This window comes from Limanda limanda, chromosome 21, assembly GCF_963576545.1.
Source record: "Limanda limanda chromosome 21, fLimLim1.1, whole genome shotgun sequence".
Lineage (NCBI taxonomy): Eukaryota > Metazoa > Chordata > Actinopteri > Pleuronectiformes > Pleuronectidae > Limanda > Limanda limanda.
In genome coordinates, this window is record NC_083656.1 from 15,270,269 (window position 1) to 15,414,447 (window position 144,179).

General features: G+C 41.5%; 7 protein-coding genes across 9 annotated transcripts in view; 2 read left to right on the forward strand and 5 right to left on the reverse strand.

Moving 5' to 3' along the window:
- Nucleotides 1-10,632: 10,632 nt before the first annotated feature.
- On the reverse strand, nt 10,633-29,431 carry frmpd2 (FERM and PDZ domain containing 2). The gene is given in 28 exon segments (XM_061095197.1): nt 10,633-10,670; nt 10,776-10,842; nt 12,059-12,273; nt 13,476-13,671; nt 14,399-14,484; nt 14,779-14,872; nt 16,293-16,391; nt 16,658-16,839; nt 17,351-17,467; nt 17,759-17,866; nt 17,951-18,031; nt 18,501-18,601; nt 18,718-18,892; nt 19,022-19,181; nt 19,326-19,511; nt 19,616-19,768; nt 21,576-21,714; nt 21,808-21,943; nt 22,053-22,227; nt 22,560-22,631; nt 22,806-22,973; nt 22,975-23,009; nt 23,621-23,728; nt 24,228-24,303; nt 24,462-24,641; nt 24,733-24,798; nt 25,078-25,241; nt 29,311-29,431. Coding segments are annotated over 28 exon segments (3,498 nt in total).
- A 3,674-nt stretch (nt 29,432-33,105) lies between these two features.
- Nucleotides 33,106-56,525, forward strand: mapk8b (mitogen-activated protein kinase 8b). Of its 2 annotated transcripts, none has more exons than XM_061094574.1 (12): nt 33,106-33,361; nt 39,941-40,121; nt 40,678-40,807; nt 41,717-41,775; nt 43,183-43,321; nt 44,263-44,428; nt 46,518-46,589; nt 47,734-47,916; nt 49,193-49,317; nt 51,072-51,135; nt 51,983-52,060; nt 52,305-56,525. In XM_061094574.1, the coding sequence occupies exons 2-12, from the start codon at nt 40,000-40,002 to the stop codon at nt 52,319-52,321; spliced, it is 1,155 nt and encodes a 384-aa protein (XP_060950557.1). In that variant the 5' UTR covers nt 33,106-33,361; nt 39,941-39,999; the 3' UTR covers nt 52,322-56,525. The 2 variants fall into 2 exon arrangements, with proteins under 2 accessions (XP_060950557.1, XP_060950556.1); XM_061094573.1 differs by having other exon boundaries at nt 52,310-56,525.
- Nucleotides 56,526-60,207: 3,682 nt separating this feature from the next.
- si:dkey-191m6.4 (rho GTPase-activating protein 22) lies at nt 60,208-87,461 on the reverse strand. Of its 2 annotated transcripts, XM_061095204.1 has the most exons (11): nt 87,419-87,461; nt 80,046-80,245; nt 76,567-76,654; nt 76,036-76,038; nt 66,939-67,058; nt 62,865-63,072; nt 62,626-62,758; nt 62,011-62,084; nt 61,810-61,931; nt 60,676-61,684; nt 60,208-60,430 (listed from the first exon to the last, which is right to left on the reverse strand). In XM_061095204.1, the coding sequence occupies exons 1-11, from the start codon at nt 87,459-87,461 to the stop codon at nt 60,208-60,210; spliced, it is 2,223 nt and encodes a 740-aa protein (XP_060951187.1). The 2 variants fall into 2 exon arrangements, with proteins under 2 accessions (XP_060951187.1, XP_060951186.1); XM_061095203.1 differs by lacking the exon at nt 76,036-76,038 and having other exon boundaries at nt 66,939-67,067.
- A 7,178-nt stretch (nt 87,462-94,639) lies between these two features.
- Nucleotides 94,640-95,815, reverse strand: lrrc18b (leucine rich repeat containing 18b). Its single transcript, XM_061094446.1, has 2 exons — nt 95,561-95,815; nt 94,640-95,050 (listed from the first exon to the last, which is right to left on the reverse strand). Exons 1-2 carry the CDS (start codon nt 95,813-95,815, stop codon nt 94,640-94,642), a joined length of 666 nt encoding a protein of 221 aa, XP_060950429.1.
- A 9,627-nt stretch (nt 95,816-105,442) lies between these two features.
- On the reverse strand, nt 105,443-118,254 carry vstm4b (V-set and transmembrane domain containing 4b). The gene is made up of 8 exons (XM_061095537.1): nt 118,203-118,254; nt 115,564-115,971; nt 108,174-108,227; nt 107,811-107,918; nt 107,578-107,611; nt 107,365-107,489; nt 106,188-106,249; nt 105,443-105,568 (listed from the first exon to the last, which is right to left on the reverse strand). Exons 1-8 carry the CDS (start codon nt 118,252-118,254, stop codon nt 105,443-105,445), a joined length of 969 nt encoding a protein of 322 aa, XP_060951520.1.
- A 14,006-nt stretch (nt 118,255-132,260) lies between these two features.
- Nucleotides 132,261-138,617, forward strand: LOC133027437 (cardiac-enriched FHL2-interacting protein). Its single transcript, XM_061094447.1, has 2 exons — nt 132,261-133,791; nt 136,333-138,617. The coding sequence occupies exons 1-2, from the start codon at nt 132,261-132,263 to the stop codon at nt 138,615-138,617; spliced, it is 3,816 nt and encodes a 1,271-aa protein (XP_060950430.1).
- A 2,348-nt stretch (nt 138,618-140,965) lies between these two features.
- Nucleotides 140,966-144,179, reverse strand: part of LOC133027370 (bone morphogenetic protein 2-like) — a 3,339-nt gene continuing 125 nt past the window's right edge. Inside the window, exons 1-5 of the mRNA XM_061094353.1 lie at nt 143,992-144,179; nt 143,533-143,672; nt 143,248-143,364; nt 142,841-143,030; nt 140,966-141,381 (exon numbers count right to left, since the gene is read on the reverse strand). The exon at nt 143,992-144,179 is cut by the window's right edge and continues 125 nt beyond it. Of these exons, the coding sequence (XP_060950336.1) occupies nt 140,966-141,381; nt 142,841-143,030; nt 143,248-143,364; nt 143,533-143,672; nt 143,992-144,179 (1,051 nt within the window). The remainder of the gene's footprint in view (nt 141,382-142,840; nt 143,031-143,247; nt 143,365-143,532; nt 143,673-143,991) is intronic.

Here is a 144,179-nt window from a genome sequence, read left to right on the forward strand (position 1 = left end):
CTTGCATGTACGCATCCATCCTTGATTCAAGCTCCAGTCCACCTTGTAACAATCTGTGCACGCTGTGCATCGAATCATCCATTCCGAGCGGTGATTGAAACAAGATGGACATCGTGCTGGGAGGACGATTTGTAAAATACATGGCAACAAATTATTAACAGGGATCCTTGCCACCCAAAAACACATTTACAGGGAGAGAAGCCGGAGTTTTTACTGGGATGGAGAGGACTTTTATGAGATGTGATGGACAGATACAGAGTGGAGATTTATGGCTCTGGTATAAACCTGCTTGTCCACAGGGATGCATTAAGGAAAAGATGGGAAGAAGAGATAGACGAGGAGTAAAGGGTGAGTGTGGTGGAAGAGGGGAAAAAGAGTGCAGAGCTAGAACTGACGTGAGATGAGTGCAGTGGGGAATTCCTCTCATTCACTGCCATTATCTCAACTTTAAATAAAAGAGGCAGGGAGGAGGGCTCACGGTACATTCCTCTGCACAATAGAAACACCACCAACATCTTTAATTTGCCCTCCATCACTTGACACTGATGTAGGACCTTGCACTGAAACACATCCCACATTGTACATTTCCACACTCTGTGGAGTTATTGGACCCTCGCTCTCATTCTCTGTTACACATCTCTGCAGGGTCGAGACGCATTGTGATCACAAGGAATGTGGATATCCATCCGTTTTAAGAGGAAGTGAGAAGCACACGATTTTTATAGTTGTGAGTAAATGTGACTGTAGCAGAACTGCCGTTAAAAGCAGAAAAGCTCGTATTGGCTCAGTGACCACTCAGTGGGCGATCAAATCATTTTTTTTAACGAGAGAAAAGAAATATATGAAGATAGTTGTGAATTGGGCGGCGTGATTAGCACTTTCATCTCACAGCAAGAAGGTTTTTGGTTTAAATCCTGGTTCAGCCGGGGTGTGCATGTGTTTTCTCCTGGTACTTCGGCTCCCAAAAGACAAATTGGGGCTTTCTAAAAAAGTAAAATACCAATTCTCTAAAACAGAGCCAGAAACTTAAAGCTTTTAGCAGCTTCAATTATAAATCATTGGCAGACACCTCATATTTATGATGTGGTCACCATTAGACCATAGTTCCTTCTTTGTTGGTTACGATTTGAAGCTCGCCAACTTCCAAAATATTGCTGATCTTTGGCTCCTGCCCACTGCGATGATTGCTGCCCCTCTGCCCACAGGAACAATTTCCCCAAGTAAAACCTCAAGCTGCGAGTGTTAATGGGGCCTGGGGGAGTGGTTCGGGGGTGGGGAAACAGGGCCTTTGGGGGGGGGGGGTGGCGGGCTGATTGAGGGGCAGCGCAAGAGAACGAAGGGCTCGTAAAAGTTGCCTCGGGCCGATGCGGTCTCGCAGCGTTTCACAGAGGCTGATGTTAACTGCTGCAACGAGGTGGAGGGTCCAGGCTCGGGGTGTTTATCCTGGACAAGGAGGGTAGCTGGGCGCATGAAGAGAGAGACGAGTATGGATGGTCCGGGCGCTCAGTGCAGATGGGTGGGCTTTACAGTGCGTGTGAACGTTATACCGTAATGTGTTCATGTGGCGCATGCTCATGCTACCCAACTCACAGAACGGTTATGGCCTTACGACATACTTGCACATCCATAAGGGACTTTTACATAGGAAGTAAATCCACTCCTGCACTATATCCATTTGTTAAGTTTACTATACTGCACATCATTCTTCATGCATCTCAGCTGGATGCAAACCTGTTTTCCAGCCACAGCCGCCTGAATATGTGTAGGGACCCTAGAAGACTGCTTTCTGGTCTCTTTGTATTAAAGGGGCACAATACAAGATTTGCTATCGGCTATACTCCCCCTACAGGTGGCATATGCGTAGTTCACTGTCGTAAATACAAGCTCAGTGTGAGCTTGACTATACCCTAAGCCTCATGCCGAACAAATCAAATAGAAATGTTCTGCTAACTTGCCTTGAAATTGGTTTACCTGTCCTCTTATGGCAAATAAGAGAGTGTGCACAACTGCAACGTGGGAGGGAAAACAGAACTCCTTCCCGTCTTCTGATATAATGTAAGTGCCAACCACAAGCAAAAGTCAAAATCATCGTAGCACTTGTAATATAAGGGATAATTTGGCTAATTTGCTAAATGAAATGTGTTACCTCCTTCTCATGATAAACTGCGAAGACTTCACTTCTACGTCTATTCAGGCCAATATCAAGCAAGCACCAGACATAGCAAACAAGGAAAAGTCATGACTTACTGATAACCACAACGCCAGGTTGGTATCTGTCCTGCATTCTTTGCCCTCTTATAGCGCTCACTCAAGAGTAAAATATGCTCTGATATTCATGTTTATTGTCTTCGTCACTCGGTGGCTCTGCCATAATGTCCACACTGAGAGTGGTAGGCTTGTTGACTCGTATGGCTAGCTGTTAGCTGCGGCTCTGGTTGTTGTTATGTGTCGTATTCCATTAAGCAAGTCGTAATGTTCCTGCACGGTACACCAGAGTTACAAAGTGCAGTTCCAGGCATCCAGGGGGCGCTGTGGCAATGACAGACGTGCCATTCTCGCTATTGTAGGGTTTTTTAACATTAAAATGATAGTAAAGTTGAAAAGAAAAAACAACTACCTGCAATATATATAGTGCCTCCTCCTACTGTAAAACAACAATCCTCACCTTGATCTATTTCCCTCGCTCATTTTCTCATGCATACCTGGGTGGTGCAATACTTCAGAATTCAAACCATTAAGTTCCAATGGAGCTTGTTTCATTCAACAGCACAGCACATTTGGCCCCGTTAACCCAGCCGGTTCAAGGTCCCTGTGTGGGGGTTCCTGATTTCCTGCTGAGAATAAACTTTATAAATGCACACTCGACTGAAACGTTTTAACAAGGGCTGCCCCAGCCATCAGAGGCTGAGTGGTTTGTCTCTGTGTTAATTGTCCTGGGAGAGTTGATTGTTGCTCTCATAACCAGTTCAGTGCTTCTTACATTAGACCAGCATTAATACCCTGTCCACACTAATTTTTGCAAAACTAACTTTTACCTCTGTTCTTCTGTTTCCCCTACGATACATTTTAAGTCACAAAAAATGAAATTTTGAAATACCTTGCAAACTTTATCTGTTTGTAAAAATTGAGTATTTGGAAAATGATGACTTCACAGCTTACTTGCGCTTGCCTTCTGTTGCTCTGTGTAATGAGCATGAACCAGAAACAACAATGGCAACGATAAATCAGTTTCTCTACGTTTGATTAGCACTGCTATGTCTCATTACAAGTTTGCAGCTAAATGAAGCATCACTGAACCACATTACCGACTTTCACAAGTGTCTGCCTCTCCCCATATTACTGGGACCACAGGGTTCTTATTTGATATTAGATGTATATTTGATCTTTATCACCACCTACTGACCCGTCACGCTTGTTTGAGCACTTTTAGTTATTTTTGCGTCACTTCTGGACGGAGATATAAGTCAAATGTCATGAGGATGGAGATTTTTTGGTGGAACGATAGAAGATGGGCCAAGAAAGAATCCATTAAAACTTATGTTGTAATTTATCTAAAACTGTGACACCTTCTTCTGTGATTATAGTTTTTGTACTCTGAGCTCCTTCCCCTTACGTAATTCCTCATTAAGACTTTTGAAAATGGAGTCCTTCTGGTCTCATCATCACTGTAAAGGGATTCAGGGACATTAAAGTCTAATCACTCCTTTGTTCAGTTCAGTTACAAGTAAATTTCCTCTCTCATTTACGTCCATAACCAGGGTTTTTTGGCCTCAAACCATCCAGAACATCAGGCCCTGGGCTAACCTCCGCTGCAGACAGACCGTGCCTCTTTCATTGTGGCCGTTTGATCCTTTGCACAGATGGTTTTCTTCAGGCAAAGGTGATGAGTGAGAGATGAAAAACCACATTAATGCTATCGCAGGAAACCAAGAATACAGTCCGCTCGTGCTGTACACCCGAGAACGGCTCCAGCTAACAGGGGAGTGAGGAAACCAAACCATTCTAACTCAAGATCAGGATAATAGTTGTTTTTTATTGAGGGACCTGAGCCATAGCAGCATATTAAACGTTTTTTTATAGCTTGACTTTTCCAAATGACACTTGCATGAATGGCACTGATCGAGGGACATTTCATGATAATGTCACCACCTGTCACAATGTCATCACTTCTGTCTTTTATGACATGATATGTGACTCATGATATTGGATGGTCAACTGGCCAACGAGTTTATGTAGATAACAAAAGGCCGGACTCGTGAGCCATCTTCTTATTGCAGGATGGGCCTTGGTTCAAAGCTGGAATTCTCTTTTTCAAATAAACTTTAGTAGCAATATAACGTCTTCACATGGCCTTTTACTCATATCCTGACAACACTCAACTGTTCATTTCCTTCCTCTGAAACTGACATCTGGACTTCATGGCTGGCAGTGGAGATCTTAATGACAGCTCAGCACTTAAAGCTAGATCCAGTCAGAGCGTTTCATACCAACAAGACTGAACTCTTCATCTCAGAGCTTCACCGACCGTTGATGTGATTATGAATGATCGCCCGCTACTCTCAAATCAGACATTAGGTCGTTCTAACCCTCCCACCCAAAATGCGGCCCAGATGCTGGTGCAGGCAGCGGCTATCTTCACATCAAAGTGCTGACTGGCCTTGACCATGCACACATCAGCCTCCCCCAGTTGACTCTTTGGAGGTTTCGTAAGATGATGACGCTACCATATCATGACAAGAACGAAGAGACACCTGTCTGCTCCAGGCTATGGTAAAACCATGTGCTGTAACTAAATCTCTCTGATCCACTCTTCCAGTTTCCAGTACAGACGAGGGTCGGGTTGAGCTACAGCCATTCATATATACATGGCTGCTTTTTTAATTAAGTTCTTTCTAATTTCTTAATAATGGTTTAAAGGAGACATAAACTTTTTTTCTGTTTTTCTTTCCTCTAGTATGTTATATATTTTTTTGTATTTAAAAATTCTGCAAATTTAGAAAAAAAAAGTGGTAAAGGGATTGTCTCTCTTCCACAGAAAACTCTGCTCCTGAAACACAACAAAGCTGCACCTGGCAGTTACCAATTTAAATTAATGCAAAGTATTCTCTTCTATTCTATTCCCCAATAAACATTTTCAAATTTGCTTTTTAGGACTGACTCTCCTTTATCTCGATGGTAAGAATTTTAACTTTTAACAAACTTGCTTTTCAGTCCGATAGCTGACTAGCCTTAGAATATAACAACAGGGCGAAAGAAATTAAGTAAAAGTGGTTGCTACTGTATTACAATGTTTAGTAATAGATAAATGTCCTCAATTAAGGTTTCAACTTCGAGTGGCAAGCAGGAGAAGACTATTAATGCAGTGTTCTGACTCCCAGATGTAAATGGGTGTAACCACGGGTGCAGAAGGGTTTTACTGAGAAACGGCATATGCATGAGACACATTACAGCCACCCACCTTCACCTGGATAGCTGGAACCTGTCAATATGTCTTATATTGAAACTGTTAAGTTCCTCTGGGCGGAACTGAGTGTTTATTTCACTGAGAGCAGGAAAGCTGTAAATCTCATTTAATGAAGTAATCACTAAACCTTTGGCATCAATCAAAAAACTGTTCAGCCTCTGGCAGCCAGTCAGTATCCTGATGACTTTGTTCTATGGGGGAGCAAACATGTGTCAATCTAACCGTGTAATAATTGTATCTGTTTCTCCTTTCTGACACGTTAAGTATCAGATTCCTGTCGTCTAAACGAGTAAATCTCTCGCCATCCTTTCCAGCTCATCGACTGAGACGACCACAGCTCTGGCCCCGGCTCAGGACTCAATGGTCCTTGTTTTGCTTTCGTAAAGCTGCAGAGAAGTATGATGAGGATTTCCGCTGACAGAGCTGTTGAATTTCTCCCTTGTGAGTTAGGCGGCGTGCCCCCGGGGGCGACCTCCCACGCCGCGCAATGTTGACATATTCCGAGCTAGCTGTACAGCTCTCCCATTTCTTTTTGATTCTCACACTTCACCTTAAACTGTGTGGAAGTGTGTGTGGGTGTGTGTGTCTTCACATGCGACTACACACACATTCACTCCTTCGACCTCTATTCATCTATTCGACATATTGAACTTTTATTCTCTGTTGACTGCTGACTTTTCATTGACGCCCCTCAATTACCTTTTCAATCTCCTCTGCCTTTGCCTCTGCTCCCTCAGAAACCGGGAATTCTCTGGCTGCACTGCTCCCTTAAAATGTGCAATTACCATTGTTTTCATTTTTAAATATCGAGTCATTTTGGTCAGGGTGTAATTATAATTAGGATATCCTTTTTCACTTGCCAGTAATAAGTCCGATTTGACGAGTTCCCCTCCATGTTTCACACAGAGCTGGAAGGCTTTTTCCAAAGTCTGCAGGTTTGTGTCGGTGGATGCTTGGAGTCGCAGCCATGGTGATGGATTTGAGGCCCTTCTCAAAAACAACATGGCTTACCTTTAATCGCGGCCGTCCACTTTGCACATTAGCACAATCAATTTAATTGGGGAAATAGCTGAGCGAGAGGTGACATCAAAGACGCAGGCAAATAGCCCAACGCATGCAATCCCCCAGCATCCATAGCTGCCTCTTGACAGGGCTGGGCGTCACGGTGGCTGCAGTGGAAACTGTGAATCGTGCACAATACCTTGTAATGCAGAGAGAGGTCTCTGAGTCCTGTCAAACTGCATCACTGTGCCCATTTGTTCTGCTGCTGTTTTTCATGCTACTTTGGGGGTCATGGAACATCAGGAGCAGCTTTGTTTGTCCACCTCCACCTGTTGCAGGATGAAATACTACTCAACTTTCATGGTTTTAGGAGCCAGATTCTCCTTGTTTACATCCAGGGATGGACACTGTCAGACCTGACTACTGGTACGAGCTCCATATACTAAATAATGCTGCTCTTTGGGAGTATATACACCGCCCACATACACCATGTCATGCCATGTCAAACTAGTCTACGGACGGGAAATTGTCATACTGTGTGCTCTATACTTGCCTTTTGAACTTTCTGAGGTATAAGTGCAGGCCCTTACACTTACAGAAACTTCATATGTTTTCAGGAAGCAGAGTTGATCTGAAGTAACATCGGTATCACACGTATTTGTTGGCTTCATCAACAGAAAGGATGCTCGTTCACTTTGAATGGGGCGAGTTGCCGGAACTCATTTTGTTTAATAACAGTGTTCACTCTTCTTGTCCCTCCTGTTTTTCTCTTCACCAACTCCTGAGGAAAATATCGGGTACTTTAGCTGCAAGGTCTGCACCATTGACCGCACGTGTATAAGGATGGACGACATGCTAGCTCTAAAAGTGAAGCCAAAGCATTTCAATTACCCCCCTGGTGGCTGGCTGCAGTATAGGCAGCGCTCGTATCCAGAATATTTTGGTGTCATTTCTTGATAGTCCTAGAAAGAAGAGATGGGTTGTCCATCTTTATATAGTATTTGGTCTCCACCACCTTTATAAAATACTTAACATACATTTGAGTTAATAGAACTAAGAACAACTGCCTGTGCTGTCGGAAACAAAACTGGTGAGGGGGAAAGTTGCAGGCTGCAAAACCAAAGCAATGAGCTAAGAGGTGTTAAAACCATCTGTAGAGGTGACCTTTTGCAAATTACAAGACGTACAGGACATCAAAAATATTTAATTTAATTGATTAATGCTGCTTTAGTAAGCGGCAATTTGTAATGCAAAGAAATGAGCTCAGCAGGTAAATAAAGATGAATAATGTCATGGCGTCTGGAGCAGGTAGCCAGAGCACTGCACCTTTTATTACCTTCATGGAAATTCAGAAAAATTGTCCTGCAGAACAAGAAAACTGTGATAAAAATGACTTAAGGCTCCACTTGATTGGCTGATTAACGTGTGCCTCAAAGAACAACAACGTTTTCTAAGTCAAGCAGGAAATGGCTAATGGCCTCCTTTCCTTTTTTAAAGTCGTGCTTTTTGTTGCACGCCGTTACAGCCTCACACAACACTTGGCTCCATTAACAATGGCTCGATTCCAGCATATATTCATCTATGAAAAAGTCCCCCATAATGCTGTGTTAGCACTTAATGAAAGGTTCCCCAGTGAGTTCAGTCATGCATCTGGAGGGTTGTTACAACACAATGCAAGTTCAAAAACCTGTGCAAACTTTGTATGCTAAATCAACTCCCTTCAACTTCAAATATTTACATGTATTAAACATGATGCAGACCTTAGAAGAATGAATAGTCGAAAACACGGGATGTGGTTTTGTTTTTGATTCCTCAGTCTTCTCACTGCTCACCTTAAAATATGGAAATTGCAATGATTTAAACTGTGGTTACTTCATCTATTGCAAATTCCACCGCTCATCTTTGCAACCTCTAAGTAGTTTTTATACCTTAAAAAAAACCCAGCTTCAAAACCATCCTAGAACACAAACCTATAATAGGGAGAAGGCATGACCAAACAAATCAATATTGGAGCATATGATACAGGATAAAATAGGATGCAGGACAGATACCAACTTGGCATTATTATTATTTGAGAAGAAAGTGATAACTTTAGTTTCATTACTACACCTTGCGCTGTTCTGCTTGCTTGAAGTTGGGCTGTGTAAGTGAAGTTTGTCTAGTTTGTCATCAGAAGCAGTTCGATAGATGTTTAGCAGATTAGCCAAACAATTTAATACTAATAATCATGGTCGGACATCAATAACTGTGTCAGCTCCTTGCTAGCTGTGTTAGCTACCCAAAGACTTCGATGTGATTTGTTACACATCAGGGTTTGGATAGTCAGGCTCAGACCACAATTTATATTTCCGACAGTGAATTACGAATCCCACCTATAGGGGAAACCTGTGTATAACCAAGGGTTAATCTAGCATTGTGTCCGTTTAACACCCACCCATCACTTTAGTGAGACAGAGATGCCTGCAGAGACAACTGGTGGAGAAAATCTATCTCCCCTCTGTGTCTCACTCATCAGTCATCACCACATGCACTGACCCAAGCTGAGGCTGCAGAGGTCAAGACCACGCTGTCCATCTCTGTTACTCCCGGTCATGAATAAACAGAGGCCAGTGAATGGGTGTGCGTGTCCGTCAGGGCGATCACATACACACAAAGACACACACACAAACGCACACACACAGCCTCGTGCCGACTCCTCTGACATAATTAGAAACATTTGGGATCATTTGCAAAGGGAACACAAGCTTTGATGGGATCCAGATGCACTACTGGGTTTCAACGAAATACAGGAACCCTTATTTACAAGGGGCCATTACAGGCTCCTCACCCAGGGAGGCGTGTGTTGTGTGTGTGTGTGTGTGTGTTTGTGTGTGTGTGTTTGTGTGTCCAGATACTAAATGAGTGTTTGGACGTGTGGATCATCCATTTTCAGGTCAGACTCTGTTAAATTATTAAATTACATTTTTTGTAAGATGTTATGTCATTTCTAGATACAACTGAGGTTGTTTTTTTAAGTCATGACTCTCTTGGTGGCGTTCTGCACATCTTTATTTGTAATGTTGTTGTGTCCTTTCTTTTACAATTGTTTTCTGTCTTCTCTTTTATTGTCATCCTTCTTTGTTTTTCTGTGGAGGAAAAAAAGGAAATGTTGTTAAATGACAGACAAAGAGCACTGATCCTTTCCGATTGCAAAACAGGGAGGACAAGGGTTGTAGATTTTAGTGCAATGCTGCCACCTTGTGGTGAAGATAAAGAACAATTGATAGGGTTGAGGTTAAGGTTCACCTTAACAAGTCGTTGGGTCAGGTAAACCTTGGCTGCAGTTAAGGTTAGGATCAAACTTTGGATTTGCGTATGTGACACAGGGTTCAACTTGTGATTTAAATCAAATCAAATATCTCTCAATATTGCATATAACATTGGGCATTGGTTTTATGAAGGACATTTTAATACTAATTTCTACATTAAATCAACACACAAATCCAAGAAAGAAATAGTTACACATCCGAGCTAAAACTGAGACAAAGGATTGTCATAAATTGTCTCTTAATCAAGTCTCTCGCCTTGTTGTCCAGTTATGCTCTTCACAAATCGAAAGGGTTTCACTTTCAGCCCCCGACCTCTGTGCTTTCCTGCTCCATGTCGGGTTCTTCAGCGCACCTGAAAAACAAACAAGACAAATCTCCCCTTGTTAGTTAAAGCTGCAAACTTGACTCAAGTGTGTGTGTGCATGTGTGTAGCTGCTGTCAGCGCAAATGTCAGATCGAGAGCATCTGGAGTTTCTGTGGACTTTATACTAGGGAAGAAAGGCAGCAGAAACTCTGATGTCAGAGGAGCCCATGTGAGAACACAGCAGGAGATTTTTCCTGCTGCGTTTCTCATGTGTGCTTATCTGTAGTGTTTGGTTTGAGTCGACTGAAGACATCTGTGTGGTGCACTGAATACCACTAAACAGACGTCCCACTGTCTTTGTGGCGAAAAGGTGGAAATACGATCAGACACAGTGAAGAAGTGTCACTACAAATCACATCATGTCACATTAGCGAACAGCACTGACCTTTCTGCGGTGTCGGTGCTGATTGCTGAGATCAGCTGATTGCGCCACTGTCCACTGATCAGAACAGCCTCACCAGCCATGTTTCATCTGTCCACCACTGTTGCGTCACTCATGTGCCAGTGAACTGCTCGATGGAAGGAAGCATCCCTGCACAAAACAAAACAACAGGTGAATTAAGAACTTTAGGTGTGTGTGTGTGTGTGTGTGTGCATGTGTGTGTGTGTGTGTGTGTGTGTGTGTGTGCGTGTGTACCGTCGGCAGGCCGATAGAGAGTCAGTTGAACCTCAGCTGGTGAAATCTTGAACAGCCTCAGCACTTTCTACAAATAAAGAAAAACGGATATATTAGTGAACCTGCAGTTACAGGAGCTGCTGTTTAGTACCATGTAACTAAAATAAAATATAAAATGACATGAGAAGAAACAACTCCTGTTAGCTTAAAGTGTCTATATCGTATATATATAGTAAATATATGTAAGTAAGAATCTTATATCTCATTCATATTTGGGTACAATTTTCAACATTATACTGAGCTAGTTTATGGAAAAGGTACAGAGTCTACATGAGCTTATAAAACACTGCTTACGCCCACTTCAATGGCTCGAGAAAGAAAATACACAATAGACTATATATAAAGATGGACGACTCATCTGTGACGTTGTGTTTGACATCACAACATGTTCCGTAAATCAGACTCTGCATGTTCCCTTGCCAATGGATAATTAATTAATCCCAATAAAAGGTTTGTTTTGTAATCCTATTGTTAGGCCTGTTAATTCTAAACCTATTCTTCAATTGCTGGATGTCACCCCCTCGTTCCTCACCCCACATGACTCCCTGCCATGCCACAGCACCACATACAGACAGTTTTGTGGTGTTGTCCCAAGGACTTCTGTATGTATTTAACCAAGACCTTTACAAAGCTTCACTTTTTTCAAACAGCCTTCAGGACCCTAAAACCTAAAATCTAGAATGATGCAAATAGCCCCAAAAAGGCCCCAAAGGCCCTTTTCTCGCAATGTTAAAGAATCCTGGCGATGATCCTGGACACACCCCTTGATCTGAATCTATACCTAAATGTAATGGGTTCTTCCCTGACCCATACTACATCCTTCCACAAGTTCTGTGGAAATCTCTCTAGTAGTTTTTTCATAATCTTGCTTACAACCAACCAAACAAACAATCAAACAAACTTTCAGGGGTGAAAGCATTTGTCAGGGTAAGAACAATCTAAAATGTTTAACATCAAACTAAACCAATATGAAACATGAACTAACTTATGTTTATATGGCTAATTATGACTGTTATATAGGTATTATTATAGAAAAGTATCTATCATAGGCCATAGTAAAAGAACAGCATCATATACATCATATTAGAGACACCAATAAACCCTAAAAGGAATAATGGTTTATAGAGAATTAAAGTACTAAATATATTAAAGAGAGTTCTTCACTGAATTGTAAAGAAACATTACCAAACAGATGAGTCAATATAAATGAATAAAAAAGGACTCCATTTGAATTTTTCTCATACTGGATAGGAGAGATCCTTGAGCGATTGTCCGTTGATGGCCAACAGGACGTCTCCTTCCTTGATCCTGCCGCTCTGCTGCGCCGGCTGACCGGGGAAAAGCTGCTTTATCCGCACCAGGCTGCCAAAGTCCGGCGTGGGTGGATCCAGCTCGCACATGAGGAAGCTGAAACCCAGGCCTTTGGTACTCTTGGTCAGCGTCACCTCCTGGGTGTTGTCTAAAGGGTTCAGAGGTGGAAGGGGATGGAAGAATGTCGAGGTGGAGATGTGTGGCGGTCGAGAGATAAGATTAATTAGAGACAGGGTAGTGGAGGGGGGAAGTGGAAGAAAGGGAAGAAAAAGCTGTTTTAATTTAATTTTGTCTCGTTGAGCTTTAAACACATATTTATGCTGAACACAGCAGGAGAAAGAAAGTCCCGACTCGGTTTTGTGGACGTCCTCCAAAGGTCATGTCCCAAAACAGCCATAGTGTGATAGGATTTTGATATAATTGAGCATAGCATTAGCCAACCCACATCAGCTGATCAATGCCTGATCTGATCTGTGCAGGGATCTTTTGGCAGATTCTCTCCTTGCCTCACTTTCCAAGGAAGCTCATGGAAGGACACGAAAGTGTGCTGTCCCTACCTCATAGGCAATATGCTTATGACCTCCACCCTTGCACCCACTTGTATGAGTTGAGGTTCTTGGTTGGGGAGTTATTATCATGACTCCTTAATCCTGGTGACATGACCTTGTTTCATTCTTGTAGGAGGTCCATTTGTCCACTTTCCTTCAAATATGATCAAATCATGTGGTTTTCCCCCTCGACAAAATTATAATTCCATCATCAAATTCCAGGCCTTTTCTGTCACGATTTAAAATAATAATTGAATTGTCATCACTTGCATGTGCTCTTCTATGGATGTGATGACACTGACAACAGGTGTGAACAAGTGTTCATGTGGGGTCTTTCTGAATAATTAAATGGTAATGGAAAAACTGTCCATTGTTGCTTGATCCGCTGTTTGAGTGTCAGCGACGAGGATAGAGGACAGAAGTGGGATGACGGATATAGAAGGACAGGGTGAAGGATAAGGGAGGCCAGAGGGATAAGAAGAGGTAGGTCAGGGTCAGGAAGGAAGATCAGGATGAAGGGGAGGAAGTGTGTAAAAGTTCACCTTGAAGCAGCCCGACCCGCCTGCTCAGCTATTAATGCACAAAACGGCTTACAGTCGACAGGCTCTCTCACGAACGTTCTGCCTCACTTTGAGACCAGAGCTGCGGGTGTCAGCTGACTTAACACATTGAGGTTTCTACTCTCGCTCGTCACCAGCAGAAACAGTTTGATAATATAACATAGGGCTAGTCGTTTTTAGACATTTTGATTGTTAATCGTTACATATCATATCTTTAGAACTCCATTGGTGTGGCGTCCTACCATCAGTAATGAAGCTGTAGTCTCTGGGCTTGTCACTGACTGTCCTCGTAGGGGTGCTGTTGGACGAGCAGCCTTTGTGTCCCTGCCGACTTGTGGCTGGACTGAGGCTCTGATTGGAAGCGCTGCTGCTGGTGTCTGCACTGAAAGAAACCCTGGGCAGGTTCACCAGCTCCTGGTCCACAACCATGGTCACCACCTCGAGAGGAGACAAGGGTGTGATTGGGAGAAATACAAACAGCAACATTACCCATGGCCGGCAAAATGATTTTTTCCTAAGAAAAGTACTTTAAAATGAAGTTCTCTTTTTCCCTATTAAAGCACATATGGCCGACAGGACATCCATTATAGATATAATTTTCAATTGAATTTGGCCAAAGATCATTAGCGACCACAACACCCACGCTGCCACAATTCATAACAAAACCTCATCCAATAGCCGAATAAATAGAAGTATAATTAATATATGGTATAAATGCAAATGCAGTGCAATGAAAAAAGGCTATCACAAAATCAACGGTAACTGTGCTCACACACTTTTAACATACCAGTAAACTGGTTATCATCACAAGTCTATATATTCTGGAAATACGAATAACCTTCACCACTGACTATATTCAGACACACTGAGCGGCGTTAACAATGTTACAGAACCTCAATGTAAATGAAAAAATATCCACAGTTCACGCAGTCTTGGATCGGGTTGGGAACAAGTCACTGTATGGTTATTAACTTCTAAGTAGTCTTTATTATTTATATATTCATGTTATATATAAAAAAGTACCCTACTAATATGCGAAGGGGCTTGACTGGGGCTGCATAGACTTGTCACATGAATATAGCCCACCCTATAGTTGTATAGTCTATTGTTGTGTCGTGCTTGACATAGCCAAAGACATAGCCATAACTTAAGAGAAGGGTCTTACCTCTCCAGTTTGACTCAGACGATCCACAGCCTGTTGGTAGGTGAAGCCCTGGAAGCTAATCCCATCCACCTCCAGCAGTCTGTCGCCTGTAACAGACAAATATGAAAAGAAAAAGATGAATTACAGTTTAACTATCCTTTGTGTATTTCTCTATACTTGTTTTAGTTTTATACTAAGTTTGTCTCAGCTTAGAACCTTGTGTTCATTTCAAGTTTGTCTTGTAAAGTCCATCATTCTGCTTTGAAATATACACATCAATATTAATGTTGTATTGTTGTATAGAAGTGTTGTATTTCTTGTGTCACAGTGTTAATCAGGATGTTGTTACTGTCCACTATTGTGGTGAATCCAATGTTGGATTTGTTGTTGAGCTGTTGTACCTGTATGGACACGTCCGTCCCTCTCTGCAGCCCCGCCTGCTACGAGACTCTTGATGTAGACTCCTCCATTAGGAAGGTTAGTGTTGACGCCACCCTGAACAACCAGTGACAGAGGCTTTTAGTTCAAACTATCAGTGTTATTAATGGTGAAGAAGACTTACAGAGTGTGATAAATGTAGCAAGCATAAAATGAGTCTTAAGAGGTGGCAAAATAGAAAATACTGAGTTTTCCTGTCTGAGATCTCCAGGCAGGGAGGTCCACAGCTGAGGAGCCCCAAAAAGCCTGGGCACCTTTTGTGACATTTATGATTTTGGAAAACTAGGGGACCCTGATTCTGGATCTCAGGCAGCGATCAGGCTCATAAAGGTGGGTTAGGAGATCCCAGATCAATGTGGTCACTTCTCTGAGCAAAACCTGGCAGTGCTGTTTTTTATAAATTGTAATTATTGTACCTTTGGCTTGCTAATACCGAAGTAAAGTGCATTTAAGTAATCCAAATCTTTACAAAACAAAAGCATGGATAACCCTTTTTCATTCCATAAAAAGAAAAGGATCTAATTTTGGTTGGCTGTCTCAATTAGTCCATGGACCAAAAGACGCTGTAGAATCAAAACTAACCCCTGGGTTAATAGACATAGACAACAATTACCCAAAGATAATGTTGTTAAAAATACGTTCAACCATAAACTCTACTGCAACTTCAAAACTTTTGGTACCACTTTCAAATAAGGGTTAGGCAGGGTCCATAATTCTCCACTGTAAGACTTCAAAGACTAATCAAAGGCAAAAAACAGGCACTCTGTTTGATAATGCAAGTTACATTTGACTGGTGTGTTTTTCTACCCAAAGTCTTTTACTGTATAAAAAAAGAAATGCTGTTACTAGTGGAGTATTTTTACATTGTGGTGTTGCAATGAATACTTCTACCACCAATGGCTGCCGTGCAGTTAACATGCAGTGGTGATCAGTGAGGTGATCTCTCTCTCTTTATCTCTCTCTCTCTCTCTCTCTCTCTCTCTCTCTCTAATCTTGTCAGACCGCAGATGATAATGAGATTGAGAGGAGCAGACTCTCTGACCCACTGCTGAAGATGAGTCGCTGCACTAATACTTCGTCCTTCCTGACTGTTCATTCCTAATGATTTTAATCAAATCTCTCCAGTGTAAACACATTGATCATATGAATACAAGATTCCATACAGCTATTGTTAATTGAAGACTCTAAACTGCCTGCAGGTTGGAATGTGAGCAAAGTATCTATATGTCAGCACAGCGATACTCTGGAGTATTTGCATATACAACAACTAATTTTATTATGGGGAAAATGTCCATGACAACCTTAATAATGACTGAACTTTGGCTTGTTTCAGCTTTGCTTCTCAGTGGCAGATCAAGAATTTCTCTGCACTATTCCTGATCCAGTAAGGTGCACATTTAAGTCATTCCTTGTTCACTGTTCTTCTGCCAAAGGTCATCTACAGTGTCACTGGAGTGTAAAATGTTTACGAACTCACCGAGATGCTGATGCCCAGACTTCCTGCTATCTTCCTGAGCTCCACGGTGATCTCCTCTGGCCTCACAGAGTTCAGAGAGGTAGACAGAGAGCTGCCGTCCTGAAAACAACACACACAGAAACAACAGTGAGTTCACTGCCCTATGGTTCATAAATCATGTATTTGTATGGGTTGTTTAAGGTTATCGCTGGTTTTCCAAACTCTATATGTGTCTGACAAGCCACTATAATTTAATTACGTTTCTTTATAATGGTAAAGTAAGATATTTTTACTGTTTCTATAAATTCGGACCTCCCCTATGAAGGCTGAAATGCTATTAGATTTCTAGTTTTATTAAACCATCTGAACCGTCACCATGTTTCTACCTGTGAACTGAGGACTCGAGGTCCACAGGGGACGTGCAGCCTGTTGCCGGTCTTTGGAGTCATCATGACCGAAACTATATCATCCAGGCCGCTGTCCTGTGATCGGCCACCTGTCATCAGTGTGGTCTGGGATTCGTAATTCCTCAGCACAGGAGAGCGCAGGCTGTTGTGACTGAGAGGAGCTAGAGACAAAAAAATAATAAAGTGGCTTAAATTGCTTATTGTCACCTCAAAATACTGAAAATGTCCATGCAGTATCCAACTTTTCCTTTGGTAACAATTAGACATTTTAGAAAATCTGTAACAGACATTCAGAACAGTTCATCCAGGGACACAACAACAAAGACAATGTTCATCAGTAAGAAATGGAGTTGACAAAGATCTAATATTGACATTTTATTCATACGGAGCGGGTACATCAATAGGCTAATTACTATGTCAGCTTATTATGCTCATAAACAAAGAAGGGTAAAGGGTCACAGCCACACACACACCCACACATACACACACACACACACACACCCACCCACACACACACACCCACCCACACCCACCCACACACACACACACACACACACACACACACACACACACACACACACACACACACACACACACACACACACACACACACACACACACTCTCACACACACACACACACACACACACACACACAAACACAGAGCAAGCACCTTTTGGCTGTGAGATAATGAGCTGCACCTCCTCGGGGCTGCTCTGCATGACCTCTGCTGCTTCAGTGAAGGTAACGCCCTCCAGGCTGATGTGGTTCAGAGAGATCATACGACCACCTGAGGGCAAAGGTCACAGTGAAATGACGCTGGTGTCCAGTAACAGTAAAGAAGTGAAAGACCCCCACCACCACTTCTATGTGACAGCCCCAAAGGTCCACAGATTCCCACCAAAAACCTCCCATAGCCTCTCTGCCCTAATTTGCACTGCAACACATCTGCTGCATCCAGAGGGAGATGCTGGATTAACTCAAGAGAAAACTTGTCACCATTAAAAATTAAAAAAATCTTTTAGCTTTAATTTTCTAAGGGAAAAAGGAGAAAGCAAAAATGATCCACGTGATTATTTACCTGGTCTGATGCGTCCATCCTTGTCAACTGGTCCACCAGGAACAATGGAGGCAATGAAGATGCCCAAGTCGTAACACCCCACAGTGTCCTCCCCCACTATCACTATACCTGGATGGACACAAACCACAGGTGTGTGAAAAAGAGAAGAGAGAGCATTTCTTCAGTGACCATCGGGGAGTGTGGTCGGCTTACCAAGGCCAAGCTTTGGGTCTTTCTTTAAGGAAACACAGATGACTTCTCTCTCTGACGACGATCCCAGCTTAGGCCGAGTTTCTGTGAGACGTGTAGTGAAAGAACACATAAACATGAACTTACACTGTTTATATATATGTAACAATGACAATCCCCAAAGCAGTGAAGCAGATTTGATTCAGAGACTTTTGGATGGGGCAAAGCATCATCGGAAACTTCTGATTTAAAATCCTTTCTAGTCCTAAATTAGGATTCAAGATTCAAAACTGTTAGTTCAATAATGTAGGCATTAATAGACATGTATCTAATCTGATTTTACACAATAAGACTCAATAAATTACCCTGGAATAAAATGTGTTCCAGTCCTGAAAAGCTAAGTTTAATTGAATTTAGGGATGGTAAGCCTGAGAAAACAAGTAAGAGCAGGCCACCTCCCATCAGCCCACTGGTCAAAGCCCTATCCCCAAAACAAATGAACCGGAATTGTGTCATGTGTCATGTGTGGGTTATCAGTTAAAGAATATGAGCGGTGTGCTTGGGTATGCTGTACCTTTGGGTGCTGGCGAACCAGGGGGGACCTCGGAGCCACTCCTCAGAGAGAATGCTGGGGAATGCATGCCAGTGCTGCTGGGCTGACTGCTGGAGCCGGAACTGCAGAAGAAACCCACAAAAAGAAAAGCTGAGAAAAACATCTTCAGTTATATCTTAAACGCTTTTAAAAAACATAACTTTTTAATGTGGGAAAAAAATGCACAATGACGATGAACCTCTGCTCGTTGAGGCTCTGTTGCGGCTGTTCGACCCGAGCCTCCATCCTTGCTGTGACGTCGTCACACAGCTTGGTTAGGGACTCCTCCTGAGGTGTGGTCAGACCACTTTCATCCTGTGGCGTCTCGGAACATGAGAAAGACTTGATCCGGCTGCTCTGGGCACGACAAACTGCTGCATACTGCACAATGTTCGCCTCTGGAGGTAAAAGCAGATACATATATAAGTCTTGAGTTACTGGAAATTGGTTTCCTTGGTTTATCTTTTCGCAAATGCTCTCTCCAGGTGAGTTGAAAAGCTGACCTGAGTTCAGGCTGTGGGTGAGCTGGCGGGAGCTCATCTCGTTGTTGAACTTGTGCTGGGCGGAGCACAGGTTACACAGATACTTGGCTACCTTGGACCTTTCTGTGATGAAGATGTACTTCTTCTTGCTGCCACGGCTCTCTACTATAAATTTATGCCTCTGAAGGGACAGGCAGGAAAAGTTTTCAGAAAATGGTTTGAAGGAATTTTAATTCCATACACAAAATGGGATTAAACTAGGCATTCTTAGACATTTTAACGAAGATTTTTTTACACATTACACCAATGTCAACATTCCACTCACATTGGAGGAGATGGTTGCGGTCTCCCTCCAGAAGAAATTCTTACTGGTGGACCTGCAGCCGTCTTTAACCTCATAGACGATGATTCCTTTGGCACAAACCCCGAGGATAATCTCTCCTTCTACAGGGTTTTTTTCACGCGTCACACGGTGGAACAACACACCGTATTCAGGCAACTGCTGACAGACCTAATGGGACAAATAAAAAGTAGCAACCTTATTTCAAATGAAATAAATGGTCCTGGACTTTCACAATCAATAGATATAGATTTAAAATTTGACTTTTTCCCTACTTTGAGGAACTCAAGCTCTGATTCGTCAGTGAGCATCTGAGCGTTGTTGGTCTGAAGTCGTAGCAGCTCGTCTTTAATGTAAGGCAGGGCACGTTTCTCCATCACACTTTTGGGGATGTACTGGTCCGGGCGGTAGTAGTTCCTACCATACACCTAAAACAACAAATCAAAAGCTCGTATTTACACAATCCGTTACATGCTGTTAGTTCATACAATAATAAAGTTGAATTTTAATGATAAATCATATAAAATAATTATCAAATCAAAGTTAAATTCACATTGGGAGGCAGGGTTTCCCCCAGTGCTGTATAGGCCTGGCGGGCCGCCAGGCTTCCCCCCCCCCCGCCAGGCTAAGCGTCGATTGTTTTTTTTATTTAAAAAAAAAAATAAAAATCCGTCACTCGCGCACATCAACAACACTTCACTTCCTCATTGAGCCCCGATCACAGACATGGCCCCGATCCCCAAGCAACCATCCCATTGGTCCAAACAGTCACATGTCCCACCCAGACCCATTCACTGACCCTCGGACATCAGAACGCTCCTTCAACACAGTGTTTTACTGAACATACTTCACCTTCACTGACCGTCAGACATCAGAACGCTCCTTCAACACAGTCTTTTACTGAACATTAGTCAAAACCAAACATAAACATAAACCTAGTCCGTTACACGATTAGGCTGCAGCTATTTGGTTTTATTTATTTAAAAATAGTGTACTTCTTATTTCATACATTTTCCACAAATATGAGGAGGACTCAAATAGCCCTACAAAGTTCTGTGTTTAATTTATTTCAAAGTAGGCCGACACTTGCCTGTGTATTTTGTTTGTTTGTTATTTTGTTGCTTGTCTGTTTGAGTAGCTGGCTGAAAGCAAAGAAGTAGTAGGCTTACCTTTTATTGGTAACCAAACTGTTACGGTTCATTGTTTCTGAAATAAGAGGCCTGACTGCTATGTTAATGCAGCACAAAACAAAATGTAAACAAAGGCTCAAATATTAAAGTGCAAAACTGTAGGTTTAAACTAGCAACTCCAACGTGATAAAAATAAATAAAAAAGAGGGCTTATAAGTTAAGTCAGCAGTGCAACTCAAAAAGATATCAAAGTATCTATTTAACCCCTTTTCAAAATAAAAAAAGTTAGGTGTGCATATTAAACAAAGTGCAACATGTTTAGAGTATAAGAAACAATGGTGTCCAGCTCAAAATCCGACTCAACACCCCCCCCCCCCCCCCCCCCGCGGGTGCCTTCTAGCAGCCCTACCACCAGGCTTAGCAAGTTTTCTGGGGGAAACCCTGGGAGGGATACAAGCTTTTTGATCTGATTTTTCTCTAAAACAGAAATAGATTTATGGGCAATATAGTCTTAAAAGCACAGTAGCACCAACATAGACTGTACATAAAGCCAAAATATCCCAGTTTCGAACGCTGCAATCTCAAGCCAGAGTCTGTGCAGTAGCAATCGGAGGATGATTGATATCGATGTCCCTATGATACGTGCGCTAGACCAATTGTGAGTCATTCTCAGCTGTCGATCTTGATGTGTATACCCCATTGTTATTGCACCACATTACTAATTAAAACCAAACTTAATAGGAAAATGAACAATCAAACCAACACCAGTGTGATAAGAACTACCATAAGTAACAAATCCATTATTTGATGTTTACTATACTTTTTGGTCTGGTTCTTGTCCCACTACTAACATGGAGGAGGCAGTGTTCATGGCCATATTGCAGCCAACCACGATTGAGACGGTTTGGCTTCCCTTCTGGGAAGCATTCATTTCATCTGTGGTTATATGCAGTCTATACTTTTTCCTCTCAGAGAATGACAGGCCTAAACTAAACTGCTGCTTTATCATGCATATTGTGAATCACTCAACTATAATGGAAGTGCAGTACAACAATACTGGAGGGCCCCTTTAACAGCATCTGAGACGACCACCGCCCCGACTAACCTCAGGCATGCAGTCTCCATACTCCGTCTGCAGGGCCAGAGCTCCCAGGTACAGAGCAGTCTCCTCGTGGCAGGACAGCCGGTCGTCCAAAAGGTCTCTCCTGAGCTGGAGGTAATACTGGTGGCGGGTCTGTTTGTGCCTGATAGAGAAGACCAAACATATCTGAACAATTAAACACTAACGTCCTTAGTAGGTACATTGCTCGAAGAAAGAAAGGAAGAAAGATACTTACAAAAGAAGAGACATGTCACTGACAAAGAATTTGATCCTGAAGAAAAGAACAAAGGTGGTTGTAGGCACTTTCTTCCAGCTATCTGGAGCAACTTTGGAAATCTTGGTATCGTTGTCCACAAAGAAAAACTCATTATCTGAAAAGAGAAGTGAAAAATCTAAGTACATATATAACGTAGAGTAACAGAGTATTCGATTCACTACCAGTTAGTCATTTGTCTGTTATATATTCCTGTGCTGCTTTACCATCAAGGTAGGCAAGGCCAAAGTAGAAATGTTCCATCAGGTTGGAGTGAGCCACAATCATGTCAAAGACGTCTCCTCCTCTGGACTTCACCTCACACTTGACCAGGATGCTCTGACCATTTGGCATCACCACGCTCAGCTCTCTCTGGGTGGTTGAAGATTTCCCTTTCTTTGACTATCAAAAAGAGAACATGCGTTCGAAGAGGGACTTTCTGTTGCATTATCTTTAAGAGCCTTAAAAGGGCAATGGGAGGGACCATTGAAACAGTTAGTGGTATGGTTTATGAAGTGTTGCACAAAATACAGATCAGATTTTTAACAGATCACTAAGTACCACATTTGGATTCCTTGCAATTTTAGCCTTTAGTCAATGAGGTTTTGTATTCTAGTCATTTAGGACATGCATCATTACAAGCAGGTTGTGCAACAGATTAATCCTCAACACTGACCCCCCTCGACTTAAACAGACAGGAGGGTCAGACTTATATATTTTTTTCTGCAACTCACCACGATGGATCCAGGCAGCTCCAAGACGACAAGCGGCTCATCTAAAATTCTCACGAACTCAGGACCAAGGTCCTGCAACAGGCAAGAAAAGAGAAAGAAAACAGTTAATATGTTATCTTCCGTGTCAGTCACACAGATGATACCTCGATGAACCCAATGGGATGTATTATTTTTGAATGTATGTCAAAGAAGAGTTGGCCAGAATAATATCATAGGCGTGATTTCAAATGTCACCATTTGGCTCACCTTGGCTTTCTTGTCATTCAGACTCATTGTGGAGTCAAACCGTGTCAGCGATCTTAAGTTGGCAGCTCGATTACTGTCCATGTACGGACTACAGGGGCTGCGGTTCAGCTGCTGCCAGCTGCCGTTACTCTCTCTGTGTCGACCTCCAGAGGGGGTCCTGGAAAAAATTGAGATTGCCATTCTCAGTCTGATCAGAGTCATGATCTGTCACGATCATGAAATAAAACCAGAACATATATATTTTAAATCACCACACAATCTTTTGCCATATTGTTTGAAACTATTCAGATTTATTTTGAACTTATTGTTATCCTGAAATAAACATCATTATCATTCAATGGTTAAAATGGATTGTGCTATTATGTTATCCACATAGTGCCATCAAGTGTTGTTGAATGTGACAATTCACATGAACAGCATCTCAGGTCTTAAAAACAACTGTTTCATCACTTCTAACGTGATCACTTGTAAAGCACTTAACCCTCACCTATATAACAGTTGGGTCTTAATCATAACTTTTAATGTGAACTTGTCAAATATTACACTTTTGTCACTTGCATCTTGCATGTCCCTCTATATATCAAGTGTGTTTATGATTAATGTGCACATTTTATATATTTCATCTACATGCCTGTCACACCTGTTTGTTTTTCTTTGCTTGTAATTCAAATGTTAGAAAAGAGGTGTGTGTTGTTTTAGTTGTGTAAAGAATCTTGTTTTCAAATTTAAACTTCAAAGGACATGAACGTATCAATGTCACAATGACGACTTCAAAACTGTGGAAACTGGACTTTTTGAGGAGCATGTGAACGCACGGATCATGCACACTTCATACCCTGCATGCTCGGATGGATAAGATGCTCCAGAGAATGTTCTGGAAATCTTCTTCTTCATCGCCCATGTTGAGTAACTGAAGGAGCCCCCTGGAAAACAAAATGGTCCATGATACTTATTCCCACATGCCAAGTTTACACATGCTCCCCTTTTCTTTGCTGAGAATTGGATGAAAAGATTGACGACATTTGTCTTTGTGCTGAACATGAAGCTACAAGCAAACGTTGGTTGGCTCACTAATACATTTGTTTTGTCCCGTCTTAAAGATTCTTACAAATACCCAAATGTAGCTAACAAATACCTTAGCTGTTGCTAGGTGACGTCTCATTTTCGTTCGGATGACGCGCCTCTAAATCTCACAATTTATGAACACAAAACAAAAACTTAAAGTATATGCTTTGCTCTGAGATTAGAGCTGCTACGAGTGGTTTTATTGGCTTATGCTAAGATAACCAGCTGCTGGAAGTAGTTTCATATTTAGTGTACAGACAAGAGAGTAGCATTTATCTACTCATGTAACTCACAGCAACAAAGTGAATATAACCAAAATATATATTTTCAAATCTGCAAAGTGCATCACGATCTTACTGTGTAATCTGTCCCTGACCATTTGACTGCGGTCTGTCAGTTGGGATCCATTTTCAGCCATGGACACATGATCAACCTGCAAAGACATCATTGTCCAGCTCAAGGAGCAAGCAGAAAGTGGGTGGTATCAGTAAATTCAAAAGAAAAATGAAGTAAACTAAATGAAAACTTTTCAGAACTACACAAGGGCTGAAACCACACAAATCGACACCGTCTCACTTGCTGTACACTCACTGAGTTCCTGTAGACGTCTTCCACCAGCTGTCTTACGAGGCGCTCAGCAGGAGGCAGCATGGCGGCCTTGTGGTGCAGCTCACATGTCTCCAGCACCGTCAGGAGGTCGGCCCGCCTCACCACCATCTCCTCACACATACTAAGCAGTAAACCCTCCAGCCCTGCACTCAGCTGGACCGGCTGCGAGGAAACAAGTGATGGGAAAAGAGATGATGCACAAAAACATGCAAGGGTACGTTTAGGCAAGAGAAAGTATGAGGGAGGAACGTACCTGGTTATGAGGTAGATGATAATCGACGCACCAGTAAAGAGTCATCCCCAGTGAGTACACAACCATCTGATAGAAAGCGGAACAGGCAAATACTTATTCCTGCTTGTATAACAACAATTTCAGAACAATTCAAGTCCTTTTTTGGGGATGTAGAGTTCTTGTATGTGCAACGCTCATGCCATCAACTGACTACTAACCATTTTTGCATTGATTAAAGGGTCATGGTAACAAACAAAACATTTTTTAGAGTACATAGGCATGTTAAGTTAACCTTGGGTCAGTTATAGTCCTACATACATTTTGTATCAGATGTCGTCAAAACCACTGAACTAGTATTTTTCCAACCTTTTCAGCTGGAGTCCTGGTGGAGGCAGCATAAGCCTGCTGGACCTCGGGAGCCGTGAAGGAGCTAATATCTTCATATCTTGCACAGCTCTTGAAGGCCAGACGCCCGGTGGCTGACAGTAGCACCGAGCCTGGGCTTAGCACGCTGCACATGTTGCCAGAACCTGAGAGGAGAGCAGAACAGACTTGGAGAGCATACAGATGTGGGCCTCTTTAGGAAATTATGCGGCTTTCCAGGCCTTCTAGTGGCCTGAGCAAGATGGACACAAGCCTAAATGTGTCCCTAATATCCCCCAAAAAATGTATGCCTTTTTTGGAATAAGGTATAATCTGGATATGAACAGCTGGCCATGGCTTACTTGTGGCCCAGATTTGGCCAACAGGAGCAGACTTCCCATCATGACAAGCAGTATGTGGGCCGGATGTGGGATAAGAGCCATATCTGGGCAAAAACAATTTAGCTATGTGGAGAAACTCGTGACATTGACCAGCTCAAGGGATTTGATAGCCATCACTGGATCTATATTCTCTGTTTGTTTTGACTATGGAGATTTTTGAATCCAAACAAAAAGGAATTCTCTTGTTTTTCACATGTTCATCAGTCTTATTCAAGAATAGACTATTTTTTCATTGATAGGCGTCTTATTCCCTCAGTAAAATCTGTAGACTACTCTGCTATTGTAGAATCTGATCATGCACCCGTCATCCTTGATATTGGCTTTACATTTAATTGCCCACCAAGGCCAGCTTGGAGACTTAACACGGCATTACTTTCAGATGCAGATTTTTGTCAGTTCATGTCTAAAGCAATAGATGATTTCATTTTAACCAATCAGAATGACTCTGATCACCATCCATACTATGGGAAACATTAAAAGTCGTACTGAGGGGACAAATAATATCATTTTCGGCTTCACGTAATAAAAAAAGAAAACAAAGACAGGAGGAGCTCATTGATTCTATTCTTAAAATTGATCATCAGTACTCAACAACTCCAACGCCTGAACTATACAAAGAAAAATTAAATCTGAAAGCAAAATATGATTTATTATCTACTGGAAAGACTGAACATAACTTGTTAAGATCACGAGCATTCTTTTATGAACATGGGGAGAAGGCAGGACGCCTACTTGCTCACCAGTTAAAGGCTAAGTCGTCTGCCCAACTCATATCAACAATTAGGAAAACACCTCAAGAATTGACAATTGATCCCCAAGAAATTAATAATACCTTTAAAACATTTTATTCTGAGTTATATACCTCAGAATTCCCTCAGGACACTTCTTCTATGGTTAATTTTTTAGAAACCCTGAATACTCCAACAATTGCACAGGAACAAAGGGACAACCTGGAAAGACCTCTAAACCGACAGGAAGTAGATAACTCAATTAAGGACATGCAGAGCGGGAAGGCCCCTGGGCCGGACGGCTTCCCAGTCGAATTCTATAAAAAATTCTCCTTCAAACTGATCCCTTTGCTTCTCAATATGTTTAAGCACTCGTTTGAACAGACAGCTCTCCCAAAGAGCCTCACAGAGGCTCTCATCACAGTCTTGCTGAAGCCTGGTAAAGACCCGGTGGATTGCAGCTCTTATAGGCCTATTTCTTTACTGAACGTGGACGTTAAGATACTGTCTAAAATTCTGGCCTCTCGAATAAACACCATAATATCAGACATAATTTCAAATGATCAAACCGGTTTTGTGAGAGGCCGTCACTCATTCATTAACATTCGTAGACTCCTGAATGTGGTGCATTCTCCAGCGTCTGGGGGAGGACCAGAGGTGGTGGTCTCCCTAGACGCGGAGAAGGCATTCGACAGAGTAGAATGGGAATATCTTTTTGCTGTACTGGGTAAATTTGGGTTTGGGCCGAAATTTATGTCCTGGATTCGTCTATTATATTCATCTCCTAAAGCTGCAGTAGTCACTAATAAATTATGTTCACAGTATTTTCCTTTATCTAGGGGCACGCGTCAAGGCTGCCCACTTAGCCCATTACTGTTCATTTTAGCGATAGAGCCCCTGTCAATTAAACTTAGAACTACACCATCCATACATGGCATTAGAAGGATGGAGATGGAATATAAAGCTTCCTTGTATGCTGATGATCTCTTAATATTTTTAACAGACCCGCTATCCTGTAAATCCGAACTTTTGAAGATTCTGGTTGACTTTGGTGGTTTTTCAGGTTATAGAATTAACTATTCAAAAAGTGTGTGTTTCCCTATCAATGATAAGGCAAAGCAGATTCAAGACACAGACTTGCCATTTTGTATATCACATTCAGGTTTTAAGTATTTGGGAATAAATATCACCCCTTCTTTTTCTGAATTGTTTAAGGCCAACTTCACACCTATAATGGAGAAACTAAAATCTGACCTCCAGAGATGGAGTGCTATTTGCCTTTCTTTGGCTGGGAAAATCAACTGCGTCAAGATGAATGTGTTGCCTAGATTTTTATACTTGTTCCAGAGCATCCCAGTTTTCCTGCCAAAATCCTTCTTCCGTTCACTTGATGCCCTACTCTCAAGTTTCATATGGGGAGGTAAATCTTCAAGACTTCGTAAAACATTGCTTGAAAGACAGAGAAAAGGGGGTGGGCTTGCTCTCCCAAATTTCAGGGTTTATTATTGGGCAGCGAATCTGCAAAAAATAATGTACTGGTTTCAGGCCCCAGACACGGGTTGGTGCAGTGAGGAGGCAAAGCTCTGTAATCTGTCATCACTTCCTGCACTGTTAACAACAAAACTTCCTCTCTCCCCATCACAGTTTTCCTCAAGCCCAGTAGTGCGCTCATCCCTAAGAATTTGGATACAATTCAGGCAAACATTTAAATTGTCTGGCCTTTCTATGCTAAGTCCCATATGTAATAACCACCTTTTTCCAGCTGCTGAACTTGATGTCACATTCATACAATGGAACACTATGGGTCTTACTACATGCAAGGACTTTTTCATAGATAATATTTTTCCTACTTTCACGGATTTGGCCAAAAAACACTCTATTTCTAAATCCAGTTTTTTCCGATATCTTCAGATACGCCACTTTATTCAAACGTACAACCCATCGTTCCCTCAATTACCGGAAAGTTCAAACTTAGATGTCATACTAAAGATTCCCTTAACTTTGAAGGGCCAAATCTCTAATTTATATAATTCAATTATGTCGTTTAGTAGTGTATCAACCGAAGACATCAAGACAAAATGGGAGGAAGAATTAGGAACAGCCATTTCAGACGAGACATGGGTTAGAGCTCTTAGCTGTGTAAATGGAACCTCTTCTTGTGTACGCCTCAATCTGATTCAATTTAAAGTTCTCCACCGTACTCACTATAGTAAGGCCAGGCTTGCAAAAATATACCCTGAACTAGATGATACGTGTGATCGCTGTAAAGCCACTAACGCAGACCTAGCTCATATGTTCTGGACGTGCTCCAAGTTGGAAGAGTTTTGGAAATCAATATTTGGGATTTTGAATGTTGCTTTTGGCCTACATCTACAACCTAGCCCTTTAATGGCTATATTTGGGGTAAGGGGTAACGACACTGCGACAGCCACTAACAAGAAAAATGTTATTGCCTTTGCCACTCTAATTGCTCGAAGGAGAATTCTCTTGGAATGGAAAATCACAATTACCACCGAAGGCATCTGTGTGGCTTTCTGATATGATGATGTTTTTAAAAATTGAAAAAGTTAAATACTTTCTTAGAGGATCAACCGGAAAATTCAACAAAGTCTGGGACCCTTTACTGGTCTATTTTGACAAACTTGTCACTCTCCCCTCTCATTAGTATAGGGCGTTAACGTAAAGCGCAAACGCTTTCATCTTAGGAGAACTCCCCCCCCCCCCCCTCCTTTTTTTTTTTTTTTGTGGCACAGGGAATGTTAGGGTGGGATGGGGTTTATAAAAATATAAAAATGTAAATTGTTAAAATGCTACTGTTTCATTGTACATTGACACAAAAAGAAATTTAATTGAAATATTGCAACATGTGTGACAGTGTACATCTTGTCTAACAACCAATAAAAATACATGTAAAAAAAAAAAAAAAAAAGTCTCGGATAGAAATGATGATGAGCTCAGTGCCAGCAAGTAGGATACTTCAAGTTCAGAAAAAAGCTCCATGGTAACCAGCACCACATTCTATTTGAATGCATGCTACCTTAGAACCGAGCCCTGTAGCCAGGTAACATGTGGATCTAGAAGGAAATGTAACTCGTAGCTTGGGTTACTTTTGTTTGAGATGTCCAGTAGGGCCTCCGTGGTGGCGAGCAGCAGACACCACACCTCATCCTCGTCCAGCGGTGACCCCCGGGCCTCCAACACTTCTGACAGGGTCACAAACGTACCCATCCTGACAAGGAAACACACATACACTGATTTACTGGGAATCTTTTCTAACCTTTACCATAGTTACTTGCTTTACCCTAATCCTTATCCTAAACTCATCCTAAACCAAACCTAACCTTAACCTACCCTTAAGCGAGTCTTTGTCATAACATTTTACTGATTTACATTATGGGGACTTGTTTTTTGTCCCCATAAAGAAGACATGTCACTACAATGTGACTGACTGTATTAACAGATTTAGGTCCCCACAACATTGGTAATACCTGCACCACACACACACACAAGCAGAAACACAACATAAGCATTTACCGCTTAAGATTGATCGTACTTTTATAAATTTGCTAAATATTGTCCACTAATTTTGTTGCAGTATCCAAAGCGTATATTTGCTATAAAGTTGCAATACAAGTTTTGTGTGTATAACTATATACTGTATTTATTTCAAGGTGAGAGTTGACAGCAAGGATGTCCTGTTTAACCTTTAGAGGTGAGAGGTTAGCGTTTCAGACAAGCTTAGGGGTTTAGTGGCATTAGATCTAATTGGACACAAATCCCACACTTCTGATAACTGCAGTCATATTTTCTTGAATATTATAAATAATAAATTGCATCTATTGCCAACGTCTAGCTTCACTTAGAAACATAAGGAATACAAAAATCTGACTGCTTCAGTGGAGTTTCTTTTTGTTTTACTTGATTATAGACTTAACCAAGAATATATGTATAATATAATATAATAAAGTTGTGCAGTATGTGTCTTGTTTGTTTGTTAAAGTGTATTTTATTTTAAACTCTATCAACCTGCTCCACCTTTGTTCAGTTGAGTCAGACTTTGAGCAGTTTTAAAGTAGTTGTGCTTTCATTAAAGGTCTCATACCTTGAGAAGATTACAGTAATTGAAAATATCCAGTACACTGATGGCAACACGTCATTATAGCCAGTGTAACTACACAGTGTAGTAGGCTTCTGGTTGGCAAGAAGAGGCGGGAATGCAGATGGGACATAGATCTTACTCTATAGTGAACAGCCTGGTCAATTCTTAATGTAAGATTTTAAGTGAAGCTTTAAAGGGTCCTCATGTGAGTTTATGCTATTGCTATGTTAGCATTAACCACTGTTTACCTCCCAATCTAATAGAAACATTCCAAGGTCAGCATCAATAGTGTATTTAAGAATTGTGATCACCATGCAAGATAATGTAGTATGTTTGATTACATGTAAATGTGTGCAGATAAAATACAAACATTGCGGGATTCCTTTATGGTGTGTCAGCATCCAGGAAGTATCTTACTAAAATCACCTGATTCCTCCTCTTCTAATAAGAGAATGGATGGGAAACATTTTTAAGAAGATGCAGGAAGTTATTGTTCTAACTCACTTGAATCTATTGTAATTTCACTGAACAGGACTGCTGTCGTTATTTATGCTATTTAGACATTGCATTGATTTCATCACTGTCAGAAACCAGACCACAGCTATTTGGAAGTTTGCCAACCGATCCTGCTCTGTTAATCAGGTTATGTTTATCCTGATTCAATTGAACCATCATAACCTCGGGTGAGGCGTCTGCACGGTAGTTGGAATAGTAAGTATGACCTCTGTGTTGATGATCACGTAGGATCACAGGAGTGGGCGTGGAAATGTAACGGATGGCAATATTGATATCAAATACAGAGTAACAACCAAATGAAACAATGATAATAATAACTGTGCAATATTTTGTCTGCTTCACATTAGTGTTTGTTTTCTTTATATGAATAATTCTGCTGCCATCTCCTTCACATGGAGCTTGTCACATTCATGTAAGTGGTAAATCACACGTCAACTCAGTTGCATTGAAAGAATTCAACACTTAAAAATACCATCCTTTACAATGCATCCAGGGAAATGTAGCCGAGGCTCTTTTCCATCAACACCCTGCTGTGGGAGTTTGAAGCCTTTCTCTGTGTCGCCCTCTCCTGCAAACGTACAGTGTCGATTCCTGAGCCAAATTGGGTCATTACAGAAGCGCAAAAGAAAACCAGGAAGGGAAAGGCACGGTGACCGTTTGTGGTATGTCTGCAAACAGACATTTCTAGGCCCACAGGTGGTCTGGTGAGTCATGTTGGAGGCAAAAAATCATTATAACTTGGTTTTGAGACATTGTACGGCCTACCTTATTTCATCTGGCATCTGAGGAGATTCTTCTTAAGGTCCTTCAGACATCCACCACTCTAATCCGTCCTCTCATGCATCGCCTGCTGCCATTCTACCCACCTCTTCCTGTCCGGAGGGCATCTGTCCGTCATGGCAGTTTGTAAAACATGACAGATCAATCTACTCTGCAGGCAGGACACATCAGCTCCATAGCATAATTTCCTCTGTGCTATCAACTAGTGACGTGCTGTTTCTGCGTTTTCCGTCATTTTCGACTATTTTTAGACTGGGGCGCATAAGAACATAATTGGATTTGCAGGGCAAGCTAATGGCAGATGGGGCAGCAAAGGACCAAGCCGTTGTAGGCGGCACTGTGTTAATCTGATGTTTCAACCACAAGTGACACAGTGTCCCACTTTTCTTCCGTGCCTTACACAGATTTACACAAAGACTGACTAATACACACAATAATTATAATTAAACATAACGCAATTCTTATTGATGGAAAATTATGGGAAATCTTACTTAAGAATAACCACTATGAAAATTTGATGGATGTTAGAAGAATTTATATTAAATCTCAAATATCAATGTTTAAAGAAAATATATGTCTTGATGTAACACTTATGCAAGTAGTGTGTGAAGTATATTTCAGGTCATATTTTCTCTTCAAAAACATGCAAAGTGATCTGTAATGGAATAGCCTGTTGAAGCTGCGGTGGCTAATAAAGTAGAGCAGGTGGTCCACTAGCCACACGGTATGCGGTTCGATCCTCAGTGTCCTTTGGCAAGATACTAAACCCGAGAGTCCTGTCAGTGTGTGAAAGGATTGTTATATGTATGTCTGCATTCTGTGTGTGAATGGGTGCCTGTGACTTACTGTAAATCACTTTGAAAGCAATATATGGACTGCACATATACGTGTAATTTCAATGGAGAAATGTGTTCCCAATAAGTTAAACACAGTCATTTTTTGTAAACTAACCCTAATAATAACAACAATAAATCAAATCTTAATAATCATTATCGTGATACATTTTTATTTCACAGCACCTCTCTAGACACCCAAGGAAGGACACCTTACAATATATTATAGAATATAAAAAAATAGAACAGGTCTTTTTTTCTTCTATTTCTATTTCTGGATTTTTAAGAAGGATTTTGATACGTAAGAGATTAGTATAAACATATTAATGGTGTCTGAAATAGTAGAATTCAAGTTATCCATGTAAATATGTGTCGGATATTTTTTTTTTTTTAATATCTGACCAAATGTTCTTGTTAAATATAAATATAAATCCCATTTACACAAACTTGAACGAGGAATTAGATAGATAAACGACGCCATGAGTTACATAGTAAGCTTCACATGAACAAACACGAGGTGGTAAAGTAAGATCATGTAGAATATAAGATGATATAAACATGTATGTGTCCTTTCAAAAAACGTTGCGAAAACGTCGCTTCCGCTTTCCCTGCCGGGAACGCGCAGGCGGTCTTGAACGCGCCCCCTGGTGCCTCATTGTGCAGCCGAGGGAAACATCGGCAGCTTCCGACGACGTCGCTGGGAAATGGCAGAAAGTGTTGGTGGTGTCACGGAAGCGAAGAGATTAGGTTACGTGTGAGCCCGGCCTGTGAGTGCGAGGGTGAAGGGACTACATCCGGAGCAAGAGAGGGATTACTCGGGTGCTTCTACAGACAAGCAAGCGGGTGGAAGACAGACAAACAAGCGGCCGGGTTGTGTCTCCAGCAGCGGACTGACGGCGGCTCGATACTGCTGCAATCAACCGGACAGAGGTGAGGGCCACTCGGGTTTTTTTTCCTTCCCTCTTTCGCAACGGGACATGTTTTGGTGTTGTTAACCTTCGCCGGGGTGAGGAGGAGGGACAGGCCACACACAAGTCCCCGGGGAGAGGTGTTGCTGTTACCCCGCACGGGGCTGCACAGGTCCCCGGCCTAACCCGCCGGAGCGAGCGGCTATACCGGGAGGGGGGGGGGGCTCGCCGATGTTACCCCGTGTGCCACCCGCATTAGCCCCGCGTTGCACTGTCATCTGCGGACCGGGGTGTTACCGGTCACTCCGCCGGGCTAACACCGTGACCTCGGTCTGCGTTCCGCTCCAGTGCTTCTTGTAAACAGAAACCACCGCGAATGCACCATGTTTTTTTTTTTAAGCTAGCGTCTGTTTACTGCCCGGGTGCTGTAAGCTAGCTCGGGAGGAGAGCTCTCTCCGTGTCTGGACCCTGAACGCACCACGGCTGGTTGTTGTTACCGAAGCAGCATCTCTGTGAATTCAGTATAAACACGGATCAGGTCGGATTTCGACTTTCGGCCGCACACGGGGCTGCAGCCGTGTGTTTATGTGCTTCTCATGTATGTGAATACGGATGCTCCTGTCTCACCAACCTGTTTTAGCTGTTGCACAATGTTGCACTCAAAGATTGTCGTTGCTAGTTCAATCGAATGGACATTATGTTTGGACCATATGCCTACGTCTATACTACTATCAAATTGATCATATCAGTAGGTATTACTTATTAAAAGGAAGTGTCCCATTCCTCCCTCCATTGACTTTTAAGAAAGCCTTAAGAGAGTCTAAAGCAGGTCGAGCAAGACTGTTTGTTATTCTTGGAAGAGTGAAGGAACTGCGTATCCCAGAAATCATTGCAAATAATCCCTTCCCAATGATTTCCAAATCTTCTTCTTGAATTTGACCTTGTTGTAGTGATTTTCACTCCATTGGACTCTCACAAAAAACCTGCAGAGTGGGAAATCGTGGTTGTCTGTGGTGAACGCCATGCAACGCTGAACGGTCCGACTGCAGCCAACAGGATTTTTGTGATTGTGGTAAATCATTTCCACGGTAACAGCGAGCTCCACCAATCACAGCTGTCTTCTTGTGGATAGTGTAGTACGCAGTTGATATCATACAGACGTGCGGCTTCTACAGGAGCATAAATATATAATTTCATCTCAATCCTGTATCTTATGGTAAGTCTACCTCGGATGGTTACAATTTTATGGCTAATCAATATCTCTATACAGAAAATAAATGGGGTTTTACCTCTGGAATCCACGCTGTAGAGCTCTATTTATTTTAAACTTAAAGACAGATTTCCTTTAAATACTCTGGGTAAATGTTTATGAGCAGAGAATGACAAATACTTGATAAACTTCAAAATATTTTAAAAATTTGATGTAGATCAATAATGTGTTATACATACTCAATGTGCCTGCATGATTCATACGAATAATATCAATATACATTGGACTTATATATTGCTATTAATGGAAATTATACTGCGATGATCATTGATATTGTTTTATTGCCCAGCCCTAATGGAGATGGCCACGAGGTGTAACGTGATCCTCTTGGATCATACTATATAACTACCTAACTTGTTCTTTTGGTCATATTTGGGCGATGAAGCTCCCAGAATTCATTGCGCATTGCGTGCAAGGTTTAACTGAGCAACCTTCCAAGAGGACATAAATGGATGGCCAAAAGCACCAAGAAATCAGATTCCTGCACCAAACATTAAAGGTGGCCTGCAGGGAGAAGGGATTATGAGTCTTGGCTGAAGCGCGATGAAACTACATTCATATCAGATGGTCTTATTGGTACGGATGAATTTTTTGGGTAACTGGTTGTAAATATGAAATAACATTCACATATTGACACTATCTCGGTTTCAATTGATTCCTCACTCTATTCTTGAACAGGCAACCTGACTCTTTGTGTCCAGATTCCATTAATGGGTCAAATTTGTGTTCTCAGTGGTGAATACCATAATTTGGCTCTGTAGTCGAGTTTATCACTTGATTTAAAAACAAGCTACACTGCAGGTTACGCTGACCTGCTCTAACATCTGGGCCAAGATTGTCTGGAAACAAGGGAATCAGCACATCACAGGTCAAATGGTCATGGGTGAGAGTGGCTGAGAAAGAATCGTCACTCTCGCTCATCTTTCCACTCTTGGATCATGATCAAAATCTATCCTGAGAGATGCAACGTTTTAATTTCAATGTTTGTTTGTTTTCTATTGCAAATATGTGTTATGCTTACACCTCACAAAGCTGTTAATTAAATCTGCTTATGTAGCCAGGCCCTTTTTGAGATTGTTTCATTCACTGTGCGGCCAAATGGGAGTTATCAAAAAACTATGGCTCATCTCTTCACGTCTTCGTCGCTCTTTTATCCACAAAAGCCTATTGAATTGAAGAATGTTGTGATTGTTGACCTGACGCTTTGCGTTTTGACATGAAAAGGTTTCTTAAGGTGGATTGATCCCTGTTATTTGATGCCTAAACAAAACCCGACTCCTGCCAACAATTCTGTAATTGTAGTATGAATGTAAGGTAGCAACAATTATGTTCTCTTTTTAAACCTTCTTCTACTGTGATTAGCACATTAGCTGATAATCTAGCCCTTCAGTATACCAGCAGATGATCACTAGAGAAAGGTGGCTTATGGCCTTTACTGGTATTAAACATTTAGCACAGAATATGCCCTTGTGGACTCTTTATCGGCAGCCATTACTTTGTCTGAATGCGATTGGTTTCCTGAATAGGGTTACTATCCTGAATAGCAAGTGTAGTGGACCTGCCCAGATAATACAAATCAGTTTGGTATTGGCAGGAATGTGGCTGAGCTCTGAGTGAAAGAGGAGCAGACCTGTAAAAGCCAGTAAGAGACAGATCAGCTCCCAACAGTGGCTGTGTGATGGACAGCTGTGAGGGAGAGGGTAGAGGAAATCTGGACAGGACTGCCAAGTTTAATTTGTCTTTAGTTGTTTAAAAAAACAAGCACACACATTTGACACTTTGTGACACAGTTATCTGTCTTCTTCTGCCTTGTTGTCAGAGGCAATATTTACTTACAGTCATGTTTGTCTGTCTCGTGGAAGGAACCGATCTGTGATGCAGCTATTATACCTCGACATGCAAATATCAGAGCCCGACCAATCTATCAGATGATTTCAGCCTTTCACTGTCATGTATCTGCGTTTTGTATTTTGTACATTCTGGACACTGTTGTTAATAATGAAGGTTCAGTTATCAGGTATAGCTCAATAACTGAAAAGAAAACAGCAGAGGGTACACACACACACACACACACACCCCCTTATAAACTCGAGAGCAAAGTATAGAACATTAAAACATAAAAAATATATTTAAAATGCTAATGTTATCATGATTTTTTTTTTTGCAGCATCAGTCAAAACGTGATTCTGCTCCTCTGCTCTTTTCTAATCACTGGCATGTAGAACTGATCTTTATAAAAACCTGCTGAACTCAGATTTATGTTGCTGGATCAGCGGAGCAGAGCTTCTGCAACAATTAAGTTCTTACACTGCGTCATAATCTGCAGGAAGAACTTCTACCCTGACTGCAGGAGTGTGTGTGTATCTCCTCATCTCAGTCGTGCTTCACACAGACAATCACATTTATTTTATTATTGATCAATGATGTCGGATCATGAATCCGGATCGTTCTGGACACTTTATCCCTGATGTCCTGTCTAGGAGCTGAATGACCTTTGACCCCTGGCAGTGTTGTTGCAGTTATATGTACAAACCGTAGACTCTATATAAAGATGGATGACACAACTGTTACCCAATAGTGAGGCCAAATATAACACCGCTTTCACACATCATTTGTTTTTGTGCAGCTCGGCCTGTATAACATGGCGTGATGGAGAGTTCTCTGCCTCCCAACAACTCAATTGGGTTGACATACTCTGTCATGCTGCTCAGCCCCATTTCTTCCTCCTCCCGTCTCATCCTGATACACGGATTTGTAACCAAATGGAAGAGAACACGGAGTCGCCATATGCTGAAGCTTAACATTAGTTTACACATATTTTAGATAGACATGCATGTACTTGGTATGCCGTGATTCCACACACTCTCTCCTCCAGTGTGGCCTATATTTGATTCACCAAGTGACATTCTCTGAAAAGCATGTTAGCGGTGCTCAAATGTTATTCCTCATCTCTTTGCTGCAGGGTGTTTTTAAATCCGCATGGGGCTACGTGCAACATCAAACTAATTGTGGAGATACAGGAACATGAGAATATTATGTAGCAAGGTTATTTTAGCAAACATAACCTTGTGAATAGACTCTGCTAATGTTTTGTAACAACATGACAAGACTTTGCTTTGTTTGGTCTGAATTATGACCAATAAGATCTATTGCTGCTCTCCTCCTTTAGCCCATTAAACCAGGTAACGATAACAGCACAGCTTAGTTGAGAAGAAGTCTGTGGCAGATTTTTAGTTTGTTTATTTTTTACACTTATAGGTCCAAAGCCGTATGAGACACAACACCAGAGTACGTCGGGAGAATTTGGCCCAGACTTTCTCTGGAGGTTGCTTTTAACACATGAACAACGAAGCCGGAGATTTTTTGCTCATTTACAACAGACTAGAAATCTCTGAAGCGATCAGGCGAGGAGTGCTGCAGCAGGCAGATTCAGGACGTAGCATATTAATTCTGCTGTGGAGACCACATTTTGTTTACAGCCCATCGATGCTGGCATCAGCCCATATCACCAAAAACTCTCTTGACATCTTTGTCGGTGTCTTCTATGTGTATGACACCAATTTGTCATCCTCCTGAGATATGTGGTTTCTTTTTGTTTTTTATTTTTGCGACTGTCATGCGTTAGAATCATCTTCAACACGCCCACTCGCTTGTGGTGGATCCTTTGGAGGACCCCCTTCTGGGTTCTCACATCAGCTCCTCAAGCAAATATCCCAGCGAGAGTCTCCAGACTTTCTGAGGCTCTCGCTAGGACATTTGTGTTCACACATGCAGCACCTCTAAGAGAAGATATCAGGAGAAAGGAGACAATAATGAGAACTAGGATGGATGGAGCGCAGGAGGAAGAAGGAAAGAAGAGGGATTAGCAAAATTTGAGCCCGACATAAAGATTTGACTTTTCCTGTACATATGAAAACAAACCCAACTCATAGCAGAGCAAACTCCTGCTAAGTTTTTTTTTTTTTTTAAACTATACTCCCTTCTGGACCTGGTATCTGAAATGAATCAGAATTAGCTCAGGTTGGTTTGACCACGGCCCTGCGAGGAGGAGAGGCAGAGGAGGAGGAGACTAACTACTTGTGAAAGGTTGGGCGGGGCTGGCAGTGTTCAGAGATGTCCATAGGATAGGTCCTGGTCCGTGGAACGTGCAGCCATCATCACCACAATGCTCCAAATTCCACTAATGATTTGGTTGCCTTTATGCCCAGCATGAAACCAAGCATCCTTCTTCCTCTCGGTCCCTCTCTCTGCCTGAATCATCGCTCCATGGCTCTGACCTTTGGGCTTTATATATATACAGCGTGCTAATCTCCTCCGGGCTATATGATGCTTTTCAGAGCCTCATTACTCATTAGAACTCATGGCTGGTTAAAGTCGCTGATTCATGAAATGCTTAAGAGAGGATTCAAGGCTGTGATTGATGATAAAAGAAGCAGTGAGAAGAGGTCTAAAAGAAATGCATCAAGCACGTTGGCGTTAGCCATAATATATGTATTTTATTCTTTAAACCGATTATTGTCTGATACAAAATGGTCAACTTTTCTATATAATGTTAAGTGTCAAAATAATGAAAGGTTAGACCATTATACCTTATCACACCTGCTCAGCCGACTGACTTCTACTGTGTGTCCCATAGGTTTGTTGGAAATTGGAACTTGAAAATCTGACACAGCACATTGTTTAAATACATACACTTCTAGCCCTTTGACATTTTAGATATTTGATATTAAACCTTCCGACCGCCAGTTGGAATTTTTTTATTATTTAAAAATTGTATTTTACATTTTGGGCTTAGCTCTTTTAACTCGTCTCAGATAACTGTATTTTATTTGGCATTCAAAAGTTGCAAAGTCAAGTTTTTTACTTTTTTGACAATCTTGATTCTTCTAATTGTTCAAATCAAAAGTTTTTTTAATGGCTTTTATTTAGGTAAATATTTAATGAATATGCCCCTTTGTTGTTAATTGCTGTTATTCTGTGTCTGGAAATTGGCTAAATATCATAGTTAATGAGAGTCACCCCTCAATTATTTCTCAAATATAAATAAAAGTGGTGCCCTACACTTAAAAGAAGAATGGTTCCCAACAATAATCCAACAATACTTTGATAAAACGCCTGTATCTAAAGCTGTTGTCAGACACGCCTGAGCCAGCTCAGTTGCGCTGGAAATGTTCATATTGTTTTGAACGTGTCTGACCCAGATAATCTCCTGTAAACTTGTACATGTTTGAAAACAGATTTAGTCCACTGTGGTTGTTGTTTTGGCTGCTGCATAAAGGTTTAAAATTGGTGATGCATAAAATACTAACTTCTCTGTCTCTTACTCTGCAGGTCGTGAGAGGAGAGCTCCACTTGGATGCCTAGTCATAGCGTTTCTGCAAGGCTTCACCATGAACCGGAATAAGCGTGAAAAGGAGTACTACAGTATAGATGTTGGCGATTCAACATTTATGGTTTTAAAGCGCTACCAGAACCTCAGACCCATCGGATCTGGAGCCCAGGGAATCGTCTGGTGAGTCAAAGCACCTTCATCCAAAATCAAGTTCCACATATAGCTCAGATAGACCAAATTAAAAACATTGCTCAGTTGTCATGGAGATGGCCAAGGTCACCTGCTCCTGAATGAAGCTAGTGAGTAGACCGATCAAGTTGAGATCATCTGCTCAGGTAGTTTTGTTGTGTTTCTTTATTAAATATTTACTCCGAAATTTTTAGCCATAGCTTTAAGTTAGAAAACATGGAGAAAAAAATGCACTTGTCATTCTTTAAGTGACATTGACTTTTTCCTCAGACGTCAGAGTCCGAAGGAATACATTTTTAATGAATGTATATTTACAGGTTTGAACTGCATTATATTGTAAGAAGTGTAACATATTTATTTTAGTTCAACATGTGAAGGGCTCCACAAATTATTTTGCTCTTGCAACTCATAGAGGACAAATAAAAGTCTGTGGGTCTGAGAGTAAATATGGTTAAATGATCAGTGTTCAAATGTGACTAAAAGCTGTGGTCTTTAGAGAAGTGTTGTTGGAACTGTGACTGAGTTGTTTCCCCCCCCCACCCAACAGCTCAGCGTATGATCACAATTTTGAGAGGAACGTCGCAATTAAGAAGCTGAGTCGGCCCTTTCAGAATCAGACCCATGCCAAACGGGCCTACAGAGAACTGGTGCTCATGAAATGTGTCAACCACAAGAACGTAAGAGCTCAACTTTTCTGTCCTCTTTGCGTTTTTCTTGTATGTTGATGTTGTATGTTTGCAGCTGTGATACTTTAACTGTCTCACTGTGGGATTTTCCCTATCTTTATTCAAGATGGGATGTATGTTTGGTTATGTAAGATTTCCTGCACCACAGCTCCAGCTCTTATTCCTAATCTGCGCTTGGATTTTTTTGTTTGACAAATTCTGTCAAAATTCCCCAACCAATAAATAGCCAGGTGTGTTGACAAATGACATTTTATGTAAGGACGGTTACTTTAACCAGGTTTGTGCAGTCCAGCCCTCCACGGCTTTACTATTACGCCAGCATCCCATTGGTGTGCTTTAAGAAAAACGAGGAGGATAAGAATTTATGCTTGAGCTCAGGAAATCTGTCCAAGCAAAAAATAACTGATTGCAAGTGCACAGTTTGAGCAGAAGCAGAGCAAATTTAGGCACAAGCTGTGGCTAATTGAGTGTAACAGGGTCTTGACTGGGAGCATTAAAAAACCTGAACATGAGACAATTAAGTTCAGCCCTCATCTAAAAGACCACCCTCTTGAATAAAGATAGGACAAATTAACATATCCCACTGGCTTTATTCATTCAATAGTGTTTCAGAAAGCTGTCCACTGTGTTTGATTGGCACTTCTTTAAACCACGAATCCTGAGGATTACCACAATGCTTCTCTGCTGTGTCATGTTCTTTTTAAGTGGTGCTGTGAAGTAGAGAATATTCTGTTGTAATTCATTATTGATGCTCGTGCTGCTGCAGTCTGAATCTTGTCTAAAATACACTCGGCCCTGCTGGTTCAGTAATGCAGAGGCAGCGATATTGTCCTTCATTACAACCTCTTTGTCTCTCCTCTGGACCGGAACATTGACGACCTTGTGCGTTTGTTTCTGCAGATTATCGGCCTATTAAACGTTTTCACACCACAGAAGACACTGGAAGAATTCCAAGATGTGTGAGTATACCTGAGCCATAAAACATCTGCTCACTGCATGTTGGGAAAATCAATACAGGATGTGGCATGCCGGGGGGCTTAGACCACCTTCTCTGACTGTTAGGGGGCTTGTGCAGCTTAGCTGAATCTCCGCTGAGTGTGTTATCCTGCTTTACTATAAATACATAGTGCTGAAAGTCAGAGATGTATTTTAAGGAATACATTCAGTATATTTATAACACACTGCATCACAGAAAGTGACTTTAAAATCTAAATTCACTAAATTCAGTATGAGGTAGATTGTAAAAAAAAAAAAAAAAAGTAAATCATCATAATTAATATGATGGTTGGGTGTCATCACACAATTTACAAACAACTAACTCTGATTGTCCTGGTGCAGTGCTGATCCCCTTATCTCTCGGAATACCGCACACAGAATTCACAAATTCTGTGATCACGCCTTTAACACGAACATCAACAACATATAAACATCGAGGTATATTTAGCAGTGTCCTGGATGTATTGCAAAGTCGATGTCCATGGGAACGTAAACTGGCTGTTGAATCGCAGAGAGGGGAAGAGGACGCCCAAATGTGGGGGAAGTGATGGTTTCACCGAGTATGACGGGAACAAATACGATTAATGCCATCCTCTCGAAGAAGCTCTGTGTGTGTGTGTCTGTGTGTGTGCGCGTGTGTGTACGTCTGCAGTGCTGTGTCTGCTTGATTGGAGCTAAAAAGGAAACTGGACAAATCATTGCCTGAGGGCTGCAGGGCAAACACACAGTTGGAGGAAGAAGGAGAACACTCCATTTCCCATTTGTGTTTGAGTACTTGGATGTATACTTGAAATACAGGGTGCGTGACGGTGCACAAATAAAAAATTAAATACGGAATTGATTTTATCGTGTATAGATGTGTACTTACTCAGTCTGCAGTCAGTGAGTATAACCCTACCTCTTACAGTGTAACCTGCGCACAGTGACAACAAGCTGTGTTGGCTTTTTATTATATAGATAAATAACTTAATGAAATAAAATCAGTCACAATTTTCCTTTCTCGATGAAGATGTGATGATGTAACTAACCGCTGCCAGAAAACATCATCACTGTTTAGAGAAGGATAATTCTTCACTGTCACTTTCTAAATGCCAATGCAAAGCCAGTGCTGTGTGGCTTAAACTAAACCGACAGTCCAACATTTAGTTTATTCTTGCGTGGAGTTAACATAGTATAATAACATTTTTTCATTACTGATGCAGCCAAGTAACTAAAGTGTGGTCTTATTGATACCACCTTCCACTTAAATCATATCTGGAATTGTTTATTCATGTCAGTAGCATTGTCATATAAGTCATAAATATATGTTTCATTCCATAGTACTGCATATCAGCCTGACTAATTGTTTACCTTCTGTGGTTTCCCTGCAGGTATATTGTGATGGAGCTGATGGACGCCAACCTCTGCCAGGTGATCCAGATGGAGCTGGACCACGAGAGGCTGTCCTACCTGCTCTACCAGATGCTGTGTGGAATCAAGCACCTACATGCCGCAGGCATCATTCACAGGGTGAGACTTCCTGATATACTGCAGTGGTTTCTCATTAATATCCGGACTGCTCAGAACTCAGCAGCTTAGAATTTCTTCGAAATGCACTCATTTGCTTAGAAGACATGATTTGATAAGAAGTCAAACCCATCGCACTATAAAACCACCAACTCTCATCTTTATTGATTTAACGGGGACATTTCACTAGGGTGGTAAGCAAAGATTTTGATTAATGATTACAGTTCTTCTTTGATTGATCTTAGAAGTAAGTGATGACAATTCTCAGCCTCACGTCTTCTTGTTTTCAACCAACAACTCAATCAACTATCATGTTTGTCAAAGAAAATCATCAAATCCTCAGGTTAGAGAAGCTAAGAGCAGCATGTATTGCACGTGCACGCAAGCACACACTGGCAGCACTTTGTCAATCACCCTCAGTGGAAGAAGCAGCAGTAGATCAGCGGAGCTCCTCCTGCTCTGCCAAGCAGAACAAATTGAGCTACAGGCGGAGTTAACCAGCCTCCCTTGCTCTGCCGCCACTTGGCACGCGAAGCTTTCATAAGGTGAACAGATGCAACATGAGTCATTGTCACCCAAGATTCAGATCTCTTGTTTTTTGGGACTTTGTCTCTGCGATGAAACCTCTTCAGTCTTTTAAAGATGCTCAACTGCAAAGCACTTACACTATTATATGTGTCTTTGTGTGATCAATCACATGATCGACCGTTTGATTTATTTGATCATCGTCAGTCTCATAAGTGCAGCATATAATGCATTTGTTTCAAAACACAGAAGTCTGGGAAGAGCTAATTACAATAAAGTAAAAGGTTGGATTTAGCAAAATAGAGATGAATAAATGTGGGAAACTCTGTTAGAGACCAAACAATTCAGTCAAAACAAGTGAAATAAAAGGAAATGTTTGTTACATAAAATCAGGTTTGTAACTCTTTTTTTTCATCCAGGACTTGAAGCCCAGTAACATCGTGGTGAAGTCTGACTGTACTCTCAAGATTCTGGATTTTGGCCTGGCCAGAACGGCCGCCACAGGCCTCCTCATGACGCCCTACGTGGTCACCCGCTACTACCGTGCTCCCGAGGTCATCCTGGGCATGGGCTACCAGGCCAATGGTGAGTGGAGGACGCGGCTTCATGACAGCGACTGGCCAATGAGGAGCTGCTGCCTGGCCTGCTGCATGTCCCGCCCTTTTTTGAGATTTTTAAGCGGCACCTCCCAAACACACACACACACACTCTCTCTTTCTCTCTTTTACAAGTAAAAGCACACACACACACACACACACACACACACACACACACACACACACACACACACACACACACACACACACACACACACACACACACACACACTCACACACTCACAGTCTCACACTCCCTGTTCCTGTAAAGGTTACACTTGGGGGAGGCTGGCATGACGGGCATCAGTGCTTTGTGGGAAATGTCTTGTCAGGAGGCTCCAGCCGTGCTTTAGCATGCGTCTGATGTTTTATTAAGTGGTTGCCTGTCCTGAGTTCGATACAGCCTGGCTATAAAAAACAAAACAAAAAGCACCAGTGTGGATTCATGCCCATGCTTCTTCAGTATCACTAGGTGTTGCTGCTTTGAACGGATTATAGTTAATGCAAGATTGTCTTAAAGGGATATTTCAGCATTTTGGGAAAAATGCATATTCACTGAATGTTGAATGGGTAGATTGATACCACTCTCATATCTCACTTTCAGAACCCAGAGCCAGAATATATTGTTAGCTTAGTTTAGCATAACGATGGATAGCTTTACTTGCTGTTTCTCACAGTTTGTACTCTTTAAGGTAAGCTAAGCTAACCAGTTCCTGGTTGTAGGTTTTTAATTAAATATACAGACACAAGAGTGGTATCAATTCACCCATTTAAGTATTGACTAGGAAGCTAACCATGCTTATTGATAGAAATATATATAACTGGAGCACCATTAGCGTAGCAAATAATTTGACTTTTATCTGGTAAATTCATATCCATAACAGCCGCTGAAGCTAATCTCAATCCTTTTACATGATTATCTTCTCTTCATGAGGTGGATTAAAAAAAATGATGATGCTCTGTTCAAACAAAACTTAAAAAAAATAATGCTTTCTCACCTTTAGCCTATTGACCAAAAAACTAACATTTCCTGCTGACTTGTTGCCTTTTTTTGCTTATTCTCTTCTCCCTCCTTTTATGCTGCGCATATGTAGTGGATATTTGGGCTGTGGGCTGCATAATGGCAGAAATGGTTCGCCACAAAATCCTTTTTCCAGGAAGGGATTGTATCCTTGAGCTGCTTGCAGCAGTGTCTGGCATTCCTTGTGCAACAAACGGCACAAAAAAGTCTCTTCAAATTATTATTTTTCATCAAATGAAGATTGCATGGAAATCATAACCTGTGAGCAACTGTAGAGATTCTTATTCTTGCATTCGCATGACAACCTCGTCTTTGCATCCACCCACCTGCTGTTTTTATAAACACAAACTCACACAGCTCCCTCCTTTCTCACCTAAGCAGCAGCACTGCTGCGTCAAGCTCCATTAATTAAAGAAAAACCCCAAATAGAAGTTATGAGTGATTACTTCTTTAGCAGAGAATTGATTTGCATAAATAACAGTGTCTATCCTCAAACTGTTTTCCATATGTCTGTAGATGTGATGGTATCAGTCACACAAAAAATGGAAGTTGTTATCCAGAAGAAATTGCTGCTGAATATTTATGAGGCTCTCAGTGCGTGAGACAAGAAAACACAAAAATAATGATTTCAGACCTTATTGAGCAGAATATTCTTGTTTAACACACACTAGGTATTGCAGTGAGGATACAGAGTGTTAAGGTTATGCAAAAAAGCAATTTTCAGAAGATATTGCAAGTCTCTTTTCTAAACTAATACTTCACATTGTTCACGTGGATAATATTATTGCTGATCCTGCAGAAATATGCAGTAAACGCAGTTAATTCTGGCCATAAAGAATAATAATAATAGTTATAATTTCCCGTAGATTTGTGGGACGCTGACTCAGGTTTGTTAGTGCCCTCAACTGCATGCAATTCATTTTTGCCATGTATCACACACATCACCTGGCACGTACATCATGTTTTATTTTGTACCCTTTTGTTCTTTTGATTTGTTTATTTTTGTGTGTTTTTCAGTCCTGCATGCTAATGCGGGGGTTGTCATTTCATTTTTCAGTTGATGTCTGGTCTGTTGGATGCATCATGGCTGAAATGGTCCGGGGTAGTGTGTTGTTTCCTGGCACTGATCGTATCCTTGAGTTGAACCTCCATCAAACCCCCAAAAGATCATGTCTTGTCCTTTGTCTGACATCTTGTTCATATCTTTGGGAGACTTTTTTAAAGCTACCTTTTGGTGTTTAATCAACAATGTCATAATCTTCTTAAGTGTCAACATTAGTTTTCGTTCATTTAGTGAGGAGAGTGAGAAAACGTCTTCTGGCAGAAATCTTAACTCTTTCAGGGCTTGACTGTGCAACCAATTTACTTTGCCTTTGCCCCTAAGGATAGTTGAATGTGGCTTGTGAAATAAATTTAGGAGCATGTGTACGAATAACATGCGTTATAAAATTCAACAAAAGATTGATAAATAATGTTCCAATATTGGTTAGAACTAAGAAGATATACTTTATTGTAGAGGTCTTCATAAAGTTCACACTGTTAATACTCTCCAGTGATGATATGCTAGTGAGAAGAAGTGGATGGGAAAGCTAAATATTGTTTGGGTGCAGTAGTTAATTATTTTAACGGTCTACTTTAAGTATTGCTAGGATGAGCTAGCTTAATGTTAAGAGTTAGACTTGGCATCTCCTTGTTGCTTATTAATTGTCAACCATGAACAAAGATGTGAACAAGAATGTCTGCGTGGCCCCAATGTGGATGTATACATGTTACATCTGTGTTATGTTTGTTATTGTCCTCTAGAAAAAAAGTTGCACATCTATTGGGCTATTTAAGGTTAAGATCAACTGCCTCCTCTAACCTGCAGTATTGTATAGTACAGATGTTTTAAAAGAGTTTTGAAACACAGTTCATACTGTATGTGTCCCACACTGTCCATCCGGACTGATTTTCCACCGATTTTATTTTGATATAACTCTGTACGAACCTTTTCCTTCAAGTGCCCCCAGACTATCTGTAAAAAATGTTCTATAATCTTAATCCATCAGATGTTACTGTCTTCTGTACCTTTTCTAAACCTTGTGCAAAGTAACAGATTTGACATTTTCTTTTTCAGCAAACTTGCACAAGTCTCTTAGGAACAGTCAGAACAATGCATTAGAAGACATAACAACTCCAGAAAGTTCTCTTTATACTTCATCAGTTTCAAATAATCCTCTAAACAAACCAGAACAACTTCAAATCCAGCCGAGAGCTTTTCTTAACACTTCAAGATATCGACCAGTGGAACAAGGTCATCGAGCAGCTGGGGACGCCAGCTCAGGAGTTCTTGTTGAAACTCAACCAGTCTGTGAGGACGTATGTGGAGAACCGGCCACGGTACGCCGGCTACAGCTTCGAGAAGCTCTTCCCTGACGTCCTGTTCCCTGCAGACTCTGAACACAACAAACTCAAAGGTAAAGTTGGGGTCATTTCTCTAAACACCCATGTAATATAAATAGCCTTGTAAAGGCTTGCTGAAGCACAATAAATCATGTTTTGAGGTTGTTAATGTATTTTCCTCTCAAGAGTCAAAACTATTTAGGTTGTTTGGCTGATTGTCCAGCCTCCAGGCAACCATTTAGAAAATTCAAATAGCTTTTATCGCATACGAGAAAGTGGCAGGAATAATGATGCAATCAGCTTTTTTACAGCCACGAGTTTAATGCCAAACGCCACATCTAGTTATCTTCTTGACTTTTTTTTTTGTTCTTTTTCATGACCGACTTTTCAAATTACTGTTATTGTAATTCAAGGATTAATATAATGAGTCCACGGTGGCTAAGTGTGTGTGCATCCAAACACTTACAAAGCAGAAATGTCAAAATTTTCTCCATATATCATCCGCTTGTGTTACACCATGTGTGACAATCATATGCTCCCAGCAAAGTGACAGCTGCAGTTTCAGTCGCTGCGTTAGATTAAGCACTTATTAGCGAAGCTGACAGTTCAGGGACCAACTTGTTTACTGCCGAAGAGAGAATGTACCTCGAGCGTGTGTTAACGTGTAAGTGGAGGGAAACTGACAGGAACACTCACAGCAAGCTCCTGCCGAGCTGTTGCAAGATGTCGCAGGAACAAAGTACCTCATCCTTCTCTGCCCTCCCTAATCCGCACAGGCAGGAGCATGAAGCAAACTGGTTAAACTACATGTGTTGGAGCTGGCAGGGCTCTCATACAGAATGTGACAATCAGTCAGATCACGATTTTTCTAATAGGGCTTGACAATCTTTGCAAGGTGGAACATCTTCTGTCCTTAACCCTCGATAAGAGTTAGTAAAACTACCCCCCAAAACTATTTTACAAGAAAAGAACGCATGTGAGTGTTGGTATGTCAAAGGCTAATGGAGCCTTTTCAAGGCAGAGATGGTCAAATCAAGAGATCCCATTGAGTTGTATTATTGGAAATGTAGGTTCATGTCGGAAAAGAGCTTTTGTGCAATACCCTGAATGTAAATAATCTATTTCTACAAGAAAACCCCACAGACCACCTGTAAACAAACGTGGGATCCTTTATTAGTGACATCACTCTGTACCAACTAATGAAACTATTTGATTTTTGAAACAATCTGTTTCAACAGAAAATGCATCACATATATGAAGCAAGACTCTCACAACTGGAACAAATTGAAGTGTGAAAATCGTTGTTTTTTAATTTACCTTTATTATTTTCTGCCTCAATTGTGTTCTCAGCGAGCCAAGCCCGAGATCTATTAGCCAAGATGCTGGTAATTGATGCATCCAAACGGATCTCAGTGGACGAGGCTCTCAAGCACCCGTACATCAATGTGTGGTACGACCCGACTGAAGTGGAGGCGGTAAGTACTTTTTTTATTTTTCCATTCAGTTTTTGGTCAAACTCTCAAGAGCTAAATTAACTTGCATTATCAGGATTTTCAGGGTCTGGTTGATTAAATCGATTCGTCACATCTAAATTATAATAAACTAGTTTGGATGCTAAACATGAAAAGTAACCTTAGCCTTCTGCAGTTTCACATGTCCATGGAAAAGGAGACTCAAACAGGATTTACTCATAATTCCTCCCAGAGTAAAAGACCATCTTTTCAAAACAAACCTTTTGTGTCCATTTCAGAAAGATTTAGATAAAGTTGTCTATGCAATAGAGGGTTAATTGGCAATTACTTGGATAATTGATTCATCATTATATATATAAAAGTTATTTGACAACTCCTTTTTTTTGGGTAATTGGTTTTGGACTTTTTCTAGCAAGTAATAACATCTTATTAATGAATCATTAAATAGTGAAAAAAAGAAAGTTATTTTTGCCTGCAGGTTTGAATTGACAATTTCTTTTCTGAGCGAATAATCCCTCCTTGTGAAATTTAGATTTTTTTGTAGAAGAAAGATGAAGTAGAAAGTAAAGAGTTGTTTTTTATATATGAAGAGAGCCCATTTGTCAAATCTAAAAGCTCCATTTTAGCTCCGAAGGCTACAAATTGTAAAACTCTGAAAATGCTCTCTGCTTTGTGTTTGTGTCGGGATGTCCTCAGAAAGTCTGAATATGTCGAGACTTCATGTTTGGTGACAATCCCTTCTGCTCTGCTTGGAAACACAATGACTCAGCCAGTGCAAATTGATTCTGCCTGTGATCGCACTGACAGGGAGATGAAGTGAATTGCTGCCTTCAGTATGAAAGGATTCGTCAGAACTGAGAGTTCTTCCTTGAAGAGCTGTGCACAGATTTGAGCCCTGACACTGCGAAAACACATCAAGTATAAGTTTGACTGTGGGGGTTGATGGTTCATCTCTCAGCCGGCTTTGAGGCAGTTTGTTCCAACTCTGCCAGTGATCCAAATTTTAAGTGCGTAGTTTGTTGCTGGAAATGATTGTGCAGCAGTAGATGGGTTTGGAGGAAGTTTAAAACAGCAGATTTCTATCCATCATCATTAGTTGAGTGCGTAGGTTTTCAGTTCGAGCTGGAAGCTGCAGCAGATGAGTTTATTGCCCTAATTTCACAGTGTTCAGCTCCTTTACTGTTGGTCAAAGGAGTTTTATCCTCAATACTAGTGATTGTTTGGTAAAAATGATTAGCTGCTTAATGGAGGTGATTGATACAATATTTTCTGCAGTTACTTTAATAATTGAATGATAGATTAAGGTACTATTAAAGCAAAAATCCCAAACTTCTATCCATTTAAATATGATGTTCTTTTTCGCACATGAAATTCGATTAATAAGTTGCTTGTGTATAGCTATGTTAAAAGTGTCCTTGATCCCCTGAAACTGTTGCTGGTGTGTATTTGAGAGACAATGAGTGAATGTAATTTGTATTCATGTTTTATGAATGCATTCCATTTTATCGGAATGAGTGATATTATATCAAGCAAATTCTTTTACCGTTTTCTGAGGAATAAGTTATTAGTTGCGGCCCTAGTAAAACAGGCTTTGTGTGGGGTCTTAAAATGTTATCAGCTGGATTTTTGGCCATAAAAAGTCTTGAATACATTCATTTGTTGTAGTGCAACACAATTTGGTGTCGGAAACAAAAAGACACAGCACCAAAGAAGAGGGGAAACTAAACTAATAGAGAAGTTTGTTTGTTTGTTTACAGCCACCACCAGCGATCACAGACAAGCAGCTGGATGAACGAGAGCACACAGTGGAGGAGTGGAAAGGTATTAAAGATCCTCTCCTCTCTTCTCTTCTCCTCTCCTCTCTGATCAGCTGTCATAAGTGCTTAGCTTTATGCAGCGTGTTGCATAAGGTCTTTCTATCTTTATGCTTTTGCAGCCTGTGGGACTTTTAATCTTTTAATGTTCCTCTGCAGAGTCTGTCTGAATTCATAAATCCTGTTCTACTGTAACTCTCCTCTTGATTTCCTCTTCTCACTGACTTAAACATTTATGATCTATTATGTACATATGCATACAAATACAATAGAATTTACGCTGCAACAAGTTCATGCTGTAAAATATCAATCTGTGTTATTGTTATATTAATAAACCACCCAACTTTGAAGAAACCTGGAATAAAATTTGCAAAATAAAAGAAATTATGTCAAAACATGAGACAATCTAAGGAAGGAGAAAGAAGATGTGATGCTTCCTTCACATAGCTGCTCCTTTCTGTGGTGACGGAGCGATAATAACCGCAGGGAATTCACACCTGGAGTGTGACATGTTGGTGTTACCACAGTCACTCCTGGAGGACACATCACCTCATGTCTCACTCCAGATACTCCTGTAAAAATGCCTTTATGAAAGTAAAACGTTTTTTAACCTGCTTAATTTGAGATTTATTTGAATTTTTTTATTAGAAACTGTTTTGCCTGTCTCCCTCAAATTTAAGACTAAGAACTTAGATATAGAATGCACCTTCCTATATTATTGCACATATTCATTTCTACCATTTTACTCTTTCTCTTACAACTCAAGATTTTAACAACTAGATTTTACAGCACTGATTCCTCTGCTTTTCTCTCGCCTCCTCACTGACTCAAACCATCGCATTTGTTTGCTGCAGAGTTGATATACAAAGAGGTGTTCGACTGTGAGGAGAAGACAAAGAACGGCATCATCAGGGGACAGCCAGCGTCCATAGGTTAGTGGATTTTATCATTTGAGTGAGACTGCATGTTCAAATGAGCTTTTACCATGTCAGAGAAGGACAACGGACCACAACATAGGCCCATAGAGCACTATGCTAATACTGGGTACTTTCTTTCGACATTGTGAAAGAGCTCTAGAGCGCATCCCTCTAGCATGACCCAGGCTTTGTTAGCTAAACTCCAATTATGTGCCAATGTTCGATTGGCTGACTACAGCCCCTCTCTTGTTTCTCACAGCACAGGTGCAACAGTGAGCAGCAGCCCCAAACCTTCCTCCTCGTAGACATCCTCCCCCTCCTCCATGTCCACCCACCTGACCCTGACCGATGCTGACGGCAGCCTGGAGATTGGCCCGCACCGCCACCGTCGTCGCCACCGCTGCTGCTATGACCACCGGCCTCCTGGGCTGCTGCAGATGACTATCGTCTCCACCTGTTCCCGGTCTCGGCCTGGGCCACTCCCCCTGGTCACCTCTGACCACTCAGCCTGACGCAGGCTTAAGGCCCGCCCCCTTCACCTGAGTCCTCCCACCTCCTCTCTGTGCTCGTCTCCAGTAGTGTAGTGATTAGCCAGCTAGCTGTTTGAGAAATATTTCTGAAAGGACAGATCATTTCTCTTTTATTTTTATGAGTTATAGTCCTTTATTTTTAAATTAGGATCCTTTTTTTTTTAGTCCTAGCTGTAATTTATTGTGGCATTTCTTAATTTTTCAGAAACCTAAGATGATGATAAGAGAATTTTTATGATTTTACTACGTTCCGGTTTGTATTAACCGACAGTGAGAGTTTAAAGAAATATCTGTAAACTGTTTAATGTGATTTATTTTTCTGTTGAAAGTCGTTTGTTTTCACTTGCTTTTACAACTTGCCATATAAATGTAGACAGAGTTTGTACAGATTTTATGGTAGATGTAGTTTTATCTATGAGTTTGCAGTGAGCCTTTGAGACATAATTTTATTGACAAATGTACGGTCTAAGTACTCCCCTTACCTTATGTCACGTCATATGGAAATTGTTTTAAATGCTTATGACGTATGCATTTATTTGAGTGACTGAGGTCACTTGGATTTATTTGTAAAACTATTTTTTCTTGTGAGTCACTACTACAGCCTACATTGTAAATTTCAACGAAATCTTAATTTAGTTCATTCTTCACTTCTTGTGTTGTCCAAATTTGAAAAATCTTGAGATATTCTTTCAGCAAGTGATCACACTTGAGCTATGGGATCGATGATGGCACAGTGAGGTCCGGCAAGATACTTTGGAAGATTTTGACGACTGTGTTGCAAGTTTTTAAGTGCTTTAAAGTACCTCCTTTCTTGTCTGCAACAGGCAGTGGGACGTTATGGAATTGAAGTGGTGGTGTTGCTTTGGAGAACTGGCTGCACAGAGCCGCCTCACGTTCTCCTCAGGCTTGCTTTGGCAGTGAGGGATTTTGGAACGTTGTTTTTTTTTGTCGTGCTTCGGGAGGTTTGTTTGAGAGGTAAAGTTGCGCATTGGGTTTAAAATCGGTGACGGTGTTGAGTAGAATGTGCTTCAGTCAAGTAGGGAATTGTGATATTGAGAACGCGTGTGAACATGTGGGTGTTAAGTGTCTCGGTTGGGATTAGCGATTATGCAGCCTGGTGGTGTGAAAAGATGTCTGCTTCCTACTACCACATCCTGTTATTAGTGATGTACTTTTGTGAATTTGAAAAATCAAAAAGTGGTCTTTTTAGTTTTTTCTTCAAAAAATTGGCCAAACACTTAGCTTACCAGACTTGCCTGCAATTGTGAATTAAAGAACCTAAAACTTTGCATGTTAAAACAGCAGCACAAACGAGCCGAGTAGAAGGAAACGTTATTCTTACTGTATGCAATAATTGTGCCCTTTTTAAGTGTTTTTGATTTGTTTTGAAAGGAAAAGTGCCTGTTTGTCATTCATTCCTGAGTAGGTGGGAGGAAGTGTTTCATCACGTGTAGGTTTTTATGGCATTTGGATAATAACATGAGTTGTAGTGTCCATATCAAACCAATAATGTATGATGGGGTTGTAGTTCTCACAAATGTATTGTATATCTTTCTACTTGTTTTGCTTTTGACCCTTGGGCAGGGAGACTGGTGTCTTGCAGGGTAAAGAAAGTGGCGCTGTATGCGGCGAGATGCTTAAGCATGTGTTTGAGTAATTTCAGAAGAAAGGGCAGGTTTATCAAGGTCTTTCATCAAAGTAATAAAAATAACTATTTCCTTGCAGTAACAGCAACTGAAATTCATTTTAATTATACTTTTTCGGCTCCTTTTGAGGACTAATTAAATGTGGTGATTGTAAAAGAGAAAAAGAAACCGAAAAGTTCAGATTTGACGTTTAACTACTGCAGCAAATGAAAATGAGAGAATTCTATTATATTGTCAGTATTTTGTGGATGGTTTTGGATGTTTATCGTTAAAAGACAGATTTATGTTGTCTTCCTTTGAAGATCATGATCGTTTTGGTCATAAATGAGCAAATCAAAGGAGTTGACGATATTTAATAATTTGCTCTGTGCGCCATCTATCGAGATGTTACCTAGCCGTTCCGCCTGCTCAAAATGTTTGCGCATTTGTCACGGATCGTGAACTTGTGTGATGGATTTTTGACAAGAGGCATAACTGTCCCTATGCTAAGATTATCTTAATGTGTAACACAGAGAGTACATCCGTCTAGAACCTGTCTTGGTCCCTGACATGGACATGTACCCACTGAACTCTAAGCTAACTATAGGTTTTCTGTAGCTTTGTGCTGTGCTTAGCTTTGGTGACTTGTTATTTCATGACGGCTGTCGGGCTTTACACAGACGTAACCATTCACATACATCTGTACTTGCACCAGTTTTTTGGGAAACGTTACCAAATGGGAGAATGCTTTATTTTTTGTAATTTACTAAATCGGGTTGCACCTTTTAAAACTGGCCGCCAAAAGTAGTTTGTCGCACTGTAGCAAAATCAGTGGAAATATAACAAAGCTTATTTTATTAGTATAGACGTGCAAACATTAGGTGTTTAGATTTCAAAATGAATTGGTATTTGTAAAAGTGGGAAATATCTGACTGACTGTCAGTAGTTTTATTGGATAACTCATTCTAACATAATTAATGTAATAACATTGTTATTTACTAATAATTATAAATATGCTGGCATTTAACTTTGTCAGTAATAGTAGCTACAACAGCTAATCCTTACTGTATTGGCAAGCTAATGTTATCTTTAATAGTTACTGTACCTACACAATAGTTCATATTTAATTATTAGCCAACTAATGTAAGCTTTATAAGCAGTTACTGGGTGTAAATATTTAATAAAAACTACATGAGAGCTAGTTTTTGTGGTGCAACCCATTTTAATTCTTCACTGCATCTCGACTTTCTAAACACTATATATTATATAACTCAGATAAATTTGAACTTACAAAGAGCTGGTGCAACGGCTCCTCCTTTTTTCAGTGACCAGAATGGAATAAAATCACATCATCAAGGGTCCGTTAGCAAAGGTAGCATTAGCACAGCACAATGCTTCATTTATTCCAGACTCCAACAGCAAAAAATGTCAAACTGTAAATGTGCTGCAGGAATCTTGACAGACGAGGAGTAAAACCTGGGACAGAGTCACATCCTTACGAAAGGCAGCAATAGCAGGGAGAAAATTGACGTATCCATTTGTCTTATTAGCACATTTGTCAAATTTGTGAAAAAATAATCAATCAGAAAAAAACACTTTGTTGTCTAAAGTGCTCTTAATTTTCTAGCCCAACATTAGGGGCTTTTTGCTTGTTTGTTTTTTTCTTCCTCTTAGGTTGTTGTTGCTTTTTGATATGATTACTGCATCTCTCCAAACAATGTCATTCTGATTTAAGTCGGCTTTGATGAACTACCTCACACTGAATTTCTGCCAGTTCTTGCATATATTTAGTCGCCTGCAGAATTAGCTATCGAAGACGTGTGAATAACAGATTCCATTATTTATTTATTTGAAAGTGTACTATTTGTCGGTTTCAGCAGACTTCTAGTTTTGTACATTATGTATACTTCACCTAGAAGTAAGAGAATTGTTATATGTATTTTTTTTGTTCTTTTATGTTTCTTTTGTTTTTAAACTAAATGTGCAATACCTTCAGCAAACTGTGCTAGTAGTATGTGATGGGCCTAGCCTTTGTTAGCTGTCTCCTGAAGGTAAAGAAAATGTTTGGTACTGTCAATCCATGTTTTCCTTTTTTTATGAATAAGATCAATTTTTATTTCTGTGACTTGTTTATAGTCATACTATTATGTAATCAGTCTTACCCACCAAACAAATCTGTAAACCGGGGTTTGATTTAGGGACAGAGGGTTCTTTGAGTCAGAACATGGCAGACAGATTAATTTATGGGATGTGGTAAGGACAATAATGTTAGTGAACACAAAAAAAAAAGTTGAGTAAAATACCTACAATAAATCATTAAATGTGTGGTGCTGGTTTGTAATGTTTGCTAGTGAATCCAGCCATGCAAGTAGTTTTAAGAATTCCTGGATCTGCGCGTCCCCAAAAACCGCAGCCAACGAAGAAGTGCACTACTAGAATACACGCACTGGGATCTGATGATGCCACCTCTTTAAAAAATATTACAAAATAAAAAAACATGTACTGCAAATAAAAAAAAATACACTTTGATGTGTGCCTGTATGACTTCCTCTTTCTTTCTAAACGTTCATGCATACTGTAAAATTGTCCCAATTTTTGGTTTGAAATTTTTATCAATAAAAGTATTTGTATCAGTCAAGTTTAAAAATAACTAGATGTAAAACAAATTATAATCTTATTCAGAATTTTGTGGAAAACTTCAGCCTCCTTCAGCTCTTCCTGGATTTTTGACTTACCCTCTTCAGTGAGTGGACCACAGACCAAGCCTTTTACTGAATCTGATAACAGGTCAGTCTTGTAGTCATCTATTTGCTTCTGATTAGTGAAATCTGTGGGTAAATGGTAGAACCACCAAGTTTGACGGATGAGGAGGGTTTTGGTTTTGACAGAGGTTGATTTTTGTTCCGTCTTCTTTTTTAGGTGTTCCAGGAGACTTACATTTTGTGGTCAATCATCTAAGGTTATTGCAGTGAAGTTATTTTGATCAGTGACGAGGAAGCATATCCGCCTACATCCTGAGGAGCATTCTTGACTCATGAAAGTTGTTTTTCACAATGTTGATCAAATCGTCAACATAAAACTCTTCGTGTGTTGGGTCTTTTGCATTCTTTGTGTGGGTGGTACACAAGCTGAAATAATAAACACAAGATAGGATGATCGGCTCTTTTTCAATAATGACAGACATGAAAAGACGCACTGGTTTGTTAGACAAGAACAAATATGCCAAGTTCACTAATGATCTTTGTCACTTTTATTCCCATACATGTCCATTCATTACAATAGTGGAAATCCATAATAAATAAGCACCATAGATGACCAGCAGAGAAGTAAAAAGCACCTTCAGTTATGAGACGTACATAAGAGGAAAATTATTGTCTCTTGGAATCAAAGAACCTGCTTTAGACTTTGTACTGTGGACTCTAGTGGTGGTCATACATAGGCCTCAATGGAAAAAAAATACCTTGTCAGCCTGTGCAATTAACAAGGGTAGTGTAATACCACTGGCTTCACTGGTTTCATTATGTAAAAAATAAAATAAAAATCACATAATCCAACTGAAAGCACACTTTCACTTTTAATAATATATACTGTTTGTGGCGCCTTTAAAGGAACAAGTGTCACTTGAACATCTTGTGGACATTCTTCTAGATCGTGATAAGTTGCTAAAAGACATTTTCAGCAAAGTAACAACATGCAATTCTCAGAAAACCATAATCTGCAAATCTTCATTTTGGAAATATAAACTAATAATCCCAAGGACTAGATCTATAAAGCACATCACAGCCACCTGGATCTGTTTAATGCATCCCATAATACATCACATGTTCAGTATTACAGAGAGTTTATCCGATTTTTTCCCCCTCTGTTTATCGTTTCCTTTTTTCTTTTTTCATCGGGCTGGTTTCATCGACAACACATTACATTCACTACAAGTTTACATTCTCGATTCAAAACTTCCATTCAATTCACAATTCACTTTCACAAGAATTGGCACCTTCTGTGGAGATCAAGGTATTCATCTTCAGCAGTTTGTCGCCATATATATATATATAAAAAAAAGAAACAACAATGCAGCCACTGTGTGTACTATGGGCCAATATATGCACTACATCTCTGGACAAGCAAGCAACACTCTACCTTTTTCCTATTTCAAAACACTTCCCTGAAGGCACAACCAGGAAATTCCATTGTTTTTTTTAGGGCAGTGTTCAGCTTCATGTGCCAAAATCAACACATCTTCCAGGCAGGCCATCCTGATGTTTAGTGAGCGAACAGCTGAGGCGCTCCAGCTTTGGTATTTACTGGGCACCGGTAATGGTCTCCACCAACTGGGGCCACACTGAGGCAGCGTGCGCCAAGCGGAACATTCTTGAGGAAATTGTATTCATCATCCCTGTTGTGTTTGTCTGCACATTAAAGGTATATTGACATCTGTGAGGATCGGAGTCAACCGACGACTGAGGCTTTGCCATCAAAGGGACATGGAAACCATGTAGATGGTGACGAGAGGCACTGGAAGAGGCAACTGCAGAGGTTCCACTGGCTACTGCTTCTGATTGGTTGTGTGACCAAACAGAATAACTTGGAAAAACCTGGATTTCTGAACCTGCTCCACAGTGAAACAGCATCATGTGTTTGCAGCACAAATACAGGACAGCAGGATAAAGAACCTCTGCTAAAGCTGTTGTTCGAGAGTCTGTTCACTCAAATCACGCAAACACATGAACCCTATTGGTCTCTAGCCAAGCTAATAGCTTTAGAGAGATATCAGCCCAACAAATGTAAATCCTTTAACTTTCATTTCTGCTGCTTATTCCAACTATAACTCCAGAAACCTTTTGTTACTCTGTATAATATACAGCAAAAAACACACTTCTGTGTCTTCATATCCAGCCAAAGAGAGTGTGATTTTCTGGTTAGCTACCACTTCAGGCTGAGGGAAAATATGTGAATAAAACCATATCCCAAAATTGTGATGGAATATTTGGGCCACTAAAAGGGAAATTAAAACATACTGAGATCTTTAGAAAAATGAAGGCATAATATTACAAGAATAAAATTGAAAATTACATAATAAATGTTGTAATTTCAGCCTTGTGTCATTTTACAGGGGGAATCTCAGAAGATCAGCTGTGTTAAAGTGAGGAATGTGGAGCATCTTGTTAACTTACACTTTAGTATAGGCTTCATACTTAACAAAATAAATCACAAGTTCTAGGACTGAATCAATAAATGCTGTCTGTTCTGAAGAAAGAACCACGCGGTCCTTGTGGAGGAGGAGATGTTTGGTGGTTATTGTTTTACATATTTCCTAAATAATGTCTTTCTCTTTATTCTCATAATATTATGCCTTTTTCCTAAATAAAGTATGACTGTTTTCGCGTTAAATAGCGGCTTTCCTCTCAATTACTAATTAATTCTTAGTACTACAACTTAATCCTCAAAATCTCAGATTTTCTTTTTCTTCAGTTTGGCCAAAATACATCATATAAAACATCTCATTTCAGATAAGTATCAGATTGAGACAAATTTCAATCAGCTGACTGAACATCTCCAACAGTATTCACTTGTGTCTATGTCATGTAGTGGTGTCAGAGGTCAGTGCTCTCCAGGTCAGAGAGTGTCGGAGAACAGGAAGTTCCACCAGTTACATGGGATCATCCAAACTGTTAAAATGCTGCTTCACATTACCCTGGAGTGTGATCACAGGAGCTTAACGTGAAACAAAGTCACAACTGCCTGATGCTTGATGGAGATGATTCTGAAACGGACACACAGTCAGTCCCAGTTGGATTTTTACTTCCTTCACAATGTCCTCTTCCATCTGAGTTTGTCCTGAATGTATTCAAATATGGCCAGTTCCATTATTCTCTTGCTGTGTTCTTCTTCTAAAGGAACGACCTGATGCACTGAGGAGAGCGTTGAAAAAAAACAATCAGCCCCGAAAATATAAACCCTGATGACAGCCACAGTTTTGGACACAAGACGGATGAGTGGCCCGGGTGTATCAAATGTCGCTAGTCCTCGCACCCAGGGCCAGATCTCCCAGCGTGGAAAAGAAATCCTCCATCTCCTTCTCCAGGAGCCGGTTGCGGTTCTCCGCATCCTCTCTTGCCCGTTCAGAGTTTCGCAGTTTGATCTCCAGCATGCGTTGCTTCTTCCTTTCCTGCTCCATCTCTTGTTCCAAACGCTCCATCTGCGCACACAGAGCAGCGCTGGACTCTTCCAGTCTGAGGAGATGCAACACAACACAGGCAAAACACAAAGGTCATTGAAATTCACCTTTACCCCCCAGTTATGTAACACACAAATTATAAAATAGACTGTATCAATTCCACTAAATACCAACTCGGCAGTTGACTCCATTGTGTTGTAGTCACCATTGCCAAGGACCCTTGATAGTGAACACATTATTTGACAAACGAAATCTACACACCTATGAAGAAGTTTCGGCAATGCTAGCGCACAGACTTACTTTTGTATCCTTGTCTCGTAGGAAGTCTTCTGTTTTGTCAGCTCGTCCTTCAGTCCTTCCACCAGACTGCTCAGCGTTGAATTGACCTCGTCTCCATCCTCGGACATGATAATGGACGGAACGCCAGCTGCCGCGACCGTGTTTCCGTTCTCGCTGCAGGCCGCACTGCTGCTGCACAGCTCCATGGCCTCGCAACTGTCCTGCTCAGAGCTCGGGTCGGTCATCATCCCTCCATCCCTTCCTCTGTCGATCTCCCTCTGGCTCTCCATCCAATCCCCCTTCTCCCCACTCTCTCCACAGTTCTGGTTTACTGAAGGCTCGCTCGCCGAGTCTGGAACGGAGATCTCGCAGGAGGAGGTGGACCAGGGGGTGCTGGACACGCTCGGTACGCTCCCCATGCTGGAGGAGGAGGTGACGTTGTCATAGGTGGACAGTCTTTGCGAGGAGCCGGTGGAGTCTCGGTCACGGGCGGATCGCTCGCCGGAGGATGTGCGCCGGTGTCCCCTCAAGGAGGACAAACCATTCATGAGCCAGTTACCCCCACCACCACCACCTCCACCTCCGCCAGAAGATACACTAGTTGTATCTGCCACAGAGCCTGCGCCGCCACTGCCTTGCTTGGCTTGGGGCTGAGAACGTGGCGCTGAGGAGCTTTTGAAGGAGTACTTCCAGGAAGGAATGGTCTTGGCTTGTTTGCTCGGGCTGACAACTGTCTCGCCCTTCCCTGACGGAGACCCCAGCTTCGGGCTTTGGGTGGGTGTGACCGCCGCACACAGTTTGGCGTCCAGGGACGAGGCACTGCTGTCTAACTCTTGGTCGGGGATGGAGACCGGGCCGCTCTGAAGGTCCTCCTCAGAGATCCAGGCTCCCAGGCTGCGGTGTTGCAGCTGATGCCCCTGGATGGGGAGCTCTGCTAGAGGTACGGTGAGACCCTCCTGGTCCCTCCCTGAGTACAACCGGTTGTGTTCCCTAATGAGGATTGTCATCAGGTGCTGGACCAGAGAGGTACCTGGAAGTTATGAAACACATTCAATCAGGACGATCAAAGATTTATGTATTTAGTATAATTGTCAGTACGTCTAGCTGCATTGCAATATGGGATTTTACAATTCATGGTGACTATATCCTCCATACCTTCCATGATGGTGACTGGGTCTTCCATCTTGGGTCGAAGGATATTTGGTCCAAATACTGTGGCAAGGTTCTGGACACTCATCTTGTTATGAATACAGTGGGACTGGACCTCATCAAGGAATCTAGACAGATTAAGAGTAAAATACTGAAGTTGTATTCCTGTATTCTTGTATTATGAAGAAAAGAAGGCAGTGCACTTACTTGCATATGTACTTGAGAAGATTGAAGTTAGGTAGAGGTAGAGTGCTAACTTGATTTCCAAGCTCCTGGACCCCCTGATTAAAGAGAGGTCATATCATTTTAGGCACAACATTATACACACACACACACACACACACACACACACACACACACACACACACACACACACACACACACACACACACACACACACACACACACACACACACACACACACACACACACACACACAATCATTTACCTATTCTGGCTTAGCGATGACACTCATTGCTCTGTTAAGACTCATGGCAAATCATTTTCTTTACTCTGTGTGTGGCTATAGGCTCTAAGAAGACCCAGACTCAGGGAGTAGAGCGCGTTGTCCACTAACAAGACGGTTGGCAGTTTGATCCCAGCAGTTTGTGATTTATGTTTGATTGAGAAAGTGCCTCACATAGCTGCACTGTATGAATGTGTTTGGCTGATTGGAAAAACTGTATGTTGCACCTCCTGTGTCGGGCAAGAGAGGACTGTGCCTTTCCCAAAATGTTGTCACTCTGTAACGTCTATGCTCAAAATAGTCCTCAGAAACATATATAAGTACAAATACACAAACAAACACACACTTCCACATACCTCCTCCTCATCTTTGGCCAACAGCTGTGCACAGGTTAGAAAGTCTTCATATTTGGAAAAGGGAATGACTGGTTCAGGCAGCTCCCGCAGGTACAACTTCAGCAAGGATGCCACCGTGTGGATGTCTGTGTTACTACAAGAGAGCACAGAAAAATAATGCTCTCTCTCCTGGATGTTGAGAGTTTAATGATAACTCTTAAAAAAGCTGCGGCACCCCCACAACACCCCCGTCTGTGTACCTGTCAAACAGAGGCTTGTCACCGCAGTCGAAGGCCTCTTGCAGATCTTTGACCAGGTTGGCCTGTCCTGGCATCCTGAAGAGACCCTCCTCATCCAGACCCCGCTCCCTGAGGAAGTCCACACACTGCTCCACCAGCAGAGGGGCCAGCCGGGGGCCAAACTTCCTCTCATACTGCACCGTGTCCTCTAGACGCTGGCCAAATATCCCTGGGGACAAATGGAGGAAACATTAATATCCATGCATATGAATGTTTGACTTGATCTTTTTTTTATATTTACATGTACTCTCCTCGACAATAGAAGGTTATGATTATTTTTTAACTGTATCTAGACTTGAATATTGAATCTGAGTTTGTTACGTAGCAACAGTTACTGATTATTTCATGTCACGGCCCATGCCAGGCATTAAGGACCCCCAACCACAGCACAGCCATCATCACCCTGTTGTCCTGTCCTCTGCAGGCAAATACCTTGGTACAGAATTTAAAGCAGCAGTATGTCACTTTTACTGAGCAACACCGCCCCCTGCAGTCACATTAATTGTGTCAGTGAACAGAAACACAACTCAACCGTGGATATTCCTTGTGGTCCCCGTCTTCCTGAACCTGAAGGGCTGCAGGTGTAACAAATACAACAATATTTAAGATAAATTTTAATGACGTCTAAGTCTTTTGAACTGATCTACAGTTCAGCATTACTCAGAACTTGCTGGTCCTCATTCTAAAAATGTATGTTTCGACTATCAAGCTGCCGTCAAACATGCACTGGACAGAACGGTGTGAACGCAAACTTCAGAGTTAGACGCTTCGTAGTTTATGCAGAAATTTTTCGCCTGACCTCCTGGTATAAAGTCTGTCGAAATCAATCAAGTCAATGTGTGAACACAGCAGGGGATCCCACGCTGGATTTACCGTGATCGAGTGGGGTCAGTTGATGACGCTTCTAACACCCGACAGACGCAAAAATAAAAAAATCTGCACCCGGCTGCTCCACCTCTCATCTGAATAATGTGGAAGGTAAACAAAATTTGACCTGTAGGTCATGTCCAATAAAAAGGCTTCAGTCAGTTCCACACAAAGTCACAAAGTTACAAGGAGTAAGAACTGACGTTCACGATGAGGAGTGGAGATGACAGAGGAAACTTTCTCCATATTCCAAGTCAGTGAACCATCAAATTAAATTTGAAGCTGCTGTTTGAAGGGAACAAAGCTGCACAACGTTGCTTTGAAGTGGTTGAGGAGAGTATCAAAGAATGAAAAGTGTTAAACTCTTCATCTTTGTATGGATTTAGTACATTTAGGATGGAAAATGGAAATTATTAGCCAAAATAAACAATAAGCAAGAAAGAACAAGATAATTTTCAACACTTTAGTAACATATGGTTACTGTTTGTTACCTGTTGACTGACTGCAGTAGTCGCAGCTGGTCGACAGCTCGCAGTAATCGTGGTAGTTCACCGAGCAGCGGCTGCACAGCAGCAGAGAATGCTTCTCATACACCCCAAACCCACATTTCACCAAGTTCATCCATTCCAGTTCAGGCATTTGACTGCTCCGGTAGATTAACCTCGCATTTAACAAAATCCTGTGCCTCTGAAGCGAGCTAAAGTCGAGGAGTAGTACGGACGAGCAGCAGCACACAGCAGCTGATGGAGCAGAGAAATGTGTCCAGCAGACGGGGGTCAGTCTGCCGTGACCACAGCCCTGCGGTTAACGACAGGTCTATGAGTTGGCGACAGATCTATTCTGGACCGAGAACTGAGAGACAAGACACCCACCCCCCCTCCCTCGCCGTGAGAATGTGAGAGGGCTGAGAGAAATGTGAACGAGGCAACATGGATTCACAGATCACCACTACACTTTATAGAGGAATATGATGTTTCTATCCCCATGTGACAGAATTTTAAATATGTATAACATATCTGGGGTGGGTATGATTCAGGGGTCTTAAGCCCTGTCACAACCATAGACTGTATATAAAGATGGACGACATGCATGACAGCTCCCCAAAAGTGAAGCCAATGCGTCTTGATCGCCCTCTGGTGGAGGGCTACAGTATTAAACCTGCCTCTTCCATGTTAGTGGAGGAACATAAACTAAACACACTAAAAAGTCAAAGTACATGTCAATTTTTCCAAAAATGTTAATTTGATTTCAATCAAACTTATTTAACGATATAAAACATTTTGTTTGAAAGCTGAGGCATTTACACCGTGTTTTAAGCCTAAAAGTCCACTACCAGAAATGGCAATGCTAACTTGCACACCGCACTTGCCCTTGGGCAACGGGAATGTTTGAGTCGAATTTGAATGTCAGGGCTTTGACGAGACTTGAATGACACTACAGGGGCATCATGGAGGCATTTTCAGAATCGATCCCCAGTTAATTTTTAAATATATATATATATAGGTTTCAATTATATTGGATTTGGCTGCAACGCTGCCAAATCCAATATGACCCTGAATATGACCCTGAAACTCCAAAAGTATTTTATTTTTACACAAAACACTTTTTCCATCGGCGTAGTGGTGATTATAAATGAATAAGTGAATTTTCCTTTATCCGTGAACCATCCCTTTAGGTAGTTGTTGCTTAATCCTTGTAACTAATAAACAGCAAAAGTGGAAGACAATTCCCAGCAATGAGAATTTTATGCCTTTTATGTTTTATGCAGTTGTAGACATTTTGATCAATAAATGCAGTAAAATTCTAAATCATTTTAAGCAGACCATCATTCGAGTCTAACCAGCAGGGGTTAAACCCAGCTGCTGAAAATATAATTTTAAAAAGAGACTAGCGACATCATACACTAAATCATCGGTGTGTTATTCAACATATATCACCCTATTAATACACAGCCCCTTTGTAACCCAACACCGTGCTCTTCAGCTGCTCCTTATGGCCCAGTTTACATCCAGACAGGCCTGTGTATATTTCTGGTCTCCTGTTTAGTAACATTGGTCAGACGTCCAGTCCGGAGCAGACAAGCGGAGAATTAACCACAGGGCTCAACGCTGCACTTAGAGACAACGCGGCAACCCACTCCACAGGCTGAACTGCAATCAACGCTTGTACATGTACTTTAATGAAGCCTCAACAGGTGCCACCACAAGCAGACACCCTAAGAGACAGTTCTCTATTTTTGAATTCAAACTCATACTAGACTTGAGGAGATGACAGCAAACTCTGATCACATTTCTCCTGTCAGGTACGGCAGTATAATAGTGACATCGGGGTGAGAATTAACTGCTGGCATAGGAAATGAGACACAGTGGAGGGGTAGGTGATACTTTGCATGTCTGTAACTCATACAGCATAACATGGACACGGCAGGGTCTTTTTCTGTTTCAGCAGCAATATCTTGTTCCATGTAGAAATGTAAATATGTCGCAGCTAAGCCTTGAAATCAACAGCCTCAGCCCAAGTTAAAGAGTTGTAACTATTACAGATGAGGACAAATGAGTAACGTTCATCAGAACGGCTGGTGGTTGTTTTCAAACTCAATAAGGAATTGTTGATTTTGTTGAATTATACTTCACTTTGTAAATTGTCTATGTTTCTGCAAAACAATTTTCTCTTTAATTTCAATTGCTGTTCATTCTTATGAGGTTGGATCACAGACTGTATATAAAGATGGAAGACATGACAGCTCCCCAAAAGTGAAGCCAAAGCATCTTAATTGCCCCCTGGTGGCTGGCTGCAGTAAAGGTCATAAACTCCTCCTCCTCCACATAAGGGCCAGGATATAGTTGCTGTTAACTCATAGGCAAAATCCTGCGCCAGTTTAGTATGTAGGTTGTACACATCCTCAGAAATTAATGTATATACATATATGTAGAGAAGTTACATGTATGTAGAGATGTTCTTCAATGAGAGAGAGATTTACATTGCATTCAACTTGCAGCTACTCACACAACTGCAGCTGAATCTATGACATCAGACTGTCTGTGTGGACAGTAACAACTTTATGGACAAACAAGCACACAGCAAACCGCTATAAAACGCAACAGATCTTATGTTATTATGAGACTTGTCAACATTTTTTGGTTGATTATCAAACAGATTTGACTTTACCTCCTCCAAACGGCGCCCAGATGACTCGCCGTATGGCCTTGACCCAGTCATCCATGTCTGTCTGGGAGTTTGCCATGAGAAGGAAGGATTCATGACTGATTGGTGCCCGGTCCTTCTCTCCTGTTCCACCTACAGGGACAAACAGAAGGGACAAGCAGACGGAAAGTAGAGGTTAGGGGCTGCAGGCTGCAAATAGTATTTACTGACTTTATTCTATAAGTGGTTGTTGATTACTGGATATAAAATGTACTTTTTCCTTATTATATTATTTAAATGTTTGCAATATCTCATATTACCTACTTATTTTATTATTTATACTTACTGAACCTTTAGTATATTATTAGTGTCAATGTCTCATATAACTTTTTTGTTCTCACTTTTATTATATTGTTAGCTATGAGGCATTAGTTCTGCATCAGTCTGTATGCTCTTTATACTTTATATTTTAGTTTCGACTCACATTTTTAGACTTGAATTTTTTTTTAAATTTAGTGTACTCTATTCTATTGTATATTGTTGCTACTTTAATCTGAGAGAAAGCTGGCAAAGGAATTATCTTCTCTTATCTTATTAATCATATCAGAAAAGCGTTTTGTCTGGGACAGTCTTATGTGCTATATGGGCTTTTCACCACTAGGTGGCACATTTGCTGCACTTTGATTGTTGTGGAGTATTTGCTATTACCCTCCCTTACTGTAGTTATTGTACCATTGACTTCAGTTCTCATTTTCATGGAATGAATTTAGTCTGCATTGTGAACAGACACATTTATAAAGCGGATTGTTTCAACACATCTCCAACATTTGAACTTTTCCAACATTTCAGAGACACTAAATGTCTAAATACTTAAACATGTATTGAACTACAGCAGAGAGGTGATCACCTGCTACATATAGAAACCACATTTACACAATACACAGTATTTCTTTCTTTCTGCTACAAATTTACATAAATCGGGAGAGAAAGTTGTGTGTTTTCTGTTTGGCCCGAGCTGTTAGTGTTAAAAGATGTTGTTGCCACAGTCACAGTCATTGTTGTCGCAGTCATTTAGCCGTGAGGAGGGAATCCAAATACAAACAGTGATGCCATAAAGCTAAGTGCCATTGTCACCCAGCTCTGCAAACTCACACTCTCCTGATGAACAACACACCGCAGCCTGTCTTCACATGTGCTCAGTGTGTGTGTGTCTGTCTGTGTGTGTGTGAATATGTACAATACAATTTAAATTAGTCCTTTCATTTGTCCTCAGGAAAAGAGTCATACTAATCGGGTGAATAAAGATACAGAGAAACAGACTCAGACACTACGGAGCCTGCGGGCACGTCCAATACTTAAGTCGTCAGTGAATCATGACCTGATAAGACACACACACACACGCAGAGCCACTTAAAATCAATCCCGAAAACTATTGGAACATCCAAGGCTGGAGGGATGAGAGCCCCAAAAGGTCCCTTTTCTAGAACCAATGAAGATAACACTAGCTACAGTCTTTACAGAGACACACACAAAACTGAGTAGTTCTATCAAAGCCCCGGTTATGAATTTGATATTAGCTCTTCCACACGCCGATCAGACCGAGGATGACATTTGAGTCTGGATGTTCAAAAAGCGCCAGCTGCGTTTTCAGCGTCTGAGCATGGAAGATATATCCTTAACAATTATAGCTGCGGTTCTCAAATGTCAGGCGGCTCATAGACACCGTTGAATGGTAGATAAGTGGACAGGAGGGAGAAAGGGAGACGGGCGGTTTTGACAGTGCAAAGAAAAAGCCATTATCTCACTGGTGCCACTGTTTGAACTTATTAAATTGTCAATATGGGGTGTGATACTCCGCAGGAGAGAGTGGAGGGGCTGAACCTTTGAAGCATCAATACTCTTCACAGTTCAGTCTGGGTAATGTTTTTCTTCCGTGAGGTGGTGATTGTGTGTCAGTCATTGCTGCTGTAAACCTTGTTACTTCAAAAAAAGATGAACACTGCTAGTTAGCTTCCAAAATCATGAGGTGTCGCTATCATGTGAGGGTTAAAGAACAGCATCGTGCAAGAAAAACGTGATTGCATCTATTAAGCGTCGAAGAAGCAATCACATTACTCCACTGTTTAAGCCACTGAAAAGCAAATTTGTTACAGTATAGATAGATAATCCTAGCGAAGCCAAAATATCCCAGATACAAACACGGCCATGTTGCAGTGCAGAACCAATCAGGGGATAGAGCTGCAGGAACGAGGTCCCACCAAAACATTCGCTCGCTCAATCATGAGTCGTTTTTATCTTACCAGGACAAGTAGCACTAGCACAGACACCAGTGTGATAAGAACTGCCCAAATGACAGAAACCATCTTTGAGAAGAATGTATTTTACATGTGTACTTGGACTTTTTATATTTGTTTGTATCCAATCCACGAACATGGAGGAGGCAGGGTTAATGACCTGTGCTGCAGCCAGCCACTAGGTGGTGATCAAGACTTTTCTTCTTTAGCTAACACAGTTGGCTAGTAGCCAAGTAAGTTGATGCTAAGCTGACATTTTTTCCACAGCTACTTGCTAGAAGGAATAACTCTCATGTGTAACACACTCTATGTAAGTATGGACCATATGACAGCTCCTTGAAAGTGAAGCTGAAGCTTCTTGATTGACACCTCCAGCCTAGTGGCTGCTTCCATTGTTAGTCATAAACCCTGCCTTCTCCATGTTAGTGGATGGAACATGGACCAATCCAATTTTCAATTTTGATTACTTGTCTGATGCATTAAAAATGGGGTGAAAAGTCATGATTGACAGCTGAGACTGACTCAGGATTGGTCAAGCATGTGCGTATGGGACCTTGGTTCCCACGGCTCCCTCCCCTGATTGATACTGCAGATTATATTCAACACTATTGAATGTGTTGATGTTCCTTGTCCCACAGGCCACATCCTCTATTGATAATGTGACTGAGGACTGGTTGGGGATTTAAACAACTTATTGTTGGTATGAATGAGAGAATGAGAGAAATATGGAGAGGGTATTACACAAACATGACTTAATTACACAGTAATTCTGCTTGAACCTGATAATGGAGTCATGGTGAGATACATGTTCAGTCTCATACTCCATCAGCTTTCCTTTGTGTGTATTCAAAAATCAATTCTGTGACGCTCTGCATGCTAAACGTCTCATTAATGTGAAATACACATCAGGTCAACTGACGACCAGTGTTTCAATGATTTAGTTATTTTGTGGGAGTGGCATCAAAAGCTGTTTCATCAGGTGCAGTAGAGCATTGTTTAGCTGAGCAGGAAAGTGATGGGGATGTGGTTATTGTATTGTAAGAGTCGTGCGATGAGGCAGAGAGAATGGAATCATACAAAGAGCTGAGATAAACATTGAAAAAGACATGAACAATATTTATCAGGTGCTCATGAACAAACTGCCAGTAAGAACATGGATAATCAACTACAACCACACACACACATATTTAACATCCACCCTCATGTTATTTCATCGACCACTGCTGTTTTTCGCACCGCAACATTTCTACTGTGCGTTACAATACATTATACTAGAGGTTGTGTGTTTGAACTGTCAGTTGTGGAAGAAAATGTCAAGCAATGTAAATAATGGCAGTTTTAAAAGATTTGGCCAGATGACCTTAATCTGCATGTCAGGATATGCAAAGACCAGAAGAAAGGGGAGAAGTTGAGATGGAAAAGGAAGAATAAAGCAGATTATAGTAAAGGTTTGTACATGGCTTGACTTAAAAACTCTGGTGAAACAAAACTTTCCACTGCTGTCTGTCTAATCCATAGCAAATTTGAAAACACAGGAATAGATTCAATTCAAAAGTGTAACAATCTCAACAAATGAAGCATCTTGTGTAAAAGCTCCAGCAAACAGGGTGAGAACAGGAGTCGGCTCCGCCACACTGTGCAAAAAGAAAAGCCATAAAGAAGAGATTGTTCTTAGCATACTGTAAATCCCATCAGTCTCACAGCTACCCAGGCGCTCCACTCCAGTCTCCACCACACTTGTAAAAAAAATCTCCAGCATCTGTTTCCCGTTACCTTGGAGATGTTGTTTCTTCAGTCTGTCCGGCTTGCAGCAGACCGGCCCCATGTCTGAGTGAGCGGCGCAGGCTGAGGCTGGGACTGGCTCTGGCCTAAAGCTGCAGCGTGAAGAGGCGACCTCTCCACCAGCACGCAGTCCGTTTGGAAGCAGATCAGTACGCAGGTACCACTGACAGCCAGAACCTGCCAGTGAGGCATGCTCGGTGCCAGCGGAAACAAAACCCGTCAAACGAGTCCCACTTCTTGCTGCTCACTCGCTCATTCTGCCCATTCATTCCCCATTCTCTTCCTGTCTCTCTCATTCAGCAGTGTGGGCAGCAGGTCCGTTCCCTGAGCCCCCCTGGAGGGAAGCAAATCCCTGAGGAGGAGTGTAACAAGGCTCTCTCTCTCTTTGTCTGTCTCGCTCTCTCTCTCTCTCTCTCTTTGAGTATGTGTGTGTGTGTGTGTGTGAGTGCAGTAACTGGGAGATGGGCTGTCCTCCAGTCTTTGCCAAACAAACTTGTACACACACACACACACACACACACACACACACACACACACACACACACACACACACACACACACACACACACACACACACACACACACACACACACACACACACACACACACACACACACACACACACACTCACACACAGGGAAAGCAGACAATGACCATCAATCTCTGTGAGATACAGGTCACACAGACTTTGGATTGTTCTTCCCTCACTCATAACTCAAAACTCACATAAAAATCAAATCTGCTCTCTATCCAGTGTCTACAGCATAACCCAAAAAGTTTGAGGGTTCAGTAGACGCAGTGACAGTCTTATCAAAACCCAGGTGCAATTGGTTACCTATGGGTGCTTTAGGAATGAGTGTTTTCACTGAAAATAATCTTAAGTCTAACATCCTTCAAGAGGAACAGGTTTCCCCCTGCACAACACAAAACTCTGACAACCAAGTCGAAAAGCTTGTGTTTTGGGTATAGTATGCAGGAGGCAGTAAATGATGCATAAATTATCTCCCTCATTGCTAAAATCTTGTTGTAATTCTAAGTCGACATCTCCGTTGGCGTCCTCTATGTGTCGGCCATCTATTTTTCTTTCTGCGATATTTGTATTGTTCCTGTTTTAAAAAGCATCTTCCAAACATTAATCAACAAAGCCATTTGCTCGCTGTGACATTTTCCTGCTGTATTCTCACACAAACTCACGCAGACATTTTTCGGGCATTAGGGCTGTTAAAGAAAAGTCTGGGAAAATGTCCAGAGCAGTTGACTTAAACTTGCATTCTTGGTAAATTTGAGGGAAAATTGTCTGGACTTCAGTGAACGTCTGAAAGAACCTTTAGATCTGTCAATTTTGTGTGTGGTGTAATTTTGTTTGAAAGCCAAGGATCAAAATTTTGAAAAAAAAATCTGTCGAGATGAACACAATGGCCAAGATGCACAGTTGTGTTAAAGTTAGAGGTCAAATACTATACAGTAAGGTATTTCTGTGTTTCAAAGCATGACCCCGTGCTCTCATGTAGATTTGTTGGTGTATCGTGGAAAAAAGCAGGATTTCGGTGACATGCACAGATGGGATTCAAGTGTGTGGGCCAGCTCTTAATAATACATTAGCAGAAGCTGTCACGTTTGCACAGGCACAAGTGTGTTTTGTGTGTGTGCTGTTTTTCCAGATGGCTTAATTGCTTCACACAGCCACAACAGAGGGCTTATAGCCTTAAGTCAGCCATTAAATACAAAGAATATTTAAAAATATCCAATTATTTGCCCAATTTCTTCTTGCCCACAGGCTTTGAGACAAGCTCGATTCACACTCGGGCACATGACTGTGGAATCAGCTTTGTTTGGGTGCCCCACTCGCTGCAGCACACACTGATAAGGAAAACATGGTGGGAGTCCAACTTTTAATTGCTTGCACGCTGAGCAGCCACTGTTATTTCGCTCTGAGGATAAGAGGAAATTACAACGTGGTAGCTGGTCGGGTTCTGTGTTCCACAGAGCAAGACTCAAGACAGATTCTGCAGGATGAATGTGTTCCAGGAGGTTTTAATAGCGGCTCTGACCTTGAGAGTGTCTGCCTGTGAGACACGTGCTGAATTATGATGATGATAATGATGATGCTAATGATGATGATAATATTTTTCAAATTCAGCTTAAGAGAGTGTTACCCGTCTGGTTTAATAGTCAATCCACAGTCATGGATGAAAAAAATGCACAGTGCATTGGAGTTGTTTAACACAAACACTACAGTGTGTGTATGTGTGTGTGTGTGTGTGTGTATGTGTGTGTGTGTGTGTGTCAGGGGTTTAGCCTTTTGTGGCTACTATCTGTCTTGTAACTACCTTTTGCAACAGGGCTGATTACTCTATATCTCCACAGTAAACATGACCCATGGACTTGCCCTGTGGCTGAATTCAGGCACGCACACATACACTCTCTCTTTCACACACTCACTCTCAGACACAAACACACACCCACACACACAATCTCAGAAAAGCAAAGTCCATTAGTCAATGACATGACCCATATGAGCAGCCAGGGTCCCTGGGCTCCTCTGAAGGACGAGGCTACTGTTACAGTGGACAAAGGTCTGCTGAAAGTGAGTGAAAGCCGGCAGCTGATTTATCAGCACGGAGAGGAAAAACCCACCTTCACTTCTGAGCTGACTTGACCTCAAGTTAAAGGTTTATCAGTCTCTAAATACATGTCCTCAGGTTTTTCAACCATTTGTATGGTAGCAAAGGCAAAGCCACTTCAAGCCTTTAAACAACACATTAAATGGCACATTATTTAAAAATCACTCCAGCAGGGCATTCAGTTTCTCAGACCTTCTGAGCTTAACCTAATATTATGGTCAAAATAGCCAACTGCTAAAATAACACAATAACTAGTTCTTTGATTATAGTCAAGGTGTCCGTGATAAAAATGAGATGGTATCTGGGCTGCAAATTATTAATTTCATTGTTGTCTAATGTGCACATGTTCTCATGGGTGTGAGTCTCAAATGGCCCAAATATCCCGAAACAAATATTGGCCTTTTTTGGCAAACATGCGGTGCTCTAGTCGAGGTGTAATATGGATGTGAACCTAAAGTGGTCTGTGTGGCAAATGGTGAAAATGTCCCAATTAGCACAAAACACATTGGGGCCACCTTTGGCACCTTTGGGTGATATACAGTATTGCTATAGCTTACTTGTGGCCCAGATTTGGCAAACAGGAGCGGAGTGCCCAAGCACCATCATTCTTTGCTGTATGTGGGCCAGATGGCAGAGTGGATGTGAAACAGTGTGGACCAAATCTAGGCTAAAAAATTCAGCTATGTGGATTTGGTCTGTAAAACATCAGGAAACAGTGAAAAATGTCCCAGTGTCCAAGGTGACAGAGGTCACATGGAGTACAATGCTATGCTTGGTTTTCTATTACAAACTATTCACACACTGCTGGCACGGATATCAAGTGCAAAGGAAACTTCGGCATAGGCATTAGAGGAGCCAGGGATCGAACCATCGACCTTCTGGCTAGTGGAAGACCCACTCTAAATCCACTCCTATGATTAGTCGATCATATTTCTGATGATCGACTAATTGCTGCAACTCTAGGGACAATCCCGACATAGATGAGAGAGAGAGAGAGAGAGATTGCTTGATTCTTGTATTTGTATACAGATAAGAATCTTGGAGTCAAGGTGAAGCCTGAGGTGTCCCACAATGACACTGAGGAGTTAAAGGTGGTACGAAAGACTGGAAGGTATTTGTGTAAAAGAGCATTAGAATTCATTGAGCTAATAGCTGATCAGAGTTTTGCCAGATTCTCCAAACAGTTGACACATGGTGAAACCGTGAGGTCTCTCTTGAAGCTTTATTGCTCAGTGAAAACTGCTGCAGATACGACCTGATGCAATCATGTCTGTTTACACATGAAGAAGAAGCACTACTTCCTACACACCAAGGAGTCTAAGGAAAATCTCAGAGCCTATTCATGTCATACAACAGCAGAGAATAAAGCCTCTGTGAGCCGATTATAAGGTGCAGAGAGAGAGAGAGCAACTCATGTGTTTCTCCCCCCAGGAACCAACACATCTAATGTGCTGTAAACACGGGGACTGAAAAGAGAGAAAAATGTAATTAGGATCACACCGAGACATTTTATCTAATGCAACACCTAAACCGGAGACTCATCGGGTCACATCTCATCAGCAACACTTTTAGCGTGCTCTCATCATTTCTGCCTCGATCCTCCGAGCTCCTGCTTACTCGCCATGCTTCTTCACTCTTTACCAACCTGACCACTGCACTTTCTCTTACTTTCCCTCCCTACCCTGATTTGCTCGCAAGAAGCTATAAGTCAAATGCTCATTGGAGGCTTCGCGTCCTTCTGCGATGTTGACAGGCCATAAAGAAAACACACAAGCCTGGCGGCCACTCCAAACACAAAGCGAGACCGGCCAAGCAAACACTGACAGAATGACAGAGTGATGTAGACAACCAGAGGGATTCTACAGCAGGACACCCTATGGTTCTTACAATATGTCTTTGTCATCATATATATAAGGGTCAAATACACACAGAAACAAATCCACGCTCCAAGTCAAAAAGAAACGTACTACAGATTGAGTAAAACCATGAAAGGCCATGTCAATCTAAGTAACCTGCTCCAGTTTCTGTGAGGCTGCGACAAGTGGAGTAACCAACAAGTCATGATGGACACGCACATGATGGACACGCCATTTTGTTTTTCAATTTATTTCATGTCTGCTTGTGGACAGAGTTTGACTTTCACATGTCAGGAGCTGGAGAAGAAATACCGTTTGTGAGCAGCTCTGAGGTCGTGAGATGTGAAATTAGGGGATTGACCACCGTAGCAGTTAATCCTTGGCAAACACTCCCCCCTGCTGGCTAAATGCTGAATAGCAACCAGAGAATGGAGGTACTTTTCCTGCAGCTTTAAAGTTTAACATTTTTCTCATCGAATCTTATTGTTGATTTTTTTTTGTTTTATCCTCTCGTGAAGCACTTTCTTAAAAGGAGTGCTATACAAATAAATATAAAATAAAATACCTGCTTGCTTATAATTACTTTTGGCTCCTTCACCAGATTTGTCAAGCGAAAGTTAGAGCAATTTTACAGACAGTGCAACAATGGCAAGGTCAGCAAACAAATATTACCTCAAAATATAACCTTATTGGTGGAGGTAACAGAATGATACCTCCAAGGTAAATTAAATACAACTGATCGGTCCTTCTGTAAAAAGGTACCGTGAAGGCCGCAAAAAATGCACTATGAGTGAAACGCATACACAATGGACACACACGAAATGTTCCTCAGTGGAGAGTAATGAAACAATAATAGTACCAAGAGCGGTAAGGTTACTTACAGAGCTCACCTACAGCAATATGGGCACAAAAAGTCACAAATAACTCAGATGAAATATTAGATCCAGCGCGGCTCAAGCAGTGACCAGGGGGGATAGTGAAAGTGAAATCTATGTCTGTGTGAGACGCCAGTGTAATTAAAGGAAACTGTGGTGAATGTGGGAGGAAGAGGAGAAGGAAGAGGAGGAGGAAGAGGAGGAGCTCTTGGATCCCTCACCTGGTACAATCTCGAAGAGGTGTCTTCCTGGTTCGTCCGGGTTCGCTGTGAGTTCATTCACCTGGCAGCCCTGCAGAGGAATACAGCCCTGAAACACACACACACACATGTTCAAATTCATTTCGATTCATTTAAATTGCATTAACATTTAAAATTATTCAAACACTTAAATGGGATGGATGGCTTTTTCTTCTTCTTCCTTCAATTTTGGCCATCCTTCTTCACTTGTTCCTTCCTTCCCTCACCCCCTTGTCATCCATTCACATGCTCTGTCACTTCTTCCTTATAGGTTTGGCCTTCTTCCTTACTTTTTTCTTTCCTCCTTCATCCGTCCTTCACTTCCTACCTTCCTTCCACTCATTAACCCCTCTGAAACTGAATGGGAACCCTTCCTTCCTTCCACTCATTAACCCCTCTAAAACAGAACGGGTACCCTTCCTTCCTTCCTTCCTTCCTTCCTTCCTTCCAGTCATTAACCCCTCTAAAACAGAACGGGAACCCTTCCTTTCTTAGTTCCCTCCTTCCTTACACTCATTGACCCCTCTTACATTGAACAGGCACACACACAGATTATCAGAATACATTACCCAGATCAATACCTATTTAGCCCTGAGAACTGAGGCCAAGTGAGATGCCAGCGTCTGTAGTTCGGCGCCGTTAATCTGCGCACTGGCATCCTCCATCAAACTGGGAGCGGAGTTCTGCCAAAAGCCGCCTCAACCGGAGGGCCGGGCTGTCGCCAGTATTAGTCGCCATGGTAACAAATGGAAGGGGTGGGAGCTGTAGATGGATAGAGCCACAGGGGCAGGGCAGCAACCAGGGGGGGGGGGAGAGCTCCCAAGGGTGCTATGCGCTCAGAATCACACGAGTAGCTGGCGGGCGATGAATGAATACGAAAAGGCAACACGTAACCCGAGAACACAAATCACACGGGCCAGCTGCAGGAGGACCCAAGTGTGGGTTAGTTTGTGCTCTTCAGTGTCGTAGACTCGAAGCACATGTGACACAGTGACTCTGAAGTACAGCAGTCACTGTAAAGGAGAGGTTGCATACATGAGCTGTCAACCAGCCATTAGCAGGCCAGGGCCAGATCTGTGTGTTGTTATACAAACACACATGACACACTTGTTATTGAAGGGTACCATGTGCACAGGCCCTAGATTCAGCTGCTCAATGTTAAATAGATGCCACGGAGCTCTGACCCCCTCTTTCAACAGCCAATCCCTGACCCCAAGCTGCAGCAGCTGCAACTCTTTTCCCTTATCACCAAGAGGTCTCTTGACATCTTTGTTGCTGTCTTTTTCATCTTGAGTTCCCCTTTTTCTGTTTAGGTTTTTAAATTTTTGCGTCATCATAACGCCCACTCGCTCCCGGTGAATCCAGCGGAGGATCTCCTGCTGTATTCCAATTCGGCCCCTTCTGACATTCTACTAGTGGAATGAAGAAACTCTCTCACTTGGACATATTCTCCTCTGGTGAATGCCTGGAGGATCCCTGGAGTGTCTCATATCTCAACCACCACCACCCGTGTGTTTGTTTTGGTGCAAAAGGATCTGTCGTCCTGATATCTGAAGTCCATTTTACTTCCAGCCCTTTACCTCCACCATTTTTTCTTCTTGGCAGTGCAGGGGGGAGGTGGGGGGGGGGAGGCGTCTCGTTCTGTTATAATGACTTGCCCACACCCCCCCTCAAACCCCCACCACCACTCCCAGCCTCCAATTTCCAATCGATTAGAAGATGAGAGGGAGGAAAAAAGGGCCAGAATGACACTTTCACACACATCCGGCTCTCAGAGGGGGAGGGTGTGTGTGTGTGTGTGTGTGTGTGTGTACTCAGAAGTGTGCATTTATCTGAGTGTGTGTGCATTACGCCATGTGTTGAATCCCCGAGGAGTTGCAAATCGATGTGGGCTGGATGAGTATTGGCAAGGTCTGATTAAAGACAGTCTGTCGAAGCCTTCAGTCGTTTGTTCCCCACAGAATGGAGTGGAGGAGAACACATCACTTTGTGTGTGTATGTGTGTGTGTGTGTGTGTCCGTGATGACAAGGAGTAAAGGACAGTGATGGCAGACGGCTGCTGTCTTTTACTCTGCTCAGTGAAAACAGCGGGGTTTCAATGAATGCGTCAAACTTTCTGTCACGATGATTAATATATGTTATAATATGTAATACCATGTGTGTGTGTGTGTGTGTGTGTGTCAGAAATGTGAGCCAGCACCTGGGCAAAAAATATGTGAGCCACGTCTCAACAAAGAATGAGTGGGATTGATTTGTTCTGTGAATTTCTTTATGATATTGTTCTACTGGAAGAGGAAGCCAGGCGTCTCATGTTGCTGTACAGTGTCCTGATCGGAGCTGGGGGTGATTCACCATTAGCACTGACAAGGGATGAACCAAGGCCCTGTTACAGTCTGCAGCTGGAGGATATCAAATGTGGACTCCACCACTGACTGACATGTTTGTGTAGCGATGCTGGTCCAGCTGTCAACATCATCTTCTGCCTCTGAGAGTGATTTTTATGAACCCGACAATATTTGTTTCAGTATTCAGGTAAGATTTGGTCTGTTACTCTTTCTAAAGGCTCCATTATGCTTCTACGTATCCGTGTTGCGGAGAGGGACGCACGGATACCACGGACTCTTTTTGATTTATGCTTTTCCGACGACCGTCCGTCTGAAAACAATTCACCGCCAAACAGTAGGTTGCGCAACGGAAGACGAGCTCAGAGAAGCCTACCCCATTTCTGGGAAGAAGAAGTCCACATGTGTTTATTTACCTCAGGTGCACGTACCTCCGGACCTCCTCCACTAGAAGCTCTTCAATGTTGCTATCCATATTCGTATCGTAGTTGTGTTTGGGTTTTAATGTGTCCGTCTTATGATATACGGAAGAAAACCGGAAGAAAACCGGAAGTTTGAGGTCCGGAAATGTGAAATCAGGAAATGATGTTGTATGGAAATGACGTTGTACGGAAATGATGTCGTTAGCGGACCAATCACAGCCAAGGGCTGTCCGTAGGCTATCCGAAATATCCACGGATAGTTAGAAAAATCAGAGGTGCACGAAAAGCTCTCCGAGGCGCTCGGAGAGGGCGTTCCAAGGCGGAGAGGGCGGTCTTATCTGTCCGTGTCGGTCAAAACGGAGTAGCATAAATCGGCCTTAAGGCCAGAGGATGTTGCAGCTAGTTAAACCAAATGAGGCAAATTGTGATTTGTGAATATGGGAATTATGGGAAAATTTGATTGATTGATTAATTGGTTTGTAGACCGGTGTGAATCTGACATTGTTGTGTTGACAGTTCAGCAGGAAGCACCCTTTTCCTTTTAAATGAAGAAAATGACTGAATCTGTTCATTTTGAACATTCAGCTGTATCTGCTTTTTATGAGCACATCCCAATATGATCCCTCAAGCTAAAGGGCGACTCAGAGTTTCACTGACAGCGTACCCCACTGTGTGTAAAAAAAGTCCGGGGCATCACCTGTGGTTTGGTTTCCTCCTCGTCTTTGTAGAAGTACAGCTGATCCGAGCGCAGCACAAACCACCGCAGCTGCCAGTTCTTCATGATGCTGCGCTGCTTCTTCAGCCAGCCCGCCTTCAGCGCCCCCTCCTGGAGGCTGGGGGAGGCCGGCCGGCACGGGCCCCGCGACACCTCGCCCATCACCATGCTCTTGGACCTGGCTACAAACACACACACACATAAGGCATTTTAATTCTGTGTATATACAAGCAGTCAGAAAGCAAAGGGCTGGGGAGGTCAGAGGGGGTTGAATTGGTTGTTGCTGGCTCGTGTCTTTTCCTTTTCTCTGTAATTGGAGCTTGGGCTCTCCCTCATTCTGTATGCTGCACACACACACACACACACACACACACACACGCTCTGCCAGGCGCCTCAGCCATGAACACACACACACACACACACACACACACACACACACACACACACACACACACACACACACACACACACACACACACACACACACACACACACACTCACACACACGCTGCCTTCCCTTCTGCCCCGAGAGGCTACGCCTTTAGATGAAGGGGGAGAGGGACTGCAGAGAGGCTGCGATGATAGCACAGAACGGATAAAATACAGACTGTGAAGGTGGGAGGGGGGGTATGAACACACACACGTACACAAACACACCCACCTACACACATAGCCTCAGGTGACAGGGAATCCCCCATCAATTTGGGAAGGGCCTTGACAGAGACTTATTGTGTGTTGCCCGTAGAACAGCAGTGGCTTTTGAGCTGAAATAATAGGACCACATGGGATTGTCTGACTGGCTGCCTGCATCATTCTCAACAACCCGGTGTAGCCTGAACTCAGACAAGGACACATTTGAAAGGGAAGGGATGGTTCGTCCCCATAGAGCCTCTCACATCCTCCTGGTACCAGATCAGCTTTGTAGGAAAATCGATAAGAGTGATACGTGTATCATTTCAGACTCCTTTATAACAGCTGAGTTTGGAAAAACACACAAGACCATCCTGGATGTTGAGGGTGAATTTGTTTACACGCCAGCTCAAACGAATGAAAATGGCCAGAGGGCTAAATCCTGGTCAGTCAAATAAGACAATTCTATTTGATGATCATGTATAATTTATAAAAAAATCAATGGTGCAGACATCCTCCCTGCTGGTGCACATTTTGTGCCACACACACACGATCAATGCTCAGATGGCACAGAGGGAGTAAGGGGATGGATAAATGGGGAGGGGGGGTTAGGAAATCAATCTCTATTCTGTTTTATTGTCTCATCTCTGTGCCTCATACATACATATAGTTTTAAGCACATGGCTCATGTCATTTTTATTCCATCTCGCAATTTGTCTTGTCAGTCAGCAGAGCCTGTTGATCCTCAGACATGCACTGAATGAAGAATAGGTGAAGTTCTGTGGTTTTGGCCGGTTTCAATGAGTGTGATTCTTCAGTTTTAAAGCAAGTCGTGTGCCTGGTCCTCATAGGTGAAACATTTTCTTTGCTGTGAATTGGCTTTTAATATATGAATATAAATGTTCATGTTTGACAGTGATATTAGCAAAACGATTCAAATATCTTAGGTCAAAACTGTCACCTCAGGAAATAGAGTAGGCCACAGCAGAAGCTTGAATTAAACACAGATGTTGGATACTTTACCCATTTGTTGGCGAATGACTTATTATTTTTCGTCGGCCAAATACATTTTACCATTTTAGGTCCAATGTTTACTTTTTAAAAATCTGTTTGGATTCTGTGAAAAATCTGCTTGTTTCCTACATAACAAAATAGTTTTGGTGCAGATTTGGCCAATTCCCCACATCTGACCCACTACCGACCCACATACCACATGGAATGATGGGACGTGGGCGGTCCGCTTCAGTTTGCCAGACCTGGGCCACAAGGAAGCCATCGCAATATCCCATGTCAACCAAAGGTGCCAAAGGTTGCTTGAATATGTTTGGTGCTATTTGGATCATACTCACCATTTCACATAAAGATTATAACTAGAGCGCTGCATGTTTGCCAAGAAAGTCCCACATTTGAGTTGGGATGTTTGAGCCAGATTTACTACTTTGCTCTGGGGAACTTTAAGCTCACAACCATTTTGTTCAGGCTCCTATTTACCTTGGCTTTTCTAATTTTCTCATCCATCTTGTGCTGATTCCAGTCTTTTCCAGCTTTGTATTTTCACTCCCCTACTCTGTCTCCCTCCATTTCTCTTACTTTGACTCGCTCTAATTCTTCCCTCTCTCTTTACGTTAAGCACTGCCGGCACACACACACACACACACACACACACACACACACACACACACACACACACACACACACACACACACACACACACACACACACACACACACACACACACACACACACCAAAGATAAATGCTTTCATTACTGGCACCTAATTAAAGCAGTTTTTGTCCAGGAAATTCCATTATGGATTAGAGGCACAGGCTAATTATTTCTGATGCTTTTGAGAACTAGGTTAATTTTAAGTATTGAAAAGGGCTCCTCCAAGAAAGGTATTTAAAACAGTCTTTGAATAGAGCATGTGAACAGGTTGTTGACATGCATCATATTTTTTGCTAAAGAGGCTATTTTCAGGTTACTGCTCAAACTCAGCGGCTATCGCAGGTCATTTGTCATGGATAATGACTTTATTAATTATTTGAGTCATTTTGTTCGCTCCTAATAATAATAACCGAATCCAAATACACGAGTTAGTTTTGTGTAAAAGCTGCAAACAGCAATCACTGATAAAGAACATATCAAAATCTGTGGTATTTAAACACAGATTTGTATTTGTGTTGTCCCCAAACACTAATGTCTTTTTTTCTGTAGACTTCTGAAAAGCCATTTTAAAATCGTGGTTTCTGAGCTCTTAAGATGGCTCAATACCTCCAGGACCCCTCGAGGGTTAATATTCTACTTGTTTGGTCACCAACAACATCTTAGAAAACCAGTACCTCTGCCTTTATCCTTTCTATTTATCTCCATCATGGGGAAACTGGTCCAGTGGCAGTGATGATTTCGAAAAGCAAACCCAAACCAAAAAGTGTTACGTCTTCTCAGCAGCAGTGCAAATTGAACCATTAAACCCTGATGGGCACAGAGTGGCAGTCTTTCAATCTCCTTCCCTGTCCTTTTTCCTCACCCCATCAAATCCCTCCATGAGTCTCTGTCCTTGTCTGAACCCGTGTTTGCATAAAAGAGCACCGTTGTTCAACACATCAGCTGCCTGGATCACAGACAGTGGAACGTACAGTGGCTGATGATTCATGCCTGAGTCAGAACAACTGATATTTGAGCGTGTGTGTGTTCCAAGCACGACTACCAACGACACGCTGCGCCAATTTGGACCTTCTGCTCAGAGTGATTCAGACCTTCCTTTGCGTGGGTGGAGCTGCTCTGGGATCACTTCTCCCTCCATCAGCCACAGGGCTGAAAATAAGCTGTTTTACTGTAAATGTGCCCTTTATGTATAATCACTGCAATTCACTGAGACATAGAGGGTAATTGTGGCTCATCCATTTACAGTAGCTACCAGTTGAAGAAAGGCCGTGTCTAATTAAAGGGGTCAACACCATGCCTGATGGTGTGTACAGATGTAGTCTGTCCACATTACTTATCATGATGAACCCCAATGATAATAGATGTAAATTGACCCCATGTGTCATGTTATTTCTGGGTGGTCGATGAATAACCGAGCTGTATGTCCAGGAATAGCATGCGCTCACAGGCTACATGGCATAATATCAAGAACGAGCATGTTGGTGGACAGGGGGCGCTAAGTGGCCTGTAAACACTTCATCAAACCTAAACTTCACTTACAATTTGCAGCAAAACAGACTTAAGTTACTAAACTAACAGTTATGACACAGGGGTCTGTTGTACGGAGATGTTTTTTGAATAAAATGAGAGACTACTCTGTTGATTAGAGAGCTAGTTGACCTGTATCTGTTAACGTCATCAAGCCTCTAGCTCCACCTATTTCACTGTGCTCAATGTAGTAGGACTGCGACTTGGACCATTACAAGCTTATGGTGACAAAAGTCAACACAGAACATGTTTATGAAAAGCAACTTTATTTTATCCGGTGAGTTGAACGTTTCTTCACACACAACACAAACAGTGATAGGTTTTGTAGGTGTTTTAGGTACATTTTGAGTAATATCGATTAACAATTATCTGCATATAAATGCAGATACATGACAAAGCCAATAACCAATGACTTTGGTCAATGTTTTGGCTATCGGTAGCTTTTTGATTTAATTCATACCCATTGTATTTGGTGAATAAAATCCCAGAATGAAATACTTCAAAACCTGAGCTGACCCTCTGCAAAGCAAGATATAAGACACTAACTGAGTCAGTTTACCCAAAACACAATTAAGTAGATAGTGATAGGTTATGTTCTAACCAGATCAAATGAGAAATGCAAGAACTAAAAAAAAAGACAATCCTGTGAAGAACGAGTGCTCTGTCCATATGAAGCTGGACTGACCAGTGTCAAGTCTAAGAATGCAAGTTATGTTACAATGTGAACAAATGGTTGTCTACAGACTCATATCAAAACACAACTGGTAGAACACATGAAGGGACATTTGATGCCCTATTCACACACACACACACACACACTCTCTCTCTCTCTCTCTCTCTCTCTCTCTCTTTCTTTCTCTCTCTCTCTCGCTGAGACTTCTGTGATGTCACTTAATGCTGTTTGGAGTCGTATATTTATCACAAGCAGGAAATGGATGTACGGCTCTCGTGCGCATCACAGAGAAGCCCATCCATTAGGATGGCGAGGCAGGTCTTCCACAATAGGTAGACAACGCTACACATACGGTTAAATCACTTACACACTCACGCACGTGCGCACACAGGCATTCCAGAGGAATTCAATTTCATTAATTTGGTTGTTGTATAGTGATTTATGGCCGGTCGAAAATGGCAGAGTTACAGGTGCATCAGGGCGTAACTTCCAGTTAGCCTATCACTGTTGATTAATGTGTTAACCATCATGTGTGTGTGGCTGTATGTGTGTGTGTGTATGGTGTGTGTGTGTGTGGCCAATAATGTGCAGTCTATGCGTGAAAGCTGCAGTGAAGTGGAACTGATCTGCAGTAGCGGGTGGGTGTGTGCATAGCTGTGCATTTCTGTGCACGTTATCTCCATGTGCACGTTATCTGAGTGTGTCAGTGTGCACATTCATTTCTTATCCATGCTGACTGCTCTTGCTCACAGCTTCTAGTCGTGAGGGAGTTCGTTCATACATGCTTCAAACAGGCAGAGTGTCAGGGTGTCGCTACATTGCAGGACTTTGATCATAAAACCATGGTAACGCAGATCAAGAAGACGCAGCAGGAGAATGAAGCAGCTGATATGTGGGCAATTAAAGCTGCTACTAGATGTCTGATGCCAGCCATAGAAAAATGTAGCTCTATTGCAGCTTAGTATGTGGATTGCTGTTTGCAGGTTCTGTAGCACAGCGGTCAGATTGTTCTTTCATTAAGCAGATATAATGAATTGATTTCTAGCACTACTTGACTGATCGGCAGGTAGAAGACGAGCTAACCTTCAAAAATCAAACACATCCTCATTCCACTGTTCCCCCCTATCCACATGTGCAGGGTCCAAAATGTTCCTAAGGTCTTATCATCAAATATGTCAGGGCTTATTGTGGGAACTCGTCAGCACTGCTGTTTGATTCTCAGTTAGTATAGGCCAACACCTGAGTGAGCTTATCAGCATATTACGTTAAGATGATAGGGGTATGGTTTCAATACTTGAAATGAAATGTTGAACTGGGAGAACATCAAATCTTGGGTTGGAAGGGCGTTAGCGATAAAGGACCTTGGTTATGATCGGAATAAGGAAAATAGGACCTTGGAAACATAGGACTTTGGGCATTAGGAATATGTGAACTTGGAAACGTAACGTTTTGGGACATAGGACCTTGGAAATATTGGGTGTTGGAAATGTGGGCCAATAGGATCATAGGACCTTTGAAATATAGGCTCTTGCCAACAATAGAGCAGTAGGAACACAGGACCATTGGAACAAAACAAACATAGGACCATGGAAACATTGGGAACATAGGACTTAAGAACATGGGATGGTGGAAACATAAAACAGTCCTTTCTATACAGTAAAGCTAAGCTAGTTATCTTTTCACTTTAGGATCATGAATGCTGCAGTTATAAATAAAAGGTTCAATGACATTCCACTTATCCAGTACCCTACAGTGTCACATAGACACTAGTTAGTGTTGCATCCCCTTTATACGCTGCTCTGATCCTAAATCAGTACATACTACATATTTCACATCTGTCACATCTCTCTTTATCCGTGGGCTTCATGCAACAATTGTGACGCCCTCAGCAGGAAAGCACCAATTTGCAGAATGTATGCACAGAATGCTTCTCACACAGATGCATCCATCTCTCTCCTTTCCTCTTTACCAACAGAAATGCAGGGTGAGTGTGTTTTTTTTCCCATTTTGATTTTCTTTTTCACACAATGAGCTGAAAATGGGACCTTAATTCTGCTCATACTGAAACCATCAGGCTTTTAAACATTACTTCACACAGCCCTAATTGTGACATTGTAATCAATTGAGCGCTAATTTACAAATGTACACAGCGCATCATTCTATCTAATAAAGCCAGTCAAATCTGCTCTGCCATCGTAATACATGCAAATGCAGATTTAATCCACTTTGCTTCCAATTTCATGCCGCTCCAGCAGAGGATTTGCAAATCACTCTTCCATTGTTGGGAACTATTCATTTCATTTTAATCAGCTCAAGCTATATAATTGTCGGCATGGAGATTAGTGCCAGGGAAGGAACACACACACACACTTGCTCACATGCACGTAGTAATACGTCCATGCACACACAGCAGCTGACGGCAGTCTGTTAGTGCTGAGTGTCGCAGTGATGAAACTAGAGATGCTGCTCGCTCCTCTTAATAGAATTCACGCTGGCAGCGTCGACCAGTTGTAGTAGAATGCTAATGTACACAAGAGAGGTTCCTTGCGTGGGCAGAACAGCCGCCTCATTCAGAAATACATGACTTCACTGCAGTAGGAAAATAGATGGGAGATGAGGTACAGAGGGGAAAAAGTGTTTCTGTAGACATAGTCTTTTGTAAAAATCTGAATTACAGCAGAGAAGGCACTTCAAATAAATGGCATGTCAGGCTGGAGTCAGAGCATCACTTAAACCTCCTGTGATCTAACACAGTCCCATCCCAGCTCCTGTCATCAGGGATGAGGAGGCAGCTCTTGCAGCTGGCAGGTACAGTGTTCAGTAGGTGTGAAGGCAGAGCCGGCAAACAGGCATGTCCTACCTCTCCTGGTCTGTCTGATCTTTGGGCTCAGCATTGCTGTCATCGCTCGTCCGCACACTCTCCTGTCGGCATGTTCATGTACATCCACACGCACCCCACCCCTGCCTCTGCCTCTCTGCTGTCTGTGCCTCTCTCCTCTTCCTCCTCCCCTCTCTCTCTCTCTCTCTCTCTCTCTCTCTCTCCCTCTGACCTTCTGCAGTGCAGCCAGCCACTCGGGGGTTGGGCGAGCAGGGGAGGAGAATGGAAAGAGAAGGGGGTGGTGAAGGAGAGGCAGGAGGAGGAACTACCCCCACCTTTTTTTTTACTATGTGCACACACGCCCAATGGCCTCCACCCCATCCCTGTTACATTATTCATGGTGGTACATCCGCCTGGGGTTGATGGAGGAGGAGCTGGGGAGGGGTCTCCCTCCAGCAGAGCTCAGGTCTGACCAGGGAACAGATGCTTGATTTGAAGAGGTCTTACCTATTTGCAACAGCTGCTTTTTTTTTTTTTTTTCATCTGTAAAGATTTGCATATGTGTGATGAGGAGAGAAAGAGAGGAGGAGGGGGTGTTCATCTGGCGCGTCTCCTCCTTCTGCACCTAATTAAGCTGTGGAGGTCCTCAGCTTGTCTCGGCCTCCTTCCCTTAATCACTCATTTCCACACTCCTTCTTCTCTCGCTCTCTCTCATTTTCTTTTTGTCTCATTCTATCTTTGTCTCTATCTTTATCTAGCTTTACCTCTCTATATATCTTTACTCTATCTCTGTGTTTATCTCTACCTCTATTTTTTGTATCTATATTTATCTCTATCTATTGTTGCCTCAATTTTTACCTCTCTGTCTTTATCTCTATCTCTGTTTTACCTCTATCTGTGTCTTTATCTTTTTGGGGTCTTTATCTATGCCTCTGTCTTTACCTCTATCTCTGTCTCTATCTGTCTTTATCTCTTTTTATGCCTTTGCCTTTATTTGTGTCTTTATCTCTATATTTATCTCTAACTCTATTTGTGTCTTAATCTCTATCTTTACCTCTATCTCTAGATCGATCTTAACTCTCTTTCTAAGGGTTATCTTTAGCTCTTTCTATGTCTCTATCTTATATCTGTCTCTATCATAACTCTATCTCCGTCTATATCTTCATCTTTACCTCTATCTCAGTCTCTATCGTTATCTGTATCTCTAATTGCCCATGTACTGTAGGATCTCCTTCTCACCCCAACGCCTCTCCCAGCTATTACCGCCTCATTTCATCTTAATCACTCTCATTAGCTATTTTTGTCTCCAACACTTTTCGCTCTCTAAGAATAATGCTGCCTTCGATTCAGACCCAGTCGTGGGAAATTCCCAACTTGTACAGTAGGTCGTAATTACATCCTCCAGGCATTCCAGTGGCACAACTCACAAAAACCATGGGAGAAAAAAATGAATACAATTCTTCTTCTAACAAACAATGTCCTGTCGCCTTGAGCTGCAGCAGCCTGTAATCAACATGACAATGTGTAAGATTGTGGCACTGGTAGCGAGAGAACTTTATATCTGACCGGGGAAATGTCACTAGTGTATTTTGGCACTTTTTAGTTTTTGACTTTGTCTTTTGACACACATTTACAGTAATGATATTTGAGTTTACATTTCATCAGTAAAATTTCTGTCTTTTTTTGTCATCTGTTCTACTCGTGAATCCAGCTGTCGTTCCTGAACAAGCCACAGTGTAGTTCCCACTCACTCATTACTGCAGCTCAATGCTCCACATGTTAAATCCTCAGATATCATTTACCTTCCAATGGAACTCGTGAGGTCATGGTTACATGGCACTTGGGCAGTTGGCACCTGTTTGCCAGATCTGGGCCACAAGTAAGCTATAGCGAGCAATACTGCATGTAAACCAAAGGTTGCCTGAATTCGTTTTTTGCTATTCGAGCCATTTGATACATCAGCCACTTTCGGTTCTCATCTAGATTTACACCTTGCAGAAAGTACAACATGATAGACAAAAAAGGCCAACCCTTGTTTATCAATGTTGGGGCCACATTTTCTATTTTAAAAATGAGCCACTTTAGGCTCACATCCATTTTGTTCGGGCCACAAGAAGGCTGGAAGTGGCACATCATTACCTAAGGTGACATAATCTGTATGCTATCTTGGGCCTATAGAAGCTACAGAGGTTACATGACATTATTCAAAAAGTAGCATAAAGCAGTGCAGGACAGGCATAGGCAAAGTGACACATTGTTACGATGAGGCTGTTGTTCCAGCGAAAAACCTCCCATAGCCTCTGCCATTCCTAAAATGTCAGAAAACATGTCATAACCCGTTAACTCTGCCCTCTTAGAAAAGTCTGAGGTAAACACCACAAGAGGGGGCAGAACTGATTGTTCAAGAAGTTGACAGCCCTAAAGAGCGTGCTGCGCTTTCAAGGAGTTTCTTTGCATCATCTCCCTGTTTGAAATCTGAATTTCCAACTCTCAGTCTCCCCCTGAAGGCCGCCCCTTGTCGCTGCTGTAGCAGCTGTGCTACAGCAGCCGGGCTTCCCTCCTCCCAGTGTACAGAGGATAATAGCCTTAAGCCCTACACTGCAATTGAATCAGAGAGTCGGCCTCAAGTCAACCACAGCTGCTCTTATTACAGAGCAAAGAGGGAGGGAGAGGCAAAGGGGGACGGGAGGTGGGTGTGAGGGTGTGTGACATACAAACACATACACACAACCCAACATGCAGCTAAAATGAAGGAGCCAATGCTCAGATAGATCTGAGACACCCACTCAGAACCATTCCAAATGAGGCTGACCGAAACAGAGATTGGGGTCGCGTGAGCGGTAATGAAACACTGAACGATGAGGGACACGCCGACAAGTAACCAAGATGAAGCAGAGGGAGGGAGGAGTGATGCACACACACACACACACACACACACACACACACACACACACACACACACACACACACACACACACACACACACACACAGATGCACAAACACACCAAGAAGCCAAAAGGAGACAGCAATAAAAAAGCCTACGCTGCCAGTGTTTGGTTAAAGCCTGGGGTTGGAAGACAGCGGTGAGGCCACACTGTGCTACTGGGTGTGGCCCTGGGTGTTGTTTCACTCTGACTTTATCATCCTCTTTTTGTTATGTTATCACAGAGCGGGTTGTCGAACTATGGAAACAGAAAAGCAGCGTGAATGTTTGAAGCCACACAGCAAGACGAGAGACACGGTGGCACTCAACCATAGGTTTCCTCTTTTGGTTTAGCCATACACACTGCTCTCTGTTGCTGAACACTTGGCTGGCACCATGACTCCTCTATACACAAGCTGTATATCAGAGCTCGATCGGTTGTCAGGCTGCCCCCTCTAGCTTAATGTGAAGGAGAATCTGAATAAGTCCCTGTTAAGGTGGAGACATGTGTCCCAGACAAAAATATCAGGAACTCCTGTCAGTAAAGACCAGCACCAAAAATTTTAAAAAAGCAACATCCCTTTTAAATTGGTTTTACAAAAAAAACAACATCACACTAATAATAGCTGGAATTACCACACTATTTATGTCTCCACTAACCAGTGCAGTTTCCATGTACATATGTCTACATATAGAAATATTAAAGAATTCTCTCACCGTGTTCCGGCGATATCACATACACAAAATACGCATATACATTTGCTTTTACCTTTGACAACAAAATTCTATTCAGGTCATCCTTGAGTCTACGTTGATTCAACTTTGCCGTCATTGGCTGTACTGATCCAAGGTGATGGAGACTAAGTTGAACCAGTCTGTACTTTAAGAGCTACAGTCAATTACAACCTGACTGAGCGTCACTTAGAAAGCTTATATTATATTATTCTTTTTTTCAGTTTGGTTTTAATTAGGTATTTGATGCTATAAAAACAGGATGAAAGGCCATGATTGACAGCTGAGACTGACTCGCTCATGTATCGGCTGGGCTCCGCTACTCTGGCTCCCAATGACTTAATTGGTGCAAGGTGGCATGCATATTTATACTCACAATATTGTGGCTTACTTTCTCTATAGTGGGAGGAGGTGGAGACATCTTTGGTCTATGGTTGCACCATGCTGCTCTGCTGGAAGTCAGGCATCAATGTACTTGTGTCTAGACTCAAGGAAGTAACTGAACTAACCATGACCCGCAAACAGTTACCAGGGCGGCTAGCTCGGAGCATGCTCCTGGCTACAGCAGTGCAGCTGATCCCCTGAATACATCATGAAGCTTTAAGCACAACCTGAATTCAAGGTCACACAGATGGCTTGTGCTGGGCCTCCTAAGGGGCGACCAGGGTCTGAGGCTGCAGAGACACCTTATGTTGAATATGAAATCAGTATCACTCATGACGATATATTTCTTCCGTCACCACTGAGGTCAAATAATGTCTCTGAGGATGAACCCTACTCTGAATGCTAACAAGTGCTAACAGGATCCAATGTTTAGAGAAAGCCTTTAAAATATTGATAGAGACGATGATCAAAATTTCATATTGGTGGGGATGGGCTGCACTAAAACAGACCCGTGGGTGGCTGCTGAAGGTGTGACTGTGGACTTAGCATTATTTATTGATCTCCAGCCACTGACTGTGATGAGCCGCATCAGCTACAGATGTATTGAAAGTTGAATATCTCAGCCCAATTCAGCAGCTCGCTTCCCTTATATTCTCTCCAACATTTTACTCATGTAAACTATCCCACTCGCAGCCACAAACTAACCAGATGTGAGCAGGAAAATACTGAAGTAGAGATGTTTTCTTTCAGCAACAGTCCAGTGGCTGCAGCTCTCGTCCTTTAATCAGGAGAGAGACAATTACGTTTGTGTTCATAAGGAGAGGATTGTGACTGACTGAGGAGACGTAGAGCAGACAGGTGTTTCCCATGTGTCTGCCTCTGTCTGTCTCCGTCTCCCTGCCCCCTTAGCCCGCCCTTACCACTCTGTCACTGACAATTACCACAGGGCCATGATGTCATCCACTAATGGTTGTGTGAGGAGCTGACAGGACAGTGGCGTATGCAATATGGATGGTGACCCAGACTGTGGTCTGTCTCTTTGTCTGACTTGTCTCAGTCAGTGTTTTTGTCAGTTGTTGAGTCAAAGCAGTTTTCAGAAGACGAGCTGCTGTGAAGGTGCAAACAAAATGATCTAATTTTGTTAATATTATAATTATTATAGTCAGGAAGTGTTTTGGCTTTTTCTCACACATCTTACAGAATCTATACACTTGTATTTTAGTCAATCCAGCTGTCTGGACCATACACTGTATATAAAGATAGATGACGTTTCTCCACTTCTCCACTATCCACAAATTAAGCAAAAATATCCTGAATACAAACGCTAGCTGGTGCGTTTCAAGCCAGCATTGGTGATCGAGGGATGGAGTCGCAGTACCGAGGTTGTGTTTATACTGATACTCGACCAATCATGATTCAGTGTAAGCTGTCAATCATGTTTTTTAACCCAGTATTTAATTTCATCTCGGCCCCAAAGCCTTGTTGTCCCATCTGACGAGAAATTTTCTGGGGTTTTCGTGGTTGATGCCCTACATCTCCTCAAAAATGTGTAATCCTGGTAGCTATAAAACAAACAAACACCGATGAAAATTTTACACAATAAAAATTTAACTTACGAGAAAATCTAACACAAAAATACTTATTTCACATGTACAAAAGTACATGTGAAATAAGTATTTTTGTGTTAGATTTTAGCCTAACATTACGGCAGAAAAACGCAATAGTTGCCACATCGAAGATAGTCTAATAGGCCTTTAAATCAATGGTGAGTGTCTGCCCCTACACTGCCCCTGCTGTTCGTTTGCATATTGCATCTTGTGGACAGGTATGCAGGATACGTAATTCAGTCAGGATACATATGTATACAAATAAATCTTTAATTTTAAAAAGGAAATATCCCCGAAGCTGAAAAAATGTAGTGTAAATATTTCAACTGTGACAAACCAGTAAATTCCATAAAGTTGATGCTGTGCAGATATGTATATATGTATTACAGAGGCCACAGAAAGAACTTACTTTAACTTCTTAATTGCAGAAGCATGTGTTGCATGCTGTGCATGGTTGAAGTGTCACATCCATCATAATCTCAACTCCCAGAGGTTCATCATTAAGCAGGAGCCATTTATAGGCCTCTGCTCTCTGTCCTTTCCGTTTCCACTGTAACACTGCTGCCTCACAACACAGCCGAGTCAATACCAGGCACTTGTCCCTTTTAATGAGTCTATCTACCGAGATCTTAATCCAGTCTACTCAGCTCTCTTCAGCTCAGCCAAGTGGTGAAAACCAAATGACACGGACCTCCAAGGTTATTCCCTGTTAAGACTGTATTGAGTGTTCGTACGAAGGCAGATGACAGCGGAGTGAAAAGGCATTGATTTTTATCTGAAGGTAAAGGGGAGTAAACTATGAGCAGAGGCTGTGGCCTTCATCCTCTTAGCAAACAATGTCTTCTAAGACAAAAGCGCAGCCTCAGTAAAACAGAAAAAAACAAGAGCTACTAGAGCTCCAGTGCTTTCTACCCAAATTATACAAAACAAGATGCACTCTGTGTAGAAACCTCTACTACTCATCACTGGCTGTCTGTTTCGACTTCCTGACACCAGGCCACACACTCTATGACTAGTGCTGGTTTAAATGTAGCTTACAGAACTGCATACATTATCATATGGCACCGCAGTTTTGCATTCTATAATATAGTTCATCTAATAATACATTTAATGAAAAGCCAGCAACTTAGTTATTATTTTTATATAGTTGGTGCCTACAACATATGGAATAACACTATACAAATATTTACTGAAATTCAAATGTAACTTGATTTACAATTGATGTTTTTTCTGTTAAGTATAAGTTAGTAAGTATGTACGTAACAGTATATAAACATAATTAATGATGAATAAATCCCCTCCACAGAACCAGAATATGCCTTATCTGCTATCTTTGATGATGGATAAGAGTCTTTTTTGCCATAAATTCTTCATGAGTGTCTCACTCAGACATCTGTGTTAACACATGCACCTCCTCTGGAAGAAAATATGGAGGAACTGCAGAGTCCAGTGCATATTTCTGAAAGCAGCTTTACATGCATTTTACCAATTTTTTTTCAAACTATCCAACACTGTAACATTATATATACATGTGATAATTAGATTAAGCATAATTAATCTCCAAATATGTTTATGAGTAATGTGGGTGGGCCAGTGGCGTCCAGGCTCATTCCCGGCTACGTATCTGCTGCATCATCCATCTTTTTCCTCTCAGTTCGTAAATGATCCACACAGTCCTCACACAGGAAGACAGTTCTAACCAGGCAAAGCGTAGTGTATGACTCAAGGATCTGCGTTGGCTCAGGGGGGATGGGGTTCCTCTCCAGGTTGATCTTCTCCAGTTTTTTCAGGCTGGAGAGACAGTGGGGCACGCGGGTGAACTGGTTGTCAGAGAGGCCGATGTGGCGAAGCGCCTTCAACTCGACGAAGGAAGCGGGAAGAGCCGTCAGCTGGTTCAGACCCAGGTGCAGAGTGTGGAGCTTCTTTAGCAGGCCAATTTCACTGGGGAGCACTGTCAGACGGTTGTTACACAGGTTCAAAACCTCCAGGTTCTCCAGGTGGCAGATCGTCACAGGGACCTGCTCCAGCTGCAACACAAACAGGTGGCCAGTTCAATCTTTTTTTTAGCATTATAGGATAAACTACAGCTGTGGTCAGTAGCTAGGTCAAATGGCTAAATCACAACCAGATAATTTTGCTAAATTTCTTTCACCACATCGTGCTGACACAGTCACAGGTGGTGCAGGCGCTGATCTCCATCATGGCAGCAGCATTCATAGAATCACTTACTGTTTGGCAATTTGCCTTCAAAGTGAAAGCACAAAGCATTAACAAAGGCCAAGCAAACAGCCCATTCCAAATAGACAGGTAAAGAGCTGACACTGCATTTGCTTGATAAATTGCAAATTAGTTTGTTCATCCTGTGTGCACCACCCAAGATCACAATATAAATACAACTGGTTCAAAGCCCCTTTAAATAAAACCCTGGTCTGGTGTTTAACCATTCGAGCCCCTGTTTAAACAGAATGTCATTCTGTATCAGTAGCAAAGTGGTAGAATCACTTAAGTGTGTGTCCTTAGCTCACTGTAGTACTCACAAGGTTGCTGTGCAGATCCAAGACGATGATGTTTGGCATGTCATCTAAATCTGGAAGCTTTCTGATCAGGTTCCTGCTCAGGTTCACCTCATCCCTGGCAAACTTCGTCAGGATTTTCTTTGGCACGGTGGTGATCCCCATGAAACTGAGGTTCAGGCGCCATCTGTCGCTGGAAATAACTTCCTGGCCTTGCTGAGCCATTTTCAAGGTGACTGATTTACCTTTTTTAGACTGTTTTTTCTGTCCTTTGACCATTCTGCTGCTGGGAGACAAAATAGTCTCTAGGTGACAATGTTGAATTATGTATGTGACAGAGGAGTGGACAGTTCAACATGGCTCCAAGATTATGTCAACACAACGGTTGAATCTTTTATTTTTTAACCCCTAACCCTAACCCTTTTCTAAGTTCATACATTTTTTGCCATGGCGTTTGTGAAGCTCTTTCGTAACCTTGCTTCAGATATTATTATTACCATCAAAGACAAGAAGCATCTCAATCATCAAAGGTAAAATGTGAGACCATAGGTACTACATCAAACAAGAACACATTTCAACAGAGATTTTGCCTTTATAATGGGTTACATCGTGTGAATAGGCCCAGAGGCTACTCGCGCCTGGTTCTCGAGTTAGAAAAATGTCTCTTTAAAAAATGTCATTTCTTGGTGAACTATCCCTTTAATGAGTTGATAACCAGCTTGTGTGACCACTTAGCGTCGTTTAGAACATTGTACTATGTTCTAAAATAAAATTACTCGACATTGTCCAGCCAAGTAACGTTATCATTCTTTGTTGGATGACAAAGTAAATTCACTAACACTTTACAATCAGTGAACACCACTCCTCAAGAACAATGCTATGATGGCTCAACAGGAAAAGCAGATTAGCAGAATAAACAGAATAAAAAACAACACTATAAAAGTAAAAATGGTTTCTTCCTTACCTATTAGAGTTTCCAGTAACTTCAACCTGTATCTCTGTTAGGCAGCTTTGCTGTTGTGGCCTGGACTCACTTCACCAGCAATTGGACATTTGTGTTAATGTGTTGCCAGGCGACTGTTGTTTGGTTTGCATGTACTTAAAACCTGGTAGCAGCTAGAGCAGGGAAGTCTGTTTATCTGTGTTTGTAACTGGAAGAAGTGATATTTCCTTTCATTGGCATTTCTGGGTCTCTAAACTGAAAAGCAACAACTGTGCCTGAATGTTGTTGTGGACTTTAGATATACTCCTTTGTGGGTTTTTTTTGGGACTTCTTGTTGTGTTTATAGACTTTATCCATGTTGTCGTCCTTGTGTTTGGTTCTTGGATTCATGTCTGTGCTTGAGTTAGTTTTTTTTTTCAGTTTTGAATACTTTTTGTCACTTTCTGTTTTGTATTTTTACTTACTTACTCTTTATTCTCATTTCACTGCACTTGATTTCCTGTCTCAGTCTGGTTTCCCTCCTTCATTTATTACTTTCCCTGCCATCATTAGTTGCATGTGTCTTGTCTTGCCAAGTTTGTGTTGCCCTTTATTTTCGCGACTTTCTCTGTGAATGTTCTGGCATTTGGTGAGAGCAAAAGGACACAATCTTAGAGAGTGGTTGATATATAGTATGGAGGAAAATCAGGGCCTATTGATTTGTTTGTTAAAAGAAAATAGTTGAACTAGAAATACTGCTCTGCGGTTGTCGCCCCCTGATATCTATGCAGTTTCCGTCAATAATTTTTTTTCAGATTCACATGAGGTCATAGTGACCTTTGACCACTGAAATTTGATAAGTTAATCTTCTGAGTCCAAGTGACAACTGGTCAAAGCTTTTTTTGACCAACACATTTTTTGTAAGGCCCCTGTGTCCTTCTCCTTTCACCACCAAGATCTAATCAGGTCATCCTTGAGTAAGTGAATGTATCTAGCAATTATGAAAAAATTCCCTCAAGGCGTTACGGAGATATCGCATCCACAAAAAATGGGACAGACCGACAGACAACCCAACAACATACCTCCTTCGGCCTCTGGCTCTTGTTGGTGTGGAGCTGTAAAAATTCAAATTTTAAACTGAAAATTATTGTTTTGATCTTGAGCAGTGTATCTAAATAAATAAAAAAAATTCTCACAAAATGTAGAATTGAATAAAAATTGTATTTAAACCCCATCTTACACTTACACAAATCAGACAGGGATCGACCTTCGCCCTTTTAGTCCAGCTTCTGTGATCGTAAATAGTTTCCAGTGTGACCCATTTCAAAATCTATGATTTGATACAGCAGTTACACAACTGCAATGCACGCGCACTCACATAAACACTTGTTTCAACAGTGAGTATAATATATCACATCACCTCAGACATTACTCAGCGGTGACCTGAATTAGTCTGATGCCTTTCATATGATGCACTTACTCTTATGAACGCAGTAACACAGTTACTCAGACCTGCCAGAAGGTGGTGGTAACTCTGTATAAAAATAATGTTGCTCTAACTTGATATCAAAAACGTTCACACAAAGACATGCTTTTTAAATCTGGAGGGATTTTTTTACGAGGCGATTTTTGTTTTTACTCTTAAGAGTTAAAAATCAATTTTGTGAATTATTAATAAGCAGATTCTTTTTTAGGCCAAAGATTTATTTTCAAACATTTGTAAAATGAAGTACTTTCTTTAAAAAGAGTATTCAAAATGAAAGTACTTGCAGACTGGAGTCTATTCCATCAATAATGTGCTGACTATATTTTTGGTTACATACAAGAATAATGCAGATTCTGTCATATAAATAAAGAATGCTGCAGATGACAAAACTGATAACACTTTGTGATCATATTAAGTCTCGGCATCTACTGTATCCATTTGAGTTGCTTTAAAAAATATAGTATATGTGAACCTGTATTATAAGGAATTGTATAAAGGCTGTAGAATCTAAAGTACGGACATTTGCTTAGTACAGATACATGAAGTAAATCTACTTTATTACATCTGGACTGCACTGGCTGGAAGTTATCTAACTATGCACTTCCTAGATCAGGTATGATTCTCTATTTACATTTGTGCTTACTTCAAGGGCTTACTTTCACTATAAATGTAAGTATTTCAGTTGTAAGAGCTTTGCTAACTCAAACATTGTAACTATTCTAATCTTTTGAATGATTATGTACATGTGAAGACTGACTTGAAACATGGCAGTAAAGACAAGAAAAAGAAAGTCTGCTTGGGTCAGCACTTCGATTCCAACATAAGAGTAAAGACAGCCATGGAATTGTAGCGTGTGGAAAAAAGTGGCCATATTCTTTTGTAATGTTAAACTACAGAAAAACCCAGAGTCCTTTCGCCACTCAGCCCTGCCTGATTATTTCTTCCCTTTCGTGTGTGTTTCGGAATAATATGACTTGTTGGCCTGAGTCATTTCCCTCAGCAGTGTAACTTACAGGTCGGCAGATATGCAGGTCAGACTGGAGGAAACGGCGCTGACCTATAAATGAATGAGGTACTGCACACTCACTGCAGTTCAGATTACATCAGATGATAAGACATGTGAGCAGAGAGTGTGTGTATGTGAGCGAGAGAGAGAGAGAGAGAGAAGCAAAGAATAAAGAAAAAAGGAAGAAAAAATATTCATTTCAAAATGTTATTGAAACAAACTTTTACAGCATACAAAATGAATGCTTTGATCTTTGAATGCTTTTTTAAAATGTTTTGATCTTTATTGTGCATTTCTTTTGGATGCAATCAAAAGTGAGTTTCTAAGAAAACGCTATTCAAATTAAGTATTATTATTATTACTATTACAAAACTGGGTTAGCGAGGGTAAATCAAAGTTGTTAAATAAAGGTGAGCTGAGGTTCATCACGGTTGCTAACAACATGAATGCTGATTAAGGGGGTTAGCGTTTGCAATTTGGACACAGGGTGACTGTGAAGGGAGGCCAGTGACAAAGAATCAAACATTTAGGGACAGAAATAGCAGCTGATAATTATACGAATACAGAATTAATAACAACAGCTCCAGCACTGATGTCATTTGTCCTCATTTTTTTTTTTTTTACTATAAAGGATTTCCTGTCTTTCTTTCACTCACTAATTTCCTTCCTTCCTGTCTTCTTTCCCAGCTGCTCCACAGCATTTCCCAACGTTTTCCTGCTGGCTTCCACCATGTTATTGTACACAAACATCCCCCATGTGTCTTGTTCACTATGTATTATTTATACTCATAATGAAAGAATCAAGTGTCCTGCTCAGATTTATGACTCGAGACTGTTTAATTCACACAGCTCATGATATAAGTAGACTTTAAAACATTAAAAAGCTTTCATGTAATTCCATAAAATATGGCTTCAAACTAAGTGTGGCTTATTTACGTGGAGGATGATCATGTTTCCGATGTTTAACCTCAGCATCAATAACATGTTTGTGTTCATCTTCCCTGCAACGGACTGACACCATAGGCTGTATATTAAGATGGATGACATGTCCTCTCGATCGCTCACTGGTGCCTTGCTGGAGTAAAGATCATAAATCCTGCCTCCTCTATGTTAGTAAAAGGGACATAGATCAAACTAAAAAGTATATATTTTACTTACATTTAGGACATAAAAAGTCCTTCATCCCTCTCAGGGTCATGGAACTTACCACAGCGCTGGGTGCAGGCTCCAGCATTTAGTCATCATGAGGACTTTGTGATTCTCCCTCCCCAGCATGTACTGCACACTGTCTCTTCTTTATGCACTATTGTTTAGCCTTTCTAATTCAAAACAGTGATGAGTGATAGCTTGTTGGACATGCTTAGGAAAGCTGGCACCACGGGGGGAAAGGCATTTATGTGTTTACCTAAGCTTCGAGTGGATGTAGCTTTCCTTTTTTTCCCCTTAGAGACTGTTGAGTTGTCTTTGCTTCATGACTGGATCATTCAAAATTTCCATTGGTTGTTGGAATGATAAATTACCTGAGCAAGTGTTTTGGAATAAATCAGCTGTTTGCATACTATGATTTTACTTACCCAGTTTGGCGCACAGGAATGTCTGTGACCGTAAAGTGATCATTGAGGAAGCTGAGTGAACATAAAAACTAAAAATATGTGTAAGTGCTTTTCAATTGTTTTGCAGCAGTTTTGTGTTTCCTGACTTTCCACTGTGTGAGCTGTTAGTAAAAGTGTTGTGCTGTTTTAGCAAAGTCCAGACAACGGTTCATGTCTTCGTAACATTGTTTACATTTTATCAGGTTAGTTTTGGTTTCACATCGCAATTTAGGGAGCGCATTTAAGAATCGACCCTCGGACACACCATCGTATGGCTACGTCTGCTAGTTTAGCCACTTCCAGTCGGCTTTTAGGCTTGATTTTGTTTTGAGTTTTTAGGACTTAACTGAAAGGTCTGAAGATCTGGACCAAACAAGGAAGTTCCGAAAACCCTGGAGGAGTTCTACAAAAAGTTAAAGAATTGTCTGTCACAATGTAAACAAAACAAAACATAACTCCATAGTCAAGGGAATCCTCATTCTGACTTCATCGACGAAAGATTTGCACCATCGCCACTCGCCTCACTGACTGTCAACCATCTTGAAAATCACAGTAAAATGATGTCACCATTCAGAGGAGCCAACAGGGGTGAGAGGCATCCATCCGGTGAGCCTCAGTCAGGCTGTTTCTCATTAGTTCTACTTGGCCTGCAGCTCCATACGACAGTGGAGTGAAACTTAGCACTGAGAGACGACAGTCAGGTTGGCTACAGACTAATAATGAAATGCCTCATCAGTGCCTGCATGTCTGTCAAACACATCTAAGTGCTAGACTGAGATGAAAAAGCTGTTGGATTCAAAACAAGAGCCAGGCTCTCCGAGTTTGCAATAAGCTGTGACGTGCTTTCCTTTTTTCTAGAACTCTTTATTGTCACATATCTCAGAAGGGGGAATTGATTGCTTCTTTTGAGGCAGTAGTTTGTTTCCCAACAGGAGTCCTTCTGCACATGGGAGGACCAAACAGCTAGAAGCCTATTGGGTTCGGAGGCCAGCAGGCACTGTCCCAATGGGCCTAGTTCCGGGACATGACCAGCAGTGCTATATACTTACAGGAGGGATAACAGAGGACAAGGTCAACTTTCCAACAGGGACTGAAGGTTCCACTCTGGACACTGGATATGACATTCGATTCGGTGCCTGACTCTCATCCCTACTTCCTGTGATTTCCACTTGCTGAGGTCTTTCATTACGTTCTTTTTTCAGGCCAGTGTAGCTATGCATTACTTTAACCACACAGGATATGCTGGTTGTAGACTGTGTTCATTGTATTTCTATGGACTAACATGATGGCATGCATGGGAGAGAACAAGCACAGACACACACAAGGGCATCAGCTTTAACAACAGGTTTTGTTCGGCTGTTTTGCCGGTGACATCACTTGTTTTGTTTTTTTACAGGAGCAGCTGCTGTTGTGCTCGCAGACAGACGACTATAGCATCGTCTCATCCCACACCTCTGAAGTCTATCTGCCTTCCTTTCCCTTCCTTTCACTGTAGGCTCCTCCCACCATCCGAGTTAAAATTTCGACTTGAGTGGCTTGATAATTCAGAGCTGTGGCAATAGACTCTATATAAAGATGGCTGCTATGACAGAGGGGGACAAAAGTGAAGATGGGACATAGACCAAACTAAAACTTCAAAGTACATGTCACATTAACTTATCTCTAAAATTGTTTTCTGTCATTTTAGGCAATTCTTCACAAACACTGTATGTTCAAGTGCAATTTTTTTCGGTAATTTGGCTCTAATCTTTGATGCCATAAAAAAGGGTTGAAATGTGAAAATTGACAGCTGAGACTGACAATTGGACATCCATGTATCGACAGGACCTTGCTATTGCAGCTCCATCCCTCAATCGCTCCTTTGCAGAGAGGTTGGCGGTATCTAGGATATTTTGGCTTCATAGATAGTGGGAGTAAGTGAAGACTCATCGTCCATCTTTGGACTTCACTGATTCATGTTATCTGAGCAAAATGCTAATATCTGTACACAAAAATGCTCACAGAGACAGTGCTACCACTCTGATGTTAGCATAATGTTGACCACTTTCACTTTGGTAAGTATGCTCATTCAAAGTCAGAACAAAAGTTTCTGCCTTCTATGCAGAACAACTGTGAAATGTTATCATCCATAGAGCCGCAGCCATATCACTGCTAAAAATACTCTCTGGCAGCATAATGCTTCCATCATTCTTCATATTTATTTGATTTGCTGATACAAACACATCAGAAATGTACAAAATGGACAAGAGCCAAAACGTTGGAGTGTTGATGAATACAGAGGTCAGTGGTGGGCAGAGAGAAAGAGGGGAACAGAGAGAGGGAGAGCGGAGAGGCACCATTCATACATATGGTTCTAGTTAGCGAACTCCCATTAAGGACGTTGTGGTCTGGAAGAAACTTTACATTTCACAGTTTGAGGGCATTTCTAAGACGCTTCTACCCACCACTGAAGGGTCAGTTTCAGTCATGTTATACATGGATAATAAACACTGTGCAACTGAACAGAAGAGAACAATGAAACATCCAAAAATGCAGTGGTCAGCATTGTAACATAATATAAAGTTAGAAGAAAAAAGAAAAGTCCAAGCACATCGGGGCTTTTGTCACGTTAAATGGTCGATAGGTTGGTAGCGAGAATTCGGTTTGACCGAATTGTCATTGGTTGGACAAGTCGTCCAACCTGATGAGGACTGCCTAAATTATTTTACATTAATAGAACTCTCCTTCGGTTCCAATCCATTAAACATGTAAAAAAAACAAATAATCGGAAACGGTATGCTAACCTACTGGTGTCAGGATCTTACATCAACTTTCGTGCTTCAAGCTTAAGACTTTTGAATGTAAACATCAGAAGTAACATATTTCAATATGTTTGGTCTAATATTTGGGTTACATTATTATGCTACAAGTACTGTCTTTTATTTTTATTTATAATTTCACTCAGATCAACATGGCTACCAAGTGTTCTTGAAAGTTTTACAAAGGAGTGACTGAATACTAGTAGTTACCAGATAATTAGCTGGTTTGAAAACAGTAAAAAAGAGTTGGAGTTCAGAGACTTATTCAAGCATTACAAAGAAAGTGCTACTTCATCTCCATCTGCACGGATAACTTCATGTAAGATAGTGGAAGTCTTTGGGGAAGCTGGAATCCGGTGCCTTTGTGTCTGGGTTTCAAGTTCACTTTCCTTTGCTTCTTCCATGCATGAATCCAGAGGATCATGAAATGGAAAAAGACTCCTATGCACTTTAACACGGAAAGTGAGAAAGCAAGTAGACTGCAGCAAAGGTATTTGCGATTACAGCCAATGTGGCCTCTGGCTCTAATCTAAACAAAATCAACTCATATGTGACTTACATTAATGTGAAATAGTCCAAACACAGGTCTCAGTTTTGTCCCTGTTACCAGTCACAGCTGTTTATTTGGATTTACAGTATGCACCTCTTTGTGTTAGTCTACAAGGGTGTTTTTCCTGCATGCAACTCCACCCTTGCATGTGTGTAAACATACATTTGTCGCTAACAGCCAGTTAAGTTGATTTTGGCACCAGATGAAAGGGTTTCACATAAACTTGCTTGTGAGGCACAGGTCGGAGGCTAATCGCTACTTTAATATCAACTCTGTGGAGTCGTGGTCATTATAAACTGCCGCCTGACCCACAAAAACAGAATGAACACAGATGTTGTGAGACAGATAATGCTGGGAACACACTAGAAGTAAATCACATTTGAAAATGCACTAGTTCACATTCAGAACAATGGAGGTCTCTAATTTATTTTGTCCCTTGATCTTCTTACTCATAGTGACCAGGATATAACTATGTCACTACATGAAGTGCAACCATAGACTGTATATATAAAGATGGATGACATGACTGCTCCCCAAAAGTGAAGCCAAAATGTCTTGATTGGAACATGGTGGTGGGCTGCAGCATAGGTCATGAATTCCGCCTCCTCCTGAAAGTTGTTGCTAGCGTAGATGTATTTTAATTCATTAAAATACTAGCATTTGTTATTTTAAAGGAACAGTTTGATGGTTTGGGTAATAGTTTAGATGAGAAGATCGATGTCTCTCTCATGTATCACATATGAAGCTAAGTTAGCTCAGCTTAGGAAAGTGCAAGAAGCAGGGAAAAACAGCCTGGAATGCCTTAAGTTTAAAATACAACGACCAATGCCTCTAAGGCTCAGGAACTATGTAAGTAAACACATTGTATCTTTTCTGTTTTATCTGTACACTTATAGAAATTTAAAAAATGGGTTGTGGTTGCACGGGTAGTTATTTATTTACTTTTTTGTGATAAATAAATGGGGGCCTTCTGTTAAAAATCTAAAAGCACATAACCTATACAGGTCTTGGTTGCGTTCCCCTGCTTCCCCTTTGTATGCAAAGGTAAGCTAATTAACTCCTGACCCTAGCTCCATACGTAATGCACAGACATAAGCGTGGTATCAACAACCTTATCACCCGACCCCAGAGTAAACTCAATTTTCAAAACACCACAGGAATTAAAACAGATATCACGTTGCAAATATTGCCTGACGCATGTCTGACATGATCACGATGGAGGCTCTGACTTTCCTCCAGTCTCCATTCTAATTGTGATGATGGACTCATTCAGCATGCTAGTCTTCTATTGTGTTCCCAGTTTGAGCTACACAGGATTCAAACTCATGTACAAAAGAAAAATATCAGCATACAACATATTTCTCTTTTTCATCTTGGTCTTAAAAAAGAAAATTATATCAAAGTTTGTATAAAATCATATGTACAATTTTGTACATTCTTGCACATTATAACCTTCACAAATCATTTCAGTACAAAATACAGGCTATAAATATAGACAATACTTTTTACATGAGGCACAGTTACTAGCGGTGTGTGTGTCTGTGTGTTTGAATCATAGCTCCTGCTCCCCAAACAGTATCTGAGCGTACACGGTGCCGCCATGTGACGCCTTGGCTTCTGGAATCGACCTCACCAGATCCAACTCTGCGTAGGTCAGATTCTCCTCCACTATCTTTGGCTAAAGATTTGGAGACAGATGGAGAGGGGAGGGGGGGAAAGATGGAAGAGGCAAAGGAATAACGTGGCATCAATGGTGAGATGAGACGAGAACTCCATTAAGATGATTACAGGGTTGGAAATGCAGTAGATTTCGCCTGTTTGCTCAAATGTCATTGCAGTGTTAGATATGAATACTGACAAGAAATTCGATAAACTGGCTTCGATTTGGTAAATTTGAGCAATCAAACAGGATTTCTGGGTTTGAGGCTGCCAAAATTAAATACCTCTTTGCAGAATTTTGTGCCGCGTGATACGAGCCTGACGAGTCACTGAAGGCTACGAGCAGTTGTGAGTGTCTATGTCTGCCTGTCTAGACTAAAATACTGCCCCAGAATTTTCAAACTAATGCAGGGCCAGCAGAATTTCCAAACTTCTTCATTTTAGCGGCTTTAAAAATCACCAGACCTATCCCTAAAGGAGTTGATCCGTTTGCAAACTCTAACATGATGTAGCCTTGATTTGATGTACATATAACAGCTACTTAAACATAAAAACAGGAGTGATTACTGGATATATTCCAGATTACCCGAAAACAATAAAAGACAAATATCTTGTAAAAAGTCATGGATGGCGCTTACCAACACTAATTTCCTTGGCTGTGGTTTTAAAAGTTTGGGTTTCCTTTTGTCCCCAATGGGAGCTGCACAGACAAAAAGAGAGTTAGTGGTTTGGTAGAAATATGTTTAGTAAATATAATAAACATGGTGGATAACACTAATCTATCACAACCACAAGTGTTACAGACTTGCCCCTTCACATGGTGGTTAGATCAAAGCATATTAGGACATATTTCAAAGCCCTGACTGTCACCCTCTTCTAAAGTGACATTTCTTACGACTACACAAGAATTCAGACCTTAAGCTTAAAGCTGCACTAGTCTTGGTTTTTATATTAACCATGATGGAACTGATTACTACCTGTAATAAGAGACAGGTCGCCCCTCAAGAGATTAACTTTCGTTCCTCTCACCATTTAAAGCATTTTAGCATCTTTCATGAAATTTAAGCTTTTCATCTTGGCCTAGCATGAAAGATGAAAACAGCAGGAAACAGCTATACTGCCTGTTCAAGGATATAATTCAGGGTATATGCTTGATCGATAAATTGACATTACTCCAAACAAGATTTAGCACGTTCAGTGAGCTTTCAAAAGCACTGAATGCAAATGTTGCATCAAGAAATTGCTTTGTTAGTTTTTGGGAGTTTTTTTTACAAGAAAAGAAAAACAAATAATAGGAAAATGTACTTGTACAAAGCATGAGTCCATAATTGTTGAAAACCACAAAGCAGCAGGATTTCCTTGTCAGCACAGTTCCCACTTAAATTTGAACCAGCAGTGATTTGGGAGGATATTTAGTGATCAACCACAATACGCTGATGGTAATTAACTCACTGTAGAATCATTGCTTCCATTAAAAAGATGCATTACACATGCTAATTAGGAAGTAGACTTGCTGTGACTGAGCTGTGGTTCGTTAAGGGTGAGAAAGTTTTCCCTGTCGACTTCAGGAGACAACGCCGTAACTCAAGAGTTAATGTAGCATTCGCATGCCAGGGTGTATTCATGTTTGGAAAGCCACACAGAAGAATTTGAAGAGGGTATGAAACTCAGTTTGGACTGGTGATCATATTTTGCTACATCTGCTGGTGTTCTTTGTGGAGAATAACATGCAAACACACGTGAATGCAAGTTACAGGATAGCCTGATTTCGTTTGAGACAACATTTACAACACATATCAGACATTATAGCTTTACCTTTGGCTGGTATCTCAGGTGGTAAGTCCTCCTGATGGTCTCTTCTCCTTTTCTTCCGGTACCTCCTCGACTTTTCAGGCAGAGCAGGAGACAAACTGACGACACTGGTCACTGTCTCTCCAGAGCTGCAGTAACAACAGATGAGGTTACCTTTTTTTTTTAGAACCTAAATAATTACACTTAAGTATGAGGCTGTGTTCTGTAAGATCTTACCTGTTTTGTTGGCTTTTGACCAGATGATAGTTATCTGCATAGATATAGCACAATTTAGAAACTGGTGCAGAGACAATGACCCCTTCAGACCAGGTATTAACAACCGTCCACATTGTTCACAAACATCCCAGGTGTGAACAGACACACACACAGAGCTGTCCACTGGGATCGAATCTCTCAGGACAGATGTCAATTCTGTTTCTGAACACTACAATCTTGGTGCCGCTGCTCACCTTTTAACCTCTGCTTCCTCTGTATGTACTGGCAGGTCACCGTCACTGTGAACATGCACATGCACAGCAGGCCCACCGAGCAGATCAGCACGGCACACAGGTACACATCTAAAACATACAAACATGTCGACACACATTAATCCAACAGCACGGCGGCCTCATGCCACGGCTTCACTGCACACAATAATCTTGTGGAAGAATAAAAAAAGAAGTAAGTGTTTTGCAGAGCTATTTAAAGCACTGTAGTACATCCTTTGGTCTGGATTATTTTTGCCTGCCAAGGACGATCCAGAGCCAGCTTGTCCACCACACACACACACACAAACACATACACACAGCCACACCAAAAATATTACGACTTACCTTCAAATAAGCTCCACAGGCTTTCTTTGGCCTTGGTTGCCGGTAGGACATGCACTACATGGAGAAAGAAAGACAGAAGAGAAACACGTGAAGGTCGCAGTCGTCACTGTGGCTTCCCTGCCTCCTGATTACACACTAGGCAGAGTTTAAATAAACCCAACTGCAGGAAGACAACGAGCCGAGGTGGGCCTCCTCCCAGCCTGATCGTCTCTGATTCACTATCCAGAGAGCTCAACCTTAAACTTTATTGGTTGAAAAGGGAAAAATAGCTCATTAACTCAGACAATAATGCAAACAGTAGGTTTGGAGGTGTATACATTTGATTGATACATCACTTTAAACTCTCCCCTCACCTCCTCCCACGTGCTGGGCCCAACCATCTCTTTCACCTTCATAAAAGATGTGGTAAAACAAATTAAACAACTTTTGCCTATTTTGGTTCACAGTCTGGCTGAGAATGTTTCACCCCAGACATATTTTTTCTTTCTGTGACGTCAAGAACATGATCATTAAAATGTTTCCAAGAACATTCGGATCTCGGTCAAATAGATTTATTCGAGCTTCCCTGTTTGCCATGACATACCGGCTAGGCTAAATCACAGCAACTTACAACAATATGGAGAACTAAGTTTACAGTGAGTTAATTTATTATTAACTTTCATTTTATAGTCACAGAGTGAAGGTGGAGGAGGCAGGAAGAAGTGTGATACGTTCAATGATCCCCATTTGGGCCGTGAACTGTGAAATTTGCTGTTACTGCTTGTTTTAAGGACCTTTAAGGCTCAGCAACAAAATGTCATGTCTGCTTTTGTTTTCACCATCCCTGCCTTTTCATTTTATCAAGTGTAGTTAGAAAATGAGAACTTGATTAGCTAGTTGATCAGTTAGAAACTCAATTCATGGAAACCGACTCGATATTTTTTGACCCAAGTTGAAGGTTGGTTGCTCTAGCTAGACTGGACATTCCCAGTGTGGGGTGTAATTCCAGAACTGTAGATATAGGCAAACATTTAAAATACATAAAGTTACGAGAATGAGGGGTTTAATATCTCAATGCAACTTAAACAGTTTTTTCAAGATTCCAATAAAGTCGATGTGACGTGACATCCCTGTACAAAGTAGATGATTACCAACCTTTCAAATTAAATCTCATATGAGCACCAGTGGTTGATCAAAACTCTAAATCCGGAATGAGAATCCAAGCTATGTGCTGCTTGTGTCCAAAATGACAGAGAGTACAATTCCCATACTCAACATGTCACCTCACTCACTCATTTGTCCAGCTCGTGTGACCACAGTCGTCTTAACGCACCATACTATTGCTGAGCTGCTGTGGTAGGAAGCGCGTGAGGCGACACCCATCAGGGGCATCTTGGATCACCCCAAACTTCCAGTAGCTGACAAACAGGCTCGCCACCACGTCGGCTGGAGAGTTTCCCACAGCACGGCATGTTGACTAACAAACACGCAAGCAGGCCTCAAATAATCCAAACAAGCATTAACACACATAAAAAACAGACCTGTACAACAACTGTAGGTGAATGAAAATGAGAAAAGTTATTTTATTCTGTTGAAGACATAGAATACATTTAAATCTTATTCCATTAAATGCTCAGTGTGTAGAATTTAGTGACACCTAGAGAGGCAGATTCATGTTGCAGCTGAACACCCCTCACCCCACCCTCCCCTTCCCAACATGAAAGAGAACATGTGGTAGCCTTCAGTTGTCATAAATACTCAGAGGGTGTTTAGTTTGTCCAGTTTGGACGACTGTAAAAAGCATGGCCATGCCCAAAGTCTATTCAGTTTATTTCACTCATATATTCATGTTGTCAACCAGGCGTAGTTGAAAATGTCATGGTATTGAAATAAGCTCCTTTGGTAGTCGGCTCTCAGTGGGCAGGAGTTTTCAAACAGTGAAAACAAGTTGATTGAAATATTTCACTTCATTTTGATGTTGAACATTTTGCAGGCGACCTCTTAACCTGTCTGACGTCATGTTAGAGAAATATATTATTTCGATATCTAAAATTTGTACACCATTCTTTGTGTCCGAAATCCCCCACTCATTCACTAACCCTTACTTGACTATATAGGGTCTTCTATGTAAAGGACTATAAAGTTAACTGATGACATACAACAACAACAACAAAGCAGGTTTATTTAACACTCAGTATTAATACGTTTTAGTAAAAAAAATGTTGAATGACCATATTCAAATATAAAAAATAAACTTGTTTGCCGCAGTTTATGCTGTGACGCGCTGTTCTGCTTATATTTACATTTGTACATCCTGCTGCCCTCTCTCTTATTCTCTTTCCGCCCGCGAGCGCAATGCATGATGGTATATATTATTCGGTGAATGACCAGTTGTACACTTCTTTTCACTATGCATTGTGGGAAACAATGAGTGCATAAAATAAATGGCATTCAAACAAGAAAACTCTACACATATGGATATATACAACACACTGTCATATCTGTGGTAAGACTATGACGCATGAATCCAAACACTATTTAAAACAGACTCTCAGTTGTTTCAAATTGCAGATGATTCAATTTAAAGCCCTACGCTGCCTCCACAGTAAATTACTCACGGTGTAAATCTTGATAACATCCATGACGTTTATGTGGCGTTTTTTGCCTCAGGTTCGGTGTAGCTCTGTCAGCGAGGCAGCTGTACATGTTGGAATAATCAGAAATTGAACACTGTCTGCCATAAATCTGCTTTTTATCCTCATCTACAAAACTTATTTTTTTTAAAGCTACTTCTGAATGGATGAAGACTTCATCGGACTAAGTGGAAACATTCAACAAGGACTTTTTGTTAGTCAGACCCACAGAGTTGCACTCAGTTGCTGACTCTTTGTCAGATTTGTGGCTCGTTTTTGTGCTGCAACAAACCCAACACTGTAAACATCCATACACAGACGTGGACTAGAGGGAATAGGGATCCTCTGTGACTTCATTATCCACTGACTCAGTCAATGCTCTAATGTGCTGTATTATAAAAGGCTGGAGATGAATGTACGTACAGTCTTCTGTGTCCGGCTTCAGCTTAAAATAAGCCACCCTTTAACTTCCTGTTGTGTCCCTGCAAGAATCAGCATCTCTGTGTAAAAAGGCTGATTTTGTTGGTATCATATTCTTATTTTCTAACAGTAAAAGCTCTTGAGAAATGCTTGTGGCCTCAGAATTGTGATATTATCTTATTTTCATGTAGCAGTATAGAGTACCCTGTGTTCTTACTATACTTAAACCCACGCCACATCCGTGTGCTGTGCACCTCTAAAAAACTATTTTTTTCTCACCCACATGTGTTATAGAAAAACCTAAACATTTTGGTATGTTTATGCCGAGAGGAGGTTGTGCTCTGCCTTCAGTCTTTTTAACAGACCCTCTGACCTATTGTGGAAAAACCTGGTCACCTAATGTTATCCAACCACAGGAATTCCATCAGTTTAACTTAACGCACACACACACACACACAATGAAATCTCTGTCATCTGCCGTGTCCCATCTGAAGTGGAAACCAGTGGTAATGGTCCCAAAGGGGCTTTTATAAGTGATGTATATCATAGCTGTCAACTGCTAGTGTGGACACAAACACCATTACCTGCTGGTGCAGTGATCAGAAATAGAACAGCTTTCCTGTGTTGTTCGAGTTTTACAATCTTTACAATCACTCGACCTACATCCTGGAGAGTCCAATATTACAGATTTATGACCCATAACTGAAATGTTCCAGATCAGTCAAGTCAACATATGAAAGTTATTGTCTGAACTTAATACAACAATTATTTAGCTCAGACGAGGGACAACAAGTTTACAACAGGCCACATAAGCTGTGGGCTTCATGCATCCATAGAGGAAAGATCTGGGAAAAGTTCATTGGAGTTGCATTATGGGAAATGTAGGATGCAGTCCTTTTGATGCTTCACTCATAAAAGCAAATAGAAGTCAGGGTTACTTGGCCACTTATTTCCTCTTACCCATTTCTCCTCCAACTTGATGGAAGTACGATATTAAAGGGCTACAGTAGACTTATATTGTGTTAGAGTGTAAGTGGCTTAATTAAAACTATGAATGTTTAAGAAAATTCCCTTTACCCATCCAGATTCCAAAATAGCCATATAGGTTTTTGGGGTTGGATCTAAGGAAAGGTTGTATTATAAATGAGATTCTGAATCTAATTCAGATTTGGAGGATTCTGTTCTTCAGTACAAGCCATAACTCAGATGTAAACACACAGGTGCAGGTGGAGAAAACAATCTCAGGATTAACTTCTTGTCACCTGGACTGGAATTAAAAATACATTTTGTAGTTGTATTTTCTACATCTATTGCCATTCATGTCATTGTTACAGTTTTCCTCCAACAATCTTGCAGCGGACTTTGTGATCATCACTGAAACTATAATGGGCCACCTCTTCTTTGGATGGAAATACAGTAGCTCACCACATCCTAGACCACGAAAGGGTAAGAGGCGGAAACGAGCCAGCTGCCCACTCGCCTGTCACAGCAGACAAACGTGCGAACTTCACCTTCCTCAGCACAATTATCTCTTGTTGAGTTTCTCTGGACATTCTGTCTGGGAGGGGAAACTCCTCGTCTGAGCCAACGTCAACAGCTCCTGGTTGGGACTGTGTGTCTGCCTGAGCCCAGACTTGGCTGTGGCCACACTGAAAGTCACAGCCTCTAGAAACGCCTCCATGGAAAATTTGGTGAGCGATGTCTGCAGTTGTTCAAAGACGGGAGGAACACGAGCAGTAAGATGGGAATAAATTTAGAGATTTGGATTTGCACTCGAGATAAGATCAGTCACCAAATACCTCATCTAAACAGTGTTGGTGTCGCAGCGTCTCTGAGCAATAGGCCTACTGGGCATTTTAAAGCGTTAGACTTTTCCAGTCTTTCCAAAGATGAACACACACCTGTTTCCTCCATCTCAGACAAGTCTAAGAAATGGATTACACAGATCATTCATCTGAGCTATAAACTGCAAATGTCAAGATGTCTGTTTAACGGTCTTACTAACCCAGTGGTAGCCAAGTGTTATTTCCAAAGCCTCCATCAATAAATCGTTGGGTTAAAGGTCACATTAAGGGGAAACTGGTCCTGGATGCTGTCAGAGTTTTATATTGTTTATTGGCAGAAGGCTGAGTCCACCATTGTTTTTTTTCACATTTATTCTTTTATTCAGCCATCCTCCTGACTCCACTTGCTCTGATTCTCTCTCATTCTAGTGCTGACACACAGAGAAACAAATACACACACACACACACACACACACACACACACACACACACACACACACACACACACACACACACACAAAGGTGACAAGTGTCATCTGACACATGTGTAAACCCAGACTGGGTAAAAACAACATAATTTGGTTCTCACTAACACAAACGACTGTCGTGTTTATTTGCACACAGAGCGGTGAAGAGAGATCCGATCACACATGGTCACAGCTCTTCCATTTTGCGCAGACAAACGCAAATATATTGTCAATCATCAGTTGTTGAGCTTGAGCCGTGGGTACTTCTCTTTAGCATTGCATTCAAAGCTAACATGACAACACAAACACGTGTGAATCTTGCGTGAGGGAATGGCACCAACATCTGCTCCTCAAATAAAAAAAAGCTAGAGTGTGATTCCATGAAAGTGGAGGGATTTCTGTGCCGTATGTGGCACCAGTGGATGTCTCATCCATTTCACAGAGTGAACCTCACACTCTCTCTGTGCTCACTCCAACATCATCTTCTCAGTCAAAGCCGCAACTTATTGCGATGGAGGATCGATTTATCTCCAGGCATGCTCCTAACCAATGATATTTCCCCTCTGAAATCAAAAGCAGGACGATGCTTTGGCTCAGTAAACCACTTCAAGAACTCCTCAGACAGATGAATTACATCATTCATCTGTGGTCAGAGTCACTGCTACTACAAGAGAAGCAGCCCTGCTCTGTCTTCTCTTCAATCTGCCATGAGCTGTTAGCACATTGTAATTTGACCTACAAACACTTTGATTTAAACAGTGATATACCTTTGTGGAATTCATAGAATTTCCTACAAATGAGTGGTGGCACAAAGGGTTAATAAGCCATAAGCCTTCGGGTTAAATTCAGTCATTGATCCTGGCTCACAGAGATTCAACAGGGCATATACGCTCCTTTAAAAACATTTAACTAAAACCTCAAACAGTTTGTAGTGCGCTGCTCAGAAAGACTCACACTTTCTGCTGCTGGCCATGGAACATATGTGTAGTCCAACAGCTCATCTGCTTTAAACTATCTGTGGTCTTACTATTATCAAAACAGCATTTGTCATTGCTTCTGTTGTGGTTGCAAAAATAGTTTTTCGACTCTCCGCCCTGCACTATTAACAGCAGTGAGGTCATTATGTTAGAAACTAGGCTACAGCTACCGGTGCCTTCTACAAAAAAATAAATGATAGCAGCCTAATGCAGGTGTTCTTAGACCTCGGTTTTAGTTGTGAGAATTCTTAACCCCACTTTTTCAAAACAAATATATTTATTTTCTATTGGATACTTTTCAAAATACAGACAGGAATTAATACGAAGTAAAATAAATAGTTAGACAACGTGTCTAAAAATGCAAACCGCTCAGCTTCACCACTCCAGATGAGAGAAGAAACACGACCCTGAGATAAAGAAGTACATTACTGTATACATTATTTGTATACAAAGTTTCTTGCATCCTCTTTAGTCGGGCAACCTTAGGTAAAACTTTAATTAAACAAGATCCAACTGATGATTAGCAAATAGTAAATCATGTTACCTGATAACAGGCAACAAGAGGATCTCTAAATTACATTGTGGCTTGACTGACTTGGAGTTGAATCATATCATTTGTAAACTTGTGACTGCAGTAGATACACCACCGAACAGGTGAGTAGGATTGGTTGGTGTCTGATCATTGGAGCACCCCGTGTCCTGATATTCCATTGGTCTGACCCTACCTATTCTGGCTTAGTCATTCGGCCAAATAGTCTTGGAACATTCTGAACACAGCTTGTGTATGGTCAGTGGTCAATGGTTTGAGGAGGTTCATAAGAGGTTTTTGATATTTTTGTCGGATATCAAATCATCACTATCCATGGGTGAGTAATCCATGGGTGAGTTATCCATGAAATTAAAGCTGACTATACAGTCTGCCTTAAAATAGCTTATAGCTACCAGACGAGTGTTCAATACTACAGAGACATTGGGTGCAGCCTCCATTTGAGACACTGCCTAGCTTCAGTGTGGCCATAATCTTGGATCTGACTCCATTAAGGTGGTCTTCATCCTGATACCTTGTGTGCTCGACCAATTTGAAAATGCCTAGAAACAGGACAAAACTGAATAATAAATTTAGCTCTCACCTCTAAGATCAGTAGCAGCTGTGCAGTTGGACGAGGCCTTCCAACGGTTCTGGTGCTTTTTAAACTCCTGCACCCGGCACATGTAGAGCCCCTGGTCCCCCTCGGAAACGTTCAAGATCAGCAGGTCAAAGATTTTCCCCTGCTTCACCACCGTCAGCTTCAGTTTGGGCCATGGGAAGCTTTTGGTGTAGTTGCTGTAGAACCGGGCCTTCCTCATGTTGACGCGGGCAATTAAGAGTTCGTCCTGCGACCGCTGTGTGCCTGCTGGTAGGAAGGTCCATTTCACGACAGGTAAAGCGGCATTTCGGCGCCGCTGGGACACAACACAGGTGAGAGTGACGTTTTCACCCTCCTGGGCCACTGTGAAGGGGGATGGGGTGATGGTGACGTTGATAGCCAAACACAAATCTGGAAAAGCAAGATTTAGACAAGTCATTGTAGAAAGCCTGGAATCTGTTTGAGGTACGCAGAGTGAATGGGCTGTGTCTGTAGTCCACACCCACTCTTTGCCAGGTGGTGGCTACGATGCGTTAACTTTCCGTCCGACACTCTAAATTAGAGGAAAGACAATAACACAAATACAATTCATGCTTCGAAGTTTGTGTAAAAACCTTTTTCTTAAATACTCATATTTGGGTTGAAAGTTGAAAAGTTTTACATATTCCTCAGAAGTTATTAATATTGTTCAGAGAAACCATTATTTTCCTCATACTGTCCATTGCACCTCTACTCAGCCTAGTCTGCTCTGATGGGCCAGCTGGCCCACTCTGTTGGGATTGGTCAACCACTTACATCCTGTGTGGGAAAGGTTGACCTCCGCTCCCACTCTCCCTGGCTTTGATAGGGGGCGTGCAAGACTAACCGCCAGATGTGCATTTCGCAAATGTGGGAAATTGGGATGTCACGTGACAACACAATGGTGTAGAAATATCGCCTGGACTATCAACAAGGTGTTTCAAGAGCTTCAGGAACAGTGTTTGACAGTGAGAGGAGTTCCCTTTACTTTGGGACTTTAGGGTTAGGATTAGGGTTAAGTTAACCCCTTACCCTAACCCTAGGTTAACCTAAACCCCCAGCAGTTGTGTGCCAAATGAAATAATATCTACTCAAGGTCCATTTACTCAATCTCTCCAGAACTTCTGACTGTAATTACCATTATTAGTATTTTATTTCATTCTCAGTTTCCCAAATTAAGCAAAAACAGAGCAGAATAATTATCATCATCATGTTTTCATAAGTTTATAATCAGCTGGAAGTAATAATTGTCACCATAGAATGAGCCCTCTATATATCTACATATATAGCAGATCCTCTTTCATGGAGTCCGGCCTGCTGTTTCTACTTAAGCTAAGAATGGACAAGCTAAAAAGTGACTCTCGACAGGGTCTCACACGTAATTACGCCACGATAAGTTCTCCTACATGGTTGCAGTATGCAATTTATCCAGTAGATATCACTACAGCCTACACATTGGACCTTTAAAAACAGTACTTTTACACTGTTAATTGCTGCCTCACTTTATAATTCACTTGGGAAAATAGGAACAGCTTTTCAGTTATGGACTCCAGTTTAGAAATCAGCACACATTCATGGACTTAAGATCCATTTTCTATGTGTATTTCTTTCTGTGTGAAATATGAGGAGAAAAACTCACACGTAAGGAAAAGTTCCATGTAAATGTTTTCCTAAAATGAAACATTGTGTTGACACAGTTAATAACACTTCTCAGCCTACTTCCAATTGGCCCCTGAAGATCCCAGTGAAGTTAAATGCAGCCTAATGGTTTAAAGATGGTGAGTGTCACCAGAAGAAGCAGCTAATGCCTCCCTGAGCAACCCGAACTCTCTAGCTCAACCAAACAGCATGAAAGAACAATAACCGCTGCAACTAATGTATTGGAGGTTTGTTCCTGGAGTGGAAGCTATACGTCCCCTGAGCGGGGGGGCTGGCAGGGTGTGTTGTTTCTCAACAGTCCTCTTTCCTCTCACGCTGACAGCCTTGTTGTCTTTGGCTTGTGACGCCTTACGTGGGGCGAGTACCAAGGGAACGAGCTTTATAGCTGAATGTGTTGTGTGAAAATATATATCAAACATCTGTTTCTCCAGCATTGAGCAATTTCTTTCTCCACATATTCCACGAAACGAAGGCATCTCACTGTCAAGTAAGATGTTTTTGTCTTTCATTTGGGTGAAATAAAGGGTTTCAAAGTGTCTGCTTGTGAAATTTGGTTGTTAAATCGCTGTTTTGACAGCTCATCATTGGAATCACTGTAAATGAATACAGATGCGACACTCAAAGCTGTTTTACTTACAAACACTCAGAGGAAAACCACCAATTTTCACTTTGGAATTCCCTCTCATCTCTGCAAACATATGCAACTCTGGAAAACGTTCCATTTTCTCTTGCCATCACGCCCTGCAATCTCCAAAATGTAAAGCATATTTATTCTAGCAGTCACTGAAGACCTTTACAGCAGTTAAAAGAGCGTCCCATCAAGCTAAAAAGTTTTTCTCCATCTCCTCAGCCATGACCCCAACATCCTCCCAGATCCTTTCTGCAAAGTTTTTCTGACATCAATTTCTCTCCACCACTTCCACTCAGGTACTGTATGATGCAAAAATTAAACTTGTTTCTCCTACCTCCAAAAAGTGCTTGAGTCAGAAGAGCAAACACCACAGAGGAGATCTTCATTTTCCACGGCTGCTGCCTCAATAAACTCCAACTTAAATGCCACTGAAGAAAAGCAGCCCCAGGTTTCCTCCTCCTCCTCCTCCACCTCCTCCTCCTCCTCTTCTTCTCTTTTTTTTCCACTCCTAGCTGAGGAGTGTAATATGAAACATTTGACACTCCTCCTCGTTCCTCCCCCCTCCTGTCACAGTGAAAACACATTTGGCAGACTTACGTGCACACACGCAAACATATGCTCATGCACGCGGAGCAGACAGAAACAAAAGAAGAGTGGGCATGGGGGAGGGCGCACGCACGCACACACACACACATAGTCGTCCCTCCATGACTTCAGAAGGCATTACATTGACTTACATTGATTTCCTGTAGGTTTACTCTCACCTTAACCGTATAGTTATTACTTGCCTAACCCTAACCTTAAACTAAACCTAGCCATATCAAACCTTAACCTTAACCTTAACCTTAACTTTAACCTTAACCTTAACCTTAACCTTAACCTAACCTAAAACTTCAAGTCTTCATCTTAAAATGTAAGGATTTTTGTTACAGAGACTTGATAATGAGACTGTGTAAACAAATTCAGGTCCCCACAACATGTAATACCTGGACCACACACAAACACACACATATACACACACCTCTACTTCCGGCGAGTGAGTGTGAAATGTAATTTCCTGTGCAAGACCGAGGGGAGGAGTGTGCCGTTGAGATAGACGCCGTGCAAATCACACTTCCAGCTGTGGAGGTGAGTGGGCGCAGACCTCAGCCGGAGGTTTTATTTTGAAACACACACACACACACACGCTGACACAGTGGGGGGATGGAGGTTAGCAGTCTGTGTGGGCAAATAAGTTGTCAATGAAAGTGATGGAGATGAAATCGTTGGCTTCACGTGTCTGAAAACAGGCTCAATTAGAATGTTTTTCTCTGGAGTAAATCGCAAAAACTCTCGATGAGATACAAAACTTCAAGCAGTTTCTTACTAAATTGCAATAAATGTATATGGACATGATTTATCCTGCAGCTTGGACACAGTTAGAAGAAGGCTACTTGCCACGTTTGAAGAAAAATGGTGAACAGATATTGTGCTTAACCAACATTACAAGAATCTCATGTTATAGTAAACTTTAAGAGGAGTCATGGGTGTTTAGTTGAACAGCTAATAACTGTAATCCTTCCGCAGTTCGATTTAAAAACATCCCAGGTAATGTTAACTGTGTGAATTGAGAAGAGAAGTTGACATTTTTGTGATGAGTTAAGAATATTTTTATTAAAGGAAATACCTTTAAACCACAAATGTTCTGGTGCACTCAGGCTGCCAGAGCAGTTGCTTCTTTGAAAATACATCAGGATGGTTTATTTGTTTATTTGTTTGTCGAAGCTTCTATTTCTTTCTTTCTTGATTTGTACTTTTTCTGAATAATGCAGCCTGTTTTAGGCAGGACACATTAATAAAATAATTATGTAGATCAAATTTGGCAGTTTAAGTGAGTCATTTTCAGGATACCAGAGTAATGAAAACTGGCCCTTGCAACCAAGGGTTAATGTTGTGTGTATGTGTGTGTGTGTGTTTCTACATCTATCCCCCATCATCTTTCCTCTCATGTAACTGGATCCCACAGTGAATCTCTCAGCTCAGGTTTTTTTGGGACACTTCTTCTGGCTTTTATCAAACCTCAGAAAGCGGCGCTGTGGGGACCTGGGACACTTTTGATTTGCAGATAATAGCGGAGGCGGCTCGCAGGGCCTCGTAAGTGCTCCCAGTCTGGCGACAGTCCGACAAATGAAACTCATCTATTCAGAAAGCAGTCCCCACTTTACCAAAGCTGTGTGACATACAGCATCCAGTGCAAAACGCTGTGGGATTTAACAAATGACTTCTCTAGACACAGTGCAGACGTGCTTGCTCATGATTTTTCCTGCTTATTATTCAGACGATAAAACCTTGGGTTGCAAAGGATCTTGTGTCTTAAAGCTAAATTACATTTCTGGACATTTAGTTGAAGAGAAATACAAAGCTGAAAACATAACGTTGAACAAATCACTGCAGTTTCTATGGCTACACATTTACACATCCTGCAAAGTGCAAACACAAAAAATAAATAAGCTTTCCATCGTTCACTGAAGTCCAAAGGGGCTATATGTGAAAATGCTAAATGTCCAACTGGGCCGAATCAGGTGGAAAATATATTTTTTCAAATTTTTTATATTTAGGTAGTGAGGTTTTGAAATAAGACCACTGGGTTTTTTTCCTCCTCCTGCACTGTGTATCATTATTTGTGATTTTTCTCACCATTTTTGTTTTTAAATCTTTCCTAAATAAAATTATCAAAAAGTCACCTGCTGAACTGTAATTTTCTTATTTTTCTGCCATACGTGCTGTTGTATAAGTTTACATTGAACTTCACGTTCTCTTGTAATGCAAGTAATAACCATGTAATATTCAGTGATAAGCAACACACTAACAGGTGAAGTAAGAGAACGTGGAGAAACATTGGAAAGAATGTTTAGATGTTCAGGATCCAGTACCAGGAAACATAGCACACTGATACCGTGAATTCATATGTTATAAACTCTCAATCAGAAATATTCGTTCCAGTTCTGAAGTAAACAAAGCACAAAGAATCACTGAAAAGCTTTATCTTACTTTTAGGCAACGTTGCTCCCTTGTGGCCAATATATGAAATGCTAGTTAGTCATGGGGGGTCCTTTTTGAGTGGTGCTAAATCATCTCTGTGCTGCATGTGAGTCAGTGGAGGAGAAAAATAAAGAAATAAACAGATCGACACAGTCAGGCTCTTCAGTGACTAGAGATTGTTTATTGAGCTTTTCAAAACATCACACATTTAAACAACAATCCATTCGGGCTAATGAATTTCAGCCACTTACTATGTAAAGTTTGAACCAAAACCATGTTTTGATGTTTGTCAGACAAAACGAGGGGTAAACAGGGCTGCCTGGTTGACCTTTCACCCAGAGGCCACCCCAGCAGGGTCCACATCATCCTGCGGCTCACTTTTCCTTGACCTTTAACATCCAGTGACTGTGGACTTCGCCGGCACGGGATTCTCTGATTAGCAGCGAAGGCTCAATTTCTTTGTTGAGAGTAAATAAAAGTCAAGGTTAATGTTTGTGTTCAGATACAAGAAAGTTGGAAATGATTCATCAAACGATTCATCAATTGTCGAGGAGATAATGAACAAAAGATCACATCTGGATTCATCTTTTTTGGCTTTGAATGTATTGTCATGTCAGTATCATAATCAAAACCCTTTAGAAGGTTATCATCTCACCTCTTTGGGTCTTTTCATAGTAGCATCTGTATGAAGGACACGGGACGACATCGACATGAATAAAATCACTGTCTTTTCTGTGATTTACACACATAGAAATATACAAGAATCTAACAAGAACAATCTAAGAGGCAGAATTTAAATATATTGTATTGTGGCTGGCCTCACCTGTGCTGTTGTCCCGCACATGCTTCCTGATCATGCAGACCTTGTTGATAATGAATCCAGCAGACAAGAACAGGCCGATCCCAGCGCCGATCATAACATACTCAATTTCTGGAAGGAAAAAGAAAAGGACAAAAAAACACAAAAAATCAGGGGACAGGAAATTTTCAACAACAAACTAGACGGAAAACAACATCGGTTTGGCCGACGCACGCTCATGTTCAGCCCTCCTGAGCAGCACGTGTGTGTCTGTGTACGACAAGTATGTGGAGGGGTGGGGTTGGAAAAAAAAGAGCAAGACATGTATGATTTCAACACTTGTTTACTCGTGGAAAGATAAAGGGGTCAGACGGGGTCTCACGCTACTTTCAACATGTCAAATTGCTTCACTCGTGTTTGCAATCTGAATCCCGGACATCCAGGAATCGTCTGGGGGGGGGGGGGGGGGGGGTCATGGTGTGAGTGCAGGACTACTGCTGGTCAATGAGCCAGTGCTGACATGAGACTGCATATCATCGCCAGCTTTACACGTCACAACATTTCAGGCTACAACCACAAACACACTGGAGGTGGCCCCTGCTGGGTTGGAAGCCGTCACAACACAAATATGCGAAAGCATGACAATAATTATTTACATCCATAAAGTTTTGGTAAGTGTTTTGAATTGCTGCATTTCCGTTTAATCCACCTACACCAACCAGTGAATTCTCCACCTATATTTTTTTTAGGTGTTCCTGATACATCGCATTCACAAATAAGGGGCCTTGAGCACCAAAATATAATCAGTTCATCCTAAAGTTGAAGAAAATCCCTCAAGGCGTACTTCAGATTTTCACAAGATGGAATGGATGTCGGGACAACCCAGAAACATAATGCCTCTGACCATCAGCCCTCACCATTGTGGACAAATAAAAGAAATCAGAGTGTTAATGAACAGGTGACATTTTGTGCAGATCTGGATTATAAGCCAGATTTTGTGAATAAAAATAAGTATTTTAACTCAGGTCCTGAATGGAAACAAATATTCCTTTCAGCTGTATATTAATCAGTATTTGACCTGTGTTTAATGTAAACAGCTTGCAGAAAACCTCTGTGTATATAGTATATGTATCTGACACATTACATGAATAACTCTCCGTGTGCATACTTCTAGGAACCACCGATGACTTCTCAGCAGCAAGTCATTAAATGTTCTTTCCCCCTTTACGCTTTTGCTGTTTTGCACAAACTTAACAGACTCACAAGAAATTGACTGTTGCATGACAGAAGTATTATTGTTGAACAAGCGTTTCAACAGGAAGTCACCAATCTGATACGCAGGTCATGACGTCACCTGGAATCAGGGTTGTGTTCGGTGCTTCCTCTGTCAACTCACCTAGTCCTTCTTCAGTATCTGCTCCATCTCCTCTCACGCTCGTCAGCAGAAACGCTGAAACACAAAGTTTGTTGACTTAAGGCCACATAAACAAGTTATTCAGAGCAACAGGAAGGAGGCAACACCACAGATAAGAGCGAGCTCACTCTACCTACCTTACTACATGCCCTGCTGTAGAGATAAAGCCCCCTGCATCTGTAGTTTGGCAAGAAAATGTATAATAAAATATAATATTGCTTTAAACCTGTTGTGATGAGTTGCAACAGCAACACAACAATCACATATCTCACTTGCACAGAGAGCAGCTCTTACAGAAGCAGTGCAATCAGGCAAAATGTCATGTCATGTCTCTTTAGACTATGGCCTAAATTTTCTTTGCTTTTTTCCTAGACTATGCCTTTTTGTTCTTAAAATAATACCAAAGGAAAATATGTATTCTAAATGGGAGTTTCACTTAATTATGTGGAGAACAAAGTGAATTACAAAGACGTAAGTTTATCAAAATAAAATTTTCCCCTGAGCACAACTAGAGAAAAATCAACTTCAGCCTTTTTTTGCTGGTAAATTACAATTATGGCAATTACTAATATTTTTTGGATCTGTTCTGTTCAAACTGTTGTTGTAACTATAAATTGAGCGATTCTTGCGATGCTTGCGATTCAGCCCCTCCACCACCCCAGCATCCACCTGCACACTCCGACAGGGAGGTTAAAGATACTTGGTCATCATCCATCAGTATATTAATGTAATCATATCTGGGAAGGTGATGAAGTCAGAGCCGAGACTCCAAACCCTAACTTTGTTCTGCCGCTGCAATAAATATGTAAAATGTGAGCGGTCTGATCTGTAGGTGTAGCCTGCAAATTTCTATAAGCCGTTTTGACATAGGTTACATATTTCCAATCGTTTTATCAGATAAAAGTGAGCTCAAACTACCCACTGCAAAAACTGCTGCAGCAGCATAATAAGAAAAGTCCCCCAGCCTTAGGTTTTGACCACTGGAGATATGAAGCATGCAGTAATAAGTGTAGAGTGGTTGACCTCTGATCTCTGACCTCGGGCTCCTGTCTCACATAACAGTAAATGTCAGTGTGCTGACGGAGGCATTATACCAGTGCACATATAGATTTATTTTTGTTAATGCACTTTCAGTGTGAAGTAGTAAAAAGAAAACAATCAATTCACAAAATGTACAGAAACACATTAGGTCATAAATACCTTTAAAGGCTTTGACAATGTGTGAAAAACACATTCCGATTTTTATTTGCACAACTAGGTATAGCACATTTGGCTCTGACAATTATACTCTAATAACGCGTTCCCAGTTTGGAGCAACTGCCGCTTCTCATTTCTTAACCAGACACATGCCTCTTGAATGCAAGTTTACATGCTTCAACATTCCTTCAGAATAGATAATATAAGACTGACATACTCTATAATGAGGCTCAGAGGCTCTGGAACACCTGAGGACATACAGCAGGCTAAGTCAGTAGCTTCAATTGAATAAACGCTTAAAACATACATTTATCATACAATTTAGCTCATTTAGTTTTTATTTATGTAATGTGATTTTTGTGACACATTTGGTGTTTCTATTCTTACATTCTTTTATGACTGTGTTCTTATTTGTATATGTTCTTTTCATATATTTTTAGTCGTGTGTTTTATTTGTATAGGATATAACATGAATTCCACTGCTGTTATCACCTGTTTTTGTTTACGGCAATACACTCACTCACACCTGTACTTAGAGCTCTTAATTTTTTTTTTTTGCATATTATACACGAATAATTAAGACCAGGTCCGAACAGGGCCACATAAAAGGATGAATTCAAATAACTGAGTTATTGCCAAGGGCCCCTTGAGCCAGGCACTCAGCTGCTCCTGTTCAAAAGCCAAAACACAGGGTAGTGGAAGTGTGGGAGGTGAGGTATGACTGAGAGTGGAGCAGGGTGTTGTTGAGACAGAGCACATGCTCAGTAAGTACATTCCTCCGGCAGCTCTGCCCTGTTGTTACAGCAAAATGAGATCGCAAGTAAAATGCAGCGTTAGCAGAAAACTAGCTGATCAATAAACAATGAAAAATATAAACCTGTGACCTTTTCAGGCGTCATATTTGTCTCGATATTATCTGATTTCTTTGTTTTATTTTACTTGTGGAGTCAGAAACATGCATCTCAGCTCAAGGCCCAGTGCAGGAGAAGGTTAAGGGTCTTGCTGAAGGACGCAAGCAGGAGTTTGATCATCACAGTGTTTTACGCTGGAGGGCTTGAACCTTCGACAAGTCATGGAGGGTTTTTTAATCTATCTATAATTTGATGGTGGTTTCAGTTGAATGCGTCCTGAGTGCTCAGAGATCAAGTTTACAGCGACCTGAAAGTGACCTCTTACATAATGTGCCTTGTCCGGTCACTGGGGCTGGAACTCAAAGTCAAAGTTTAAAAGGACCATCAAGTATGAGACTGGATATGTGAAGAATTCACGATGTCATCGTGTTGTATTTCCTTCCGTGTAGTATCAGCCGCTTCATCTCTTTGATTCTCACCCATGTATCCACATGTACAATGTTTGAAACAGCTGAATTCCCTATAAAGCTCCTCTCTTTTACATATTTTTCAGTTTCTTGCTGCTGTTCTGCTCTGTCATAGCCCTGATTGTCTAATTCACACAAGTTAAAGACAGTTGTTGTGCTGTTATTTGGCTGTTCCATGAAAAAAATAAAGCAAATCCTTGCATTATCCTTGTTGTATATATTACTGTATATATTATTGTTTTATGTCCGATTGCAGTTTTATGTACAGTGCACCAACCACACCAAGGCAACTTCCTTCATGTGCAAATATACTCGGCAAATAAAATAATTCTTATTCTGATTCTGATTAATGTTATTATTAGACTGCAAATTTGCGTATTAACTCAAAAAGCTCACAGGCAACTGTTTTCACAATATCCAATTCATGTGTTGCTTTGATCACACATCACATCTTAAGTTCTCATGTCATGTTCAGGAGCATCATTCACTATTTAATGATAAACAGAAAAACAGTTATACTCACCAGGGATGAGGACAGCCCTGATCAAGGCTGACAAGCACCCACACGGCTGAAATGCTTTCATGACTTTTTGCCGACGTCTTCAAGTGCAGAGTCTTTTCTCATGAATAAAAACACCAAGCCGTTTCCTGGGGTTGTGGGTTTCACAGCTGCTGCCAACTGAAAGGTTGGCATCTCTCTGACTGTTTTTGAATGTCAAGTTTTTTATCTCCTCTGATACAAATCCGTCTTTCCAACATACATACAATCACATTAGATGTATAAAGTGCTACAAAACGCATCAAGCTTTGGGCTGTGGTGCTCAAGAAAATGTATTAACTAAAGTCCTGACAAACAGAGGATGAATGAAAATCTCAATTGTGGCCATAACAAGCAAAAATATGTACACCAGAGCTGTGTCTCAATTAAATGGCTGCATCCCTCATAGGTTGCATTTGAAGACTGTTTAGTCACAACTAAGCTTGAGTGTCACACTTCAACTCAACTGAACAGCTAATGGTACAAATATAAAAAATCCAAAGGCCAGCAAAACTTTATTTTGTCCAACTTCAGCTCAGTTGCTAGGTAACAGCAGTAAAGGACAAATGAGCTGGTGATACCTAATGGAACTCATCTGTAGTCCAGACCCACTAATTTCTGTTCTTTTTTTTCACAGTTTATGTGGCCCTGAGACACAGCTCAACAATGAGACAGGAAGTGAAGGTCAAAATAAAACAGGAAATGAGGGATAACTAAAGGTAACTAAACAGAGTCAGAGATACACGAGGATGAAAACATAACTTAACTTAAGGAACCTGCAACAGAATCCAAAAACTAAACAGAAAGAAAACAGTAAAAGTCGATTCCAGATCCCAGAGGTTTAATCAAAAGTTCTAAAATACCTTAAACTGGAGCAGAATCATATCACACCCAGCTAAAAGAACTGAATAATTCTAACATGTCTCAACTCAATCACCATGGAGCAGCTGATCCACTTTCAAGAAGTCAGACCAAGTAAAACACACAGAGTGCCGAGCTCTGCAACTGATTCCAACACAAAGAAAAATCAACTTTAAAACCCTGATAAATCACAGAAATATGTAAAGGAAATATAACAGAGAAGTGATCATGTGGGGATCAGGGCCTAGAGAAAAGGGATTGAAACGATTGTCTCACAAGGTTGAAACCCAGGAGTTTTCAGTGTATTTGTACTGTAGGATAAATGGTACTCGATTATCAATAAAAGATACATTTGGTTAAACTGTGCTGTGAGTTGTGGGCTGTAATCTGAAGTGCTGTCTGAAAGGTTTTACTTACTGGTTGGTCTCTTGTGGCATAGTGCTCTGTTGCAAAAGACATGGTGTGTTTCAGGGTTGTTCCTTCACCTTCCTTGAAAGTTAACACGTCTTCCAGGAACAACTTGGACTTTTGCAATAATATTTTGCGTCTCTTGTTGCCGTTGTATCAAGATCACAAAGCTTCTCCTCGGTTTTACATGCACGGACTGTTTACTGTTTGCTGCAGCGAGCGCTTGGCACTGATACTGGCTGAAACTCTGAGATACATGTTGCCAGTGTTGACGTTCGAGTGGTCACATATCGCAACAGCTAACATGACACTTTTAATTACAGTCGTAGAATATCATGGGTCATCCGCTCCACTCAAACTAAGCTGGATCCAATGCAATGAAATACCTTGAAGCTGACAGTGTTTTCATTTGGCAACGGATTTCCCTCCATGGCTAACATCTTGACTAATCATACAATTTTGCAAAGCCAATGTTTATCATTTCAACAAGAAAAGAAAGTTAAATGTGAAATTTACTGTTAAGAGGCGTCTAAAGCGTCCATTGATTAGGAAGCTTCAAGACATATTTACAAAGACAACGATGTTCTAATATTAACCCCATGTAAACAGCACGTTATGTTGACCGTAACATGAACAAGTTATAATTAGACTATACTTTGTAAAGGGGAATATGAATGTAACCTTTGTTTAGCAACTCATGTGAACATCATAAATAAAATAATATCGTATCAAAATAAGGTCAATAGTCAGACTATTGCTTTCCATGTAAACAGTCATGGACTTATTCATATCTTCTACTGCCCCAGCTGTCCCAGAGTTCCCATACCTGGGTTTAATGGCCTGTCAGTTCTTGAAGACAGTTATCTGCCTCTGCCTGCTTGTCCCCATTTCTCTGTGGTTATGGTGGGGCATGAGCCAGCCTGCTCGCTCGCTCCTTGTGGCTCCGCAGCCAAACAAAACACATGTGGGTGTCAGTCATAGCAGCACAGACAAATGTTGGGTATTGTGCCTGCTGTGCTTGGCTTCATTCTTGGGTGTCTGTTGTGGGTCAACTGTCCAAACATGTCTTCTCACAGATAATTATAAATCAGTTTTTTTCCATTTCTATTTCTGCATGTATTTACAGGCCAAGGCTAAACTGATGGACGTAGTGGACAATGACACATGTTTCATTTATAGTGCTGTAAACTGTTATATTTGAGGTTTGTGTGAATGAGCCATGATGCACAGGACACCTGTGATTTGTCATTTAACCCTGAGCTCTACTGAGAAGACAGATAGTTGTGTTCAATGAAAACCTCAGAGCTGAGAGTCCAAACTCAAAAGAAACGCCAAAAGGAACCAAACAGGAACAATAGATAACAACAGAAAGCAAAGCTGAAAAACTAGGAAGACCATCAGGAGTTCGAGGAAAACCAGGAACACACTTAACTGAACAGACAAATCAACAAAGAAGAGTGAGGAGCTCACTCACTTACTGAGGGTTTGTCTAAGCTACTGCAAATATTTATTGATATTTTCTCCTGCATTTTAAAAGGGTTGTTCATCCACACAACCTTTGTTTTCCCTAAATATTTCCATCCAAAGGCTCAAATAAGCATGTCGGGCCAGTAGGTGGAGATAAAGTCTACATCAATGATCCGTCAAACACCAGAGAGTTGGGATTGGGAGAATGCTTCATTCAAATCCAAAACAATAGTAGATCATCAAACTAAATGTATATCTTTGCTTTTATCTGGTGTGGCAGATGTATGCGACTGCAAACTTGTAATTACACCTAGCAGTGCTAACCAAATATAAAGAAACATTGGTTACCTCTCCAGATTCACAGATCTCTCTATTCCAAGTTCAGAATTCTTTCAAGTAGGAAAGCCATTGGCGTGTTTTCGGGCGAACATCCCAGAACACAATAATACAGCCTTGTATGCTGTCCCCTGAGCTGTCATCATTCGAAAATGCAACATTGACTACCTACAAAAACAAGCTGAGCCCACACAGTGTTTCTTAATCACTCCACTTTCTCCATTGAGGGAAAGCACAGGATGATCCTTCACATGTGACCTCATCCACTGACTTCCTATGCCCTCTCCATTTCAACACAATCTCACGGCAACAACAGCTGCATTGGTCCTAAAACTGGACATCCCCAGTCACACACGTTCATGTCCTTAACATGACCTTGTCAACAGAGCTGGAACAACAATAATCATCCCAGCCCCACCAAAGTCATATCAGTCCACAGACATCCGCCTCCAGCTCCCAAGTGGAGCTTCGGGGACTGTCCCACTAATTTGGAGATGGGTGAGGCAATGGGTTATTATCAGAGACCTTGTTTCCCTGGGTGACAAAGGCTAAATGTGTCAGGAGCTAAATGTGAGGCAGTAGTGATGGAAACCAGGTGAGTACCCCACCCCGTCTGCGCTGTCTCCACCAACATTCAACTGATAGACGCCTCATCGTCACTGACATGAAGGTCCGCTGTCGTCAAAGGTGCCAAACACTAAAGAGAGGGTCCATGTGGGAACCTATCAGCCCTCGCTGCTTAGATACAAAAATAACCAATGACAGTGTCCATTTCATCCTGCTGCCCTGCCACTCGACACCCAATGCTTCTTCCAATGTGAGAGAACCACCAGAGCCCAGTGTTGCTGCTCAGTTTGGCCACAGCGACTTGTGCGTCTATTTCGGTATCTTCTGAGCTTGCTATCAGGAGCCTGCCCACACCAATGACTTTTAAACATGGATCTGAGGGCTTGACTCACTTTGGTGAGTTTTCTTTGTTCAATAACTTCAACAGAAAAACTTTGTTCACCGTGAAAGGCAACCGCTAATTGGGATTTGGGAAGTGGTACTGTACTGGATTTTTCGATTCTACGCTGAGGATTTGTTTGATACCCGAGTCTAGATAAGACCCTAACCCTCAGAATGAGAGAGACCCATCACCAAGGTGAGGGAGCAGTGTGTTGCTATCAATGTTTACAAAGACAAGGAAAGTACTGAAGGTATAATATAGTATATATATATATATATATAGGATAATTTAGTTGAAGTTTTACGTTTTGCACCTACAGGAATTATTAAATCATTAGCCATGAATACTACCATATAATTTACTGTACAGTAATAATCCCAGAAATATTTGGGGAAATTATATACTTATGTACAAATAGGTGGTCTTCATACAGTAAAGTTAACTGGCGTGCTTCATTCCTTGGGTATAAATACACGACCAGATGCTGGGAAAGTACCGTGGTTGCTAACTGATCTGTGGTTATAAGAGCTGGGAGATTGTTGGCAAACAAAGTAGAATGGAAAGCCAAAATACTGTAAGTTAGTCGAAAGATACAGTAACGAAAGTAAGCTCTAGCCATTTAAACTAGGTTGTTGGGTTTTATTGATAATTATAATGATGATGGCGAGTGGTTGCTAACTTATCTCTGGTTATGAGAGTTGGACGACTAATGGCGACCAGAGTCTAATGGGAAGCGAAAGCATTCTGTACTTTAGTCGTGTGATACAGTCACATGGCTAGGTTTGAGCAATTTAACCTGCCTTGTTAGGTTTCAATAATAATAACAATGATAATAATAATATGTTTATGTCGATGGGTGGTTGCTGACTTATCTGTTATGAAAGCTGGAAAGTTGTATGTTGGTCTTAAGATACAGTAAAGCCACAGAGTCTGGTGGAAAGCCTTCTGTAAGCTAAGAGCAAGATACAGTAAAGTCAAAAGGTGTCATCAAATTTAAATAATAAATTAACAATAATTATTATTATAACATACAACATGTTTTTGCTGCTTCAAATCATTATTGACCGTGAGCATGAGGGCAAATGGAGGGCCTGGCTACTTTTACTTTACTGAACAAACTATATAAAAGAAAAATGTAATGCTAACAATCAAATATGCCTCCAAATCATGTAAAGCCTATATTTATATTTGTCTCAGTCAATGCCATCTGCTTATAAGGAGAATCGTGGTTGTGTGGATTGTTGAAGAGATGAGTTATATGCCAGTGGCTATGATCCAGGTCAGAACATATAAATGGGTTAATGAGCTATTCTAGGCCGTCACCCAGATAGCTGAAGAGAGCTACAGTAGAGCAGCTGCTGTTGAGGTACATTGTGACGAATGTGACGATTTACTTACATTTCCTGCACTTCAGTAAACCCTCATGAATGTTGCTCGAGAGTTTTGCAGTAGAGGTGTCTCTATAATAACCACACAATTCTATTGGATGTGAAAAAGGTATAAAGGCATTTGAAGGGGACCAGCATGAATCTTTGGCCCTGCACAGGACATAAACAATGGAAATGTCTACTTTATTTTCATAAAGTTTATTCCTGTAAATGGAGTCAGGATTGTTCTCATAGCTGCAAACCGTGCTCACGGCTCAAGGTACCACACAGTGTTAAAAATAGACAAGTGCATGGTATGAAGTGTTTGTCTGTTGCCTGCATAGTGACACCACGGCTGAAGTCGGCACATGTCATGTACATAAAGGTCATCAGGGCAACCACAGGGTTCAAAACCATTTATAGTAGTCAATCCAAAAACCGTATGCATGCCATTAAACCATTGAGGTGTTCATATAATCATAGTTTTTATTCTGCACCTCAGTGAGTATGTTTAAAGCCAAAGCCTTTGACCGCTGTTACTGATTTCACTCTTTATTTTTCTCTTCAGGAGGTTCACATGTGCCACAACTTCCCTGACATCAACCTGAGCTGCAAAACCAACAAAAGACCTACAGATCTGCAGAGCTGCAGAGCTGCAGCAGCTGTAGAGGAGACAAGACTGGTGATGCACAAGACAGAAACACACTTGTTGCCATCATGAGCTGTGTGGAAAAGCGACATGTGACCCATCGGGTGGGGAGCATGCTCCACCATCGCTTCCCCAATGGCTTCACTGACTTGTTCATGGATGACACGGACCGGGAGGTCAGCACTCTCACTGATCGAGCCTTCCGAAGTCTCTGCGTTGGAGATGATGCAGTTTATAATGATGAGTTGCTGTATGGATTTTCACCTTTCAGCTGCCATAAACCCCTGGTAGGGGAGCCCCTTAAAAAGACTCATCATAAGGAATCTAAAAAGCACGGGCAAAAGAAATGTGACAAAAACAATGCCGAGCCGTGGAAACAGCAGCAGCAAAAGAATATGTCCAACATGACATCTTTCCTTAAGGCATTGAGTGCCACAGAGGAAAGCTGTGAGGGGATGTTAATCAAAAATGGAGGTACTATGGATTCTAATGGGGAATCATGGGATAAGTCAGCACTTCGCAGCATCCAAAAGGAGTTATCGGATTTCTCCACGGATTATCACCCCAATCTGAGAGAGGGACATAACAAGAACCATCATCGACATCACTCTGGTGGTGGGTCATCCAACAAAACCGGCAAGGATGCTGCCCTGCCCTCAGGGAAATCGTCAAAGATCAAGAACGGGAAAACCACTGTAAAATTAAAGAAACTTAACATCAAAAACTTTTTCCTCCACAGTGAGTTAAGCCCTTTCCAATCTTGGAGAGATTTTAAGCACTTCCCCTTTGGCCAAGAGGAGACAGTAACATCTATTCGTCCCACAGATAATATCCCTAAATGGTTCGACTTGCCATTTTACAAGGAACTGACAGATGCACACAAAAAAGAGACTCTGCAACCAGTGGAGGGGCAGTCATGCCAGAAAGCAGCAGTAGAGCCGCCTCCTCCCACTGCTCCTAAACCCATCCCTCCCCCTCCTCCACCAAAGGTCCTGCCAAAGCCCTCAGCTACTCTGGCGGAGAAGAGGTGCTCTTCGGAGGGAGGAGATGGGATTACTGCCCCCTGGAGGCGCAACAGGTCAAGGGCAACAAGTGCAATTCCAGTCAATCAGCCAGAAATACCTAGTCAGGAAAGTGATTCAAAGACAATTGATGAAACTCTTTTGTTGGTCAAAAAGGAACCTAAATCTGTGGAGGTGAAAGCAATAGAGGAGGTCAGCTCTTTGGCCTCTACTCCATTCAGCATCTGCCAACTGATGACTCCTCTCATTCCCTCCAGACAACCAACGGAAACATCAGAGATCCTCTCAGTCTTCTCGCCCTCTGCCCTTGACCTTCCGCTTAGACCCCACTCTGAGGTCAAAGTGACACCCGAACCTCCAGTCAAGCGGGAGAGCTACAAATCACTGGCCTCTAGCATCCTCTTCAACCTCAAAGACAACAGGAAAAGGGTTAAAAGCCGTTACAGCCCGCCTAAATTCAAAACTATTGAGTTGCCTGATGGTGGCATCCAATCTCCACAATCTGATCATTATAAGCATCCACACGCCAGCTCTGAGGGCAATGCATCTGGCTTTAGCACCCCTGCTATCTTTAGAGGTGGGCAGACCGTTTGCAGTCCTATCTTGGAGCCTGACAGCAGCCCAACTGTTGGTCTTACAAACAACGATACAGACAGGCCCCTATCAGTTGACTATTTGTTATCAAATCTACTGCAAACCAAAAGGGAGGCTGGTAATGGTGAGGAGAACCCGATGTCCCCCTTTACACGCTCAAAAAGGAACAGGAGCCCCATGGGTAAGAAGAAAAACTACCCCTCTCTGAATTTGTACAAGAGAACCAACCCTGTTGATAGTGATATGAAATATGTTCAAGTTCCTGCAGGCAGTGGTGCTCTTTCAAACACAGAACAACTAACTGTGACACATGAACTTTCACCACTAATGCTCAACAAAGAACTCTCCCCAACAGCATTGCCAATAAACACAAGGCCTTTACCAAATACTTTAAATGTCAGCAAAGATCTATCACCCATAATTTCACCCCGTGCCATGGAGAACGAGAGGCTGTCATCAAACTTATCGGTAGGGAAAAGACTCCCAAATTTACCAGACAAAGAAAAACAGCTGGTGAAAGACACAAAAGAAATATACTCTGGAGTTCAGGCTGCTTTTAAGGAAAAAGAGGCTAGTGGCCAAACCATGAGTACAATAGATGTGATCAGAGCAGCGAGGGAAGCAATTAATGCAGCGAAAAACAAAGCTATATCTGCGACTCAGCCAGAGAGCATCAATAAGCCAATTTCAGACAGAGAAGAAATGCAAGAGAGAGAAGTAGATGAGAAGGTTGCTTATTCAAGGGAAAAGGTTAGCAACAGGAGGGAGGGTTCATTATCAGAAAACAACTATGTTTTCTCTCAAAGTAGAAATGAATCAACTGATACCACACTGGTTGGCAAAAATGTTGTCAAGAAAGAGCCACCGCCAGTTCCAAAGAGAAATTTCGCAAAATCTGATGTTGAATTTGCTTTTGACAAACATCAGACACACAATGTGGACAAACCCAGTAGGTGTAATTCAGTGGATGCGAAACTAGATTTACCAGAGAAAGAAATTGAATCTCTCCCAAAACAAGCAAAGAGCAAACATGTCTTCGCAGCCAGACAGAACAATTACATAAAAAATCAGAGATGTGCAGTGATGGATGATGATCAAGGACAGGAATATGAGGAGCTTGATCCGAATGTGAGTACGAGGTCAGAGATGGAGGAGAATACGACGTCACTTAGACAAACGAGAGACAGCGAGCACATTATGAATGATTTGCATGCTCTGAAAGAGCTGCAGAGGGCAAAGCTTGGCGATCGCATACTTGACAACACCAGGAACAAATTTGGGATTATTAACATTGATGAGGAAGCCAGGGCGAAGAATGATTTGATCTCAAGGGAGCTTCGTAATATAAAGAAGGGCATGCTATCTATGAGAGGGAACACATCAGCTAAGAAAGATGTGTTTTCCAAAACAGAGAAGGAACAGAGAAAGCAGGAGGCTTTCACAAAGAAAGTCACTAATGTCATGGTAAACAAAGCACTTCTAAATGACAATTATGACAAAGCCAAAATGGCACTTGAGGAGATCATTTCAGAGAGGGAGAAGAGAAGGAATAAATTTGACGACAAAGACGATAATTCAGTATTCGATGAGAACGCTAGTGATGAAAGTTATGTAACAAGGGAACAGCAATGTAAAAACGCAATGAATGATTTAATGATGGAGGGCAAGGAACGGCAAAATGGAAGCATTTCTGCTTTAAATGAGAGAGATCTAAAAGAGAGGTTAAGCGATCTGAGAGACCGCAATCACGTGAGGCAGATTCTGTCACTAACCGAGCCTAGACATGGGGAGACTCACAGACCGGGTGGTAGGAAAGCTCTACCTGTCATGGAAAAGGTTGGCAATGAGCTAGACTCACTCCTTAAAACTAAAAATGTTATTGATAAACAAATTGATAATCCTAGCTATGAATCAGAGATGGTGAATTTCAGACATGTAGCGAGACAGATGTCTGAAGACAGTGGCGAAAGTCTGAGTAATGGAATCGGAAGCACAAAGTCGGATGCTCCACCTGTTCCTCCGAGGAGTAAAAAAGGAGGCAATAGAAGAGATGGCAGCATTACTGAGGGACTAAATATTTCAAATGATGCATTAGATGACGATGCCTCGGACGAAGTTGTGAAATATGAAAATGCTGAAGTGTGCTTGAAGGAGATGAGGAGAACAGGCTCAGGAAAACAAAAAGAAGACAGTGACCAGGACACAAAAGAAGCTTTGCCCATTCAGAATGAACAACTTTCTGATGAAGACATGTGGGATTTGGTAGTTAATGCAAATTCAAAATCCATCAAAGCTCCTCATGCAGTTGTCTGTGAGCCCATCTCATCTTCAAATTACCTTCAATCTGAAAATAGCTTGCACTTGTCACCAAAGTTCAAGGGAGATGAAAACGAGCCAACTGATTTACAGACAGTGAGGGCCAAAGGGGAAACCTCATTTGAAAACGGCAATGCAAAGTCACAGGAAGCAAGCAGGGTAAAGAGAAAGGCCCCTTTAAGACCGGACCATCTGCCAATCACACCAGATGACAAAGTTACCAGGAATATAGTTGCAGAAGAGGAATCGGACAAAACATATAGACACACTGAGGAAGTAAATGAAGATACAGAGGCCGTCAGTGAAACGCCCGGAAACATGATATCACCTTTACTACTGGTGAATGGTGTTAGTGTAAATCAGAGCCCACCTGATCAAGCTAGCTTGTCCTCAAAATCCTCGTACTTCTCTGCATATAGCGCACTGAACAGAAACACTGAGACTGGGTCCAACATCTACCACTCACTGGAGAACTTGATGGGAGAGGTGGAGGAGGGAATGCAGAATGTTCCACAAAACACCAAACACGATTTGGACAGGACTGAGGTGGAATACTATTCTTTGAGTGATCATGAAAGTGAGTCAGAGGTTAAGAAGCGAGCGATAGCAGCGCTTCAACCAGAGGGAGAAGTGCCCGATCATGACAGCAAGGAGAAGTACAATATCACTGCAGATGAAAGTTTATATCAAGATGAAAAAACTCCAATGACACCAATATCACCCCCTAACACGTTCTCACCGACTTTGGCAATCCCGTCTTTATTCAAAATCAAAGACAACACTTTTAATAATAAGTTGAAGAAGAAACTACAACCTTGGGTACTGGGAGGTAGTCTGGGTGGTTCAGAGAGGGTAGAAGATCAAGCAAAGGAAAATCCACAGCTCACACTGGTTAATGAGACCTCTACCAGTGATTCCACCTTACCTCCAGCAGAAACCTTCACACCTAAAGAGATTGTAACCAACCATTTGCCTCCTCTGCTGCTTTCACCTTCAAATCTACTGAACGAAATCCCAAAGAAACCCCAACTTGGACAGTTCCTCACTGTCCAACAGGAGGACGACAGGTTGTCTGGAGTGAGTCCATCATCTGAGGGTGTAGAGAGCGTAACAACCAGCACGGCTGAGATGGGAAATAGCGCAGGAGTCCCAGGAGAGCATGATGTGTCCAAGGTTTTCAGCGAAGGCTCCGGATCCACCTACAGTGGAAACGAAAGCCAAACTGGGTTATCCAAGCCCCCCATTGTCTTACCCAAATCTGACAAGGCTGTTCTCAAAGCCATTAAGCTGACGAATAGAAGAATCAAGAAGGAGGAAGCCCAGAAGTCCCCCAACAAGTCATCTCAAAGCAGCAGCAAGCACAGAGCAGACAGACACAAGGCGGACAAGTCTGAGCAAAAAAGTGGCAGCAGCAGTAAGAATAGCAAGAGCATCGAGAGAAAGCACCACCATCAGAGTGAAGATCCCCCTGGTAGAACAAACCGTGAAGGAAGTGAGCAACGACTCCATGAAGACAGAGCCAACAACAGCGAAGACCACCATCAAGACAGAGCACAGATGAACCGCAATACTACGAGACGGAGCAACAAGTCGGCAGACAGCAACAAGCAGAGCAAAGAAGAACTACCAAGTGTTGCAACTGAAAGACAAGGCCGCGACAGCGACAGACATGTTCGAGACAAGCCCAAAAGACATTACAGCACTGATAGGGTCATCAGTAACGTACCTGTGTACAAAGCTCAAGACAGCCCCGTGTCGGACAGGCCATTCCAACGGTCGCAGAGCATTGATCGATACTTGGGAGACAAAGTGGAACGCAGGCTCAGTGCCGATATGTCAGCGAACGAGAGGTTTGATCCGCGGACGCAGCGCATTGAGAAATCCATCATGGACGGGATCCAGCAGAGAGGCCGAGCCAGAGACAAGGCGACCAGAGACAACCCATCGAGGAGGAGTCAGAGCATTGATGCGTACAGCACTGAAGCATCTCACCCTCCAACTCTGTCCCGCCAGTCGAGCTACAACAGCCAGTTTTCACGCCAGTCCAGCATCGAGCACGCCATTGTCGCACAGTCGTTCCCCATGACCCAGCGCAAGCTCCTCCAGGATCCAGAATCAGGGCAGTATTTCTTCGTTGACATGCCCATACAAGTCAAGACAAAAACCTTCTTTGATCCCGAAACAGGAAGCTACGTGCAGCTGCCAGTCCAGCCCCCAGAGGGTGCTATTCCCCAGGCTTCCCCCATGGAGGTCTTGACCCCACCTCTGGTTGTGTACCACAGCTTTGTGCCAGTGCCTCTGTCCCCCATGGCTCAGAAAGCTATCATTCAAACTGCTGTTATAGAGCCAGAGGAGTTTGATCAGAGACGCCTAGAGAGGTCAAGGCAAATGCACTGTAGGGAGGGACATCAGTATTTAGAGCCTGTCTATGGTCAACATGACCACATGTTAGGGGAGTTCATGGGCACTGAGGAGCTGGACTGTGCAAGCTGATAAGACATGAAGATCCAAAGGAAGAATCCACCCTCCTCATATGGTGTTTTCTCGCATCAGATTGTTATGTTCATTGCATCCCAGAAATTATTTTAAAAACTTTTACTCAAGTTCTTGACATTTGACAATAGAATGTTAAATGTGATGAAGCCCCTGTGTTTTCTGAGATTCATAATATGCTGTTTGTCTACGATCGAGTAGAATGGCCATAATGCGTATAAACTATTTAGAGAATAAAGTTGTAATATTATGAGAACGAAGTTGAAACTGAGAACAAATTTGTAATATGACAAGAAGAACGTTGTGTTTTAGCTTGAAAAGAAGTCATAATGTTTTGAGAATAAGGAAGTTTTAGGATACAACCAGCCAAGAAAACCCTTTAACTCTTGTAAAATAAAATGAAAATTCTCATAATATTATGACCTTATACTCTCTTAATAAAGCTGTGTGGGCTTTGTGAAGTTCTATCGATATTTATACAGAGGATTTCTTTTTGACTTGACTGTAAACTGAGAACAATTTATGAATTTTTGGGTGAATCCTATCGTTTGAATATGAGTTTAAGGATTTGTGAAAGGCAATGTGCAATTTTCGAGACAGACGATGGACGTGGATAATCCATGTACATCATGTATTTAAGTGTAAACAGAGAGGGAAAGCTTGAATGTAAATGTGGAATATTTATTGTAAATGCTGAGTTTGTTATATTTAACTACAGTGGTGTTTTGAACTTTAGTACTTTTCAGGTATTGTGCCGTTTCTTTTGTTTTATTACCTGCAACAGTTGTTGCTTGAGATTCTTTTTCCACCAGTTTCCAGTCACTCAAGTTAGAGATACCCGAAATAAAGATAATTGCTTGAAAAAATCTAACCTTTAATTAGTTACAGATTTAACTGATTGTTTTCACGCAACTAAATGTTCAGATTCTTTGCATGCTGAAGTTGAAATTGCCGTGGAAGATGTCTGATACAACACAGAGTTCATTTATACCATGTTAATGCTTGAATTGGCGTTTTTGAAATCAATATAATTTTTTTAATAAGCGGAGGATATGAAGGAGAATTGGTTTTGCGAGTTTGTTGCATTGGCATTTTTCTAAAATAGAACAAAGCAGGGCTGTATTGTGTCTGTGATCCATTCCAATAAAAAACAACTGTTTTTTACAGACTTCCATTGTACCAGTGTTATTCATTTCACTCCACTCATTGATCATTTAAAGCAAGACAGTCGCAATGAAGAATACATAAAACTGCTAAACCTGTTTTGATTGTTACGATTGGTGATTAAAATACCTTCCAAATACAGAAAACCCATTTTTGGTGGCTATTTCTCTTGATGTGCAGTGAATCCCAACATGTTCACCAAAGTTCTCTAGAACAAATAACATTTTGATTGGTTACCTTTGTTGTCACTCACCAAATAGTGGCTAGTTAGTTACTGACATCTAACATGTTTATAAATAATTTTATTAAGTTTATATTAACAATAACATTATATTTACAAATTTTAATGGTACAATTGTATTAACTTGGGACCTGTAAAAAAAAGCTAATATCCACTTCTGTTAGGTAGTTAACTCCCTGAATAACTGAAAATGTATTTATGAGAGTATAATAATTTGTGCAGACTTTCAATGGATTGTTTGTAGTGTTCAGCTGAAGCTCTATTCTGCCATCTGCTGGTTAAATCAGTTTGTACAGTATGTTACATTTCAAAGGAGCATCTCCTATGGTTGTTGAGCTGTTCCATCCTGTTGCTAATGGTGTTCATAAAACTGATTGAAAACATCAAACACAAAAACAAATCTCTGTTAAATCTGCCAATTAGTTTACATCCTCATTAGCTTCTTGAGTCCAGTGAGATTAAGATGCTGATGACTCACACTTCCCTAATCTGCCTCTCTGCATTTTGAACGTGATCCAAACAATCCAGCCATGTACCTCTCAAAGAATTCAGAGTCGATGTGAACAAAATATTGAAATGTAAAGTTATTCAATTGCAATTATTCAACTGGTTACTAGTGATATTCTTGAGAACTTCATATTTTTGGGGTTTGGGCTATTAGATTGACATGGGGACCCAGGTTTAAACTGAGTTAACTCCCCCTCCCATCTCAAATGAGGATCATCAAAACAATTTTTTGTCAACTTAAGTCAATTTTGTAATGTAAATGTTATGGAATCCATAGACTAAACTAAACAAAGGCTGCTCAATAGTTGGGGAATTTTATTTCTAAAAAATAATACAATATTTTAAACATATGCACAAAAATACAGTGTTTTAATCAACTCAAGTCAACCGTCCTCCCCGTCCAGCATTGTCCTGATGTCAGAGAGCTCACAGCCGGTCAGTGACAGCCGCAGCTCAACGCCACCATGTCGTCGTACTGCTTCAAAACCACGTTCTCCTCCTCATCGAAGTATAACAAGCTGATGGACTGGAGTCTGTCGGGCACACAGCAGGGCGCTCCCACCTCGTCGCTCGAGAGCTTGAGCGCGTGCATGATGGAGCGCACCGTGGCGTGGTTGGTGGCTTTGAGGCTGCCCCCCAGCGGGAAGGGACAGGAGCCTTTGCAGTGGTAGGCGTTGTAACCCCGCGGGGAGATGATCCAGCCCGACCAGCCGATCTCCTCGAAGTCGACGAAGAGAGGGACCCGCTGGCAGGGCTGGGGCGACTCGTGGAGCGAGGGGTCGGGAAATGCTCGTCGCGTTCGGCTGCGGTGGTCGCGGAGCTCAGGTGCTGCTGCTGCAGGTTGAGCTTGTCCTGTGGAAAGAGAAGGAAAAACCATCATGTTAGATGAAAGATCCAAGATGGACTTCATTGTCATTCAGACCAAACACAAGACAAGTGCAGAGGCGATGGGAGAAATTTACTCTGCATCCAGCTCATTCATGTCATTCAGAATGCTATGGCGTCCTATGTACAGTAGGTATTAAAGCCTAAAATTAAAAAAATAAATAATGAATGTGGTACAAACAGACAATAGAATATTACTTGCAACTGAAACTACACACATTGAGTAATAACACAAATAAGATGCAAGCAGACATGATCATTATTGCATATATAGAATTAAATTGCACTAATAAAAAGACAAATTAGGTCTGAACTGTGGAATAAATAAAAGCTTTTTCGACTTTGGGATTTTGGGAAATGTTCATAGCGCAGAATTATTTGCTTTAACATCAATGTTGCTACCAAAATGCTAAAGTCTTGAATTAAGTCTATACAACAAGAGAAACAAGATACATGTCATGTGACGGGTTCCCAAAACACATATCTATTTGGATATTTTATACTGAAAAAATATATAACTCTTTATTGTTTTTTGGTGGAAAAACCTCTTTATACAATTTATTTTAATGTGCTGCAGTTTCTTTAATATTAATATTACAGTACCTGAGACAATAGCATTGATTTACGTTATTTTGTTGATACGTGTGGTGAAGAAGCCCAGTAGTGTAACTCCATCAGTCATTATGAGTATACTACAGTGGATGTGGTACAAAGTATCGTTACTGCAACATATCTTCGTCCTGACTCATAAGATACGATTATTGATACGCTGGCACTAAATATTGATATTTACTTACTCATATATATATATATAGTTTGGACTTTTGCCAGTTTATACTTACAATGATGAGCACATTGACAAGTTACGGCGTGTTTTGTGAGCATTGTTTTGTTTTTGTCTGTGAAACTGACACCAAATTGCACTAAATAAAATCACAAATCCTGCACTTTACATCTTCAGGGGCATTTTGCATTCTTCTTCAGTCGGACAGATATCGTAATGTAGCGTTAAATGATTGTCTTGCAATATATCAATCATCACACAACAGCTGTATTGTGATATTATCGCCGTGTTTTGCATATCGTATTTCAAGTCACCCTGCAATTCCCGCCTCTCATATATAGATATTACATTAATATTAATATGTTAGAGTTCTGTTTAATGTTATACTGAATAAATACAATTCATGTATTCATATTTCTTGTTTACAACTGCTCCTTATAACAACGATGTATTATAGAATCATGGAGACCGTACAGTCAGCTCGGCCGCTACAATGTTTAGTTGGAGTCAGAGCCTTCACACTCTAATTCTGTAACAACTGAGCTACTGAAATTAAAATGCAAACACAGATGAATGCCTCTCTCATGTCCCTATATACCATCACATTGACACACTCACACACCACGGCCACCTGCCTCTTACCCAGGTATGACTGGTTGAACGCTCCTGTCTTGACATCATCTGAGAATATGACCAGGTAGGAGTTTGCCTCCGTCAGCTCTGCCTTCTGCTTGGATGAGGCCACCGCTGACTCCATCCAGTTCCCAGAGGGGAGGGTGGTCACCATCAGGATGCCGTTATTCTCCTGGCTGTTACGGATCCACTTAGATACCTGTCAGTCAGAGCAAGATTCAACAATAGTTAGTTGGGAAATACTTTTACTTGTTAGATTGGGTAAATAACTACATCATGTGAACAAATTATGTCCTCGTCCAATCAAATGAAAACATGTGAGTGGTGATAGGAAAACAAGTGCCAAAAAGAAGAGGTTTTATTAATGCTCAATTATTTTAAATATGTGAAATAAAACAAAATAAAGGGGTCATTACTGTTTGAGTGACGTTGAAGACCTCCCATCCCTGAGTGTAGAGGGGCACCAGTCTGGAGGTGATGAGGTTTCCTCTCCAAGGCTTCACCCGGCTGTCCAACACCTCGTACAGATCCACCTGGACGATCAGAACACACCACTGTCACTTTTCAAACCTCATCACACTAAATTCTTGCGTGGCCTAATCTGTGCAGACATTAAAGCAGGTGAACTGTTTGAGGTACACCATGTTAGAAGAAGATCACATCAGGACTAAACACACAGATATACAAATGAAAGCCTTTACCTTATAGAAATGAGGCCCGTGTGACTTTCCCATGTAAAACTTCTGTTTCTTCCTGAACCAGCGAAACTCCGCTTTGATCATTCTCTCCTCTCTGCCGAAAGACGACAGGTCGAAGAAGTGTAACCTCTCTCCAGCATGACCTGCAGGCGGGGAAACATCCAGCACACATACAGTCAAGCGGTGACATAGAGTAAATACTCCACATTTCACTGATAAATATACGTAGCCGTGCGTAATTGCGCGCCTGGATGACATTTACGCACGCGTTTAAACCATAGACTGTATGGTTTAAAGTTTAAACGGTTTAAAGTTTAAACCATACAGTCTATGGTTTAAATAGACTGTAAAGTTTAAAGTTTAAACTTAAACTTATCTTCCAAAATACTTGTCTCACTAAACAACCGTTCAAAACAAACAACCAGGCGTCAAATCCAGTGGCCAGGTTTTTGTATAACTCACCTTTATCCACAAAGCTCCGCACAATGTTTCCTTCCAGGATTTCCTTCTGGCTCTTTGGCCTCCCGTCCGTGACCGACACCGCGTTAAAGAGATCCACCATGAACTGAGGGGCCTTCTTGTGAGGGGCCGCCGCCGCCGGACCCCGGAGCGACTCCTTCAGCTGCAGCAGCGCGTCCAGGTGCTCGCTG

What these genes read in the sequence shown, in the direction of transcription:
- vstm4b (XM_061095537.1), bottom strand. Translation starts at nt 118,254, where the DNA reads ATGAAGATCTCCTCTGTGGTGTTTGCTCTTCTGACTCAAGCACTTTTT. An exon ending in GACTCAAGCACTTTTTGGAG is followed by an intron (nt 115,972 to 118,202) that starts GTAGGAGAAACA and finishes TTGCTTTTCCAG; the next exon opens with ATTTGTGTTTGGCTATCAAC. An exon ending in AGCCAAGGAAATTAGTGTTG is followed by an intron (nt 105,569 to 106,187) that starts GTAAGCGCCATC and finishes CCAAATCTTTAG; the next exon opens with CCAAAGATAGTGGAGGAGAA.
- si:dkey-191m6.4 (XM_061095203.1), bottom strand. Translation starts at nt 87,461, where the DNA reads ATGACAGCAATGCTGAGCCCAAAGATCAGACAGACCAGGAGAG. An exon ending in AGGAGGAAACCAAACCACAG is followed by an intron (nt 76,655 to 80,045) that starts GTGATGCCCCGG and finishes TGTGTGTTTCAG; the next exon opens with GGCTGTATTCCTCTGCAGGG. An exon ending in CTGGGCGCCGTTTGGAGGAG is followed by an intron (nt 63,073 to 66,938) that starts GTAAAGTCAAAT and finishes ATTTGTCCCCAG; the next exon opens with GGATATTTGGCCAGCGTCTA.
- LOC133027437 (XM_061094447.1), top strand. Translation starts at nt 132,261, where the DNA reads ATGAGCTGTGTGGAAAAGCGACATGTGACCCATCGGGTGGGGAGCATG. An exon ending in CACCCCTGCTATCTTTAGAG is followed by an intron (nt 133,792 to 136,332) that starts GTGGGCAGACCG and finishes CAATCACACCAG; the next exon opens with ATGACAAAGTTACCAGGAAT.
- lrrc18b (XM_061094446.1), bottom strand. Translation starts at nt 95,815, where the DNA reads ATGGTCAAAGGACAGAAAAAACAGTCTAAAAAAGGTAAATCAGTCACC. An exon ending in TGGATCTGCACAGCAACCTT is followed by an intron (nt 95,051 to 95,560) that starts GTGAGTACTACA and finishes TTTGTGTTGCAG; the next exon opens with CTGGAGCAGGTCCCTGTGAC.
- mapk8b (XM_061094573.1), top strand. Translation starts at nt 40,000, where the DNA reads ATGAACCGGAATAAGCGTGAAAAGGAGTACTACAGTATAGATGTTGGC. An exon ending in AATGTGTCAACCACAAGAAC is followed by an intron (nt 40,808 to 41,716) that starts GTAAGAGCTCAA and finishes TTGTTTCTGCAG; the next exon opens with ATTATCGGCCTATTAAACGT. An exon ending in GTTGTTTCCTGGCACTGATC is followed by an intron (nt 46,590 to 47,733) that starts GTATCCTTGAGT and finishes TAACACTTCAAG; the next exon opens with ATATCGACCAGTGGAACAAG.